At 60.2% G+C, this 136,706-nt stretch overlaps 3 protein-coding genes across 12 annotated transcripts; 1 reads left to right on the top strand and 2 right to left on the bottom strand.

The window, feature by feature from the left end:
- The first annotated feature begins 56,691 nt into the window (after positions 1-56,691).
- Positions 56,692-69,883, top strand: PICK1 (protein interacting with PRKCA 1). 5 transcript variants are annotated; one of them, XM_045587502.1, is made up of 13 exons: positions 56,692-57,138; positions 57,382-57,479; positions 58,482-58,593; positions 59,582-59,710; positions 61,379-61,445; positions 62,439-62,528; positions 64,919-64,972; positions 65,376-65,438; positions 66,252-66,385; positions 66,648-66,767; positions 67,470-67,520; positions 68,509-68,653; positions 69,090-69,292. In XM_045587502.1, the coding sequence occupies exons 2-13, from the start codon at positions 57,439-57,441 to the stop codon at positions 69,143-69,145; spliced, it is 1,062 nt and encodes a 353-aa protein (XP_045443458.1). In that variant the 5' UTR covers positions 56,692-57,138; positions 57,382-57,438; the 3' UTR covers positions 69,146-69,292. The 5 variants fall into 5 exon arrangements, with proteins under 5 accessions (XP_045443458.1, XP_036313876.1, XP_036313875.1 ...); XM_036457983.2 differs by having other exon boundaries at positions 56,819-57,086; positions 69,085-69,883; XM_036457982.2 differs by having other exon boundaries at positions 56,819-57,138; positions 69,085-69,883.
- An 8,255-nt stretch (positions 69,884-78,138) lies between these two features.
- On the bottom strand, positions 78,139-97,023 carry BAIAP2L2 (BAR/IMD domain containing adaptor protein 2 like 2). 2 transcript variants are annotated; one of them, XM_036457989.2, is made up of 14 exons: positions 96,786-97,023; positions 95,725-95,800; positions 94,820-94,906; positions 94,388-94,449; positions 85,379-85,450; positions 85,108-85,224; positions 84,201-84,347; positions 81,428-81,580; positions 80,863-80,998; positions 80,542-80,773; positions 79,501-79,743; positions 79,002-79,209; positions 78,498-78,541; positions 78,139-78,326 (listed from the first exon to the last, which is right to left on the bottom strand). In XM_036457989.2, the coding sequence occupies exons 1-14, from the start codon at positions 96,834-96,836 to the stop codon at positions 78,251-78,253; spliced, it is 1,704 nt and encodes a 567-aa protein (XP_036313882.1). In that variant the 5' UTR covers positions 96,837-97,023; the 3' UTR covers positions 78,139-78,250. The 2 variants fall into 2 exon arrangements, with proteins under 2 accessions (XP_036313882.1, XP_036313883.1); XM_036457990.2 differs by having other exon boundaries at positions 79,501-79,740; positions 96,786-97,016.
- A 705-nt stretch (positions 97,024-97,728) lies between these two features.
- On the bottom strand, positions 97,729-135,619 carry PLA2G6 (phospholipase A2 group VI). Of its 5 annotated transcripts, none has more exons than XM_036457410.2 (18): positions 135,492-135,592; positions 134,884-134,942; positions 127,173-127,425; positions 117,624-117,839; positions 116,229-116,412; positions 113,909-114,096; positions 112,478-112,574; positions 111,266-111,448; positions 107,620-107,728; positions 106,332-106,484; positions 104,746-104,824; positions 103,416-103,579; positions 102,110-102,260; positions 100,260-100,396; positions 99,707-99,861; positions 98,911-99,078; positions 98,377-98,450; positions 97,729-98,239 (listed from the first exon to the last, which is right to left on the bottom strand). In XM_036457410.2, the coding sequence occupies exons 3-18, from the start codon at positions 127,379-127,381 to the stop codon at positions 98,095-98,097; spliced, it is 2,412 nt and encodes an 803-aa protein (XP_036313303.1). In that variant the 5' UTR covers positions 127,382-127,425; positions 134,884-134,942; positions 135,492-135,592; the 3' UTR covers positions 97,729-98,094. The 5 variants fall into 5 exon arrangements, with proteins under 5 accessions (XP_036313303.1, XP_045443455.1, XP_036313302.1 ...); XM_045587499.1 differs by lacking the exon at positions 135,492-135,592 and adding an exon at positions 135,386-135,432; XM_036457409.2 differs by lacking the exon at positions 134,884-134,942 and having other exon boundaries at positions 135,492-135,619.
- Between the last annotated feature and the right edge of the window lie 1,087 nt (positions 135,620-136,706).

The raw sequence follows: 136,706 nt of genomic DNA, 5'->3' as shown, positions 1-136,706 counted from the left end.
CGCCCTGGATGGACAGAGGGCCGAGGGCCGAGCATCCAGCTGGCCGCCCGGCTGCCCCGCGGCCTCCGACGCCGCGGCTGCCCGCCCGCCGCCCGCCCGCCCGCCGCCTGGCATCTCTTGATCCTCCCGGTGGGTCCCTGTTCGCCTTTCCACCCTCGGTTCCTCCTCTTCGAGGGAAGGGCCTCCCTGCCCCCGCGGCGTCTGATCCGGTCCTGAGACCCCCCCAGGGCAGGGAGGGGTGGCGGTGGAGGGCGAAAGCTGGGTGTGGGGTCCCACAGCTCCCTCTGCGCCTCCCCCTCCCCCGCCCAGCTGTGCCAGGATGGGGGTGGGGGTGGGGGTGGCTGTGCTCGCTCTGGGGCTGCAGGGAAGCCATGGTGGACAGAAGGGGCCTCTCCTTTCCCTTCCTTGTGTCTCTCCCTCGCTGCTCCTGTGTCCTCAGTGCTGTGCTGTCTGCTGAGGGGTGCTGGTGAAGAGGGGTGTGGGGGAAGGACTGTCAGATGCCCAGGGCTGTGGGGGCGGGGACCCCCTGCTGTGAACGCTTTCCTCCATCCACCCACCATGCTGGCAACCGTGGTCCCCTCCTTCCCACCCAGCCCCAGGACCAGCTTCCTCCAGCAGGGGAGGGGGGAGAGGAAATGGGGGCAGGGTCCCAGATTAAGACCCCGGGCCTCTGCCCTCAGCAGAACCACCAGGTGGGCCAGCACCGCCTTCAGCTCCCTTCCCTGCACCGGAGGGAGGGGTCCCTTCCCCCTCATTCCTGACCCTTCCCCAAGGATGCTCGCCAGGACCCTCCCCCAGCACCCTGTCCACGGTGCCCATCCCGGGTGAGCTGTGGGGAGAGGTGCTGGCCTGCCCTCTCTCCCCAGCAGTGAGGGGGGGACTCGGGCACCCCTTCCTGGTGGAGAGGCCCTTCAGGGGTGGCAGTATGGCCGGGAGTCCAGCCCGGGTGCCACTGTCCCGGTCCCCGATCCCCGCAGTCAGCCCTGAGAGGAGGGGAGGGAATGAAGGTCTGTCAGTCAAAGGTCAACCCACTGGTGGCCCCACCTGGCAGAGCTGCTCCGGTCAGCAGTGACCCCTAACCCCTTCGCTCCCTGCGCCCTCTCCCCAGGCCCTGGCCCTGCTGGGGAAGGCTCCGCCTCCTCCTTCCCGGCTCTGGGCCTGGCCCCTCCCCTGCCACCTGGGGCAGGGCTCCCCCTCCTGCCTCCTGCCTCCCAGGACACAGAGGAAAAGGGAAATCGGTGTGCAGAGCCAGGGCTGTGCAGGGTGGGGTGCTGCTCCTGCCTGTTCCCCAGCTGGGTGCCGCTCTGCCCAGCCCCGCGGAGGGCCAGCGGGGGACGCGGGAGAGCGCCCTCCATGTCCAGGACCCTGTGGGTGAGACCTGGGCCCAGGCTGTCCTCGCCCCGGATCCCGCAGGCCGCTCTGGCCCCCGAGGGACATGCACCCCGCTGGCTGTGGAGACCGGGTGGCCTCGGCCGGGCCCCTGCCTGTAACCCTGTCGCCGGCTCCCATTCTTTGGGTCCAGGGGGGGCCTGAGGTTTCGTGTTTGTGACCAACTTCTGTGTAGCTGCCTAGGGCACTGGTTCCAAAGCTAGTCGCACTTTAGAATCAGGTGGAGTTTTAAAAAAATCCTGAAACCTGCCGAAACCGGTTTGGCTCAGTAGATAGAGCGTCAGCCTGCGGACTGAAGGGTCCTGGGTTCGATTCCGGTCAGCGGCATGTACCTTGGTTGCGGGCACATCCCCAGTGGGGGTGTGTGCAGGGGGCAGCTGATTGATGATTCTTTCTCATCAATGTTTCTAACTCTCTATCCCTCTCTCTTCCTCTCTGTATAAAATCAAAATATATTTAAATAAAATAAAATAAAATAAAAAAATCCTGAAACCTGGGTCCCATGGCAAACTGGAGAATTCTGGCGGACTGAAGATGGGGTCCAGGCCTGGTTACTTCGCGAAGCTCCCGTGGGGCCTCCTCACCCTCAATGGCTCTCTGAGCCCCGAGGACCCCAATCAGATCACCCCGGACAGGGCAGGGGCTGGGGCTCCCCGGGCAGTTACCCTGGGGTGTGGAGGGAGGCTGTGCCCTGGGGAGGGGAGGACTGAGCACCCAGGGGTCAGGGTGCCGCGTAACCAGGACAGAAACAGTCCGGTGAGTGTGGGAGCATGGGGGACTCCGGATGTTGCCTAGGCCTCCCCCACTCTGCGCAGGCCGTGTTCTCCGTGGTTGGGGTGCAGGAACGAGCTGGACCTGGAGCAGGAAACGTGGCTGTTGTATGTTATATATTGTTCGTGGGCACAGGGCCTCCGGCAGGTTATGCTTTAACCCGCAGGACTCGGCTTTGCGTGTGGGATGCTGGCAGTTTGTATGTTATATGCTATACACGTGGGAGACCTAACTAAGAACGCACACAGGTGCTCCTAGCTTAGTGCTGGGCACATTAAGTTCGCAACACGTGGTCGCAGTTTAGTCCTGAGGGGGCGGAGGCACTTCGCGTGCACACGTGTTGACGAGCAGCCACGTGGGCCTCCCTGCAGGCGTTTCTCGTCTGTCTGTGGCTCCCAACATCAGACGTTCCTCGTGGGTGGGGCCCCCAGCCTGCACACCGTCCTTCTGGGGCCTCCCCATGAGCGGCCCTACTCTGAGCACTCCTGTCACTGACTCCTTCGGTCTTCTCAACAACCCTGTGAGTAGGTTCCGCTATTAGATTCCTTCTAGGAGGGAAACTGAGGCACAGACCCAGCTCATGAGGGGCGGGTGTGGACCTGCACCCGCGTTACCTCCCAGGCTCTGACCACCGAGCTCCACAGCCACTAGACTGAGGGGCGTCCTCGCCCCCTCCCTGTCCCCAGGCCTTCCCACCTGCTCTGCTCACCACGTCCTCCCCGGTCACTGCTCACAGCCCAGCTCAGAGGCCCTGCCTTCAGGATGCTCTCTGGACACTGTGGCTGGAATTCTTTAAAAAAATATTTTATTTTTAAGCCAATCAATGAGAGAGAAACACCACATGACCTCACTCATTTGTGGATAATAAAGAACATTATAAACTGATGAACCAAAAGATAGATATAGAGACAGTAAAGCAACAAGCAGATTGTCAAATTACAGCGGGGAGGGGAGGAGGATCTGGGGGAGATAATAGATCAACCGAAGGACTTGTATACATGCATATAAGTACAACCAATGGACATAAAACTATGGGGAGGGAGGGGCTATGGGGGAGGGAGGGAGGGGGGCAAAAAAAAATAATTAAAATATGTAAAAAAAAAAAAAATAAATAAATTAAAAAAAAATATTTTATTTTTATTGATTTCAGAGAAGAAGGGAGAGAGAGAGAGAGAGAGAGAGAAAAATACCTCCTGCATACCCTGCTCTGTGCCTTAGGCCGGAATTGAAACCAGGACCCTTCAGTCCGCAGGCTGATGCTCTATCCTAGGGGTGTCGAACTCAATCAGAGAAGGGGCCAAAATCTAAAATCCAGCCTAAATCGTGGGCCGAATGGTTTACTGAACAGTCATAAACTGTCATTGTGATGGAAACGCAGCGGAGTGCAGTGATGACAGCGCGGTGCGGGCCACATTGCAAGGCCTGGCGGGACGGATTTGGCCCGCGGGCCTTGTGTTTGACACATGTGCTCTATCCATTGAGCCAAACCGGCTAGGGCTGGAATTCTTTCCCTGTATCGCCTTCCCACGGGGGTGAGGCAGGAAAAGAAGGCGTCCAGCCTGGGTCTCCACGCGCGGGGCGCCCCCTGAGGGCAGGGCCAGGCCTTCCCCTGGGTCTCGGCCTCGGCCTCTCGGCCCGGCGTGCCCGCAGGGAGACTCCCTGAGCTGAGCCATTGTGGGAGCTCCCGGGATGAAAAGGTCTGAGCAGCTGGGGCAGGCAGGCGTGGCTTCCTGGAGGCGGAGGCCCAGAGCTCAGGGAGGACAGCTCAGGGCCTGTCCCGGCAGCGGCTCTCGCCTGTCCCTGTCTCTGGTCCAAGCCGAGGGTCCTGGACCGGGGCCGCGGAGGCAGCTCCTGGGCCCGAGACTTCCTTCCCCGCCCGCCCCGCCCCGCCCTTTCCAGGAACAAGGGCGCCGGGGCTGGTGCCCAGGGCTGCCTGGGGCGGCGGCCCCTGCCCTCTTCTTAGAAGCCCTCAGAGGAGGGCACTGCGGGTTCCTGCCACCCAGCCCCGCAGCCGGAAGGTCCTTCTTGGCGGCTCCCCTGGGTCGGACCTTTGTGAAGGAACCGTCTGTGCAGAGTCCGGGCCGGGAGCCGGGTGGGGCTGCCGGAGGCCAGAGCCCAGCCTGGAGCTGAGTTCCAGGGGGGCCGCCTACGTGAGAGCGCAGAACCTGGCACCACCCAGGCCCTCACGGCTGAACGGCGCCTGGAGCCCACGGCCGGGGTCAGGCCCAGCGGCCTCCGGAGGCCTGTGCCGCCCGGGCTGCCTTCTCCCCTCTCCAGGCCTCCGTTTCCATCTGTAAATGAGGCACAGCCTAGGCCAGTGGTGGGCAAACCCATTCGTCCACGGAGCCAAATATCAGCAGGACAACGACTGGCATTTCTTTGGAGAGCCACATTTTCAAACTTAAACTTCTTCTGCCGCCACTTCTTCGAAACAGATTCTCCCAGGCCGTGGTGTTTTGTGGAAGAGCCGCACTCCAGGGGCAGCACAGGAGGCCAATGGCCGGTGTTTCCCAGGTGGTACCCCCGGCCCCAGCGCTCCCGGGCCTGGGCCGCCCTTGAGCAGACAGAGTGACGGGCAAATACACGTCAGAAGCTGCTTTCCCGTCCTCTTTGTAGAGGTGCGGGTTTTGCTACGGTGTTAGACGCTCTGGGGCTGCCGTTACAGAATGGATCTGTTTAAATCCTTATCCCCTCCCCCTCCCCCTCCTCCTTCTCTTCCTCCTCTTCCTCCTCTTCCTCCTCCTCTCCCTCTTCTTCCTCCTCCCATTGTGGTCCCTTCGTCTCCCCGTTCCTCTCTCCCTTGAGGAGCCTGGGAGCCCTTAGGACACTGTCCGCAATTCCTCATCCTCCCACAACCCCAGCACAGAGCTCCCCCCCTGCTGCCTTGACCTAAGCTGCAGCCGCCTGGCTCTCCCCATGGCTGAGGCGTGGCCAGGCCCTGCAGGCCCAGCCCTGTCTACCTTGCCTGTTGGCCAAGGCGGGGAGCCTGGCCGGCCTGGCTCCCCTTCCCAGCCGGACATCCTCCCCCGGGGTCGGTACCTGTGAGCTGGGTCTGTGCCCTCCCACAGCGACGCAGATGAAGGCCTTGAGCCCGGGCCGACGATGGTGCTCGGGGGTGAGGCAGCTGCAGGGTTGAGTCCTGGCACCCCCCTCACTAGCTGCGTGTTCCCGGCGAGTGATTCAATGTCGCTGAGTCTCCGGGTCCTCCCAGGGTGTGAGGGGAGACAGATAATGTGTGAAAACACTCAGTGCTCGCACAGATGGGGCTCCGGGCAGGACCGTTGAACTAAAGCAGAGGGGAAGGCGGACTGGGGTAGCATGATGGTTAGCCATGGACCGGGGTTCTCTGCCATGGCTGTTTGCACCCACATGTTCTGAGGACCCGCCGTAGGCAAGGCGCTGCTGTCTGAGGGTAAAGAAGAGGATAAAGACTCACGTGTCTTCAGGAAGCTTGTCTACCAGCTGGGAGCTGGTTCGTTCGTTCATTCACTCATTCATTCATTCATACGTTCCCACACATCATAGGCAACACGGTGCAGACATGTGTGGGGATGAGGAGGGGGGGCAAGGGGAGGAAGGAAGGATGGGAAGGGCTGAGGTGCCCTCTATCAGGGGACACGCATGGGCTGTCCTGTGGGCGCAGGTGGGCTGTGTGTGGCTGGTGAGAGGCCTGGGTCCTTCCGTCACGAGAAGGGAGCTGAGCGGCCTGGGGTGGGGCTGCCGAGGGCAGGGCAGGGGCCTGCTGGCTGGGCGGGGCCAGACACCCATTTGACGTTGGCGTTGGGGGGACATCCCTGCTGTCTCAGGGCTCCCTCTGCCCCCTCCGAGTGAGCATGGTGATCCTGAGGGATTTCAGGATTCTCCACGCTCGGAGGGGCCTCCCCACGGTAAGTTACCTGCCTTGTCCTCTGATGGACAACACTGTGCAATGAAAAAGGGAGAGGCACGATGACCGGCCTGGAATCTGGAGCCGGAGAGACGCGGGTTCAAACCCAGCCTCCCCCGTCACCAGGGCTGGGATTGTGCCAGCGTGTCATTCTCCTGGGCTTCAATTTTCTCGTTTTTAAAACGGGGATAACAATACTGTCTCGTAGGAATGTCACGAAGGTGGAAACCCCTCTCCTGCTCCCCCCCTCCCCCCAAACCCCAAGGAATAGTAAGTACTTAGCACAGGGCCTGGGACAAAGGCGGACGTGGTAACTGCCTCTCTCAGCCGTCCAACAGCAGGCCGATGCCCGCGTTTTCCACGCCACGGCCTCCGTGTCGGCGTAATGATGTCTGTCCCAGCACGGGGAAGCGCTTCCTCCCGGGGAAGAGGTGTCTGACTGTGACAAGAGCAGGGACTCCGCACAGGCCCGCTGTGCTCACGCGTCCAGGCGCTCGGTGCGAGCAGGACGGGCAATATACCAGCGTGCTGCCGGGCTGGGCACTGTCTGGCCGCCCGAGCAGGTGGCAGGTTGGGAAGTCAGGGTTTGAACGGCTCCTGTTTGGGGCTAGAACGTGGAGGGGAAGTCCTGGCTTTGCAGGAGCCGTGGGAAGAGCTGCTCCAGACTCTGCCCAGTTCTCGCTGTGTGACCTTGGGGAAGTCACCCACCCTCTCTGGGCTCAGTCTTTCGTCTGTGAGGGAGTTGGCCTCTGAGACCTCTAGGGGTTCTTTATTTATATTTATCATTGAAAGTATTACAGATCTCCCCCCCTCCCATTGACCTCCTCAGCCCCTCTCCTGACCTCTCCCCAGATGGGCCTCTTTGCTTTTGAATTTTACTTTTCAATTATCGTTGGCATTCAGTATGGTTTTGATTTCGTTGCAGGTGTACAGCATAGTGGTCAGACCATCATATGCTTTACAGAGTGACTGCCCTCCCTCCCTCTGTGGTTGGAGTACTGAGTACTCAGCTGGCGCCATGCACAGTCAGTACCATATCTTGGCTCTGTCCCCCAGTCTGACCTTGCCCTGTGACTGTTTTGTAACCACCGACGTGTACTTCTTAACCTGTCGCCCTTTGCCCCTGGCTCCTGCAGGGGTCTGCACCCCCGGGGCTCAGGGGGTGTCGGAAAGGCAGCTGCTCAGTGGGAGCACTCAGGGGGAGCACACAGCAGGTGCCTCGTAGGTGCTTGTTGAACCCCATTGACGAGGGAGAGAAGGCCCCGCCCACTGCCCTCCCCAGAGAGCCTGGCCCCGGCCTGGCCGGTTCGGGGGTCGGTGCCTCACGTCCGCTCCCCGTCCGCTCCCCGCAGGCGGCCCTCGCCGTTTGCTCGGGGGCTCAGAGCGCAGACAGCACGTGGGGGAGGAAACTCCCGTCACAGATGACCCAGTGCAGCTTCCTCCTGTGACTGTCCCCGCCTCCGGCCGCTCCCGGGACTACGGCCAGAGCGGCCCCTTCCGGCCTCCGGCCTCCACAACGCTGCCTCCCGCCCCCGCCCTCGCCCCACACCGGCTCCCTGGCTCCTCTTTCGGGCTCGGCCTAAAGGTCACGGCGGCAGAGACACCTCCCAGGCCTCCGGAATGAGCTCCTCTCAGAAGCACCCTGCCTGTGCTTCACTGCCAGTTAGGATTACAGATTTACCGCCAGATTATTCATTATTCCATACCGTGCTGTCTTGAACGAGAAACACACGTTATATAGTACATCGATACGTTTACATAGAGCTGTGCTATAGTATAGAATTATATACTGTGTAATACACCTCATATAACACACGTTGCGTGTTTTATGTACATGACGTGTTATGCACACAGACAGTCTGTCACTGTGAAATTCGTTGTCTTCCCACGAGGATGTCACCTCCGGGAGTCCGGTGACTGAGCGCCTGGCCGGCAGGGTGGGCGGAGGAATGGATGTGAGTGAGTAAGGCCGCAGGTGGGCGGCTGGGAGGGAGGGCGGAGGGGAGAGGGGAGGAGAGCCGGCAGGGAGGCTGCCCTGGGAGAGGGACGTGTCCGGGTCTCATGCGATGGAGGCGGCACCTTGATTCTCGTTCCCTTCCTCCCGTTGGAACTGGGGGCGCTGGGGGGACAGGCTGGGTTACAGGACACCAGGCACCTGGGGACCTGGGAGGGGAGGAGGGGTTGGGGGATCGGAGCCAGCTCCACCTCTTCCTCCGGCAGCAGGAAGGACGGCAGGTCTGTCACTTCAGATGCCACTGCACCCCTCCCCCAGGGGGGGGGGGCAGCCCTGAGCCCCAGGAGGCTGCAGGGAAAGGGCAGGGTGGGGGGGGGGTCCGGACAGGAAGCGCTGGGCCTTCCCCTCCTCCTCCGGCCCCACCCTCCACCCCCACCTCTGGCTAGAGCTTGCAGCCCCAGGCCTTGGCACTAGGGGCACGGGGGCGGGACCGTGCTGGCTCCCTGCCTTCTTCTCCCCGATTTGATCTGTTGGCCTCGGGTGGCGATGGCCTGGCAGCCCCGGAGAGCTGGCCCGAGGCTGAGGATGGAGAGAGGGAGAGGCTGCCGCCGAGGCCCTTCCTGTGTGCCTGGCGCTGGGCTGCCCTCGCTGCTGGGCTGGGCCGGGGCCTCCGGGGGAGCCAGCTCTGCAGGGATTGTGACCTGAGGTGGCCACCGGCGTCCGGTGCGGCTGCTGCTCCCTGTAAACACTGCCCCCGGTCCGTTCCCCGGCTTCCACTCAGTGGGAATCTGTTTTAAAAGCTCCGCTGGGATGATGGTGATGATGATGATGATGATGATGCAGCTGGCCCAGGGACTACTGAAATAGATAGATGGCCCCCAGGCCCTCTCCGCAAATCAACCCCCCACCTCTGGGGCGGGCATCCCTCTGTGCCCTGTGGTGCCCTCCTCACGGCTGTGTCCTGAGCAGGGAGCTGTGTGGGGAGTGGGGAGGGCTGTGGGGGAGCAGGGGGCTGTGTGGGGTGCTGTGTGGGGGGCTGTGTGGGGAGTGGGGGGTGGGAGGGGCTGTGTGGGGAGTGGGGGGTGGGAGGGGCTGTGTGGGGGGCTGTGTGGGGAGTGGGGGGTGGGAGGGGCTGTGTGGGGAGTGGGGGGTGGGAGGGGCTGTGTGGGGGGCTATGTGGGGAGTGGGGGGTGGGAGGGGCTGTGTGGGGGGCTGTGTGGGGAGTGGGGGGTGGGAGGGGCTGTGTGAGGGGCTGTGTGGGGAGTGGGGGGTGGGAGGGGCTGTGGGGGGGCTGTGTGGGGAGTGGGGGGTGGGAGGGGCTCTGTGGGGGGCTGTGTGGGGAGTGGGGGGTGGAGGGGGCTGTGTGGGGAGTGGGGGGTTGGGAGGGGCTGTGGTGGGGAGTAGGGGCTGTGTGGGGGAGTGGGGGGTGGGAGGGGCTGTGTGGGGAGTGGGGGGTGGGAGGGGCTTGTGTGGGAGTGGGGGGTGGAGGGGATGTGTGCGGGGCAGGTGGCTGTGTTGGGGATTTGGGGGGTGGAGGGGATGGTGGGGTGCTGTGTGTGGGGTGTGGGGGTGGGTGTGGGAGGGCGGTGGGTGAGCAGGAGCTGTGTGGGGGGCTGTGTGGGGAGTGGGGGTTGGGGAGGGGCTGTGTGGGGAGCTGTGTGTGGGGAGTGGGGGGGTGGGGAGGGCTGTGTGGGGGAGCAGGGGGGCTGGTGTGGGTGCTGTGTGGGATGTGGGGGGGTGGGGAGGGCTGTGTGAGGAGCAGGGGGCTGTGTGGGAGTGGGGGGTGGGAGGGCTGTGTGGGGGCTGTGTGGGGAGTGGGGGGTGGGAGGGGCTGTGTGAGGAGTAGGGGGCTGTGTGGGGAGTGGGGAGTGGGAGGGGCTGTGTGAGGAGCAGGGGGCTGTGTGGGGAGTGGGGGGTGGGAGGGCTGTGGGGGAGCAGGGGGCTGTGTAGGGGCCGCAGGAACTGCCAGCACTCAGAGTAGCTGAGCTTGGAGGGGCCCTGAGGGTGCGCCAGGGCTGCTCCTTCCTCCTTCCTCCTCCTCCTCCTTCTCCTCCTCCTTTGGCCTCTGCTTTCTCTCTTTTCCACGTCTGTCATCTGTTGATGCCTCCTGCCCTCGGCCTTGGTTCACGGCCATGGCTTCCCCTTCCTCTCCTGTCCTCAGCCCCCCTCCCCGGAGGCCTCGAGGTTTCACCCCACAGTTGGTTGTCCTTTCCTTTCTGGCCCCTCTTTCTCCTGCTCTCCCTTCTTCTGTAGCCCCTGCCCCCCACCCTGCATTTCTGTGTCTCTGTGCCCGATCCACCTGGGAAAGTGGGCGGGCTGGGGGGGGGGGCATCCTGGAACCGCGAGAGCGATGGGGAGGCGACAGTTCGGAGACACCCAGGTCTGCGCAGAGGATGGCAGGTCGGCTCTCAGGGCGGAGGGCGCTGGGCCTCCCGTCCAGACCTGCAGGGCCGCCCACTGGCTCCAGCCCAGGCTCCAGCCACCTGGTCCGGGCCGCAGCCATGCCCTGTCACTGCTGCCGTCTCGGGCCTGTGCCCTGCACCCCATCCTGTGCCCTGCACCCCATCCTGCCCCTGCTCCTCAGGCCCCTTCCCGTGCTCCCTGGCTCTGGGTTGGGCAGGGGGGACCCGGGCGAAGGAGACCGGCAGTCCAGCGCCTCCTCTGTCCTCCAGGACCAGGGAGTCACCTCCTGTCTGTCCTCGGTGACCTGCCCGACAGGCGGTGCTGGGCCTTCAGTCCTGTTAGCCCTCAGGGCCAGGGCGGGGGGGCACGGGCTCCCTTGGACAGAGCCTCCCTGGGGACAGAGGTGTCCGGCCGGCCCTGGCCTCCGCTCTCAGACGACGGCCTTCCGGCCACAGGGCCGGCCGGAGCCTCCGGGGAGGAGCCGCCCGGCTCCCCGGGGAGGGCAGGGGTCCTGCCCGCCCACCCGGGACGGTGTCCGGGAGCTCCGGGCGGGAGGAGCCTGCTTCCTCCAGGCCCTCTGCCCCCACGTGCTGCGGCCAGGCTGCGCGGGCCGAGCGGGAGCCGCCGGGAGAGGGTTAAGTCAGGAGCCCTGGGATGGCTTTGGCCACGGCTGTCCCTCCGGGAGAGAGAACAAGGGCCCCATTCTGTGTGTGGGAATTAATAGCAGGGAGTCATCTGGGGTGTCATTCAAGCCCTGATCAGCTCCCAGAGGAATGCACGAGAGAGGGAGAGCAAGGGAGAGCGAGGGAGAGCGAGGGAGCATGGGGGGGGGGGGGGCAGGGAGAGGCCTGAGGCGGAGATGTCAAAGGAAGGGCACGGGGTCCGGGGGTAACAGGAGCCGGCCCGGCGGGTGGGAGTCCTGCTTTCCGTCACTGGCGTGTCCCTGTGCCCACTGGGGACGGAGACCCCTCTCCTGCCGCTCCCTCACCCGGGCTCCTCCCTCCGCCCTCCCGCTTCCCCGGATGCCTGCCACCGCGCCCTGTGCCTGTCTCCCCGAGGCCCGGAGCCCGGCCCCAGCGGTGGGCCTGTGGGGCGGCCCCGGGCCTGCTCTCCAGGCACCCCCAGTCGCCCCGTCTTCGCCCGGGTCCTTCGTGTTCCCTGTGGGGAGGGTCCCGAGGCGGGCGGTGCCCTCTGTCCCCAGCCCGGCGGCCTGGCTCCCGGTGAGCGGGGACCTTCCTGCCGGGGACACAGGCGCTGCTGCCGCCGGCACGCCGCGGGCATGGGGCACTCGGCCGTCCGAGCTCGGCCAGGCGCGGCGTGGGCACCAGGTCCGCAGCCTCAGGACGGGCCTCCGAGACTCTCCAGGTCACGTTCCCGGTTTTTGGGATGTGCAGGAGGCCCAGAGGGACCCACCTCCCTACCAGCCATGTGCCTCTCACTCAGCCTCCCGCCAGGACTGCCCGCTGGCCTCCCAGCTCACATGGAAGGTTCTGGACCGTGCGGGGTGAGAGCCCTGGGTGCAGAGGGTGGAGGCTCCATGGCCTGAGTGTCTGGGAGCCCCTGGGGCCTGGTCTGTGAGACGGGGTCCTCCCGCAGCTGTTGTGAGGTCACCGGTGTAAGTCCCCTGTTATTTACGGTGTGATTGCGGGTGTGATTGGAGGGCTGGGCGGCTTCCAGGCCTGGGGCGGGAAGCACCGTGCGCCTTGGACTGTCGGATGGCATCCGTGCCTGCAGCTCGCCCTCCGGCCGTCGGAAGAACCGTCACTGCTCCTCTGGGCCGGCTTGGTTTCGGGGTGTGTGGGGGGTGAGTGTCCTGGCCGTAGACCTCCCTGGTGCCGGCTTCATCTCCAGGTGACTCCTCCTGCTGGCCCCGTGGGACGCGTCTCCCCTGACAGCCCAGGGCAGGCAGAGGGCGGCCGCTGGGCGCTTGGCAGAGCCCCAGCCTCAGTTTCTCCGTAGCCCAGCCCGCCCTCCTCACCGTGGCCGCCGTGGGCGTGCTGGAGCCTGACGGACCTCGTGGCCCAGGCAGGGAGCTGAGGCTTTGAAAGGGGCTCGGCTGAGGCCGGGAGAGGCGGGCCGAGCTGCAGGCCCTCTGCGTGGCCGGAGTCCAGACTCCCGGGTGCTGGCCCGGGGCCTGGCCCCAGCTGCCCCTCCAGGAGCAGAATGGACTGGAGAACTCCCTGTCCTGAGCAGGGCGGGGAGGATCCATGGAAAGAAAGGAGATGGAGCCCTTTGCAAACCATGGAGCTGCTCTACAAATACGGGGTTTGGTAGGCGTGCCACCTCGGACTGCAGCTCCCATGAGCGTGCTGACCTCTGACCTTGAGGCCCTGGGAGGAGGAGGGCGGGTGGGACAGGCCTGCCCCCTGCTCTTCTCCAAACCCCGCGAAGGGGTCTGGGTGGCCGGTGCCCCGAGCCCAGAGGGACAGGTTCACTGTGGGGAAGAGGCGAGGGTGTCCCTGCCCGGCTTGGGAGGGGCGGTGGGTGTTTGCGTGTGACGTTCTCCCATGTCTTCAAAGTGAAGGGTGCGTGGCGAGGTCTCACTGTCTCTCTGCGCTGAGCTGGGTCTCTGATCTCCAGGAGCGCACAGCCCGGTGACCGTGGCATTCATCATGTCAGCTCTGGTTCTCAGCCCAGTGCTCCGCACATAGTAGGTGCTCTGGAAACATGCCTGGGCTGAATGGGGTGATGGAGTTGGGACAGCTCCGCTGTTGGTGGGTGAGCTGCGTGGGTGGAGGTGCGGTCTGTGTCTTGCTTGGAAGCAGAGGAGTGGACAAGGGGAGGGAGCTGACTGGGGGAGCGGGGAGGGCTGCGGCGGGGGGGGATTGGGAGTCGGACAGTTCTGAGTCCAACCCTCCCTTTGCAAGCTCCTGTTTGCCAGCCAGTTCCCTGCCCTGAGCCTCAGCTGCCTTCTCTGTCCACAGGGACAGGAGGATCCATGTCATGGAGTCATCATGAGCCTCAGGACAGTAACACGTGAGCGCATAGTGGGCTTTCGATGGCACACACGCCGGCCACTCCAACAATGAGGCGTGACACAGCTCTTTGGAGAGAACAGACATAAATTACAGAAATGTTTTCTGGAGACACGGCGACACACACAGGAACAAGTACGCCTCGTGTTGCATTTGAATCATCGAGTCTAAAAATAGATTTTAGCGCAATTTATGAATGTATTCATTCCATGGTCGGTCGGTGCCCAAGTGCCTACTCCAAGCTGGCGTCTGCTGGCCACCAGAGACATAGAGGGGACCAGGCGCTTCCCTTGACCTTGAGGTCCATGGTCCTGAGGAGGAGGGTAGATGAACGCCTAGATCTCTGCGCCCAGCGTGGTCAGCGTGGGGGCAACAGCACCAGGCGGGTCTTCTTAACCTCTGGCAGGGGGGCCTCCGGGCCTGGAGGCTTTGATTAGCCACAAAGTAATTTGAGAACTAAAGACAAAAGCATGTGAAGTTTCCAAGTACGTGAAGAAAACAGCAAAGTAGAAATTAATCAAAATCTCCAAATGAAAAAAAATCACAAAAACCCTTTTAAAATTGTCTTTAGCCAAATGAGTATATTTAGTATGTGACGAGGGTGCATTTTCACATGCTCAGTATGAAGTGGGGTCTGTCTGACCTGCAGGGTCTTCGGAAATGGCTCTGAGAGCCAGTGGCTGAGGGTGCTCGGTAACCGGAGCTGTGTCTGGGGCAATCAAGGAAGGCTTCCCAGTGGAGGTGACATTTGGGCCAAACCTTAAAGAAAAGGAAGGGTTTGAACAGAGAAAAATGGTAATTAAAGTAAAAGGAGACACGTGAGCGAAAGCACAGAGAAAAGACAGCACAGGGAGGGTTTGGCAGAGTGCACAATATTTTGGACTCAGGATCCAGAGAACAGGGGAGGGGCCACAGTGACACTGGAAAGGGTATCAGGGGATTTTATCCTGAGGACAATGGGAAGCCTTGGAGACATTTTAAGAAGGAGGGGGGGTTGACATGGACAGACTTTTTTAAAATTAAAAAGTATGGGGGTGACATTGGCTAATAGGACCGTATAAATTTCAGGTGCAGATTCTGTGTTACAAGATCTGTATATCGCAGCGTGTGCTCACCACCCAGTCAAATCATCTTCTTTTTTTAACATTCACTCTCAGAGTATCCGGGAGAAGAATGCTTGGAGGGAGGGAGGGAGGCGCTGGGAGAGGCAGGCTGGGAGGTGGGTGGAGGCCGAGGTGTGAGTCCTGGGGCAGGAGGACGGGGACCTGGGCTGGGCTGGGCCAGGAGGGGAGCGAGGTGGGGAGAGATCTGGGAACTAATCCGGCGCCCGGAGCTTCTGTGATGTCTTCTCACTGTACCCTCCCAACTCCCCCCCTGGAGAGAGGCAGAGGCAGTGTCACTGCCCTCAGCTAACCGGGACCCTGCGTGCCCTGCACTTACAAAACAGTGCCAAAGAGACAAAAACATGTAGTGAGACACATTAAGTTTCGCAGACAAGTTAGAAAACACAGAGACGCCGAAGGGAGGAAGGACAGCTCCCAGCCCCAGGGTCCGGAGCGGTAACGCTCTGGTGTCGTTTTCACACTTTTACCCCTAAATGTGTGCGGCTCCTGTGCCTCTGGGCGTGTCTGTGTGCACATCTGCGTCTGTGTGTACGTCTGTGTCTATGTGCACGCCTGCGTCTGTGTGCACGTCTGCTCTGTGTGTACGTCTGCTCTGTGTGCTCGTCTGCGTCTGTGTGCACGTCTGTGTCTGTGTACATCTGTGTCCATGTGCACGTCTGCATCCGTGTGCACGTCTGCATCTGTGTGTACATCGGCAGCACGATGCTCAGCGTGGAGCTCGTCTCTGGATGGAGGGGGGCAGGTGTTTGGGGTGCATCTGAGCAGGCGCATACGTGAGTACGGGGTTTACACCCCAATCAGCAAACTTCTAGATTCTCACTGTCGCTCATTATGACAGAGAAGCAGGCCTCCGGAGTCTCCCGCGGTGTCTGCGTTCTGGGTGGGGTGCGGGTGCTGCTGTTCGGTGCACAGTAGTGACATTTTCACACGTTTGCTGTGTTTACCTTTCAGCTTTACAATCCCACGTTGTCACCACCTTTACTGCTTTTGTTAGAGACTTAACCTGGTCAGGTCATGACTGCCTGCTGGGGGGCCGTCGCCATCAGCACGCACATGACCCGCTCCAGAGGCCGGCAGACCTGGCCGGAACCCGGGGCCGACACTCGCTGGGTGTGTGACCGGGAGCCAGTCCCTCCTCATGTTAAACCTCCATGTTTGACAAATGAAGCTGAAAAATAAAAGGTCTTGCCCTAGCTCGTTTGGCTCAGTGGATAGACTGAAAGGTCCCAGGTTCGATTCCGGTCAAGGGCATGTACTTTGGTTGCAGGCACATCCCCAGTAGGGGGTGTGCAGAAGGCGGCTGATCGATGTTTCTCTCTCATCGATGTTTCTAACTCTCTCTCCCTCTCCCTTTCTCTCTGTAAAAAAAAAAAAAAATAAAAAAAATCGATAAAATATATTTAAAATAAATAAATAAAAGGTCTCTAGGGGTAAGAACTGCTGTCCACAGGTCAGAATGGAAGGGCTTCTGAGCCGCTCGCTGTGAGAGTCCGTCCATTCATACTCGGAGCTGAGGACAGGGCCGGACAGGACACCTGCTTCTGCTGGTGGCTGACAGAGGAGACACTAGGATGGAGTAGTGGCCCTTGGTCCGTGTAGGTGGCAGGTGGGGGTTGTCAGGCGAAGTGGGGATGGGCGGCGTCTGCAGGCGGGTCCCGTCCGTGGAGGAAAGCTACAGGCTGGCGTCACGTGCAGAGCTTAGAACTGGTGACCGTTCCACATGGCTGTAGTCTCTCTGAGCCCGGCCAGCTTTTAGGAATTAGTTTTTACTGCACTGTGCAAAAGCATTAGTCCCCAGTGCCTCCTGCCCTGACACCAGTGGGCTGAGAAGGGCTGGTCTAGAGTCCTGTTCGGCAAACGACAGCTCGCGAGCCACATGCGGCTCTTTGGCCCCTTGAGTGTGGCTCTTCCACAAAATACCACGGCCTGGGCGAGTCTGTGTTGAAGAAGTGGCGTTAGAAGAAGTTTAAGTTAAAAACCTTTGGCTCTCCAAAGAAATTTCAGTCGTTGTCCTGTTGGTATTTGGCTCTGTTGGCTAATGAGTTTGCCGACCACTGGTCTAGATGGACAGCAGCTGGGAGAGAAGGCGGGGTGGGGGGGGGCGCCATGCACCCACTGGGGACCTGGGGTCACAGGGTCAGAGTGACAACCGGACACTGACCACAGCCACCCACCCCCAGACTCCCGTTCTCTCACACGGAGTATGCAGCACAGGGCCGGGCCGGGCACCTAGCCTGGGTGAGACTGCAGACGACAGCGAGGCAGGCTGGCCTTGTCCCCAGAGCAGACACCCTCTCACTTCAGGACAAGTTTGGGGGGTCAACTAGGCTCTGGGGAGGGCGGGGAGGGGCGCGAGGAGCAGCTTCTTCATCCTGCGGGCCCATCGCCTGCCTCACTCAGAGCCCAGAGAGGGCCTGGCTCAGGCAGGGCTGGAGGGGGGCAGGGACGGAGCCCGGACGGTGTAGCTGTGGTCCCAGCGCTGTCACTTCCCTTCATGCCGTGGCCCCGGGGGGGTCCTCGCCTCCCTGACCTCCAGCGTGCCCTTCTGCGTGAGGGCCTCGAGGCCCCTGTCCTCCCTGCAGAACCGGAGGGGAGAGAGACACCGATTATAAAGCGTCCGGAGCGGGCAGCAGGCCCACGTGGGTCCCGGTCCCAGTGCCGAGTGGGCCCTGCTCCTTCTCCCGTTGTTCGGGAGGAGCTGGATTTTACCGGCTACAAGAGCTCCGTGTCTCCCGCGAATGGAGCCACGGGGTCCAAAGAGGGCCCGGGTGTGCCCACGGTCACGGGGATGAACCACAGAGTGAGAACGTGAGCCTGACTCCAGCCTTGAGGTCTAACGCATGGACACAGCACTGGGTACTGCCCCTTCCTCACTGGGTCCCCTGACAGCACCGCCCAGCATGCACCTGGGCACCTCCCGGAGGGCAGCAGGCAGAGGGCGATCGGGCTGGTGACAGTGCCGCCCCCAGCGGCCGGAAGGGGCAGCAATAGGGTGTCTGGTGGGCAGGGGGGCATCCAGCTGCAGGGGAGAGCCCTGATGTGTGAGGATGAGCAGAGAGGAAGGCCCTGCCGGGGGAGCCACGGCAGCAGGCAGCTCTGGAGCACAGAAGGGAGGGGGCCCCAGGGGAGCAGTCCCCATGCCACCGAGACCCCTGCCCCTTCCAGATCTGCAAGACGGGGCGGGGCAGGGGGGCAGGAAGTCCCTCCCAGTGGTCCTAATGGAGGGTGAATGGCAGAGCCTGCGCTAGCGGCATCTGGTCTCAGGAAGGCCAAGGTGCCCATTCCCTGCCAGCCTGGCATGGGGGCACATGCAGCAGGCATCCGTGAGAGCTGCTGAATAATGGACGATGAATGAACGAATGCCTGAGGGACAGAGAGGGGGTGTCTGTCCTGAGGACATTGGGGATTACAGGGGCCGCGGGCTGCCACACGGTCCCCCCTGACTCCCCACCCCTTGTTTAAGGAAGCCATTTGCATTTCACCAGCTCTTCTACTCCCCTCACATCCCTTCCAGACCAAGGCAGAGGGAGCGCTGAGGAACCCAAAGGGTCGTCATTGCTGTTGGCATAAGAAATGACTCAGTGGGCAAGTAGCTGGAAGTGGAGTATGGTGGGTGGACATGCATTTAACTTTAGAAAAAACTGTCAAACTGGTTTCCGAAGTGGTGCACCACGTCCCCCCCCCCCCCCCAGCAGTGTCTGAGAGTTCCCCCTCCCCCACACTGGGCGGCTCCGGACGCCAGTCTTGAACTTGAGCTAGGACAGCGGCCGCCAGCCTTCCAGCCTCAGGGACCAGCAGGAGGCGCATCTCCCGGAGGACAGGTCCCCGAGCATCTCTGTCTGTGCGTGTTGCCCTCTGGGTACCTTCTTTGGTGACCGGTCTCTGCCAGTCTTATGCCCATTTAGGAAATTGGTTGGTTGTTTTCTGATTGAGTCCTGAGAACTCTTCAAAGATTCTGATTACAGCCCTTTACTTAGATACGCAGTTTTTCAGTATTTTTCTCTCAGTCTTTGGCTTTTTTTTTTTTTCTTCCATTCTCTTTAATGATGTTTTCTGAAGAGCAAAATTGGAATATTTTGATGAAGTCCAATTTATCAATTTTTTATTTTATAGGTTGTGCATTTAGTGTTATAGCTAGGAAATCTTTGCCCAAGGTCCCAAAGATTTTATCCTATATTTTCTTCTAAAAGTTTTATAGTTTTATATTTTATATTTAGGCCTTTGATCTGCTTTGGAGCTTTTTTTTTTTTTTTTTTTTTTGATATATTGTGTGAGATAAGGGTCAAAGTTTTTTTTTGTTTTTTTTTGAATGCTTTCAATCAATTGTTTGAGTATCGTTTATTGAAAAGACTCTTCTTGCTGGGACCGGTTTAGCTCAATGGATAGAGCGTCGGCTTGGGGACTGAAGGGACCCGGGTTCGATTCTGGTCAAGGGCATGTACCTTGGTTGCGGGCATATCCCCAGTAAGGGGTGTGTAAGAGGCAACTGATCGATGACTCTCTCTCATCGATGTTTCTAACTCTCTATCTCTCTCCCTTCCTCTCTGTACAAAATCAATAAAATATATTAATAAATAAATAAATAAATAAATAAAAATAAAAAATACTAAAAAAAAGAAAAAAAGAAAGAAAAGACTCTTCTTTCCCTGTTGACATGTCTTTTGCACCTTTGTTGAAAATCATTTGACCATATGTGCGGGTCTATCCTTGGCCTCTCTATTTTTCCATTGATTAATATGTCTTTCTTTATACTAACAACATACTGTCTTTATTTATTTATATATATAATATATATTTATATATATATAACATATATATAATATATATATATTTATATATATACCTGAGGATATTTTTCTATTGATTTTTAGAGAGAGTGGAAGGGAGACAGGTGAGAAAGAGAGAGAGAGGGAGGGAGGGAGAGAGAGAGAGAGAGAGAGAGAGAGAGAAACATTGATGTGAGAGAAATTCATTGATTGGTTGCCTTCAAACACACCCCGACCAGGACCTGGAATTGAGCCTGCAACCAAGGTTCTTGCCTTTGACTGGAATTGAACCTGGGACTCTTCAGTCTGCAGACCAACTCTATCCACTGAGCCGAACAGACTAGGGCTGCACCATGCTCTTGGTTCTCGTATCCTGCTAACAAATCTTGAGATCAGGCAATATCACCCCTCCAGCTTTGTTCCTTTTCAAAATTGTTGTGACTGTTTGACATCCTTTGCATTCCCACATATGTTTTAGAATCAGCTTGTCAGTTTCTCTGAAAGAGCTTTCTGGGTTTTTTATTGGGATTGGATTAAATCCATAGAACAATTTGGGGAGAACTGATATCTTAACAGTATTGAGTCTTTCAATCCATGAACGTGGTATGTCTCTCCATGTATTTATATTGTTACTTTCGGTAATGTTTTATCTTTTGTCCAACTTATTCCAAAGTGTTTGCTATATTAATTGATAGGATTTCTTTTTTTACTTTTTCGTTTGAAATAACTTTGGACCTACAGAAGAGCTGTAAAGACAGTACAAAGAGTCCCTGTATATCCTTCACCGGCTTCCTCTAACGTCCTTTGCTTTTTCCAGGATCCAAGCCAGATACCACATTGCATTTGGTTGTTCCGTCTCCGTCTCCTCCCGCTGTGACAGTTCCTCAGGTAATCCTTCCTGGTGTTTCATGACCTTGACATTTTTGAAGCGTACTTGTCAGGCATTTTGTAGAATGTCCCTCAATGTGGGTTTTTCTGTGTTAGATTGGAGGTATGGGTTGTTCTTTTGTTTTTTTTTTGGGGGGGGAATGTGTGTCATACTCTTTGTGTCATGATAGGGCAGTGGTCGGCAAACTGCGGCTCGAGAGCCACATGCGGCTCTTTGGCCCCTTGAGTGTGGCTCTTCCACAAAATACCACGTGTGGGCATGCACGTACAGTGTGATTGAAACTTCGTGGCCCATGCATAGAAGTCGGTTTTCGGCTCTCAAAAGAAATTTCAGTTGTTGTACTGTTGATATTTGGCTCTGTTGACTAATGTGCTAGGGGAAACATAATAGTGATACTGGTGATGTCAATGGGCTATTGGTGATGGCAAGAGTGATCAATGGTGATGTCAACCTTGATCTCTGGGTTAAGGTGGTGTTGGTCACATCCTCCACTGTCAAGATTCTGTTTTCCTTTTTCCTTCTCTGTCAGAAGTGAGTCACTGCCGAAACGGGTTTGGCTCAGTGGATAGAGCGTCGGTCTGTGGACTGAAGGGTCCCAGGTTCGATTCCGGTCAAGGGCATGTACATTGGTTGCGGGCACATCCCCAGTAGGGGGTGTGCAGGAGGCAGCTGGTCGATCTTTCTCTCTCATTGATGTTTCTGGCTCTCTGTCCCTCTCCCTTCCTCTCTGTAGAAAATCAATAAAATATATTAATAAAAAATAAAAAGAAGAAGAAGTGAGTCACTAAGTCTAGCTCGCCGTGAGGAGAGGAAAATTAAGCTCCGCCTCCAGCACCACCAGTTTACGCTAGACGTTCCCCATTGCATGTTGGTAATTTCTCTCTCTGCCAATGAGAAGCCTGACTCTTGTTATCAATAGTCTATTTACCTATTAGTTCACACTGAGCGTGCATGTGAAATAGTCTTGGAATTGCTAAGCCATGCCTGTGAGAGACCAGCTTACCGCCAGCACACAGTGTTTGTGCGGTTATTTTTGTCTTTAGCATGATAGTATCTGGTAAAAACACCATTGCAAAGTTATTTGATTCAGGTCATTTCTTCTCCACCCATTTTAGTGTCTTTAACACTTTTTTTAAAAAACTGATTTTAGGGAGGAAAGGGAGAAAGAGAGAGAGAAAAACACAACAACACAAAAACACATCAATTGGCTGCCTCCTGCATGCATCCCAATTGGGGATCAAATCTAAAACCTGGGTATGTGCCCCACTGGGAATCGAACCCGCCACTTTTTGGTGTACGGGCCAATGCTCCAACCAGCCGAGCCACACTGGGCAGGGATTTAGTGTCTGTATGTCATACATTTGTTATTTACATTTACCCTAACTATTCTATTTTGTCTGGTTTCATTTTAAATGATATGTAAAATTTAAAAGTTTTCTGATTGTTTTTGCTAGCATATAGAAATATACTTACAACCTTCTAACCTCCCTTATTTTGTTTTAGTAGATTTCTTATAGATTATTTAGGATTTTCTATATAGATGGTTATGTTGCCTATGAATAAAGATAGTGTGTTTTTCTTCCTTTCCAATTTGTATACCTTTTATTTTCTTGCCTTATTACAATGTTGAATAGAAGTGAGACTGCACATTCTGGATGTCTTTTGAAGATAAAGCTAATAGGGTTTCCTAAAGGATTGGAGTTTGGCGATGATTATTATTTCTCTGTTGGAGAAAGAGTTGGTGCCCACAGAAGGACCTCACCCCAGTGGGGTGGGTGGGATGGTTTACAGGAATCGGGAGCGGTAGGGTGCTGTCAAGAGGTCCCTGCTCAGCAGAGGTGAGTGGAGGTGAACTGGAGACTTTCTATGCCTTTTTCTCCTCCTAGTTTGGGCTTAACTGTGAAAGGACTAAAGAGGATTCCATGTGATTGATTGATTGATGGATTTTTGGATCAGGTCATTTAGCACTCCTCTGCCCTCCATCCCAGATTGCTTAGTTTGGGTGTCCACCCCAAAGCAATTGAGGAGCAGGAAGTACTCCTGGATTTGGGGGATGGAGCCCTGGGTGGGCATTCTGCTGTGTGCCCTCTGTGGAGGCTGTGGTCTCCCCCAGAGTGGTTAGAGCTTCCACAACAACAACAATGATGGCCACACCTGTGACCCTTACCATGGGCCACGCTCTGTACTGAGCACCTTATTTGTATCATCGAATCTTCCCAAGTCCCCTGTGAGACAGGAACTTTCATTTATTTTATTACCATATTTTCCGGCGTATAAGACGACTTTTGAAACGAAAAAAGTCAACCGAAAATTGGGGGCAAAAGACCAAAATTGCACAAAAATTACTGCAGATCTTGACGGCAAAATAAGTCTTTTCTTTGAAGTGGGGGGTAGTCTTATACAGCGAATATAGGCCTAACCCTATGTTTTAACTGTAAAATTAGGGGGTCATCTTATACGCAGGAAAATACGGTACTTTAAAAAAATATTTTTATTGATTTCAGAGAGGAAGGGAAAGGGAGAGAGAGAAACATCAATGATGAGAGAGAATCATTGATGGGCTGCCTCCTGCACGCCCCCTACAGGGGGCCGAGCCCACCAGCCGGGCACGTGCCTGAGCGAGTCGAACCTGGGACCTTCAGTCCGCAGGCCGATGCTCTAGCCACTGAGCCAAATCGGCGAGGGCGAGGGGAGACAGGCACTTTATTACCTCGTTTTACTGCAGGAGAAGCTTCAGGGAAGGAGAGGCATCTGCTTTCCGACCTCTGCCAGGAACTGTCCTGCTTTTTTTTTTTTTTTTTTGGAGGGAGAGGGACTGAGAGCTAGAAACATTGACCAGCTGCCTCCCCCTCCACACTGGGGATGTGCCCGCAACCAATGTACATGCCCTTGACTGGAATCGAACCCGGGACCCCTCAGTCCGCAGACCAATGCTCTATCCACTGAGCCACACCGATTTCAGCGAACTGTCCTGCTTTTGCGGGTGCTGCTTCCTCAGCACAAGCCTCGCCCCCTCCCAGACTCTCCCCGACAGCCTCCCTCTCCCTGCCCAGCACCACAGTGTCAGGCCCACTTCCGGGGCTCCCACACACCCGTCGTCTGTGCTCCCCCAAATCCAGGACCACATCTCACTCATCCTCACACGCAGCACCCGGCCAGGGACTCAGCACCCCCGGGGCCCCAGCGCATCTCTGTGGCCGGATGCACAGCTTGGGAGCAGCCTGCGTGGGCCCAACCGCGGGCCCCGGCCACCCCTGGGCGAGTCTTTGAGGAGGTGCCACCTGCAGGGGGCCATCGATCAGGGGCAGCCCCTGGCCCGAGGCATCTGGGAGCCCCCTCCTCCCTCTGCGCCCCCATCGGCGACCCCAGGACACTCCAGGAAGTGCTGGGCAGGACACCCGCCCCCGGCAGCCAGAGAAGGGGCCATTGTGTCCGAAGGGTTCAGGAGGGACGCGAGGAAGGGGGCCCTTTAGCCATGATGCCCTCTGACCTTTCATAAATCAGAGGGGCTGGGGGCGAGGGGGCAGCTTGGCAGGCCTCGGTGGGGTGGGGGCTCAGAAGCAGCTGCGCGCGACGTTGACATTGTTCCCACCATTCTAAGAGCAACAAATCCCTGTATTGTGTCCCTGGTTTATCTGGTTCCTCTTGTTTATTAGCGCGGCTCCGCTGGCAGCGGCTGCGGCCCTGGGCGGTGGGAAGAGTGCTGGCACGCACCGCGGGGGGAGGGGCGGGAGGGGGCGCCGTCAATGCCCGCATTGTCCCCGTGCTTTTTGTTTCTACTGTAATGACATGTTGGAAGAGAGCGAGGAGGAAAAAAAAGAGAGAGAGACTCGAGCTGGGGAGGGAAGAGGAGGGCAGAAAAGAAAGAGGGAGCGAGGGCCCTGGTGCGGATTGATGTCTGGGCCTGGGCGGATGTGCCGGCAGCTGGGCAGCCGGTGGATGGAGCCAGGCTGGGGAGCCTGGGGGGGGGGGGGGCGGTGGTGCGAGGGGCCATCCAGCCTCCCACCCCGGCCCCTGCCGCCTGGCACCAGGTCCCCCCACCATCCTCCACCCTCCTGGGGCAGATGCGGGCCAGGTGCCTGGGTCCGGGGTCTGCATGCTGATGCTCCCCAGCCCGGCTGTGCCCCCCAAGGCAGGCCTCTGAGCCTCTCTGGGTCATGGGGTTCACGGTCTGAAAACAGGGGGGGCGGGGGGAGGAAGGCATCTGGGAAATGGTGGCGAGTCCTCCCCCGGGGACAGCGAGCCCAGCACCGCCCTCTCACTCAGAGACAGCCGAGTGCCAGCTGAGCAAGGCGGCTTCCTCTCCCGTCCAGGCCCGGGCCCCGCAGGGCGGCGAGGGGAGAGGAGCGGGCAGGTGGGTGGGGCTGGACACAGGGCCCTCGCGGGTCCAGCAGCTGGGCCGGGAAGAGCTCAGGGCACCTGAACGAGGCTCGAAGGCCCTGGGCATCGTGGGGCTGGCGGGCCCGTGAGGCCCGGGCCCTCCCGTCACTTCCTGTGGCCTCTCTGCAGCCTGGCCAGCGCCCGCCTCTGCCGGCTCACCTCCAGCCACCGAGCGCCTCCTCCGCACCAGCCTGGCCCGTGCTTGCCCAGCCCTGCTCCGGGGAAATTTCCCGAAAACGGTCTCCCTGTGGCTTCTGCGTTCTCGGTTCAGTTCTATTTATGGCAGCCACGGGAAAGGAGTTAAGCCTCCCTGAGATCGGGCTCCTCACCTGTGAGACAGGCACACCAGGCCCCGCCCCCCCGCCGCGGGGCAGAGGCTGGCTGTGGGCCGTGGCCTGTGGGCCGGCTCTCCCCGGCGCAGCGAGGGCCGTCCGCGGTGAGGACCGTCCTTGTGAATAAAGACACGTTTCTGAGAGGCTGGCTTCGGGTCAGGGCCCGGCGGGGGTCGAGATGAGGCCTCCAGCTTGGGCCAGGATCAGGGTTCTGTCTGGGGTCAGGGTCAAGACTGTAGGATTTGGGGTCGGGCTCAGCGTAAGGACGGCGTCAGAGATGGTTTATTCCGGAGTGAGGATGGCGGCTGAGCCTGGGGTGTGACCCGGGCGGGAAGCGTTCCTTTTTGGAGGCAGGATCAGTGTCCATTCTGTGGCGAAGATCAAGGTTTATTAGTATCCATTTGGGCTCAGGGCCAGCCCCAGGCCTTAGGGCCAGGCTGGGGTCAGGGTCAGGGCCAGGCTGGGGTCAGGGCCAGGGCCAGGCCTTAGGGCCAGGCTGGGGTCAGGGTCAGGTCCAGGCTGGGGTCAGGGTCAGGTCCAGGCTGGGATCAGGGTCAGGGCCAGGCTGGGGTCAGGGTCAGGTCCAGGCTGGGGTCAGGGCCAGGGCCAGGCCTTAGGTCCAGGCTGGGGTCAGGGTCAGGTCCAGGCTGGGGTCAGGGCCAGGGCCAGGCCTTAGGTCCAGGCTGGGGTCAGGGTCAGGGCCAGGCTGGGGTCAGGGCCAGGGCCAGGCCTTAGGGCCAGGCTGGGGTCAGGGCCAGGGCCAGGCCTTAGGGCCAGGCTGGGGTCAGGGTCAGGTCCAGGCTGGGGTCAGAGTCAGGTCCAGGCTGGGGTCAGGGTCAGGTCCAGGCTGGGGTCAGGGTCAGGTCCAGGCTGGGGTCAGGGTCAGGTCCAGGCTGGGGTCAGGGCCAGGGCCAGGCCTTAGGTCCAGGCTGGGGTCAGGGCCAGGTCCAGGCTGGGGTCAGGGTCAGGTCCAGGCTGGGGTCAGGGTCAGGTCCAGGCTGGGGTCAGGGCCAGGCCTTAGGGCCAGGCTGGGGTCAGGGTCAGGGCCAGGCCTTAGGGCCAGGCTGGGGTCAGGGTCAGGTCCAGGCTGGGGTCAGGGTCAGGTCCAGGCTGGGGTCAGGGTCAGGGCCAGGCTGGGGTCAGAGTCAGGTCCAGGCTGGGGTCAGGGTCAGGGCCAGGCTTTAGGTCCAGGCTGGGGTCAGAGTCAGGTCCAGGCTGGGGTCAGGGTTCGGGTTAGGGTCAGGGCCAGGCCTTAGGTCCAGGCTGGGGTCAGAGTCAGGTCCAGGCTGGGGTCAGGGTCAGGTCCAGGCTGGGGTCAGGCCTTAGGGCCAGGCTAGGGTCACCCAGGTGGACAGACAAGGTCTCTCTGGAGTCTGTGGCTGGGCTGCCGTGGGCAGAGTGACGTGGGCAGGGCTGGGTTTGAGGCCGTGTCTGATTATTAGGGGGCTTAGGTTGGGGCTGAACTGGATGTGTGTTTTTTTGCGTCTCGCTCCCTAATGTCCAGCTCACCAGGTTCTCCATGGCGGACCCCGGTCCCCGGAAGTGGTCCCACAGCCAGCAGCACCAGGCGTGTGGGGAGATGGAAGGAGGAGGGGAAGCAGGAGGGTGGCGGGGGGAGGGGGACCGGATGTGAGACGATGAGACGGGAGGAGGGAGTCAGACTCGGGGAGAGTCGGCACGCGGAGGGCCAGCGGGGCCTGGGCAGGGATCCTGCCTCTCTGGGGCGTGAGAACAGACTCCTGGGGTGGTTGGGGCGCAGGGGCAGGGCAGGATGAGGCTAAGAGGACACCACCCTCCCCCCTCTCCATCCTGTCATCCCCAGGCAGCTGGTGCCTCTCCTCCAGCCCCGAGGGTCCTGCCGCCCCCACATGACTGGCATCTGAGCCCTGGGCGACCCATCAGCTGAGAGCTCGTGACCCACTGCCTGGCAGAGGAGCCGCCCAGGAGCACCCTCTGGGGAGCGGCCGTGGCCTCGCCGAGGACGCCCTCAGGAGGCGGGGGGACGCCAGGCTCTCGGGTTAGGGGTCATGGTCACAGCCCCCAAGCCACAGGTTGCCCAGATCTCCGCAGTCTTTCCGCCCTGGTTGCCCAGGCGCAGCCATACGTGGCAGCTCCCACCAAATCTGCCTGCGGAGGCCGCGGGCCCAAGCCAAGACCCTGGTCCCGGGTGAAGGGCGGCGATGGAGGGTGCAGAGGGCACAGCGGAGGTCAGGCCACGGGGGTGGTGGTGATTCTTTTCAAACATGGGGCGCGGCACTGCAGCCCAGGTCTTTTGTGACCTTTAAAAATACACTTTTTTTTTTTTTTAAATTGATTTCAGGGAGGAAGGGAGAGGGAGAAAGATAGAAACTGAGAGAGAACCATTGATCGCTGCCTCCTGCACGCCCTCACCGGGGATGGAGCCCACAGCTCCAGGCATGCGCCCTGACCGGGAATCGAACCTTGACCTCCTGGTTCCTAGGCGGACACTCGACCACTGAGCCACGCCGGCCGGGCTCCTGTGGCCTTTCGGGTGGGCCGCGTGGGCTCTGCAGGCCGCCTCTCCCAGCCCCATGGCCTCTGTCTTCTCCGTCCGCCCCTGCGGTCACCATCCAGGGCTTGTCCTCTGCGTTTCCCTGGCTCCTCTCCCAGCTCTCTCCCTCCCTCCAGACCCGGGGTTTCTCTCTGGTCTGAGGGTCGGTGCGCGTTCACTTGCCTCGGGGTCAGGGTCATTGCCGGGTGTCAGCGCCACAAGGGACCCCAGTCCCACTGCTGGGCGTGAGGCTGAGGGTGAGGGTCCTCTGTGCCTGCCGCTCTGCCTCTCACGCCCAGGCACCCCCTGAGCGCGCGGCGCCAGGCCCGGCGGCACCCAGGCCCAGAGCAGGGTCCTCAGGGGCCGCGCCATGGCGGGTTAGACCCAGCAGGGCTGAGGTGGGCTCTGAGGCTGCCTAATCCCTGGGACCTTGGAGAAGCGAGTGAGCCGCTCTGAGCCTCAGCCTCATCGTCTGTAAAAGGGGGTGGATTCTGTCTCCAGGGGGAACGTGGACACGGCAGTCTCACTTCTCCGTCCCCCTCGAACGGTCTCCGCAGCCGCCCTGACTGTTTCGATGGGGCACCTTCTCAGTGAGCGGGGGCCGGGCTCAGCGTACGGACAGGGTCAGAGCTGCTGGGATGGCGGCTTAGTCTGGGTCAGGACTTAGGCTGTGACCAGGGGAAGTGCTCATTTTCAGAGTCAGGATCGGTGTCCGGTCCGCGGCCAAGGTCAAGGCCGTGTGCAGAGTCCCGGTGTGTGTACAGCTGCTCCTCACTCTCAGGATCGGTTTGGCCCTCGAGTTCGCACGGCCAGAACAGACGCCAGGGCCACTCCCCGAGGCCTTTGTTAAACCGTGTCTGTGCCTGTGCCGGGCGAAGGGAAGCGATCAAACAGAATCCCCCGGACCCCGGCTGTTCCCCAGCCAGCTCTCCAGGCACATGGCTGTTCATTGACTTACAGGCGCTGTGCATGTGCTGCTGTGTTACATACACACAACACGGACGTTTCAGAATAACGAGAGTGAACGTAAAAGTGGACAGAAAGCTAACCCTTTTTTCTGCACCCCCCTGGGCCGTTCTGTGTTTCCCTGGGGGTGCCCTGCCCCCCTCAGAAGAGTCCTGGGCTGGGGGGGGGGGGTGCTGAGGGGAAGGGCTACAGAGGGCACCCTGAGGACTGAGGGGTCCTAGTCCGGAAGCCATTGTCACCCGGGACTTCCCTGTGCATCTGTCCCCCTCCCCCCAGGTCGTGTCTGGGGGTCCCAGGAGGAGATGGTGTCGCCCGAGGGAGGGAGTCAGTGCCCTGTGCCTGCCTTTTTCATTTCCACAACAGGTTGCACAGAAAGGAAACTGTCCCTCGCCCTGGCTGGCTTGGCTCAGTGGATAGAGTGTCAGCCTGCGGACTGAAGGGTCCCAGGTTCGATTCCGGCCAGGGACACAGGCCTGGGTTGCAGGCTCAGTCCCCAGTGGGGGGTGTGCAGGAGGCAGCTGGTCAATGATTCTCTCTCATCGTTGATGTTTCTATCTCTCTCTCCTTCTCCTTTCCTCTCTGAAATCAATAAAGAAATATATATTTAAAAAAGAAAGAAAGAAAGGAAGGAAGGAAGGAAGGAAGGAAGGAAGGAAGGAAGGAAGGAAGGAAGAAAGAAAGAAAGAAAGAAAGAAAGAAAGAAAGAAAGAAAGAAAGAAAGAAAAGAAAGAAAGAAAACTGTCCCTTCCTATCTAGCAAGAACTTCCTGGGAAAACTGCGTGGTGCCCTCCCCCGCTGCCCCGCCCAGTGGTAAGCTACACATAACGTACGATGTGCCTTTCTCACCATCCTTCACGCACAGGTCAGTGCCATTCAGGCCATTCACAGTTTGCAACCATCACCACCCTCCGCTCCAGACCTTTTCCATCTTCCCAGACGGAAACTCTGCCCCATTCGCCTCTAACTCCCCAGTCTCCCCCTTTCCCTGGCCCCCACTGTCCCACTCTCTGCCTCTAGGGTCTGCCTCCTCCGGGGCCTCACGCGGGTGGAGCCAGACACCATTTTTCCTTCTGTCCTGGCTTCGTTCGCTCAGCACAGCGTCTCCGGGTCACCATGGAGCGTGTCAGGACCCCTTCCTTTTTTTTTTTTTTTTTAGTTATTTTGAGACACCACGTTCACATAACCTTTATTACAATATTGGTTACAACTGTTCTATTAAAAAAAAAAAAAATATATATATATATATATATATATATATATATATATATATATATATATATATAATTGATTTTTTTACAGAGAGGAAGAGAGAGGGATAGAGAGCTAGAAACATTGATGAGAGAGAAACATCGACCAGTTGCCTCTTGCACCGGGGTGTGCCCGCAACCAAGGTACATGCCCTTGACCGGAATCGAACCTGGGACCTTTCAGTCCGCAGACGGACGCTCTATCCACTGAGCCAAACCGGTTTCGGCGACCCCCTTCCTCTTAAGGCGGCTCCTGTTTCATTGCACGTTTGCACCCCATTTGGGTCATCTGTCGACGGACGCTGGGCTGCTCCACCTTTGGCTGCTGTGAGTCGTGCTGCTGTGAGCACTGGTGTGCCGATGCCCAAGTCCCGCTCTCCGCCCCTGGTGGCTTTTCTGGAGAGAATTCTGACAGGTTCTCCCGTAGCCTCGGGCCTAGGATCACGGTTTTGTGAGTGACAGCACCGCATACGGACTGTCATAGGTGACTGTGGGAGCACAAGCCGCTGTGGGGGTGCAGGAACGCAGGGGAAGGGACACGTGGGGGGACCAGCTCCTGTGGCCGCCCAGAATGGCCCAGGCAGACCCGTGGGGAGGCACAGCGGAGGGTGGGCGCGGTGGTGTGTCTGGGAGGGTGGCCGGAGGCGGCGGGGAGCAGGGTGCGGAGACCGGCAGGCAGAGGAGCGGGGAGGGCGGGCGGACCCAGACCAGGGAGAGCAGCAGGCCCTGCGGAGCCACTGCAGAGAGGGAGCCACGGGGGAGGGGCCACCGTCCCATGCCCCTCGCGGGTCCGGCTCAGCCGCTGGGGCCACCGTGGCCCCAAGGAGGCTGGTGAGGAGGCTTCCGGCCGAGGCAGGGCCTCCCTCTTTCTTGGCGCCTCCAGGGGCCTGGTCCCTTCCTGGTCCCTCCCGCCACCTTGAGGGACCACCCTCCCGGCCGCCTGGCCCCTTCGTACATTTGACATTTCCAGGCTCAGCTCAGTCACCTCTCCCGAGAAGCAGGCCACAGGCGACCCCGTCACCGCAGACACACGGGCACACACACACACACACACACACACACACTCATATCCACCACACAGGCGTACACACACACACACACACACACACACACTCATACTCATATCCACCACACAGGCGTACACACACACACACACACACACACACTCATATCCACCACACAGGCGTACACACACACACACACACACACACACTCATATCCACCACACAGGCGTACACACACACACACACACACACACACTCATACTCATATCCACCACACAGGTGTACACAACCACAACACTCACTCATACCACACATGCGTGCCGGCATGCATGAGTTGCACAGCTCAACCCACTGATGCATGCCTGCACACACAACACCTAGTCTGTCACATACACATGCACATGCGCACAATCACTCTCTCTCTCTCACACACAGGCTCCCCGCCCCCACCTTCTCCCACGTCTCTCATTTCCAGACCTTGCCCGGAGACCAGAACTAACATTTCCTAAGAATCTGTGCGCTGACAGCCAATGGGTTTGGCTCTTTCCATGTCGGCTCCTGACCGTCTTCCCGTAGATGTCACCAGCCCGTTGTGCGGATGCACACACTGAGGCTGGGGGCCTCACCGGAGCTGGTGGGGCCAGGGCCCCCGCTCGGCGCCGTCCTTGGGGCATAGTTTGCAGCCGGTTCACTGTTGTTTCTGTCGTAAACTCGCTTCGTCAAGCTGGCAGGACCCCCGGCCGGGACCAGGCCTGCCCCCTCTCTCCCGTTCCGGCCTGAGCCAGAGCCCCGGATGTGCTCATAGATCCTCGATGCTGAAGGGGTGGTCTCAGACGCCTCGGTTTGCCCTCTGCTGTGCCCTCTGCTGGAATGTCCCCTGTCTGCTCTGAGACCCACCCCCAGGGCCGGCCCTGGGCTGTGGTCAGGAGCCCCCGGAGGACCTGACCCCCCGTGGGAACTGCCATGGGCCCTGCTTGTTCACCCCTCTGTCCTCCTGGGACCGGGCGCTCCTCGGGGACCGGGCTGCCTCCGGTTCACCTTCGGGAGCCCAGAGGTGCCCCCGGGCCCGCATGGCAGGCCCTGGCCAGTGAGAAAGGGGGCGGCACAGGGCACCCCGACTCCCCTCCATGTGCACTTGGCTCCACTCTCAAGGAGCAAGGGAGGCCTGGGGGGTGCCCTTGTCCATCCCCCTGGGCTCAGACCCCTGAGGGGGCATGTGAGCAGAGCCACCACCGCCTCCTGTCCCCGTCACATGTAGGGCAGCTGGCTGGGCCGGCCTTGGGGACTCAGGGTCCCTCCCCGCCAGCAGGGACAAGGCAGTGGGCACAGAGGAGAGTCCCGGAGACGGGCACCAGCCGTTTCTCTGCTGCCAGCCAGCACCCATCCTGCCGTGGCCACCCCCCCTCCCGGGCCTCGGTTTCCCTCTCGGTAACACCGAGTCATGGGCGTCCCCGACCCGAGGGCCCTCCCCAGCTGTGCCCTCCTGTGACTGCGCGATGCCGAGAGAGAGGCGGGAAGGCGAGCTGGCCCCTCTCCCCGCTGCCTCCCCCTGCCCCCCAGGGTCACCCCGAAGCCGCCCCCTCCCCAGCTCCCTGGAACTTCCCTGCAGCTGCAGGCCTGGTGAGACAATTGGGTGTTTTAGAGAAATACATTTTTGGGCTAATTTGCCATGCATAAGTGTTTCTCTTACCCTTTAAAGGCGGAGAACAAAGACGCCTTTCTGCGCCCCGGCGGGCTGCTGGGGAGGGCCCGCAGCTGTACGCCGAGGACCCCCTCCGTCTCCCATCCCTGCTGTCGCCCCCGCACTCACGGCCCCCCGCCCCCCGGGAGAGCCAGCCCGGACTTTCCCAGCCTCCCCCAACCCCTGCCCCTCTGGCCCTGCCCCACCCCAGCCCCCACCTCCCACCAGCTGCCCGGGGCAGAGGGAGAGTGTGCGTGGGTGGGAGGTGGATGGGGGGGTCGGCGGGGGGGGGGGGAGGGAGAGCAGCCTTCTGTGTGGTGGTGGCCCGCGGGTGTGTGTCAGACAGTTCTGTGCGCTGCACAGTGTGGTCGCGGGCACGGATGGCGTCAGTCATCGGGTGAATCACCAGTGTCCGGGGGCCAGGGGTGGGCGATGAGGCCGTTGCTCCATCCGTTCATTCGTTCATTCATTTATTCATTCACTCACTCACTCATTCCACTGGTCTCTGCTGAGTTCCCACCATGCGCAGGTCTCAGGGCACTTATCCCGGAGAGAAGGCGGTGATCCCAGTAAAGCGGCCGAGTCCTGTGCTTGGGGTTTGTGAGCCATGGCCCCCTGCGGGCTGGCTGCAGGAGCAGAGGTGGGAGGCAGGAGCAGGGGCACAGCCCTCACCCTGCCTGCATGGTGTGTGTGGGCGGGTTGAGCATGCTGAGGGGCGGGGCTGAGAGCGGCTTCCCTCCCTGGTCGCTGGAGTGATGGTCTGGAGCAGTGGTGTCTGCAGGGGCTCCCTGGCCTCAGCTCACCACCATACCTCCCTTTTTGGGGGGCCTTTCCAAGCCCCCCATCTTCCCTCGCCCGGCTTGGTCCCTCACCTGTCTCCCCTGGCAGCCCAGAGACAGAGGCACATGGGCACACACATCACACGGAGGGCTGTGGGCTGCCAGCTTCTCGCCCCCTCGCCCCCCCTCCCCCACCTTCAGGAGGGCGTGGAGGGCAGGGACCTGGGTGTCCTTCCAGCACGGAGGATGGGTGAGTGGCAGACTCCGAGCTCAGGCGGGAGGCAGGAGGGCCGGACCCCTGCTCTGCACCCACAGCGTCACTAACAGCTGCTGAGCACGGCCCGCTGCCCAGGCACCGTGGCGACCTGGGAGCTCTCTCAGTGGGCACAGCTTGTAAGGTGGGCACAGCTTGTAAGGTGGGCACATCTTGTAAGGAGGGCACAGCTTGTAAGGAGGGCACAGCTTGTAAGATGGGCACAGCTTGTAAGGTGGGCACAGCTCTGTAAGGAGGGCACAGCTTGTAAGGAGGGCACAGCTTGTAAGGAGGGCACAGCTTGTAAGGTGGGCACAGCTCTGTAAGGTGGGCACAGCTCTGTAAGGAGGGCACAGCTTGTAAGGTGGGCACAGCTCTGTAAGGTGGGCACAGCTCTGTAAGGAGGGCACATCTTGTAAGGTGGGCACAGCTTGTAAGGTGGGCACAGCTTGTAAGGTGGGCACAGCTCTGTAAGGAGGGCACAGCTCTGTAAGGTGGGCACATCTTGTAAGGTGGGCACAGCTTGTAAGGTGGGCACAGCTCTGTAAGGAGGGCACAGCTTGTAAGGTGGGCACAGCTCTGTAAGGAGGGCACAGCTTGTAAGGTGGGCACAGCTCTGTAAGGAGGGCACATCTTGTAAGGTGGGCACAGCTCTGTAAGGAGGGCACAGCTTGTAAGGTGGGCACAGCTCTGTAAGGAGGGCACAGCTCTAAGGTGGGCACATCTTGTAAGGTGGGCACAGCTTGTAAGGTGGGCACAGCTCTGTAAGGAGGGCACAGCTTGTAAGGTGGGCACAGCTCTGTAAGGAGGGCACAGCTTGTAAGGTGGGCACAGCTCTGTAAGGAGGGCACATCTTGTAAGGTGGGCACAGCTCTGTAAGGAGGGCACATCTTGTAAGGTGGGCACAGCTTGTAAGGTGGGCACAGCTTGTAAGGTGGGCACAGCTCTGTAAGGAGGGCACAGCTTGTAAGGTGGGCACAGCTCTGTAAGGAGGGCACATCTTGTAAGGTGGGCACAGCTTGTAAGGTGGGCACAGCTTGTAAGGTGGGCACAGCTCTGTAAGGAGGGCACAGCTTGTAAGGTGGGCACAGCTCTGTAAGGAGGGCACAGCTTGTAAGGTGGGCACAGCTCTGTAAGGAGGGCACATCTTGTAAGGTGGGCACAGCTCTGTAAGGAGGGCACATCTTGTAAGGTGGGCACAGCTTGTAAGGTGGGCACAGCTCTGTAAGGAGGGCACAGCTCTGTAAGGAGGGCACAGCTTGTAAGGTGGGCACTGTTGCCTGCCCTGTCCTGCAGGGGAAGCTGAGACGAGAGAGGCTGGGTTTTGGAGGATCATCGGCTCCAGGGAAGGAGGTGCCAGCCTGGGCCTGAAGCTGCCACGTCTGCGTGGCCCAGAGCCCCCTGCGCCCGGAGCTCCCTGCCGTTCGCTCTGTGCCTCCCGCCCCGGGCCTGGTTCCGCCCGTGTGCGGGTGAGACGCGGAGGTTGAGGTGCAGGTCAGGGCCCTCTAACAACCCGCACGGTCCCCCTGCGGCCAGCGTCCCCGATGGATGACACCCCCTGGGCCCCCAATGTCAGCACCCGTGACTGGGGAGGGGTTTCAGGTCCTCCGTGCACACGCGTGTGCACACCTGCATCCGTGTGCGGTGCCGCGGTGGCGTCCTGTGCACGTGTGCTCGGGAGAAGGAAGGGGAGGCAGAGGCTGAGGGGGACGGGATGCTGTGTGATGGGAGGAAGGGCAGCACAGACGCAGCCTCTGAGGGGGACAAGCAGGCGGAGGCCTGGATGTGGCTGTTTGCCCTGGGGGCCTGCGGGGGCCGTGACGGGCGGGCAGCTCGGGCCTGTCTGAGCAGGGCGTCCCCAGGGCCCTCACAGCCCCGTGGCTCCCTCCCGGCCCCTGGATGGCATAAAGGGGGTGACTGTGCCCGGATTGCGGGCAGGGCCTCTGCCCTCTCAGAGGGACCCACAGTCTGGGAGGAACATGCACCCAGAGAAATGGAGTTTGGGGGTCGGGGCATGGCCGTGTGTGTGTGTGTGTATGTGTGTGTGTGTGTGTGTGTTGGGGGAGGTTGTCTGGTGTGTGTGTGTGTGTATGTGTTGGGGGAGGTTGTCTGGTGTGTGTGTGAGTGTGTGTGTGTGTGTGTGTGTGTGTTGGGGGAGGTTGTCTGGTGTGTGTGTGTGTGTGTGTTGGGGGAAGTTGTCTGGTGTGTGTGTGTGTGTGTGTGTGTGAGTGTGTGTGTTGGGAAGGTTGTCTGGTGTGTGTGTGTGTGTGTGTATTGGGGGAGGTTGTTGGTGTGTGTGTGTGTGTGTGTGTGTTGGGGGAGGTTGTCTGGTGTGTGTGTGTGAGTGTGTGTGTGTGTGTGGGGGGGGGAGGTTGTCTGGTGTGTGTGTGAGTGTGTGTGTGAGTGTGTGTGTTGGGGAGGTTGTCTGGTGCGTGTGTGTGTGTGTGTGTGTTGGGGGAGGTTGTCTGGTGTGTGTGTGTGTGTGTGTGTGTGTGTTGGGGGAGGTTGTCTGGTGTGTGTGTGTGTGTGTGTGTGTGTGTGTGTTGGGGGAGGTTGTCTGGTGTGTGTGTGTGTGTGTGTGTGTGTGTGTGTTGGGGGAAGTTGTCTGGTGTGTGTGTGTGTGTGTGTGTGTGTGAGTGTGTGTGTTGGGAAGGTTGTCTGGTGTGTGTGTGTGTGTGTGTGTGTTGGGGGAGGTTGGTGTGTGTGTGTGTGTGTGTGTGTGTTGGGGGAGGTTGTCTGGTGTGTGTGTGTGTGTGTGTGTGTGTGTTGGGGGAGGTTGTCTGGTGTGTGTGTGTGTGTGTGTGTGTGTGTGTGTGTTGGGGGTAAAGGCAGCTGAGGAAGGGGTGTGGGCACTGGAGGGAGATTAGGGAAGGAGGCTTGAAGGTTAGAGACTGCAGGGGGAGGGGGAGGGGGGCACATTCACAGAATCCTAGAATGTGAGAGGCAGAAGGGGAAACTGAGGCCTAGGGAGAGGGGCTGACATGCCCGCAGCCCATTCAGGTCAATCCAACCAGCAGTTCCTCAGCCTTAAATAGGCACTGCCCTGCCTCGCGGGCCGTGGTCTGTGCGGCCACGGGCACACACAGGCATGCACCACCCAGTGCCGTGGGGATGGCCACCACACATGCACCCGGCGGAGCCTGTAGTCGGGGGCGGGGGATGGTCAGGGCTGGGCTTTGAGGGATGAAGAGGAGCTCAAAGGCTGAGCAGGGGGTGCAGGGATCTGATTCCCGGGAGCTGGGTGGTTTGATTGGCTCCTGCTGTTGCCATCCCTGCGGGCAGCCACCGGCCTGTCCCCCACCGGCGCCCGTTCCCTCGGAGACGGAGGCAGGCTGGGATGGCAGGATGGTGGGTGTCTTTCTGGCCTGGGTCAGGGGGTGGATTCAGGCTTTCTCAGCCTTGACCGAGACCCCAGGTTAGTCCTGGCTGCAGGGCCTCGACTCAGCCCCCTTCCATGCAGTCAGAGAACACGTATGGGGCACGGATCATGGGTGAACCTCGCAGGTGGGAAGGGCTGCGGGACGGGGGCTGAGGAAGGGCATCGGGAGGGGAAGCAGCATGAGCGAAGGCGTGGCTGCGGACAGCAGGGCCTGCTCCACAGGCAGATCATTCTCCGGTGGCGGCGGTGGGCATGGGGGGCAGTCCACGGAGCAGCGGGGGGAGGGGGGGGGGGCTGGGGCTCAGGCTGGACCGCCCGGGGGAAGGCCTTAATGGATCTGAGCAAGAGCAACTCCCCGGGACTTGAACCCAGAGCCCCCAGGGAGCCAGGGGAGGGGCCAGAGGTGTGCTCTGTGCGGGGGGAGGGGGAGGAGGGGTTGGTAGGGGGAGGGCACAGGTGGGGGGGGGGGTTAATGTTCACAGTGTAAAAACTCCTTCCAGGGCCGGCTTCAAGCTCCCAAGGTGACATCAACAAGCCTGGAAAATTCCAGAGAATTTGACAGCGGGCTCTGGTGGGCTGGTCCGAGCTGACTCCGGACGGCGGGTGACACACGGAATGCCCTTCCCAGTGCCCACGCCTCCTTCCCTCCCGGTCCGCTCCGGGGTGACCTGAGCACGGGCCCCGCACTGGACGGCCCCCTCCGGGGTGTCCGGCTCGGCTCTGCCCCGCTGAGGCCCCGGCCTGCGGGTGTGGGCCTGGCTCAGCTGCTCGTGGGCTGGGGCAGCCGGCCAGCCCGCACCCGTCTGGGCTCCCTCGCACACAGGAGCTCTGCTGGCGAGAGAGGATGGCACCGCGGGGAGACGGGGTGGGGGTTTGCTGGGCGTGGGGGACAGACCTCACTCCGCCACCAGACCCGCTCACCCCCGTAAGGGGGGGGGTGGCGCAGGCAGGTCCTGGGAAGTAAGGGGTCTGGGGACAGGGTGGGGGCAGGGGATGCCACGTGGAGGCCGGGCAGTGATCACCCCTTCCTCGGCCCGCCCATGGTGGATGTCTGGGCCCTGACCCATGTCGGTCCCTCTGCCGGGGCCACCTCCCCAGCTCTCAGAAAACTCCGAGCCGCCTCTCCCGCGAGGCGGGGGGTGGGCGCACGAGTTTGGGCGTCCTCGGGCCTGCGAGGCCCCCACAGTCCACTCAGTCTTCCCCACCCCCATCCGTAAACCGGGGACGGTGGCGCCAGGATCCCGTGAAATGCACCGGGCGCAGAGGGCCCGCTTCGGAGAACTTGGATATCGTCATCCTCAGTCGCTCCTCCCGCCTCCCTCAGCGCGCCCACCTCCGTCAGGGTCAGTGATGGCCGATGGCCGTGAGCCCAGGCCTCCCGGGGAGCTGTAGGCACTGCCCCCGTGGCACCCGGCCACGTGGCCGCTCCTGGCGGCGCCGTTTCCTCGCGGGTGACCCAGAGGCGCTCTGGGGTCTGTGGCAGCCGAAACGCCGTGAGTCTGCGCCCCGAACCCGCGCCGCCATCCTGCCCGCCGGGCGGCCCCACCGCGTCTCCGCCCGACAATGGCTCCTCTGTTCCCCGGCCCGCGTGAGGCCTCAGTCCCTGCGAGTCACCGCCCCCTGACCCCACGGCTCATCGTCCTTGTAAGGACAAACTGTAAGACGGTGCTCACATCCGCCGGCCCCGCCCCGGGTCCCAGGCCCCTCAGCCGGCGTCTGGTGCCCCTCCACCCCCGCACCTCCCCGCAGCCGCTGGATCGCCGGCAGGCAGCCTGGAGCCCGTGAGCCCGGAGCCCGGAGCCAGGGCCGGGCCGGGCAGGCTGAGGGGCCGGAGGGGTGGGGGCCTGGGCCTGGGGAGGGAGGGACCCACAGGAGGATGGAGGCACCGCGTAGACTTGGACTGCGCCCACCCTGTGCGGGCGTCTCCTAGGCCTGCTCCTCCGGCGCTCACGCTCACGCTCACATGCTCATGTTCACGCTCATGTTCACACTCACGCTCACACTCACGCTCACACGCTCACGCTCATGCTCACACTGTACTCACATTCACGATCACACTGGCTCGCTCATACATGTTCGCGGAAGTTCCCACACTCCGCTCACGCGCACGATGGAGCTGTGCCCCTGGCCGGCAGGGCTCCGGGAGAGTCAGACAAGGCCTGTCTGCGCGGGGCTCACACACGCCCTGGGACACGGGGACACGCGCTGGGTGCTGCCCCTCCCCCAGGCGGGGCGGGCCTGGAGCTGGGCCTGGAAGGCAGGGAGTCCTGTGGGGCAGGTTCGGGCGGGGAAGCAGCCTGCGTGTGGACGTGGCCGTGGCCAAGGGGCTGGGGAGGCGGGGACGGCCCGCTGGCCAGAGTGAGCACTCTCAGGGACCCCTTACAGCCCGCAGGGGGCGGCTGGGTCCGGAGGGTCCTCTGGAGACGCAGGGACCCCTGTGGGCCAGCTCCTCCGCGGACTCTGCTGCCCGCCCGGCCTCTGCGGCCCGCCCGCCCGGCCTCTGCTGCCCGCCCGCCCGGCCTCTGCTGCCCGCCCGCCCGGCCTCTGCGGCCCGCCCGCCCGGCCTCTGCTGCCCGCCCGGCCGGTCTCTGCTGCCCGCCCTGTCTCTGCTGCCCGCCCGCCCGGTCTCTGCTGCCCGCCCGCCCGGCCTCTGCTGCCCGCCCGCCCGGCCTCTGCGGCCCGCCCGCCCGGCCTCTGCTGCCCGCCCGCCCGGTCTCTGCTGCCCGCCCGCCCGGTCTCTGCCGCCCGCGGGGGGACCAGGGTCCCGTTTCACAGGTGGAGGCTGAGCCCCGAGGGGAAAGTGGGGGGGCTGCTGGTGGGCGGAGCCTGGAGGTTCCCTGGCCTGGACCCGGAGTCCAGGGGTGGCAGGGGAGGGCAGGGGGAGGGCGGGGGAGGCAGGGGGAGGGCAGGGGAGGCAGGGGGAGGGCAGGGGAGGCAGGGGAGGCAGGGGGAGGGCAGGGGAGGCAGGGGGAGGGCAGAGGAGGCAGGGGGAGGGCGGGGGGGCAGGGGGAGGGCGGGGGAGGCGAGGGGAGGGGAGGGGGGGCAGGGGGAGGGCAGGGGAGGCAAGAGGAGGGGAGGGGGGCAGGGGGAGGGCGCGGGAGGCAGGGGGAAGGTAGGGGAGGCAAGGGGAGGGGAGGGGGGGCAGGGGGAGGGCGCGAGAGGCAGGGGGAGGGCGGGGGAGGCAGGGGGAGGGCGGGGGAGGCAGGGGGAGGGCGGGAGGGGCAGGGGGAGGGCAGGGGAGGCAGGGGGAGGGCAGGGGGAGGGGCTCGGCTCGGGCACCCTCGTCCTCTTGGGGAGGGGCTGCCTGTGGGCCGGGTGGGGTGGCTGCCCAGTTGTCGGAGCCGGGGCCTGCGATGGTGCCCATGGGCCCGGCCACGGCCCACCCTGCGGGCGGGCGCCTCTGGCTGAGCCTCTGCAGGGAGCCGGGGTGGGGGATAGGTGGGGTGGGGAGGGCTGGGTGCGGATTTGTGTTTCCACTTGATTTCCTCGGTTGTTTTCCGAGAGCAGAGCGGATCCCGCGGGCGGGCGGGCGGCTCCGGAAGGCGCTGGGCCTGGCTGCCGCCCTCATGGCCCCCCCCCCCCGCCCCCGCTGACGGGTGTCCCGTGGAAGGGCCCCGAGGCTTCCGGCCCACGTGCCCCGAGCGTGTGACGTGGGCCGGGCGCAGGGCCACGCCGGGCGGCTCCCGTGACCCGCGCTGTGCCAGGGCCCTTCCAACCCTGTGCCCGCGGCCTGACCCCCACTCTCCACACGGCCCTGGTGGCCATAACCCAGGGACCCCGGTTCTCCCAGGCCCCCGCCTGCCTCTCCAGCTATCCCCCCCCAAACCCACCCCGCCCCAGCTCCGTGGCCTGTTCCCCTCCCTCCTCCTCCTCCCGCCACCATTTTGGGTGCTGCCTCCCACCCGCAGGCCATTCACCCCTGACCTCCCAGGCGGCCACGCTGGGCCCCCGTCCCCACGGGTATGTCTCCCGCCTTCTGGGCCCCGGCCTCGGTCCGGCCTCGGTCCGGCCTCGGTCCTTTGTGCCTCACACCAGCACCAGCGCGTCGGCCACTCCCGGCTTCAGCCCTGCGGCCCCTCGGGCTGCGTGGTGGCAGGTGACCCCGCCTTCTCCGGGCCACAGCGTCCTGCCCCGTGACAGACGCGGGGGTGACAGTAACGGGACCAGCCGCTCCCGGCGCCGGTCTGAGGAGACGGAGGCGTCTGGCACAGAGTGAGGGCGGTGGGGCGGAGGAAGGAGCTCCCACCAGCCAGGCCTCTCTCCGAGCTGGAGCCTCCGCTAGGCACCAGCCGTGCAAACTGACACTTCTCAGCCTCGGTTTCTCCTCTGTAAAATGGGCACAATAACAGCCTCCTCTTGGGGCAGAACGAACTGCTCCGGGGAGCACTCCCCACCGGCCTGGGGTTCAGAGCGGGTTCCGGGAGGAGGCGGGGCCCAGCTCAGAGGGAATCAGCCAGCACAGACACGGAGGCTGCTGAGGGGTAGGAAGGGGGGGGGCAGGGCTGGCAGAGGCTGGCGGTGGGGACGAGGCATTCACGCCTGAGGCTGGACGTGGAGGGGGGACTTGGGGGCTTTCCAGGCTCCCCGCCTCCCCAGCCAGGGGCTGACGTCACCTGTCCTCCCCTCCCCCTGGTTCTCTCCGCTGTGCCATCCCGTGTGCTGGTGCACAAGCCTCCTGCCCTGTGGCCTCTGCACACCCTGCCCAGCCCCTAGAGCAGCGGTCGGCAAACTCATCAGCCCACAGAGCCACATATCAACAGCACAGCGATGGACATTTCTTTGGAGAGCCGCATTTTTTTAAACTTCTTCTAACGCCACTTCTTCAAAATAGGCTCGCCCAGGCCGTGGTATTTTGTGGAAGAGCCACACTCAAGGGGTCAAAGAGCCGCATGTGGCTCCAGAGCCGCAGTTTGCTGACCACAGTCCTGGTGCATGCACTAAAACCGCCGCCTCCAGGAAGCCCTCCTGCCCAGCATGGCCAGCTCTCCCCACTTCCCTCCTCCTCCCCCTTCCTCTGCTCTCTCATTTCCTCCTCTGCTGCCCAGCTCCGTCCGCTGGGTCACGTGGCCCAGGTCTGCGGCCAGCCAGGGGAGCGTCCTTTCTGTGTCTGACTTGCTTGTGTCCCTCTGGGCCATGCAGCCTCCCTCTCCTCCCCTCCCCTGGCCCATAGGCCGTCTGAGGCTCCCGGGGGCGTCCCTGCCTCAGGAACCTGCCTGTCCTCCGGGAGCGGCCCCGTTCTGAGCACACAGTAGGGGTGCAGTCTTAGCACACAGTAGGTGTGCAGTTGACTGTATTCGGGGAGGATTGGCTGTACGGCTAGAGGCTGGGCACCCAGTGGGCAGTGGCTACGGGGGGTGGGGCAGGCCGTGTTCAGAGGTCCTGGTAGGTCTCCAGCTTTCACCTTTGACCTCCTACCATTCATCCCCACCCCCCCACCCGCCCCAAACCAGAGGGTCCTTACTAAAATGGGCTCAGACCGCACCCTCCCCTGCCCCAAGCCCCCGCAGCCCCCACCCCGGCTCCTCCCTTTGCTCCCCTCCCTTCCCTTCCCTCCGCTCCCCTCCCCGCCCTGCTGCAGCCTCTCTGCCTCCGGCACCCCTCTCAGGGCCTGGGCCTGAGCAGCTCCCGCCTTCTGGAACATTCTTGCCCGCAGTCTTCCTCTGCATCCAGCTGTCCGTCAGATGCCGAGCGAGCCCTCCGGGCCTTCCCCGGCTGTCTCTCCTGCAGCACCCGCCCCGCACTCTCCCTGTGCCCGCCTCGCTGCCGCCTCGGAGCATGGCCGCCCGCCATTCGTTTGTATATTTATGTGTCCACGTCCCTGACAAGAACACCTGCTCCCTGAGGGCAGGAGTGGCCAGGAGTGGCCAGTGCTCAACACACGTGTGTGCAAGGAAGGAAGGAGGGAAGGAAGGAAGAAGGAAGAAAGGAAGGGAGGGAGGGGAAGGGCCTCTTAGGCTGCCAGAGCAATCTGCCGTCCATTTTCTCGCCTGCAGAGGCTCCTGTGGCCCTGGGGAGGGGGTCCTCGGACGGGCCTGCACGTGGCCGGGCCAGCGGGAGCCGGAGGGACCGCCCTCGGTCACCGGCAGGGATCACGGAGCCTCTAGGCCCGGACAGGGCTGCTGGCAGAGGCAGGGCGGGGAGAAAGCCAGGCGGGGAGGGAAGGGGTTTAGTTAAACTTCAGGAAAGGCTTTGTGACAAAGGAAACCACAGGTCGGAAGGGATTCCTCAGCAGGAAAGACGCCTCCGCAGGGGAGGCACCTGAGGGAGGCGGGGTGGCCCCCGGGATCCACTGAGGCCGGAGGCGGAGGATCGGGAGGTGCCAGGCTGTGTGCCACCGGAGCCTGGAGCCCGTGGCTCGCCCTCCGGCCAGGCCTGGGGGGGAGGCCACGCTCCATCCCGGGTCCATGGGCTGCCGGACTCGGCCACGGCCACGGCCACGGCCACGCTGGGGGCTCGTCCCACCCGTGGATCCGCCTGGGAAATGGGGAGCCATCAGCTCCCCAGCGCCCACCGTGGTGCCCGCGCCCATGGGGTTAAGTCCCCTCCGCTCTCCACGCTGTTTTCCAAGCACCAAGCGCAGAGAATGGCTCTCTTGTTACCAACATGGCTCCCGGGCATTGGGTAACGCTCCTCGGCCACAAGGGACCTTTTGTTCCCCTCCCTCCCCTCTGCCTTCCCGCCCCCCGCCCCCCACTCCGCCTCCGCCTCCGCCCGCTGCGCCCCGGGAGGCGAGGTGACCGTGGCCTGGCCGTGGCCGTGGCCGTGGCCGTGGCCGTGGCCGTGGCCGTGGCCGTGGCCGTGGCGCCCTCACCCGCAGGCCCGGGCGCGGACGGGCCTCGTGGCACAGCCATGTTGGCAGTGGCCACGCCCGGGTCCCAGCTTCTGTGGGGACACACGGGGTGGCGTCCTGTCCCCTGGGAGAGGGGCCCTCCCGCCCCCGGCCCCCACCAGGCACCTCCTACCCCGAGACCAGGCGGGCGCCTTCCCCCGCCACCTCCCTCTGTCCGCGGAGGCGGGAGGGACGCCCATTTCCCGGAGGTGGAGACTGAGGCTCAGGGGCAAGTGTCTGTCTGTCCCCGTGGCCCAGGGAGCGGGGCTGCCGCTGGGCCCAGCCCTGTGCTGCTCCCCCAAACCCCTCCCAAAAGGCGCCCTCGGCCGAAACCGGTTTGGCTCAGTGGTAGAGCGTCGGCCTGCGGACTGAAAGGTCCCGGGTTCGATTCTGGTCAAGGGCATGTACCTTGGTTGCCGCCACATCCCCAGTAGGGGTTGTACAAGAGGCAGCTGATCGATGATTCTCTCTCATCGATGTTTCTAACTATCTCCCGCTCTTTGTAAAAAATCAATAAAATATATTTAAAACAAAGACAAACAAACGAGCCTCGGACTGTGCCCAGGCCCGTGGGCAGCGCCCAAATGGGCCTGAGTCTCCAGTCAGAGCCCCAAACCCCATTTCCTGGGAGTTTGGAAAACTAACGCCTGGTCCCCAGCACAGGCTGCGTCTGAGAGGGGCCTTAGCAGGCGAGAGGTTTGGAAGGTCTGCCCCCTTCCCCCTTCCCGTCCCTCCCTACAGCCCTGCAGGGCGGGCAGGGACAGGCTGAAGAGGCCCCTTTCCAGGTCAGGACACTGAGGCACAGAGAAGAGACACCGCCAGGGCTTGGGTTCACCCAGCGGGCTCTGCCTCTGGTCTGGGCCATGCTCCCCCCTCTCCCCCCGCCCCCCCCCCCCGTGGGGCCGGCGTCCGCAGGGGCCTCCCAAGGCATCCAGTCTGTGCAGACGCCCTCCCTGCCCCGTGTCACCGCACCCAAACCCTCCCAGCAGCCCCTCGAGGCCGCGGCGTTGGCACCCCACGGGGTGGGTGAGGCGTCTCAGGCGAGGGAGGGCGAGGCTGGAGTTGAGGACAGGCCCCTCGCTGCCTAGGGGTGTGGGGTGTGGGGTTGGGGGAGAGGGGGTGGCTAGAGTGTCTGGTTTCTTTCTGGGTGATAACCATGTTCTACAATGATGGGGTGATGGTTGTACGGCTCTGTGAACACGCTACAGGGCGTTGCACTGTGGACCAGGTTTCGGGCTCGATCCCCAGTAGGGGGCGTGCAGGAGGCGGTCGATGGATGGGTCTCTCACATCATGGATGTTTCCATCTCTCTCCCTCTCCCTTCCTCTCTGAAATCAACACAAATACGATTTTTAAAAAACGTAAACATTTGTAAGAGGTCAATCTTATGGTAAGTTTTCTTGTCACAAGACAAACACACCCAGAGTGGCTGCGTGGTCTTGTGGACGATGCTGCTGGCAGCCTGCCTCAGGGGAGGACACAGCCGGCCGGTGACCACGGACGCCACGGGGCCACGGGGCTGCTGAGCAAAGGGCCCGGCGCGCTCCTGGCTCAGCCGCCGTGGCAGTGCCGTGGCACAGAGGGAGCCACACTGTCCGACACGTCACAGCACACGGTGTGCACACATGGCTGCCCGCAGACACTATCACAACATGTCCAACAGTGACCAGTGGCCGGCTTACAGGGAACTGGACAACGGATCATGGCACGTTCCTAGGGCAGAGTATGGCACGGCCCCTAACACGGTGCTCAGGAGGCTCTTCATGACATGGGAAGCGTGTTTGGTGTGTTTATGCTGAAGTAAAATCCCCGGACATCAAGTGATCTATGCATACCTGCAACTGTAATAAAAACTACACGCTGTGAGTTCCAGGTCATCTAAAAGCTATATAGGGGGTGGGGAAAACCCACAAAGGAAACACAAAAATGCCAACCTTGGTTCCATTTTGGTGGTGGGACGTTGTGATTTTAACATGTTTTTAGTGCTTTGTGTTTGATGGCATTTCCATGTTTCTACAGAGGCATGGAGGGCACCGTGTTTGAGTGTGTGTGTGTGAGTCCCATCCTCCCGAAAAGCTCAGGCAGACCTTCCCTCCCTGGCAGCCATTGTGTATGCTCAGCCCGGGGCAAGGAGCTTGAATACGGAATGCATTTGGCTGCAAATAACAGAAAATCATACCAGGGGAATGCATTTGGCTGCAAATAACAGAAAATCAAACTGGGGGAATGCATTTGGCTGCAAATAACAGAAAAATCAAATGGGGGAATGCATTTGGCTGCAAATAACAGAAAATCCAACTGGCGGGGGGGGCAACGTTGCTTTCTCCCGGCAACAGGAAGTCCTGGTCAGGCCACTCGGGGTCCCGGGCTCAGCCACACTGTTGAAGATGCTGCTGCTGCTGAAAGTGGCCTGTTATTCACCCTGGAAGCATCCCTTTTGAGCCCCCGCCTCCCATGTCAGTGTCAACGTTGTGGAGCTCCGATCAGCCTCTGCACACCCCCCGGCCGGCCAGGGGCGGGCAGCCGGCAGAGAGCCCGGTGGAGGTGTGTCTGCTCGTCCAGCCCGTCCTCCGGGTGCCATCGGGGCTGGGACCGGGCAGCCCGGCGCAGGGCCTGCTTGTGGGAGGCTGTTGGCGAGGAAGGGACCTGCCGAGGACCACGGAGGGATGAATGACTGCAGGGTGGACGGAGGCGGGATTAGAACCTGGCTCTCCGCTCTCTTCCTCCCCGAGAGATAAACTGTGGAGCGTGGTGGCACAGGAGCCGGGAAGCCTGGCCCTGCCAGCCACTGGCCTCCTTTCCGCACGGACCCGCTGTGGCTCCCACACACCCGCCGTGGCTCCCACACACCCGCCGTGGCTCCCACACACCCGCCGTGGCTCCCACACACCCGCAGCCTTTACCCTGCGCCTTTGCTGATGCTCTTCCCTCTCCCAGGACGCCTTTCCTCGCTGCCCCGCCCGCTCTGGTCTCACGTCCACTCACTGTTTGGAAGGAGCCCCGCGTCACCTCCCTCTGGAAGGCCCCGGCCTGCTGGCCGGTCTAGGGCTCCTCTCCTGACAGCTTAGCGCTCGGTGCCCGTGGCCTGCACGGCACTCGGTCAGCCTGGCCTGTCCACAGCCCGTGAGCCCCAGAGCAGTGTTCTCAGGGTATGACTTCCTAACGCCGCGACCTCTAATCCAGCTCCTCATGCTGTGGTGACGCCCCAACCATAACATTCCTTTCCTTGCTACTTCATAACGTACTTTTGCTACTGTTGTGAATTGTAATGTAAATATCTGCGTTTTCCACTGGTCTTAGGCGACCCTGCTAGCGGTTCTCAACCTGTGGGTCGTGGCCCACAGGTTGAGAGCCGCTCCTGTAGAGCCTCACAGTAGGAAAATCACAGTAGGAAAATGAAGTAGCAACGAAAATAATTGTATGGTCGGGGGTCACCCCAACATGAGGAGCTGGATTAAAGCGCCGAGGCGTCAGAGAGGCTGAGAAGCACTGCCCTCGAGGGAGGGCTGCGTCCGATTAGCTGCGTCCGATTCGCCCAGCGTGGAGCTGCCCCCTGGGGACACGTGAGCGGGAATCCCGGGACCCGGCTGGCCCTGCTCCTGAGAAGAGCCGTGGCCAAGTCATACCCTGTTTCCGGCCGCAGGGCTCCACCAGGCCCTCTCTGAGGGCGGCAGGGCTGGCATGGGGCGGCCACGCCAGCCTGAGGCCCGGAGGGAGGGAACAGGGAGGACACGGAGCAGAGGGGGTGGGGGTTGCATCTGGGCCACAGCAGACCAGACCCCACCGAAGAGGGGGGGCCCCCCCACCGCAGGGAGGGGTCCCCAGCCGGCATCAAAGGCCAGCGGGGCCCCTGCCGCAGACGGTGAGGGGGAGTCGATGTGGGGGAGACCAAGAGGGATGACTGGACGGGGAGGGGCGGGCCCCGGGGCAGCGGCGAAAGCTCTGCTGCTGCCAGACAGGCAGGCCATCCGTCAGCCCGAGCACAATGGGGTCATTAACCCCTGCCCCTGCCCCCTTCGAGCCACTTCCTTTGGAGGACTACCCCACTCCCAAGGAGAAGGGGGGAGATTTCCGTTAAGCCTCCCTCTTCAAAGAGGGGCCCAGGAGCCATGTCACAGCTCTGGGGGCCCTTCCGAAGCTCAGGTCCCTGTTACTGGGCTCCCACCCTCTGAAGCCGCCTCGGGGCCTGTGGGCTGTGGTGCCCCCCAGCCTCTGGCCCCACAGGGGCACCCCTCCAGCCAAACGGTGTGTGTGGAGGGGAGGGCCAACCCAGGAGACGGGCACTGCAGGTCAGAGCCGGCGCCCTCTCCATCCTCACGGTACATCCACTGTGACACGCCATGCAAGAACCCAAATAAAACATTAACGAAACGAGCCCAGCAACGAGGAAAACGGATATAGACATCAGGGCAGATGGGGTTTATCCCAGAAATGCATGTTTACATTTGGAAGTCCATTCTCTCTATTGATCATGTTCCCAGGTTCAAGGAGAAAAGCCATATGATCATCTTGGCACTGGCCATACATTTCAACACCTACTTTTGAAAAAAACGTCTGTCTGAGCAAACTTGGAGTGGAAGGAAACGGGTCAAGATCATCTACAAAAACCAGTACCAGCATGGTTCTTAAAGGGGCAGCGGGCACATTCCTTAAAGTCAGGGACAAGGTGAGTTTGCCCTCATCCGTGCATCTCTTTGGTATTGTCCGGGATCCCGGCTGGCTGGGGCAGGAAGATGTGAAAAACAACAGCAAAGTGTAAGGATTGGTGCCGAAACCGGTTTGGCTCAGTGGATAGAGCGTCGGCCTGCAGACTGAAAGGTCCCGGGTTCGATTCCGGTGAAGGGCATGTACGTTGGTTGCGGGCACATCCCCAGTGGAGGGTGTGCAAGAGGCAGCTGGTCGATGTTTCTCTCTCATCGGCGTTTCTAACTCTCTGTCCCTCTCAATTCCTCTCTGTGTAAAATCAATAAAATATATTAAAAAAAAAAGTGTAAGGATTGGAAAGGAAGAAGCAAAATGCTGTATTTGCAGATGATACGATTGTCTACATAGAAAACCCCAAATAACGCACAGGCCAATTATTGGGGCTGAGAAAACATGTAGCAGAGATGGAGATACAGGATGGTCCCGTATCAAATCAACATAGAAAACTAAGTGCAGCTACAACATGTGCATGAACCTCGGGAATATTATGCTAATGAAGTCAGACCCAAAAGGCCACATGTTATGTGACTCCGTTTGTAGGAAAAGCCTAGACTAGGCAAATCCCCAGAGACAGAAAGCACAGAAAGCCAGCTAACAGTGGCCAGGGGCCACGGACAGGAGAACGGGGAATGACTGCTAGTGGGGAAAGGTGGATGAGAACGTTTTGGGATTAGGTTGTGGCGATGGTTGTATGGCCTTGTCGCTGTGCTAAAACCTACTGAACTGTACTCTTAACCATGACGGATTCTATGGTGTGTAAACTATATCTCAATAAAAATTGCATCTATATGCTCTGGTCTTTGGGCTCAATTGGTTAGAGTGTCCTTCTGTACATCAAAAAGGTTGCGGGTTTGATTCCAAGTCACACACCCAGGTTTCAAGTTCTATCCCCCGTCAGCACGTGTATGGGAGGCAACCTATCCATGTTTCTCTCCAACCTCTCCTCCCCCAGCTTCTCTCTCTAAAAATCAATTTCAAAAAACCATATCTTTGGGTGAGGGTTTTAAAAAATGCATTTATAAACATCAGATCAACAAAGTATCATTTTAAAAAATCCTCCTTTACAAAAACCAAAGTTAAATCTAATTAAATAGTTACCGAGAAAGACATAAAATGTTACTGAGGTATAGCCTCTCCCGAAGATAGTTTGGCAGTTTCTTAGGAAAGGAAACATCTGCCCTGGCCGGTGTGGCTCAGTGGATAGAGCATCAGCCTGCGGACCAAAGGGTCTCGGGTTCGATTCTGGTCAAGGGCACGTACCTCGGTTGCAGGCTCCTCCCCAGCCTAGGCCTGGACCAGGGCTCATGCAGGAGGCAACCAATCAATGTGTTTCTCTCACATTGATGTTTCTTTCCATCTTTCCCTCTCTCATCCACACTCTCTAGAAAAAGCAATGGAAAATATCCTCAAAAAAATACCCTCGGGTGAGGATTTAAAAAAAAGCAAAGGAAACATCCACTTGCCGTATGACCCAGCCACACGCTTCTGGGCATTTATTACAGAGAAAAACACTTCGTGTTCACATGGAAACATGCACACGATTGTGCACAGTAGCTTTATTTGTAATAGTCAAACATTGGCAACCACAGCATGATTAGTTAAAAAACAGTTACAGCCAAAGCCGGTTTGGCTCAGTGGTAGAGCGTCGGTCTGCGGACTTGAGGGGTCCCGGGTTCGATTCCGGTCAAGGGCATGTACATTGGTTGCGGGCACATCCCCAGCAGGGGGTGTGAAAGGTGCGGCTGGTCGATGTTTCTCTCATCGACGTTTCTGGCTCTCTATCCCTCTCCCTTCCTCTCTGTGGAAAATCAATAAAAATATATTAAAAAAAAAAAAACAGTTAAAGACATGTTAAAAGATTCTGCCTGGGTACTATTAACTCACCTGCTAATTCACCAGACCTTGCTCCTTCAGATGGCCACTTGTTCTGATCGATGGCACACGCACTTTCTGCGCAGCACTTCAAAACGTAAGAAGAAGTGAAAAATGGGGTCTCTGAATGGTTTGTCTCAAAACAAGAAAAGTTCTATTGGGACAGTATCCACAAATTACCTGAAAGATGGGGAAATGTATAGCTAGCGATGGACATTACTTTAAATAAAGCACCGTTGATGTTTAAAAAATAACAGCCCACCCAGACCACCGAGCTCCCCTCGATGACAAGGAACTAAGTTGCAGGGACAGAGGGGAAGGAACCGGGTCACGTCAGTGAGTAGCTAACAGTCAGGGTCATGGTGGGGGCAGGTCTGTATCTGGATTGTGGGGAATCCACAGAAACTGCATGGAACACACACACACACACACACACACACACACACGCATGAACACTCATGCAGCCTGAACCAGCTCTGCAGAAGGTGCCAAGGCCAACTTCCTGGTTGGGGAAAGCGCAGTGGTGCTGTGAGACGTCACCAGTCGCCACGGGAGGGTCTATGGTTGCAACTTCCCGTCCGTCTATAATTGTTTGAAAACAAAAAGTAAGACAGGAAACGTGATTGGACGAAACTGAAGAAGATTCCAACGTCTTGCTTGGAAGTGATGAGGCCGGGACCGGAGGAGGGCATGCGGGGCGGGTTATGGCTGGCCGTGGGATGGCCACCGACAGCGGCGAGGCTGGGTGTTGGGTGGAAACCTCTTCTCTCTAATATCGTACATTCGAAAAGCTCCCTCACAAAGCGTAAAGCCGAAACCGGTTTGGCTCAGTGGATGGAGCGTCAGTCTGCGGACTGAAGGGTTCCAGGATCGATTCCGGTCAAGGGCATGTATCTTGGTTGCGGGCACATCCCCAGAGGCGGGTGTGTAGGAGGCAGCTGATGGATGACTCTCTCTCATCGATGTTTCTAACTCTCTATCCCTCTCTCTTCCTCTCTGTAAAAAAAAATCAATAAAATATATATTTTTTAAAACCCATAAAACATAAAAAGGCGACAATGCGGAGAGTCCGCCATCCACTCGCCTATGGAGACTCAGTATCATAAAGAACCAGGTTTGGGAATGGGGGGTGGGGGGTGGGGTTTGGTAAGGTATGTGTACATATAATATCTTAAGAAAAAAAAAAAAAAAAAGAACCCAGTTCTTCATTCTTCTCAATTAATGTCTCGATTGCATTCGGTCTTGACCCATGCCCCCCCTCCCTCTCCCCCTCACAGGCTTTTGGTGAAGTTTGTCCAGACGCTCCTAAAGCCGTGAGGAGGGCAGAGCACTGAGAGCAGGCGGAGCTCCTGGAGAAGGAGGGGCATTGCCCAACAGCAGGGCTCATCGTCACGCTCTGTGTGGTCACCGGTCCAAGGTGGACAGCCAGACGGGGGCAAAACAGAGAACCCGACACGGGTGGATGTTGAGGGCGGGGCTGGGGCAGATCGGAGGCCAGAGAGGGAGAAGGCAGTCACGTCCGCATCACGTGGCAGCTCCCGTGGGGCTGGCTGGGTTCAGCACCCCAGACCATTGCACGGCCGCGGGGAGGCTGGAGGCCGGAGAGGCCCAGGGTCTGGCTCTGGGCCTGGCTCTTCCAGCCCCAGGTCTGGTTCGCACTCTCCGGTGCCCCGGCCTCTGCACGGTCGCTGAGGTCCCACCGTGCTGGAGAACTCCGGACCAGACAGGGAAAGAGGGGGGATGACGGAGGGTGAGCATAAGAGCAGAAAAGGGAGAGAAGGGACTAGAGAGCAGAGAGCCGGTTCCTCTGCAGACAACACGCTGCTAGGACGGAACAATCGGGCCCTGTCCCTCTCCTCCACCCCAGCCCCCCCAGCCCCCCGCCCCAGGCTCCCAAGCTTTCATCACTGACCTCACCCAGCGGCAGAGGGCTAGGCCAGGGGGAGGGGAGGTCAAGGGTCAGCCCATTGCATGCCAAGCGAAGCCAGGAATAGAGCTACTGTGAGGGTGGTTGGGGGCGGGGACTCAGGGCCCCATGGAAGCCCACATCCCACCTCTGGCCAGAGGCAGCCTGGAGGCGGTTGAGAAGAGCGAGAGAGCTGCCCGATACCCAAAGGGCAACGGGTCCACGGCTCCATCAAAGCTGAGAAGGGGCTTCTGGGAGTTTGCAGATACCTCTGAGCAATGCCCTAGTCCTCCTCAGCCCAGTGAGAGGGGGAAGCGTCCCTGCCCCCAGGGACTCGGCCCCGCAGACCCATCGTCCCGGCGCTGGCCCTCCCAGCCGGGCTCCTTCCGTCTCCCAGTCCAGCTTCCCAGTCACTCAGCTCCTGTCCCTGCTCCCGACTCAGGGAGGAGGAGATGTGGCTTCAGCCAGCCCACCTGCTCCGGCCTCTGCTGGTGTCACAGCAATAGTGAGGATGCTGGGAAATAAGCAGAGAGTGCCACACTGCTACGGCAATAGAAAACAATAAAGAGCGCTCTAGGAAATGAGAACAATTGTTTTTGCGCGAAATAGTAAGGAAAGAGCACAGGGAGTGGCCGCTCCGGCCCAGCCCTGGCTGCACCGTGTAGATTAGACTGTGGCTGAGTGCTGCCCTGAGGGACGAGGTGTGAGAGCCTGATAGACCCCACACTGCGGCCGATAACCGGCCTGCACTCCGGGTAACACTTGTGTGATGACACATGTCACTGATAGCCACCTGGACGGCCGTGGGCCAGGACAGGCTTCAAACCGGTCCCCGGAGTCAGACATCCACCGTCCTCCTGGTCCACCCCCAGGCGGCCTCGCTCCAGCCGATCGTGACACTTCCGTCGCCCGCCTCCCGCTGGCTCAACACAACCAGACGGCCAGCCGCCCAAAGAGGGATCCGCTGCTGCCGCAGAGCACCCCACTCTCCCCCGGGGACCCCGTGAAGCCTGGGCCACGGCACCAGGAGCCCCGTGAGTATGAAGCGCTGTGTGATTTGCAGCTGCGTATTCGTGCACGGCGTAGCCTTCACTGTGTGAATGTGAGGTCAGGTGGTGACACCGGCCCTCGGCCCCGCTGGCTTAGAGCAGCCTCTTCTCCGGCAACCCCTTAATGTCCGGACACCTGCCCGGTTAAGCTCACCTCAAGGGACTTGGAAAATGCCCAAAAACTCTACTCGGACGAGCTCCCACGAGCCCACAATCCTGCCCCTTCCCCCGGGGCTCCCGTGAGCGTTCCCCTCCCCTGTCGCTCTGAAGTGGGATGTTGTTACCTGGGTTCCCCTGCCTCTCCCGCTTGCCCAGGGCCAGACCCCGCGTTCCTGTTCTCTGATTGACACGCCTGTGGAATGGACGCATGCAGGCAGGGCGAGCCCCACCTCTAGGGGCGCCGGTGAGCTTCCCGGGAGACAATGAATGGCAGCCTCGCTCCAGGCTCGTAGTGAAGGCCCAGGAAGTGCCGGCGGCTGGCGGTACTGTCACCATCGGTTTGACTTAAAACCCACGCCCTCGATCTCTATGCTGATGATTAATTGAGCCAAATTCCACCCGCCTACCCCCGGTTTCTTGACCTTTGAAGGGGCTGCGAAGCCAGGGTGAGTCAGGCCTGGGGCTGCAGCCGCGCTGAAGGGCAGGCGCGTCAGACACCGCACGGCACACGGACACCAGCCTCACCCATCGCCCACCGACTCCGGAGACGCGTGGTCTCCCCAGCCAGCCCGAGCTGGGCGGGTGGGGGCAATGGCAGGAGCGGGAAGGTGGGGGTGGCGAACAGCTCATGCAGCTGCAGTCCTCAGGGCTGTTTCTTGGAATGGCCGCTTGGTGGCAGCACGTCCCCAGGAATATGGGGTTGAGGGGCAATCTTTTGGCCATTGAATCTGAAGCTCAGGAACTGAGGGAGGAAGGATGGAGGAAACTCAGGCCCAGACAGAGGTTGGGACTGGCCCAGGGTCACACAGGCCCAGTGAGGGGTCACTGCCTGCCTGGAGCAGAGCCGGGGAGGAGGAGGAGGAGGAGGAGGAGGAGGAGGAGGAGGAGGAGGAGGAGGAGGAGGAGGGGAAGGAGCAAGCTTGGAGAGTGAGGGCGTCCTGGAAGTGGGTGGATGTTCTCACCCCAATTTCAACCCCTGGAATCCTGCCCATCTGGAAGAAGGTGCTCAAACCTCCCCTCCGAGACCCTTGTTGACTCCCCTCACCTGTGACTCTAACAAAGGTGGCAGTTCTCCCCGTGCTCCCACCAGCACTTGGGTGGTGACCCCATCACCCTGTCACTGTGCTCACTGTCTGTCTTCACCCCTCCCCTGCCACAGTGACTTCCTGAGAACAGGGACCATACCGTGCACCCCCTGCTGCCTGTACCACTGTGCTCTCTGCCTGCCCCTCTGCCTGTCACCCTGCCCCTCTTTGTGGCCTGGGCACCACCAGCACTTCTGTCAGGACTCAGCTGAGATGTCACTTCCTCCAGGAAGCCTTCCCAGCCTTTGGCTCCGGCCGATGGGGAGGACTCTGGGGCAGGATAGTTGGTGGACTGGAACAGGCCCCCCGAGTGTACAGACACTGTGCATCCTGAGCCGCTGACAGTGCTCCATGGAGGTGGCCCTGCAGCCGCCCTTCCCCAGAGACTCCACACACAGGACAGTGACTGAGCCCAGGACTCTGCACAGGACACACCTCCCTGCAGAGCCTGAGGCAGGGTCCGATCCTCTGGAGGCCCTTCAGCGGGCCACCGGCCCCGCCTCTGAAGCAGTCGGGGAAAATTATTATAATGAGGGGACAATGAAAACTCGACACCTGTGCCCGGTGAGTCACTAACAAAACACGCTCACACCCATGTCTCCCTTTAATCTCCATCCTCAGAGCTGCCATTCAGGAGGGAGCACCATCCCTGGTTACAGATACCCAGGGCTCAAAGGCAGTGGGTGATTGGCCCCACATCCCTCAGCTGCAAACCTGCAGGGCTGGAGTTTGGTCTGGGACGTGCTGAGGAGGCAGAGCTGCAAGCTGTGTTAAAGCTCCTGGGTCTGGAAATTGCTGTTTGCTCACGACCACAATTCCAAAACTCGGGACATATAAACTGGGTCTTATGTCCCAGGGGCCTGGCGATCCCCGTGGAGCCAGCTCAAACTACTGACTGCCACCGTCCCGGTTCAGGCCCTCGTCATCTCGCTCCCTCTCTGTCCATCCACGTCCTCTCCTCTGTCCAGAACGTCCCATTTCATATAAGGTCACTTCATCCTCAGCCAGATATTGTCCCGGGTTCTGTGGGAGATCAAAGGGCAAGACCTGCCGCAGAGGCTCCCTGTCCAGCCGGGGAGACAGATGCTTACTTTGGTGACGGGACAAGCCATCCCCTCTTTCCTCTCAAATAAATTCGTGGTCCCAACCGCATCCTTTAATTGGCTGGAGCATGTTCCAGGCTGTGTGGGCTGACCCTGGAGGCTCCTCCACTGACAACATAAAGCGGGCCAATATTTTCATTCTTTTTTTATTTTTTATTTTTATTTTTTAATATATCTTATTGATTTTATTTTTTTTTTTACAGAGAGGAAGAGAGAGGGATAGAGAGTTAGAAACATCGATGGGAGAGAATCTTCAATCAGCTGCCTCCTACACACCTCCCATTGGGGATGTGCCCACAACCAAGGTGCATGCCCTTGACCAGAATCGAACCCGGGACCTTTCAGTCCGCAGGCCGACGCTCTATCTACTGAGCCAAACCTGTTTCGGCAATATTTTCATTCTAACAGGCATTACAAAGCAACCTGGTTTTCTTTTTTTGTCACGTGACCCCTATTGATGGAGACCTAGCATCTCATGGGAGGGATTATAAAGTCGGTGCCTAAGAGGAAGAGAGACAGGGTCAGGGTGAACTTTAAAATCCTGGGAAGGTGACCTGGGCTGCAGAGCCGTGGGTCCATGGGAAAAAGTTGTTGCTATTGTGGCATCTGCACATCTGATGGGGCTCAGATTAGCTCCCTAAGGAGCGGGGCTCCCATCAGGCTTTGGGATACTAGGATAATCATCTCCCGGCACCCCTCCCTCTCCCTACACCCCTGGCAGGGAGGGAAGGAAGCTGGGCAGGCCTGGGGCCATGCTTCCTGGGTGAGGAGGATGCCAGGGCTGTGGATCTGGGAGCACCAGCCCCCTGTGGGGAACCCGCTATACACGGCAGCAGTGGCAGCACAGGCTGGCGGGGAGATGAGATTCGGTCTCCTTGGCTGGGAGGCACTGATGGCATTTCCTGGCCTCAGTGGGACCCCAGGGGGCTGCTCCTCAGGGCTAACAAAGGGGATGGGGTGTGAGGAACCTCTCACCAAATACCATAGCAAGCATCTGCCTCGGCGCTTAGCTGCACGTGGGGCACGGAGGCATATAAAGAGGAGGGAAGGTAACTTGTCCAGCCTGTCCACAGCAGACCTACGAAACACAGGTGTGCATGTGCTGAAAGGGCGCTGGAGGAGGCGGCAGTCTCAAACTCAGGATCTGAATCTTAGGTCACATCTTGGATGGGTGTTCCTGGGTAAAATTCCTTCCCCTCTTCTTGCATTTAGGCTCCTGGTTTGCAAAACTGGAGTTAGGCTGCCGTCATTGTAGTAGAGGAGTCACAGCAGATAGGACTGGGCGCTGGAAATGTGGAAGGGTTTGTAGGCCATCGGACTTCGCCAAAAGTCTCCCCAGCCAAGGATGCTCCCGTTGCCCCGGCAACCGCCCTGCCGGCGTGGTCCCCGGCGTCCCGCTGAGGATGCTGGGAAGAGCCCTTCCCTTCCCAAGATGGCGGCGGCCTCTGGGCAAGGGGCGGGGTCGGGCGCAGCCGGCGGGTCCAGACCTTCCCTCTGTTTCCGCTTTCTCCGGCTAACGGCGAGCTTCCGTTCACACCGGCTCTCTTTCCTGGTTCCGGGAGCCCCGGGAGCCAGGGAGGGGAGGACTGCCGGCGGGGATCGGGGCGAATACCCAGAGAGGGAAGCATGACTTCCGCGTCCCCCCGGAAGTGACGCGACAATCGCGGCCGCCGACAGGTGGAACGGCAGGTGGGTTCAGGTGCCAGCCTGGCCCGCACCGACTGGGGGGCAGGCGCTTCCGGTGACCACAGAGGCTGCCCCCGAGGGCCCGGACACTCGTGGGCGGGCTCTGGGACCTGCGCCCATCGCCCTGGCCTGGAGTCCCCCCGCCTCCCCGTTCTTAGTAAGAATCACTCCCCGCCCGCCGGGACTCCCCCCACCCCGCGCCGTCCCGAGGGGAGGGGGCCAGGGCTGCCCGGGCCGGGGGAGGCATCTGGGCACTTCTGCTCCCTAAGCCCTACGCCCTTTTCTCTGCGGGATCCAGTTCTCTGTGCCCCTGCCGAGCCGGGTAGTTCGCCCGCCCACCTCAGCTTTCGGAACCATGTTTACAGACTTGGATTATGAAATCGAAGAGGATAAACTGTGAGTACTTTGTTCCCCCAGGTCCCCCAGATCCCCTTCCTTCCCAGGCCCACCCACCCGTGCTTCCCAGCGGACCAGTCTTGTCCCGGAGCTGAATGGACCCTTCCCTACAGGAGCGCACCATCCCGGGGGCGTGGACTCGGTGACAGGCCATGAGGGCCCTGCCCAGAAGGGCCTGGCTGCTGGGGGACCAGAGCAGCCGGGGCAGGGGTGCAGGGAGGCTTCGAGGAGGGGAGGGCAGTTGCGCCAGGTTGGAAGGACGAGTGGGAATACCAAGCAAACTGCCTTCCCCGGTGTAGACAGTTAGTGGGACAGGTTTTCAAAAGTTCTGCTCGCCTCCTTAGGAGACAAATCCTCCCTCAGAGCAAGGACTGGGTCAGTGCCTTTTGTGTCCTCGGCACTTGGTAAGGTGCTCGGCCTCTGTAGTTGTAAGCAAATATTTGTTGGATGAATGAGTGAGTACATGAGAATGTTTACTGCAAAGCATAAGTAAGTGCTCATTACTGAGCGGTAACGAGCAGAGCAGCTGAGAGATGGGTGGTGGGTAGTTTGACAGGAGTCTCCCCAGAAGGCGAGGCCATCATGTCCCATATGTCTCCGAGGAGGGGACAGTCTGACCAAACCTCAGGGCCTGCTTTTAGGGAGGCTTGCTACGGGCAGGGTTGGTGTCAAATGTCTTCGGGGCACTTTCTTAGGAGAACTCTGCTAAAGTTGCCATTTAGTTCATGTTGTTGTACGGATGTGGAAACTGAGATGCAGAGCGGGTAGCTGACCCAGTCCCAAGCAGATCCATGGCACAGCCGGGATGTCATCCCACATCTGTGTGACTCCCAGAGCCGTGCCCGTCCTGGCCCAGTGCTGTCCCTGTGGCCGAGGGTGAGAGCAAGGCGGTGCAGCTGGTTTCTTGGGGCTTTCGGAGGCCTGTCCCGCCCTCCCCCCCCCCCCCCCCCCCCCCGTCCCCCTTCCTCCGGGAGGCTCAGCCTCGGGTGCTTGCCTTTCCAGCGGAATCCCTACGGTGCCCGGGAAGGTGACCCTGCAGAAGGATGCTCAGAACCTGATCGGGATCAGCATTGGAGGAGGGGCCCAGTACTGCCCCTGCCTCTACATCGTCCAGGTATTGGGTGCTTCGCGGGTGGGGGTGGGGGTGGGGGCGGGCCACCTCCTACTTGGGCATGACCAAGGCAGATTCCTTTCTCTACTCTGCAGAGTGGCTCCTCCTCATTCTGGAGGTCTGCCCTCCTGGCCACCCCCTCTCCACAGGTCTGCCCTTGTCTTCCTCTGTGATTTCAGTCTCTTCTTTCCCTTCTCGGCACTCACCACATCTGTAATTGGGGGTTTGCTCTTTGGTGGTTCCGTATCTGGTTGCTTTTTCAGACTCTTTGTATTGTGAGGGCAGGGCCCAGCTTGCTTTGCAAAGCAGTCAGAGAGTGGACCCTCGCCGAAACCGGTTTGGTTCAGTGGTAGAGCGTCGGTCTGCGGACTGAAAGGTCCCAGGTTCGATTCCGGTCAAGGGCATGTACAATACATTGGTTGCGGGCACATCCCCGGTAGGGGGTGTGCAAGAGGCAACTGGTCGATGTTTCTCTCTCATCGACGTTTCTGGCTCTCTATCTCTCTCCCTTCCTCTCTGTGAAAAATCAATAAAATATATTTTTAAAAAAATAAAAAAGAGAGTGGACCCTCAATGAAATGTCGTTACTGAATCAGCAAAGCTGTCAGCCTTTGGTACTCGCACAAGTGAAGTGTAGTGGAAAGATACATAACATTGTCCTGAGTTCTAGAAAGTTAATTAACCTCCCTGGGCCTCAGTTTCTTCACCTGGAAAGTGGGTATATAAAATATGTAAAGGTGAGCATCTTCAGGTTGCTGGGAAGATTAAATAAAATGACGTAATGCAACGTCTGGCACACAATAAGTAGTCATTAAATAGCTACTGCTGTTTTTACTTTTAAAAAAAACAGTAACATGTTTTGATTTTAGGAAAGGAGAGGGAGAGGAGGAGGATAGAGGCCAGGACAGAGCCAGGCACTATTGGGGTGAAGGGAAGGACTGGCTCCCGCTGGGTGTCTTCTCAGCACTCCCCTCCCCCTCTGCACCCCCAGGTATTTGACAACACGCCGGCAGCCCTGGACGGCACCGTGGCAGCTGGCGATGAGATCACCGGTGTCAACGGCAGGTCAATCAAAGGAAAAACTAAGGTGGAGGTGGCAAAGATGATCCAGGAAGTGAAGGTAAGGCCACCGGGAGCGGGCCTGAGCCAAGAAGGGCACTTCTGGGGCCCGGCAGGCTGGCAGGCTGGCACAGAGACCGGCCTACCCCTGCCCCTCCTCAGAGCATCAGGGTCCGGGTCACCCCCTCGGTTTCTCCTCGCTCGCTCAGTTGGTACTAATTGTGCTGCAGAACTTGGGCTGGGCCTTGGCATGAGAGGGGCACCAAGAACCGGAGGTTCCTGTCCGCGAGCTGCCAGTGAGCCAGCAGCCTCAGAGCCGGCTTCAGGCTCAGTGTGTCCCAGTCAGAGCCGAGGCTAGAAGTCTCCCAGGAACTCACCTGGTTCAGAAGATGCCGGCTAAGCCGTGCGGGCCTGGGAGGGAGGCAGGAGCCCCCTTTGCTTGTCCCTGATGGAATTTCATTCCAGCGGGTCCTTCTGGGCTCATAGGCTCCAGGGACCCCTCTTGGCTCCAGGGCAGCTGCTGGTCTTCTGTTCCTCGGCCACAGTCCCACGCTGCCTGCTCCCTGCTTTCCCTCAGCCCCCACCCCCACCCCTGCCTGCCGGCTGCTTTGGCCTCGGCCTCTCCGGAATGGCAGGCGGCCTTCCTCCGAAGCAGGCGTGCAGCCCTTTTGCTGCTCCCAGAGACTTGCTGCTGGTAACTCTGGGAAGCGAATGCCATGAAGGAATCGCAAAGCGGGGGATGGTTTAGAAGTCAGAGTCAAGGTTCCCGCTGTAAATGGGGCTTGGCTGAGTTCTAGCTCCCTCGGCCCCATCCAGACCTTCCTTCCCTCCTTCCGAGTCTTCAGGACCGCCCCGGCATCCCTTCCAGTCCCTTTCCCGCCTCAGCCAGTGCCTCCTCCCTTTGTCCTTTCTCCTCCCCTCACTCCTCCCACCTTGGGGTCCTCTCCTCACCCCTGCCACCGCTCCTCACCAGGACCCCTCCTCACCAGGACCCCTTGAGGCTCTGTGCCCGCCCAGGAAGAGATTTGCCTGCGCCACTGGGCTGGCCCAGCACCCGGGCTGGGTGCTCCCTCTGCAGCCCCCAGCACAGGCGCTGCACCCTGGGGGGGTCTGGCACATCCACCAGACTCTGCCCACAGCCGCTCAGTCTGGTTTCCATTCAGGACGCGGTTTGGAAGTCCCATCTTGTGTTTGAACGGGTTCAGTCCCAAGTGGCAGGGTCTTAAGATCCCAAGGACGAGGGAGATGTGGCGGCCTCAGGGGGTCAGGGCGGCTTCTTGGGAGAAGTGGCACCTCCAGTCGCTAGGACTGTAGCCCCCGTGTTTGCATCGGCCCGGGGCGGCCCCTGCGCAGCTCCTTGCCTCCAGCACCGGGCACAGAGCGAGTGCTCAGACGCGCTGGTGGAGGGTGGAGGGGCGGGAGGAGGGACGATGCGGGTGCAGGGAAGACGTGCTGTGCGGGGGCAGTTCTGCAGCAAAGGGTTGGAGGTGGGGGAGGGCAGGGCACCTGTGCGGCTGGAGCTCAGGGCGTCAGACTGCCAGGCTGTGGGCTCTGACAGCAGGGACCGTGTCTGCCCGTCCCTGCCGATGAGCCAGGGCCTGGCCCCGCCCCGGGCCTGCAGGGCTGCCCTCAGGTTCTCTCAGGACCACAGGCCCCGGGACAGGCCTCCCTGGGGACGGGGCTGGGGGCCCGGGGACTCCTCCTCACTCAGCCTGCCGTGCTTCCGCAGGGGGAGGTGACCATCCACTACAACAAGCTGCAGGCGGACCCCAAGCAGGGCATGTCCCTGGACATCGGTGAGCCCCCGCCCCGTCTCCTCCTCGGCCGTGCCTGCAGCCGCCTGGTCCGCTCGATAGCTTTCTGACCAAGCGCCCCCAGGCTGGCAGCCTCCTCCCCCGGGACTTTGTAAGCCAACCCTCAGCTTCCCGCAGCCCAGGGCTCAGTCTGCCAACAGGGAGGGCACCCGCCCTGGCCTGCATTCCCCCCTGCCCTCGGCCTCCTCTCCCACCGCTTCTCCCGGGGAGCTCCGGTCTGACCTGGGCCTCAGGCCGCCCCTCTGCCCGCGTGCCCAGGGCTTCAGGCCGCTCCTCTGCCCGCGTGCCCAGGACCAGGTGCCCTGCTGTGGGCTGGGCCTGTGGAAAAGTCAGGACTCACAGGTCCTGGCAGAGGGGAGGTGCTCTGGGCCGGCCACGTCATTGCAGACAGACCGGAGACCCCTCGAGGCTCCGAGCCCCTGGGTCGACACCCTCCCTCCCCCGATTTCCAGGCTCCAGTCCAGCACCCTCCCTGTTCCCTAGGTCCAGGGCTGCCTCCTGGGTCTGAGGAGAGAGGCCAAGGGCAGACTGAGCCTGTCCTGGGTCCTTCCTCTGAAGCCCTTTGTTCCCGCCCTGGCCGCCTTCCAGGGACAAGTGTGCACCGTGTTCCCCAGAGTCAGTGACAGCCTGGGCCTCTGCTCCCGGGACCCCAGGTCGGGTGAGGAAGAGGAGCAGAGGCTCTCAGGGTCCAGCCCGGCACCAGGGCTCTCGGTGAAGGCCAGCAGCACTCGGAGTGCCAGGCCTGGGGCTGAGCTTCACGTGGTTCCTTCCTCCAGGCGCCACGGCTCCTGAAGTGGAGAGTGACTAGGGCAGGGCCCAGTACCCCCCTGGAAGCTCCCCACTCCATAGTCACCCACCTCCCCACCCACTTCAGCCCCTCCCCCTTCTACCCCGGTGTGGTCCCCGGAGTCGTGATGAGGGGCAGGGTCCCGGGGCCAGCTGCCAAGGCCCCTCCTGAGCCCCCTCTCTGTCCAGTGCTGAAGAAGGTGAAGCACCGGCTGGTGGAGAACATGAGCTCGGGGACCGCGGACGCGCTGGGCCTGAGCCGGGCCATCCTGTGCAATGGTGAGTCCGCCTCACGCCAGCTCCCAGGGGGAGGGCATCGTGGTGCCCACCAAGCCTTGTGGGTCCCTCCGGCCCGGCCTCAGCCCCTGGGGCCGGTGGTCGCCTCTCTGTGTCCCCGGAGCCCTCCAGCTCCCCGAGTGGGACGCCGGGATTTCCCAGCTCTCGGTTGGGTGCCAGGAAGAGATTGGCCTGTGGTCACCAGGCGCTGACTTTGCTGGGGTCTGGTCTGTCTGTAAAGCGTGGGGCTGGCCTCGGGGGGCTCCAGAGCGGTGGTCAGGCGAGGAGGCGCAGGCGCAGCTCCCACCGGGAGACAGCACAGCAGGGAGGTGCCTCTTCCGGCTCCCGAGCTGGTGCCTCTGCCCCTGCCCCAGCTGCTCTCACAGAACCAGGCTCAGTGGCCCTGTGCCTCCCTCACGCCCTTCTCCAGCGCCCACTGCTCCTGCACTGCCCCTCCCCCCCACCTCCTCCAGGAGGTGGCGCTGCTGCCCTGTCTGAGCCGCCCCGCCGGCCCTGCCCGGGCGGGAGGGAGGAGGCCGTGTCCGCGCACATTCACCCCACACGCGTGTGCACACGCTCCCAGGGAGGCCAGCGAGGTGCTTGGCCCCGTTCCTCCCGTCATCGCCTGAGTATAAACAGCGGCAGCTCGGCTGGACGAGGGAGATATAAATACCGACGGGAATGGTGGGCTCAGCTGGGCACAGCGGCCTCATTGGCTGGGCGTGGGGGTGGCGGCTGAGCCGGTTCCAAACGGCTTCAGAGTGGAGGCTGCTATTTTCGGCCGCTCGGTGTCTAAAATCCCCGTTACTGTAGTTACCATGCGCCGGGATGGAATTAGAACTGATTGTTGTGTTTTTCCCTGAACCTGGCAATTTCCCGGCCTGAAATAGGGTTTCTAAAATGGAAGCTGTCATGCTGTCCCATGACCCAGCTAAAAGCAACAGCAGCCTACGTGCTCCTTTCCCGCCGCTGGCCTGGCGCCGGGCCCTGGGAGCGAAGACCTCCAGGTGCCCCCTCCGGCCCCTGAGCCGAGCCTCCTCCCCTGACAGCCCGTCCAGCCGCCTTCCCTGCCCGAGAGAGGCCGGGGGCCTCTGCTGCTGCCTCCCCGCCCTCCAGGCCACAGGGACGGGCAGAGCACACCAGTGGGGACAGCCCCGCCATGTGCCGTTGACCAGCTGGCTTCATCTCTCTGTCCCCGTGGTTTTTCCTGATAAAACCAGAGGCCCAGTGCACGAATTCCTGCAGGGGTGGGGTCTGGCCAGCCCACCCTGATCGGGCCGATTGGGCCAGGACTGCCAAGGGGAGTGGCCATGGGTGGTTGGCTGACCGGCCCTGCTCCCTGGTCCAACTCAACGTTGAACTCGCAGTTGAGGGGACAATTTGCATATTAGCCTTTTATTATATAGGACGAGGGAAGTAATCCAGACCCTGCCTGGGCGGGCGGGGGTGGGGTGGAAGGGGGGAGCAGCAAGATACCAATAGGACCCCTGGGCTGCAGTTGCTACTGGGGGGGCATGTGCAGGCCTCATCCTGTCGGAGTGGAGGGTGGCACCCACTGCTGGAGGAAGCCCCACATGGAACCTTCCTCATTGCCCTGCCCTGAGCCTGTCTGAGCCTGTCTGGAGCTCCCTGCCCCGTCCCCCTCTAATCTGAAGGCTGCCTCAGCCCTGGCCATTCATGTTCCAGTCCTGAGGTGAGGCAGCTTGCAGCCCTGTCACTGCCAGACAGCGGCTGGCGATTGTCTGGCTCCTCCTAGACTGGGAGCCTCGAGGGCAGGCACGACTCAGATCTCGTTCACCCAGGCTTCCTGGAGCCTAGCCCGGTGTCTGCACACAGTAGGTGCTCGGTAAACACAAAGGGGGTCCTCAAGGCCCCATCTAAGGCGAGCTCTCCCTCAGCCCTGGCCCTTCCGGAATTCCTCCTGCTCCCCAATCGCCCCCCTCTGAGCCCACCCTTTGCTTGGTGCTGGGAGCCACATGGAGCCTGTACACTGACCATTGGTCCACCATCTCCCACTGTCCCTGACGGCCTTCCTCCTCGGCTGTGGGCAGCGCAGCCCGTGTTAGCAGGATGGGGTCCGGGGCTGCTAGGCTGGCCTTGGGGGGCTCCGGCTGTCTTTCACACGTGCCTTTGGAAGTACCTGTCATCACCCACCTGCCCCTCCATGTGCCTGGCCTTCTGGGAGGGGCTCATCTTAGGAGTGTTGGGGGGCCAGCCCTGCCTCTCAGCCGGGTGTTCTGAGCTGTTTACAAAACACCTCTGAACCCACTGACCCTGAGTGCCCAATCCCCCCGAAGGACCCCGTTCTGTGCCGATCCTGCTTGTCCTCTGGGTTGCTTCTGCCCCTCCCCCCTCGCTCGCTGAGACCCTGACCCCCCCCCCTGACCCCACAGATGGGCTTGTGAAGAGACTGGAGGAGCTGGAGCGGACGGCTGAGCTCTACAAAGGTGGGCAGCCCTGGCCGGGCCCCGGCGCCTCCGAGGACGGGGCGGGTGGGGTGGGAATGCCGGCTGAGAAGCTCTAGGACCGTGGCTGTTAAGAATTCTTTTTTAAAAATCTTAAGACACTTCCTGGTTGTAAAAGTGACACCTACTCATAAGCGTTCAAGTGCAAGTGCGTGTAACGTAGCGAAGGCCCCGAACGGCCGCTCGCCGGAGAGAGCCTCAGGAGGCGCGTCCACCACTGCCCTGCGGAGCCCGGCTCCCGTCCCCGGGGCGCCCGTGCTGGGCCGAGGGGGGCTGTGGGAAAGCGGGTGCCCTCAGGAGCAGGGCAGGCCTTGGGGGGTGGACTGGAGGCGATGTCCTGGGCCAGGGCCGCCTCGTCACATGCCCCCTCGTGTGCCTCCCGCAGGGATGACGGAGCACACCAAGAGCCTCCTGCGGGCCTTCTACGAGCTGTCGCAGACGCACCGGGGTAAGGCGCCCCCGAACCCATGACCGCAGGCACCCCTGTCCCCTCCGAGCTCAGCGTCCCCGTGCCTGCAGGTGTGGCTGCTGTCCCTGGTCCTCATGCCGTGCTCAGTAGGCATCACAGCGCGGCCAGGGCCAGCTCCAGCTGGCACGGAGCCGGCACGCCCAGGTGCTGGAAGGTGCCAGTGCTGAGGGCACCTGGCCAGCTGCCCGAGCCCCCATCCGGCCCGTCTGTGCTGCCGCGCAGCGTACGAGGCCCTTCCTCCCGGTGGCCGCATTTGGGAAGAGGAGCCCAGGCAGAGGGAGCGGTCCCACAGCTCCCGGCGAGCCGGCCTTAGGACCCAGGAGACCAGATCCAGACGGGCCTCTGCCCTCAGACAGCACCGCCCCAAGCCCGGCCCAGCCTCTCCGTGGAGTCTGCTCCCTCGGGGTGTAGACCAGCTCCCTGGGGCGTATGCCCGGCTCCTCAGATCCCCGAGGGCAGGGTGGAGCCTTTTTCCTGCCCAGGCCTATTGGAATATGTATAACATCATTCAGGGGCCGTACAATGTCATCCCCTTAAAAGTTAGCTGCCCCGTTTGGTCAGATATGTAATTAACTCACCCTAAGGCCTCCCTCGGCAGGGCCTTACATGGCCCGCAGGCTGGACGTTCCCCATCCCTACGTGAGGGATGTACACCAGCTCCCGTGGGTGCTGACACACCTGTCTTGGGGTGTAGGCCCAGCCTCCATGCCCCCTCCTGGCCTCTCCCCACGGACCCCTGGCTTCTCCCTAAGCGCCAGCCGGGGCCGCCTTCAGGGCAGACTTGTCGCGCAGCCTTTGGGGACGTGTTCTCCGTGATCGGGGTGCGGGAGCCCCAGCCGGCGGCCAGCGAGGCTTTCGTGAAGTTCGCGGACGCCCACCGCAGCATCGAGAAGTTCGGCATCCGGCTGCTGAAAACCATCAAGCCGGTGGGTCCCGCGGCGCCTGCCCGGCCGTGCGGGAGGGCAGAGAAGGGACATGTGTCATGCAGTCGAGCACCTTGACCCCGGCCAAGGGTGACCTCCAGGTGGCTTGTGCCCCCTGCTCCCCCACGGGGTCTCAGCTTGCCCTGGCCTGTCTGCTCACTTTGAGACGGACCAGACCATCAGGCAGCGCCCGGAGGCTCTGACATTCCACGTCCGCTCTTCTCTGTCGCCCTGGCCACGCTGACCCCTGCCTGAGGGACCTGAGCATCGGCCCCCTCCCCCCTTCCCGCAGATGCTGACGGACCTGAACACGTACCTCAACAAGGCCATCCCCGACACCCGCCTCACCATCAAGAAGTACCTGGACGTGAAGTTCGAGTACCTGGTGAGCGCCTGCGGCTCCGGGGAGGGGCCGGCTCTGCCCGGTCTGGTGCAGGAGGCGGGCCAGGGCCTGGGGGGGCTGGGCATTGGTGGCCCTCCCTCTGGACCACTGGCTCCCTGTCACTGGGAGTGACCGGCTGGACTGGTCCGTGGTGATGGAGTGCGCGCCGAGGGTGTACTGAGCTTCATGTTTCACCGTAATGCTGCGGTCCGGCGGAGCCGAGGGAAAGGCTGCGTTAGGAGGCGGGGGCTCCTTGCTGCGGGAGCCTCTGGCGGGCCGGGCGAGGCAGCGAGACCTGCGGGTCCTCCCGGCTGCGCAGCCACCGAACCTTATCCTGTGGGCCTGGCGTTTGGCACATGGCGGGCTGCCCCTCAGGCCCTCCCCACCCTCCCAGATGAGTGCCCTCCCCTGTGCTGCCACCAGGGACCACCCAGCAAGCGTCAGCCCGTGTGGGCTGCATCCCTGTGCTCCGAAGCTGCCCTGGTGCCCAGCCTGTCCAGCCAGGAGCCTGCAGGCCCGGAGCCTGCACCCAGCCTGTCCAGCCAGGAGCCTGGCACCCAGCCTTTCCCAGCCAGGAGCCTGCAGGCCCGGAGCCTGGCAGGGCTGGTCCCCGGGTGGCCTGGGAGCCCTGTGGCATGTGGCATGGGGACAGGGTGGGCATCCGGGAGGTGCAGCCTTCTGACAGCTGGCTTCACTGTCCTGCAGTCGTATTGCCTGAAGGTGAAGGAGATGGACGACGAGGAATACAGCTGCATTGTGAGTGTCACGGTGGGCATGGGGGGTCACAGCCCTGGGATCAGAAAGGCAGGGGCCACAACCTTCCCTGCCCGCCTCACAGAGCCCAAGAACGTCCTGGGTCTGTCAGGACGCCAGCTGGGTCAGGCCACCTGGGAGAGGCGGGGGGCTTGGCCGGGCTCTTATTCCTGGAGATGGGGGCTGTCTCCCCACCTTGTCCCCCCGCCCCTCTGCCCCTGCTTCCTGTCCCCTCCCCCCCACCGCCCCTGCTGTGTGAGGTTCTTGTAAGGAAAAGGGGACTTTCTTCACTCCTGAGAGGCCTTTTTTATCTTTTAAATCTGAAACTTTTTAAAAAAATATATATTTTATTGATTTTTTACAGAGAGGAAGAGAGAGGGATAGAGAATTAGAAACATCGATGAGAGGGAATCATCCATCAGCTGCCTCTTACACACCTCCTACTGGGGATGTGCCCGCAATCAAGGTACATGCCCTTGACCAGAATCGAACCCAGGACCCTTCAATCCGCAGGCTGATGCTCTATCCACTGAGCCAAACCGGTTTCGGCTGTAACATATTTTTTAAATAAATTTTTATTGATTTCAGAGAGGAAGGGAGAGGGAGATAGAAACATCAATGATGGGAGAATCATTGCACACCCCCGACTGGGGACTGAGCCCACAACCTGGGCATGCGCCCTGACTGGAATTGAATCTGGGACCCTTCAGTCTTATGCTGACACTATCCACTGAGCCAAACCAGCTAGGTCTAAGTCTGTAATATTTTTGATACTGGGATCTCTCTTATGACTCAGTGTTCTTTTATTTAACGAGGCAAGGGTTTGTTTTGTTTTATTTTCTCATGAAGCTGTAACTCGGGCTTCTCAACATCCCTGGCATCTCAGAAGTGAGGGCCTGGGAGCTTGGAAAGGTGCCATGTGGTGCCCCTGCCCCGTCTGCCCCGGGGCAGATCCCGCCCCGCCAGGTCCTGATGTGCCCTCCCCACCCAGGCCCTCGGGGAGCCCCTGTACCGGGTCAGCACCGGCAACTACGAGTACCGCCTGATCCTGCGCTGCCGCCAGGAGGCCCGCGCCCGCTTCTCCCAGATGCGCAAGGACGTGCTGGAGAAGATGGAGCTGCTGGACCAGAAGCATGGTGAGGGCCCGGCGAGCATGGGGCAGGCCATGCCTCCCTCAGCCCATCCGTGCACCATCTTCTCCCCATTTCAGAGCTGGGAAAACTGAGGCCCAAAAGGGAACGTTTTAACCTGACTGATGTCCCAGAGCCAGGCCCTGTCATGCAGTGCTTTGTCAGACCCAGGATGGAGCTGGCAGGAGCAACCCCCTCCCCAGAGCCCGGACTGGGTGGGACTGGACTCCCTGGGGTGCAGTACACCCCCCACCCTGGCAGGGCTCCTCTGTCCCCAGTGGGAGCTGGAGGCCGGGGTGCTGTGCGGGAGTGGGCAGCTCGAGGGCCAGGCGGTGCACATGGGAAGCCCAGGGCAGGGAGGGCCCGGGCAGGCGGGGAGGGCCCACGCCCAGGCAGGCACCGGCCCACTGGTCCTCCCCGCCCGCTCTGCTGCCCAGTCCAGGACATCGTGTTCCAGCTGCAGCGCTTCGTGTCCACCATGTCCAAGTACTACAATGACTGCTACGCCGTGCTGCGCGACGCCGACGTCTTCCCCATCGAGGTGGACCTGGCCCACACCACGCTGGCCTACGGGCCCGGCCAGGACGAGCTCACCGACGGGGAGGACGAGGAGGAGGACGAGGACCCCGCGGCCAGGGAGCCGGCCAGGGAGGCGCGAGGGGCTGCCGGGCCCCTGGACAAGGCGGGGAGCTGGAGTGACTCCTGAGGGCGCCCGCGGCGGGTGCGGATTTGGGGGGTCGGGAGGGTGAGAGGGAGGACGAGCGCTGGGAGCGGGGGCTGGGCCGCCGCGCACCAGGGGGCGCATAAAGGCCTGCTGGCTCGGGGCCCTGCCTCCCGCTCCTCTGTCCTAGCTCAGCGAGCCCGGGCCTCCCAGGCAAGGCCACAGGCGGCGACCTGGGCCTCGGGCCTGACCCTCCACCCTCCTCCCCTGCCCCGGCCAGGAGGCCCGGTCTCTGGACCTGACCCAGGAAGGCGCGAGGGCAGAGGGCTGGCGGGGGCAGGAGGCCAGGGCCCGTTCCTGAGGGCACCTCCGTTGCAGTGGGGGCTGGGGGTGGACAGCTGAGGCTGGGCCAGTGCCTCGTGTGCACCCTCCCCCAGGCTGGCCCAGCCCATCCACACTCACACCTCCGCGGCCTTTATTTATTTTATCCCCAGCTCAGCCACTTCCGGGGGAGGGCTGGCGGGGCCTGTACTAAATAAACAAACCCAGATGGAGCCGGCTCTGCCCCGGCCTCAGACCCGCCTCTCCTTTCCGCTCCCCTCTGCTCTCCTGGCCGCCTGCGGGTGGGCAGCGAGGGTTACGGCCCTTCCCTTCCCTTCCCTTCCCGGCCGCACGGCCTCGTCCTCACAGCGGTTCTGCCGGTGGCACCGCGGCCCCTCACGGGACGCCCGCTGAGGCCACACTGGACAGACGGGGCCGAGCAGATCTGTCCAAAAGGCGACACCCCCGCCCCCCCGCTTGCTGTGTGGCGCCCCTCACACCCGCCCTCACCCTGATCCTCAGGGCTCTGGCCTTGAACTCGGCCTTTGGGGGTGGACAGGGCAGACACCAGGTCAGGAGGCCCTGAGGCCCCAAAGGAGAATGTTAAAGGTGCCCCGGTCGCTCCAGGTGCCCCTTCTGCAGGGCCTGGGAGGAGCCCGGAGGAGATGCCACAGAGGACTGTGTCTTTGGGGGGGAGCGGGTAGGAACGGGGTACCCTGTGCCCTGCCTCACCTGTACAGCCGGTGCCCCCTGCAGACCCAGTGTGGTGCTGATAGTGTCCTGTTCCCTTTCGGAGCGCCTGCAGGACAGTGCCCCACACGGGCGGAGACCCACCCACAGGGCTGTCTGCTGGGAGCAGGGGGAGGGACGGGCTGTCACCAGTCCACGTGGGTCCCTGGAGCTGCCGCACTGCACACCTTCGGAGGGACAGCCAGCGGGGGCAGCAGCGGGGCCCAGGGCAGATGAACGGCAACCTGGGGTCCAGGCGGCCCCTGTGACCCTGGATGCTCCTGACTTCTCCATGCTTCGGCTTCCCTCTGTGATTCGGCTCATGGTGCCGGCCGTGGGCTGTTCGGAGGATTAGACGATCTGCCAGTTAAGGGCCTGGGACAGTGCCTGGCCCTTAGAATGAGAGGAGCCATTGTTCCAGTGGGGGAGGGGGGGACCGCAGGTGCAGGTAAGCCAGCCAGGCACCTGCAGGGCTCCCACAGCTTCCTGGGCCCGGCTGGAAACTAGGGGCGCCCAGGGAGGGGTCCCCAGGGGGGTGAGCCCTGCTGAGGGGCATGGCTGGATGGAGGGGGTCTGGTGGAAGGCTGCTCCCTCCACCGGCCTGTTCACCACACTCAAGACTGAGGGCGGGGAGCAGAGGAAGGGGTGCCCGACCTGCGGGAAGAGAGTGAGCACAGGGACCGGGTACCTCACCCTCCCAGCAGGGAGCGCCCTGCGCTGGACCAACGTGCAGAGAGGAGCTGGCCGGACTCCCCATGCAGGAAGCAGGCACCCACAGACACAGAGTTTGCATCCTAGAGAGGTTCTCAGTTGGGGGGGAGGCTCCCAAAAGGAGGGGAGGGACACCTTGCTGAAGGCAGCAGGGTGGTGCTGGCCCCACGCCCCAGGCCACCACAGGATGGGGTCACTGCCAGCCTCAGCGCCGAGAGGAGGCTCAGGCCAGGCCCACCCGGTCCTCAGTCTGGGAACACCTTCCCGCCCTTCCCCCATCTCTGCTCCTCCCCCCCCCCCCCCCCGCACCTGCCAGCCTGGAGGGCCTGGAGCGCCTCTCAGACTCTCCCTCCCCCCTCCCAGGTGGGAGCCAGAGCCACAGCCCCAGTGCGGGTGCAGGAACAGAGCCTGGCTTTCAGCTGAGTTTTATGAACTTGGGTGTCACAGAGCTCAGACCCACTTCAGGCTCGGCAGCTTCCCTGAGCGGGGGCAGGGCCGGCAGGGGGCCGGGCACACAGGGAGGAGCTCCCGCCTGGCCACAGGGGCGAGCACCGAGTCCGGGGCTCCACCCCACACCTCTGCCACACAGACTCCGAGCTCCACCCCGCACCCCTGCCACACAGACTCCGAGCTCCACCCCGCACCCCTGCCACACAGACTCCGAGCTCCACCCCGCACCCCTGCCACACAGACTCCGAGCTCCACCCCGCACCTCTGCCACACAGACTCCGAGCTCCACCCCGCACCCCTGCCACACAGACTCCGAGCTCCACCCTGCACCCCTGCCACACAGACTCCGGGGCCAGCCCTGGCGCTGCCTCTGGCTCTGCCTCCACCTTGGGGTCTGAGGGCCCAGCCCCAGGGCTAAGCAGCTCCAGAGCCTCCAGGCCCCTGGGCTCCCGGTGAGCAGGGGCCGCTGGCCCAGCCCCGGGAGCCTGGGTGGGCGGGGCGGCCGGGAGCGCAGGCAGCAGGAGGCCACGGCCAGGCAGAGCCCGCCAGGGCCGCCTCGGAGCCCGCCCAGTAGAATATGGCCTCGTAGCTCTTCAGCACATCCACCAGGTGGCCTGGGTGGGGAAGGGGGGTTCAGGACAAGCGGGGAACCCCACCCTGAACCCTCAGATAAGGGGCGGTGCCCTCCATGTGGTGGGTGAGACACATGCCCCGGTCTTAATTCCCATTCTACAGATTCAAAACCCCACACAAGTCCTGCCATTTGAGACCTTAAAAATGCCACTTCCCTGGACCTCAGTTTCTGCAGTGACAGGGCGAGGCAGCACTTCTTAGGTTACAGGACCCTCCACCCTCAGATTCACACCCACACGTGCTGCGAGGCACGCAGCCGGGAGATTCGGGCAGGAGTGGGGAAGGAAGGGGCTCTGGGCTCAGCCCTCTCCTGGCCCCCAGCTCATGCTCTTTCAGGGCCAGTCTCAGCTCTCACACTGAGAACCGGGGGGGGGGGGGGGGGGGGCAGGTTTTGTGGCCGTTGGCAGTGAGCTGGGGCCTCCCCGCACCGTTTCACAGGCTTTGTGGTTCCCGCTGGCCAGGTGCTGGCACTCAGCCAGCCCAGCCCAGCCCTTCATGCCAGCGCCTGCAGGGACCCCCCGGCACACTGGGCTCCAGCACGGCCCTCTCCCTCCAGGGTCCCGTCCCGCAGGGGGCTCAGCTCCCTCCGCTCACAGCAGCTTCCTGCTGTTCCAGGGACCACCCCACCACTCAGGAGACAGAAGGCCCCCCAACACCTTCCCGGCCCCAGCTCCTGCCTCCTCGGTAGGAATACTGCCCGCTGCGGGTCTGCCCTGTGCCCGCTGCGGGTCTGCCCTGTGCCCGCTGCGGGTCTGCCCTGTGCCCGCTGTGCGTCTGCCCTGTGCCCACTGCGGGTCTGCCCTGTGCCCGCTGCGGGTCTGCCCTGTGCCCGCTGCGGGTCTGCCCTGTGCCCGCTGCGGGTCTGCCCTGTGCCCGCCGTGCGTCTGCCCTGTGCCCGCTGCGGGTCTGCCCTGTGCCCACTGCGGGTCTGCCCTGTGCCCGCTGTGGGTCTGCCCTGTGCCCACTGCGGGTCTGCCCTCTGCCCGCTGCGGGTCTGCCCTGTGTCCTCGGTGGGGTCTGCCCTGTGCCCGCTGTGCGTCTGCCCTGTGCCCGCTGCGGGTCTGCCCTGTGTCCTCGGTGGGGTCTGCCCTGTGCCCGCTGTGCGTCTGCCCTGTGCCCGCTGCGGGTCTGCCCTGTGCCCGCTGCGGGTCTGCCCTGTGCCCTCCGTGGGTCTGCCCTGTGCCCGCTGTGGGTCTGCCCTGTGCCCGCTGCGGGTCTGCCCTGTGCCCTCGGTGGGGTCTGCCCTGTGCCCTCGGTGGGGTCTGCCCTGTGCCCGCTGTGGGTCTGCCCTGTGCCCTCGGTGGGGTCTGCCCTGTGCCCGCTGCGGGTCTGCCCTGTGTCCGCTGCGGGTCTGCCCTGTGTCCTCGGTGGGGTCTGCCCTGTGCCCGCTGTGGGTCTGCCCTGTACCCGCTGTGGGTCTGCCCTGTGCCCTCGGTGGGGTCTGCCCTGTGCCCTCGGTGGGGTCTGCCCTGTGCCCGCTGTGGGTCTGCCCTGTGCCCGCTGTGGGTCTGCCCTGTGCCCTCAGTGGGGTCTGCCCTGTGCCCTCGGTGGGGTCTGCCCTGTGCCCGCTGCGGGTCTGCCTTGTGCCCTCGGTGGGGTCTGCCTTGTGCCCTCGGTGGGGTCTGCCTTGCGAGCCGCCTTCATGCCAGCGCCTGCAGGAAGCCCTCCAGGACCACCTCATCAGGACGATGCCCTGAGAGGTGATGAGTGTCCGGTGCCCAAGGGCAGTGTGCACAGGGAAGAACCCGGCGCCCCTCCTTCTCCACCTGAGCACCCTGAGCACCCGACTCTGCTCGTGGCCCCAGGGCTGGCTCTCCAAAGACACTCCCTGCTCCAGCCACTCGGGCTGGGCACTAAAGCGCTCCGGTGGAGTGTTCGAAAGGCGAGGCATTCAGTGCCGGGCAGGGCGCCACTCTAATCCTGGAACTGACACCTGTAGTGGGGCTCTGTGCCTCAGTTTCCCCATCTACCAAAGGAGGATGCGCATTTGTGCTCTGTGCCAGCTGTCGGAGCTGACCCGGTGGCCGGCCGCTCTCGGTGCTTCCTGGCTCTTCTGCCCCCACCCAGAGCCCGTGCCGGCCTGGAGGAGGGCGAGCCAGCCGCGGGAAGGGGAGCCCACCCTCCAGGCTGTGTCCTCTGACGGTCACCCCTGCAAGTTCCGTCTCACAGGAAGCTCAGGCCCAGGGGCACGGGGCTGCCACCCCCTCCCGATGGGCGCACCCGTGGACGGCGGTCCGGTGAGCACAGCCGCGGCCTCGCCGAGCAGCACCAGGCCCAGCGCCGGGAAGTGGGCGGCGCCCACGGCGCCATGAGCACCTCGAGCGGCAGCGCCCACCATGCGGACGAGGCCGAAGGCCATGCAGAGGCCGCGGGGCGCCGTGGGAGCGCGGGTGCTGCCCAGGCCGGGGAGCCGGTGGCGGCAGCGCCAGGCCGGGCGGGCGGCCCCCGTGCGGCCGCAGGTGCGCCAGGCCGGCCCGGGCCCCGCACGCCGGCCGCGCCGCGAGGCCCGCGACGGAGAGGAGGAAGGCGGCGGCCCACGCCCGCGTCCTGGGCGCAGATCACGGCAGGAGGGCGGGCACGGAGGGCCCAGCGCCATCAGGGCCGCGGTGACGGCGCACGCGGCGAGGGCACGGCCAGCGCAGCCGCCTCGTCCGGCGGGCGGCGGCGGGGCCCGCGCTCCGGCTCCGGCTCCGGCTCCGCCCCCGCCTCCGCCTGCGCCCCCGGGCGGCGCCCGCTCTGCCCCCGCCCCGGCCGGGCCCCGGCGTCCGCAGGAGGGCGCCGCGGCAGCAGCGCAGCGGGAGGCCGCACCAGCCGAAGCGCCCGGCAGAGCTGGCCGCCGCCGGTCCAAGTGCAGCCCCAGCGTGACCAGCGCCGGCCGGAAGCTGGGCGCCAGGCCCAGGCCTGCGGGCGGGAGGGCGACGCTGGCGGGGCTCCCCGAGCCCCCATCCTACCTCCCTCCCCTCCCCCCGGGGAGTGCGCACGGGGAAACTGAGGAAGGCGTTCCTGCAGCGAGGACTCCCCGTGCACGGGGAAACTGAGGACAGGCGTTCCTGCAGCGAGGACTCCCCGTGCCCCCCCCCCCAGGGCCTGCAGGGGAGGGGCAGCCCGCCCTCACCTGTCAGCACCCCCCACCTGTCAGCACCCCCCACCTGTCAGCACCCCCCACCTGTCAGCATCCCGCCCTCACCTGTCAGCACCCCCCCACCTGTCAGCACCCCCTCACCTGTCAGCACCCCCTCACCTGTCAGCACCCCCCTCACCTGTCAGCACCCCCTTCACCTGTCAGCACCCCCCCACCTGTCAGCACCCCCTCACCTGTCAGCACCCCCCTCACCTGTCAGCACCCCCCCACCTGTCAGCACCCCCTCACCTGTCAGCACCCCCTCACCTGTCAGCACCCCCCACCTGTCAGCACCCCCTTCACCTGTCAGCACCCCCGCCGTCAGGTGGAGCTCCAGCAGGCGCGGGCGAAGGAGCGAGGACCATGCCCGCCGAGGCCAGCAGCCCGCCCGCCGGCTCACGGGCGGCAGCCGAACCGGGCCACGAGGATGGTGGACCGGGCCGGTGGGCAGGCGGGCTCTGACCCGGCGCCTCCTCTCCGGGGCGCACTCCAGGCTCTGCACCCCTGTAGGCGCAGGGACCACCGAGGGCACCCAGCTTGGCTGGACGAGCCGGGGAGACGGCGCCCGCGGGGACTCAGGGGGGACCTGTCCTGGCCCCGAGCCCCTCGCCGCCCCCCAGAGAACACGGAGCCCAAAGCGGGAGGGAGCCCCGACGTCTTATCGGCACAGCTGGAGGCTGCGCTGCCCCCCTCTGGCCCCTGCCCCTCTCCTGTCCTCGCCTCCCCTCTCCGGGGTCCCCGTGTCCACCGAAGGAAGGGGTTCCCGAGGGCCCGGATGCCCAGGGATCAGGGATCCCCTTCCCCCGCCCCTGCCTGCACGGGAAGGAAGCCAATTCCCGCCTCCCAGGGGCACGGCCGGCATGATGGAGGACACTCAGGCCGCCCCGCTGTGACCGGCACCGAAGCCGCGGGAGAAGCCGCTCCCGACCTGGGGAGGCCGTGGGCCAAGCCGCTGGCCACGCAGCAGGCCCAGCCGCCCAGCCCCGGCCGCCGTCCGGGGGCCACTCCCCGCCGGGGGCCACCGGTGCCCATGGCCGCCACCTCCGCTGCGAGAGAGGAGAGAGAGCAGCAGGGGAGTCACCCAGACGAGGGGGATGGAGACCCAGCCCGGGGAAACTGAGGCACGGCCTCCACCGAGCCTGCGCGGGAGGGAAGCCAGAGTCCCGCCCCCCAGGGGCACGGGAGGGAGGAGGGATAACAGAGTGGCCCCACCTGAGCCCTGGCTTCCGGAAGGCTCTCTCCCGCGGGCACCCCGGCTCTCCAGCACCCGGGGCAGCAGGACAGGGGGAGCTGGTGATCGGAGCGCCCGGCGGCCAGCGGGTGACTGAAGTGTGGGTGTCCCAGCGAGCCTGTCTGATGTCGGACAGAGAACCAGCTTGGGGGTGAGGTGGGGGAGGAGGGCACCAGCAGCGAAAGGGTGGAGATTTGGCCTGTTTATGGCCTAATCCTCAGGGACCAGGAGTGACTGCTGTCATTGGGATATTTGGGGGGAGGGGACAAGGGCGTGTGTGTGACAGCATTGGCCTCTCCCAGCTCATCCAGCTGAGCCTCAGTTTCCCCCCTGCAGGCCGGCGGGGAATCTTGGCGTTGGAGCTCGGCTCTCACGGGACAGCCTCGCCAGCCCTGCTCGAGCGGAAGCGGCTCAGAAGCCTGTCACCCTGGGCTCAGCCCGGGGCTCCCGCGCAGCCGCCTGCGTCCCCGTCCCCGGGGTGGACCAGCCTCCAGCAGCCTCCCTCCCTCCGCAGCCCCTCCTCACCTGGGCCTCCCTCCTGGCACCGGGCGATGCCGGGAGCTGTGGGTGTCGGGGACCCTGCCCCTCCCCACCAGGACGCGTCTGGCCTTCCCTGCCCCCGTCCTCTCCTCAGCAGCCTCGCCCACACTCACCGGAGCCGTCCGTGGGTTTGGGCGTCGGGCTCATGTCTGAGGCCTGCCGGGAGGGGCTCCCCGTGCACCCCAGCCTGGGGGGGGGGCAGCCAGACTGCCAGGCTCACCCGCAGATCAGCCACTGGCCAGGTCCAGGCCTAGAGCACTCCCACCTCACCCCTCTAAGAGGCTTTTCCTGGGCTGGGGAAGGGGCCAGGAGGAGGGGGGGGGGGGACACCCGGGCCTGCGGGGGGTTTGGGCAGACCAGGCTCCATGTTCCGGGGCCCAGGCGGACACGGAGCCCTGCTCTGTGAGGGGTCCTGCCGGCGCTGGGGGCACAGCCTGTCCTGGAGAGACCCCCCCAGGCCCCGATCACCTCCGTGCCTCGCCCGCCCCCGCCCCTGCCACATTCCAGGAAGGGCCTCTGTGCCCCCTGGATAAGGCTGATCCGGGAGCAGCTGGGCCTGGGGCGGGAGGCGGAACAAGGTGCTGTGTCCCAGGCCACCGAGGCCCCTGGCCTCGGCCACTGCCACTGCCGCCTCTGGAGAGGCCGCTGTTTCCTGAGGCTGGAGATGGGGGAGGGGAGGGGGAGGGGGAGGGGCCGGGGGCCGGGGGGAGGGGGCACCGAAAGTTTGTGAAAATGAGGGCTGAGAGGGGACAGGAGTGGTGACCCTGTTCTCCAGTGGGAGGTCTCCAGCCCACCTGCCCAGCCCCCACACCAGAGACCACCAGTCCTGCAGCCTGTCCACTTGCTTTATTTCTCGTTTTTACAAAAGTTAAAAGGGGACAAGTGCGGGGGGGGGGGGGGGAGGGTGTGTGAGGGGCTCCTCCCCACGGGGGTGGAGGAGGGGAGGAGGATGGGGGTGAGGTAGGCCCCCAGGGAGAGTCCTGGGCCCCTGCGGGGGAGGAGTGGTTCTGAGCCCGTTCCGCCTGCTGCAGTGAAGGTCCCGGGCCGGGCCGGGCCGGCCGGGGAGCTGCTCAGGCTGGGGGCCGGGTCAGGGGAGGACCAGGCCCCGGCGTCTCGGATCCACTGCTGCTGCTGCTGCTGCCGCCGCCAGCTCTGGGCGGCTCCGGGCGGGTGCGGGTGACCTCAGGCCCCCGGAGGAGGAAGGCCTCAGCGGATGAGGGGTGCCGAGCGGTCGTTGGTGACAGTGGGACGCAGCTTCACGGTGGCGAAGGGGTTAGTGCCCCTGTGGGGGGAGGTCACAGAGAGGTCTCGGCTGGCTGTGGGTCCAGGGAAGGCAGCTGGGCACCTGAGCCAGGTGTCCACCCTGCCTCCTGCCCCATCGTCACCCGCTCTCACCCCCACTGTCTCCCTCCACCGAGCCCAGGCCCCGCCGGCCCGTCCTGCCCGGACTCACCGAGGGAAGAGCTCTGGTGGCTGCTGCTCCCAGGACATGAGTTTCTGCGGGGGCGGAGGAGGGGCGAGTGTGGAGGGGAAGGGGCAGCCAGCTCCTGCCCTCCGCGCCCCCTCCAGGAGGCAGAGGCCCAGGACTCAGACCTGAGAAGCCTCCGGGCCAGAGGACCTCCTCCAGGGCCACCATCGCCCAGATGACACTGCGGTGGCCTCATGGGGAGCCTTCCCTGTTCGCTACCGGCCGGCTCTGACCCAGGACCCCGGTTTGACCTTCCTGGGAGGCAGGGAGGACGCCTTTCCCGGTGCGGTGCTCCCAGCAGGGCACCTGGGCTCTGGTCCCTGAGCTGAATACATCCCCCACCCCCTCCCCACACCTCCCCGCACAGACGGGCGGACTGAGGCCGGGGGAGGGCCCCTGCCAGACACAGCGGCGAAGCAGAGGGGTCCCCGGCCTGCCATCGCCCGCCCACTGGGGACCCGGGTGGAGGACACTTGGGGGAGGGCTCACCTTGACATCGGGGGCCGCCCCCATGCTGCCCATGCTGCTTCGGCGGCTGCCAGGCAAGGGTGTCGGTGCGGGGCTGGGGGCGCGGCTCGGGGCCCGGCTCGGCGTTCGCGAGCGGGGCTGGCCGTCCCAGTACTCCGAGGGCGCCGTGGCGTTGCCCGGCCGGTCCAGGAGGTCATCCAGGCTGTGGCTGCCCCGGAGCGGGTAGGACCTGAGCCCAGAGAGGAGGGGAGGGAGGGGGTCAGGGGTCAGGGGTCAGGCCCCATCTGCTGGGCCCTGAGCTTCCCTCAGCCTCCTCCCCGGCGCCTGGGGAGAGGAGGCTATTGGCCGGCAGGCAGACCTGAGAGGAGGCAGAGGGATGGGCACCATGGCCTTCACGGTTAGAGAGATGGGGTGCCCCCTTCTCCAGGGGCCAAAGGGGGCTGGGCCCACTCAGGACTGCAACTCACAGATAGCCCCCTGATGGTGGGGTCACCCCCCGCTGGAGTCCCCACCCAGGTACCTGGAAGGTAGCTCATTCATAGGGCTCATGGGGTTCATGGAGGTCACTGGGTTCATGGGGTTCATGGGGTTCATGGGGTTCATGGAGGTCATGGGGTTCAAGGCGTTCATGGGGTTCATGGAGGTCACGGGGTTCAAGGCGTTCATGGGGTTCATGGAGGTCACGGGGTTCAAGGCGTTCATGGGGTTCACGGACACCTCCTCCAGTGGCTTCACATAGGCCTCGGGGAACCAGCCGCTCCTGCGGGGGAAGCAGGAGGCCCCACAAAGGTGATTCAGCCCCCCTTCGCCGGGAGCACGGAGCTGGCACTGCTGGGCGGCGTTTCACCGCTCCAAGGAGGTCTTTCTGGGCATTCAAGGCCACCAGCCCGGCCTCGTGTCCCGCCACGGGCCCGGGCTCCTGGGAGGGGGAACTGGAGGTCCTTCAATCCCTGCTCCCCGAACACCCACCCGTGAGGGCCAGAGGAGGCACCCGCCTCCCCCGGGGCTCCCTGCCCGGCTGGGGGCGGGCCACAAGCATGACCACAGGTCACAGCCAAGGGCAGGCCCACAGGCAACTGCAGGCTCCAGGGGACGGGACGCCCATGCCCAGGTGCCTGACTCCAAGCCCTGCTCTCTCCTCGGCCCAGCTCTGCCCCCTGGGCCTGGGCAGCCGGCCTCTGGAGCCTTCGCCAGGGCAGGTCCTTCAGGGATTCCCCTGCGAGTGACTGAGAGGAGGGAGCAGCCAGCCTGCAAGGTCCCAGCACTGCCTCTGCGGCTGGGCGGCCACCGCCGTCTGTCTGCCTCAGCAGAGCTGGCTCTGGCGGTCTCAGGGCGCAGAGGGCAAACTGTCCCCTCCCTCGGCGTCCTGTGCACAGTAGGTGCTCGTAATAAGGTTTCTGTCCTTCCTGTTCCGCTGGTGAGTCTCCATTCTCCCACCTCTCAAGCGCCTGCACCTGACCTTGGTGCTGATGGGAACCTCCACCGGGGGAAAGTCTCCGTCGGGGCTGGAGGCCGGGCCTCCGGGTCCCCTTCCCGCCCCCCTGGCCTCCGCCGCACTCACGTGGACGAGCCCTCCAGCTTGCCGTAGAGCCAGCCGTTCTGGGCCTCGGCCACCAGCACCTCCACGACGTCTCCGGCCGAGAAGCGCAGCAGCGTGTGGTTGGCGCCCTCCGAGTGCGAGACGAGGGCGCGGACTCTGCGGGCGCCCCCGCCGCCCCCGCCGCCCGCGCCGCCCGGCCGCTCCCCGAACGAGTTGGAGCGCGAGCGCTGGGCGCCGCCGGCGTAGAGCGAGGCTGCGGGAGGCGGCAGGTGGGTGGGGGGGTCCTCCGGGTCCGCCGGGTCCCCCCGCACCCCCTCCCCGCCCGCCCCGCCCCGCACTCACAGGCGGACGGCGTCCGGGGCAGCGGGCGGCGGTCGGGCTCCAGCTGGGACGCGGGCCTCGCCTCGCCGGGCTCGGGGCCGTAGGCGGAGCCGTGCCCGCTGCGCGGGGAGCTGAACTCTCCCAGCGGCCTGGGGGGCTGGGGGGAGAGGGAGGGCGGGTGGGGCGGGGAGGGGCGGGGCGCGCCCTAGTCCAGCCCCCACTCCCAGTCCCAGTCCCAGTAGTCGGCGTAGGGGTTCACCGGCCGGTGGCCCAGCCACCAGGGCGGCGCCGAGGCCGCGCCGGGCCGGAAAGGCCAGGCCGGGGGCGCTGCCCAGGCCGAGGGCGCCGCGTAGAGTGGGGGCGCCGCCCAGGCCGGGGGCGCCGCGTAGGGCGGGGGCGCCGCCCAGGCCGGGGGCGCCGCGTAGGGCTGGAGCCTGGGCGGGAGGAAGCCGCGCGCGGAGGGCCACAGGCCCCAGGGCCCCACGGAGGGCGCCGGGGACAGCGGCGGGGGCATCAGCGGCGGCGCGAATAGCGGCGGGGGCGCGAGCGGCGGAGGGAGGAGCGGCGGGGGCGCCCAGGGCCTCACCATGTCCAGGCGGGTGGGCGTCAGGCGGCCCGAGGGGTAGGGCGGCCCCAGCACCGGGCCCAGCAGGCCGGGGGAGTGGGCCCGCGACGGGTTGCGGCTGGCCTCCGACTGCTCCTTCCACAGCAGCACGCGGTTCTGGAGCGTCCCCCGGGCCTGGGGGGAGAGCACGGTCACCCAGGCCCGAGGCCCCCAGGATCCTGGGGACGCCGAGGGGCACCCCGAGGAAGGCAGACTCTGGAGCTGTTTGAATCCAACCAAGGCCCGCGCACGCCCACTTCTGTCAGAGGCTCTCAGGCCCTGCCCCTCTGGGTGCTCTGGGGTTGTTCTCCCACCGCCCTGCGCAGGAGGGTGGCACCGAGGCCGGCCACGCAGGCCAAGGCGACCAGACATCCCGCTTTTGGCGGGACACTCCCGATTTTTAACAATTTACCCCGCGTCCAGCAGCGTTTTTAAAAAGTCCCGATTTTTGGAAAGATTCTTTTAAATCTTTTGGACTTTTTTTTTTTAAAACGCCGCGGGACGCGGGATAAATTGTTAAAAATCGGGACTGTCCAGCCAAAAGCGGGATGTCTGGTCACCTTACACTCACCCCAAAACTGTGGCCAAAGAATTCAACCCCAGTGCTCACTCCAGAACAATCTGAAGAAATCTGTCCTCTTACCTCGTGGGGTTTGATAAATAGGCAGAGTGAAGCCAACACAGAAAGCTACAGCTAAGCAACAGACAAAGGCAAACCTCTGAAGGCATCAGCTGTGCTCCGTGCCCACCTGCACCTGAACCCTTGAACTTCCGGTTGCGCCCGTTGGCGCAGTGTTCTCAAGAGCCTTTCAAACACCGCCTTCCGGAGATTCCCTGTGGTTACAGGCTCCCCTTTTTCCGGGCCCCAGTACAAGGGCATCGAACTCTGCTTGAACACTTTCAAGGACACACACTCAGCAGCTGACCGCCACAGCTTGGGTAGGAGGGCCCTGCAGACTCCAGGGTCCCAGGTTCAATTCCAGTCAAGGACATGTACCTTGGTTGCGGGCACATCCCCAGTAGGGGGCGTGCAGGAGGCAGCTGTTGATGATTCTCTCTCATGTATGTTTCTAACTATCTCTCTCCCTTCCTCTCTGTAGAAAATAATATATATAAAATAAATGTTAGACCTGTGATGTATATTAGCCATGTTTTAAATTTTCTATACTTTATGATTCTTTTTTTAAAAATATATCTTACTGATTTTTTACAGAGAGGAAGGGAGAGGGATAGAGAGTTAGAAACATCACTGAGAGAGATACATTGATCAGCTGCCTCCTGCACACCCCCTACTGGGGATGTGCCCGCAACCAAGGTACATGCCCTTGACTGGAATCGAACCTGGGACCTTTCAGTCCTCAGGCTGACGCTCTGTCCACTGAGCCAGACCGGTCAGGGCTATTTTGTGATTCTTTGACATCCCGAGGTCTCGCTCTTCCTGGAGAGGCTGCCCCTCCAGTGGAGTAGATAATACCTAGGGATCCTGAACAACTTGCCCCTGAGCAAGCCTTTTGTATGCAAACCAGCCAATCCAAAGCGACCTGTATATCCCCAGCCACTGCCTTCACTCACCCATCAGACCAATATTTCTCTGCCCTAACTCACCCCCGAGCCAGGTCCCAGACACAGACACCTCCCCAAACCAGAGCCCACTGAAACCACTCAGTCCGACACTGCCTTCAGTCTACCGCTCCTGGTTTGCCCCTTCCTTCCATGGAAACCATAATTCATGTCTGGGCCATGTTAGACCTGCGGCTCAGCTGGAGGTTAACTGTTAGGACACAGGCAGAAAGGAGTTTCCTTCCAAAGAAGATATACGAGTGGCCAATAAACACACAATGTTCAGCATCACAGTCACCAGGGAAACGCAAATCAAAACCACAGCGCACTCACTGGGGCGCACTCACTGGGGGGACTACAAGCAGAGAGAGTGAGCCCGGCCTGTGGGCTCAGGTGCTTGAACATGGACCCATGAACCAGGAAGTCAAGGCTGAATTCCCAGTCAGGGCATAGGCGAGTACAGAGAGAGAAAGAGAGAAAGGGGAAAAGAGAGAGAGAGAGAGAGAGAGAGAGAGAGAGAGAGAGAGAGAGAGAGAGAGAGAGAGAGAGAGAGAATATGAATGAATCCTGGCTGGTGAGGCTCAGTTAGTTGGAGCATTGTCCTGTTCACTGAAGGGGGGTGGGTTCGATTCCCAGTCAGGGCACATGCCCTGGGTTGCAGGCTTGATCCCCAGGGCAGGAGGCAGCCAATCAACGATTCTCTCCCATTATTGATGTTTCTATCTCTCCCTCCCTCTCCCTTCTACTCTGAAATCAATAAAAATGTATTTTTGAAAAAGATGATAGATAAATATATGTGATTATGAGGGTCATAAAGTGAGGTCATCATGAGTAGAGATGAGAAGAGTAGAATTCCCAAATTAATAAAGGGGAAGGGAAATGTATAGTAACTCAACCAAATGACATAAACAAGAATGGAGGAAAAGAAGAAATGACAAATAAATACAGTTAAATGAACTTATCCAAAAGCAATAAGACAGGTACATCAGTTGTTAGGCGAATTCCTCTCTGAGAGACAGATGTCAGGTGGGTCAAGCATAGAAACTGAGCTACAGAAAACACACTTAAAACGAACAGATGAACCCAGCCAGCGTGGCTCAGTGGCTGAGCGCAGACCTATGAACCAGGAGGTCAGTTCAATTCCTGTCCCGGCCCAGCTCACCCCCGACCCCAGTGCCGTCCCGGCCCAGCTCACCCGACCGAAAAACTGCAGAAACGTATTGGAAAGCACCAGGTGCTTCTCGGCCAGGAACCGGTAGCGCCGCTTCTCCTCCAGCTCAGCCGCCCGCTGGCTCTCAGACACGAAGGTCTGCATCTGTGCGTGCAGCCGGTTCACACTCTCCTGGGGGAAGGGGGGTCTTGGCTGGAGCCAGGGGGTGGGTGCCTCCTCCTACCCACCTGGAGTGCCAGCCCCCTGACCCAGCCGCCTCCTCCTGGGGGCCTCCCCTGTCACCCAGCCCGTCCTAGCTCCGGGCCCACCCTGTCACAGGCAGCTTTGTCCTCCTGAGCCTGGGCTCTGTGTGTCCCCGACATCCCTGTCCCCAGCACCCAGCTCAGGACCCAGCAGAGTGGGGCCCAGGGAGGTTGGTCTAAGGAAAGTGCAGAGGAGATGACTAATAGCCCTCTACTTGGGAGGGAAGGTTCTGAAAGGATGAGTTATCAGAGGAGCCAGAAGAGGAGATGGGAGGAGAGGAAGGCCTTGGAGAAAGAGGCCAGGGCTGGGGAGGAGGGGCCCCGGGAGGCTGGCCTCAGCCTGGGCAGGCGGAGGGGAAGGAGGCTGGGTGACACTCTGGCTCCTGGGTCAGGAGAGCAGGACCAGCGGTCCCCGGTATCCGGTTCTCGGTTCGCTCAGTGAAGTGGGGGGAGCAGGGAGGCGCTAGGGTATTGGAGGGGCCTGGGCGCCCGGGGAGGGCCAGGAAGTGACGGGCTAAGAGCAGTGCTGAGGGTGTCCCTGACCAGTAATTCCCACTCCTCCGGGGGCCGGCTGACCTCACCAGGGGCTCGGGCAGGCCACACTCCTGGGCCTGGCCTGGTGCTGGCGGGGGAGCTCAGGAGGGTGTCGAAGGGCCCCCCAGAGACCAGCCCTGTCCCAGCCCTCGCACCTTCATCTCCCGCACGTTCTTGTCCCTCTTGCGCTCCATGCGCCACAGCTCGGACATGCACTTCTCCAGGTTGGCCGCTCGGTGGCGGTACTCCATCTCGTAGTGCTGGCGGCTGTCCTGGGGCGGGGCGGGGCGGGGCGGGGCGGGGGGGGGGGGAGGCCCACGTCAGAGCTCTGGACGCCTGGCCCCTGGGTCAGAGCGCTGGGCGGGCACCTCTGTGCCCTGGGGCCCGGCACTGCCCAGCTGTCAGGCGGGAGGGTGCCAGACTCACTTTGATGAACTGCATGTCCAGCTTGGTGTTCTTCTCCATGTGCTGCAGCAGGTCTCCGTGGAACGTCTGCACCTGCGCGGAGGGCGGGGTGTGTGTGTGTGTCAGGGCCCCTCCCCTCTCAGGCCCCAGCCTCCCTGGCACTGCCCACCCCGTGCTCACACACCAGGCGCCGGCCCAGTCGTTAGAGAAATGGGCAGCAGGAGCCCTGGTTGGAGGAAGGATCAGACATTAACGTGAGAGACAGCATGTGGTGCCACGTTCCTCCATGCATGTGCCCGTGGCCCCGGGTTCTGCTCCTGGGCCCCACCTGGGCTTTGGCGCCGCCATTCCCTGTGCCCGGCTTCCCCACCCGTCTTCCAACGCCGCCCTGACCTCCCGGCAGGGGGTCGCTCAATCCTTTGGTTCCTGAAAGGCATGTAATCTGTCCTGTCACCGTCCACCCCTCCAGCCTCAGGACAGGACCTCCTGCTGGGCCCGCGTCAGCCCTTGTGCATGAGCAGCGAGCACTGTGGGGAGGAGCCAAGTCTGCCGTCTCTGCATCTTGGCCCCAGGGCGGGCGGGGCGGGGCCGGCAGAAAGGTGCTCAGAGCTGTGGAGCCTTGGCCGTGGGGGCGACAGGTCCCTGTGACACGGGGGAGGAAGGCGTGAGCCTCAGGAGGGCAGGGTCCTAGTGCTGGCTGTGTCTCAGTTTGCTTTGTGATTTTGGACAAGTTGCTGCCCCTCTGGGCCTCAGTTTCCCCTCCTGTAATCGTAAAGGCGTGGCAAGGTGCTGCGAGGCCCAGCCCTCTGAGCCCGGGGGGCTTTGTTGGGGGCCGCAGCGGTCGCCTGGCACATTCTGCTTGCGTCGCCCTCGTGTTCCCTGGCCCCTCTGCATCGGGGGGCATCAGATGGTCAGTCCCCCCGCGGCCCTCTTTGCCCTGGGTTCGGGCTGCACAGGGAGCGGGAGGGGCTTCTCCCACACTGCCCCCTCCTCCTCTGGGGACCACCACCTCTGCTGGCATCCCGCCTCCTGCCACGGGGTTCTCCCTGCTGTGCTGCAGGGGTTCTGTCCCCCCACTTTCCCCCTCACCACTAGGGCATTGCCCAGGAAAGGAATGCTGGGAATTTCCTTCCCGGATGCAGGAAAACCAGTACATATAAAAGTTCTGAATTGTAATTTTTCCTCCCACAATTGTTTCTGAAACCTTGGTAATTGCTGGTCTGTAAGGGGCTGGCCACGCCCTAACCCCCTGAGCTATGGCTGTGTGTGTGTGTGTGTGTGTGTGTGTGTGTGGTGTGAGCCGTGTATGTGTGTGTGTGATGTGGGACGTGTGTGTGTGTGTGTGTATAGTGTGTGTGTGTGAGTGTGTGTGTGTGTAGTGTGTGTGTGTAGTGTGTGTGTGTGAGTGTGTGTGTGTAGTGTGTGTGTGTGTGTAGTGTGTGTGTGAGTGTGTGTGTGTGTGTGTGGTGTGTGTGTGTGTGTGTGTGTGTGTGGTGTGAGCCGTGTATGTGTGTGTGTGATGTGGGACGTGTGTGTGTGTGTGTGTATAGTGTGTGTGTGTGAGTGTGTGTGTGTGTAGTGTGTGTGTGTAGTGTGTGTGTGTGAGTGTGTGTGTGTAGTGTGTGTGTGTGTGTAGTGTGTGTGTGTGTGTGTGTGTGTGTGTGTGGTGTGTGTGTGTGTGTGTGTGTGTGTGGTGTGAGCCGTGTATGTGTGTGTGTGATGTGGGACGTGTGTGTGTGTAGCTGTGCTGAGGACACATTCTGGCCTGTGCGGGCCCTTTTCTGCTGGACCCACGGGAAGTGCGGCTTCCCAACCTGCGAGCCCTCCAGCCAGGCGGCGCCCGCCCTCCTCCTGGGCCGCCCCCACTGAAGAGACAGCTGGAATTCCTGCCTGAGCCCCCACATCCTGCTCCACTGCCCAACAGAACCACAGGCTCAGGGGAGACAGGGCTGGGCCGACCTCAAACCCAGGCAGCGTGCAGCAGCACTAGCGGAGGGGGCTGGCTCCTGGGAGACGACTGACTGCACCGGAGGCCACAGGGAATACCAGATGCACCAAACCACCAGCACGGACCTGCTGGCGCCTGAGCGCTGCAGAGCGGGCCGCTGAGGAGGCGGGGGAGGGACGGGGCTGTCGTGAGGGGGCCGGGAGGCAGGGGACACGGGGTGCGGGAGATTGTTTCAAATGTCCTGTAACACTGACAGCAGACAAGCTGGGAGCTTTGTCCCTCCTCTTAATTCTGTTTTCCTCTGCCCTCTTCTCTCGCCGGGAAACACTGCCGGTGAACAAGCCACTCCCATCATATGACATCACTCCTGATTCCAATCCCACATGGCTGAGCCCTCGCGGCCATGGGAGTGGACAGAGGGGTTGTGAAGCGTCCCATTGCCGCGGCCTGGCTGTGGTGGCAGACGGGGAGGAGGCCCAGCCGAGGCTGCCTGATCAGGGGCCAGCACAGGGCTCGGTGGGAAGGCCTGGAGCTCCCGGAGAAGCGTCTGCAGAGGACGGCACTCAGCGCGGACTTTGCGCTCGCAGTGGCGGAGCAGACGCTGTCGATGATGGGCAGGTGGCAGGAACAAGGAAGTCCCCACCCAGGGGCCGAGGAGGCTAGCAGGTCAGGCAGACTGCCCCTGCCCCCACGGTACCAGCTCGTCCTGGGAGCTCCGTGCAGCAGCGGGGGGCAGCCCGCTGCCGGGAACAGGCCCGCCAGCTCCGTGCCGCCCCGGGAACTAACTCACTGACCTCTGCCATCTCCACGGGAGACCCCCCTGGAGGAACCGCCTATGGGCCGAACCCCGTTTGTTCCTGAATCCCCCGCAGTCAGGCTAGGCCCTGCCACGCCAACAAATTGCTCTTGTCGAGGTCACGGAGACTCCATGTTGCTAAATCAGTTCTCTGCACTCACCCACCTCAGCCAATGGCAACCCCACCTGTCCAGCTGGTCAGGTTAAAACCTTGGGGTTACCTGGACTGTCTCCTTTCGTTTGTAACACACATCCGACCCAGCAGAAACCTCACTGGTTCTACTTTCAATCTGATGTCTTCTCACCACCACCACTGCTGCACCCCTTTCCCCAGCCACACCTCCCTCTTCTAGGTCAATGCAGAAGCCTCCTACCTGGTCTGCCGCTTCTGCTTGTGCCCTCTACAGCTCTTTTATTCTTAAAAAAAAATTTTAAAATTGATTTCAGAGAGAAAGGGAGAGGGAGAGAGAGACAGAAACATCAATGATGAGAGAGAATAAGTGATTGGCTGCCTCCTGCCCAGCCCCTGCTGGGGATTGAGTGCATAACCCAGCCATGTTCCCTGACCAGGAATTGAACTGTGACTTCCTGGTTCATAGGTTATACTCAACCACGGAGCCATATCAGCTGGGCACTATTTTATTTTTAGTATAGGAGCCAGAGTGATCCTACTAAACTATAAGTCAAACAATGAACAAGTGGAAAATGAAATAGTCAAATGATAAGTCAATTTACCTAGAAATAAAACTATCAAAAGATGTGCAAGACTGCCTCACTGAAAATGACAAAACATTGCTATGGGAAATAGAGAGGCATATCGTGTTCATGGATCAAAGGACTAGATATTATTAAGATGACCATTGTTTACAGATTAATGAAATCACTATCAAAATCCCAGCAGGATTTCTTAGAGAAATTGACAAGCTGATTTTCTAATTTATAGGGAAATGCAAAGGATCTTTAATGGACTAGAAAATTTTGGGGAAAAAATAAAAAAATTCTTAGACTACTTGATTATAAGACTTACTATAAAATGACAGTAATTTACACAGTGTGGTATTGGTGTGAAGATAGACAAAGATACTGATGGTCAGAGTAAAGCGGTGATTTTCAATCTTTAGCTCATGGCACACATAAATTAATTACTAAAATTCTGCAGCACATCAAAAAATATATATACAGCTGAGACCGGTTTGGCTCAATGGATAGAGCATCGGCTTGGGGACTGAAGGGTCCTGGGTTCGATTCCGGTCAAGGGCATGTACCTTGGTTGTGGGGATATCCCCAGTAGAGGGTGTGCAAGAGGCAGCTGATCGATGACTCTCTCTCATCAATGTTTCTAACTCTCTATCTCTCTCCCTTCCTCTCTGTACAAAATCAATAAAATATATATATATAAAAAATATATATATATATATATATAAAATATATATATTTTGCTGATCTAACCAAAGAAGGTATAATTTTGATTCATTCACACAGAATAGCTATTGTATTGGCTATTGTCATTTTTTATTTTTTATTTTTTGACAATCTAAGGGGTAAAAGGTCAGAGCCTTGACTAAATAGCCAGGCCCTGCACATTTTAAAAATTATTGTGGCACACCCATTGAAAATCAATGGAGAGTTCAGAAATGGACATAAACATATAGGACAAATCCATGTTTGACCAGGACACCAAGTCAATTGATAGGGAAAGGGAAGATTTTTTAAAAAATGGTCGGGAACAACCAAATATCTGTCCAGGGCAAAAGGAACCCTGACTCCCTCTCACTTCATACATAAAAATGCATTTGAGATGATCACAGACATAAATGTAAAGCCAGAACATAGAATTTCTACCAGAAAACTAGGAGACTACCTTTGCGATGGGGGTAGGCGAAGATTTCTTGGTAGGACACAAGCACAGACCATTTTTTAAAATGGCCAGATTGGGCCCTAACCAGTTTGGCTCAGTGGATAGAGCACATGTGTCAAACACAAGGCCCGCGGGCCAAATCCGTCCCGCCAGGCCTTGCAATGTGGCCCGCACCACGCTGTCATCACTGCACTCTGCTGCGTTTCCATCACAATGACAGTTTATGACTGTTCAGTAAACCATTCGGCCCGAGATTTAGGCTGGATTTTAGATTTTGGCCCCTTCTCTGATTGAGTTCGACACCCCTAGGATAGAGCATTGGCCTACAAACTGCAGGGTCCCAGGTTCGATTCTAGGCAAGGGCATGTACCTTGATTGCAGGTACATCCCCAGTATGTGGAGGAGGCAGCTTGATCGATGTTTCTCTCTGATCAATGTTTCTAACTCTCTATTCCTCTCCCTTCCTCTCTGTAAAAAATCAATAAAATATATATATTTTAAAAATAAAATCGCCTAGTTGGGCTTCATAAAAATGTTAAATTTCTGATCATCAAAGACACCATTAAGAAAATAAGTGGGCTGGGAATAAACATTCACTGTACGAACATCTGACCAAGGACCCATGTCTTGACTACACTGAAGAACATGGAAAGTCAACGATAACAGTAACCCAATAAAAAACGGTCAAAAGGCTAAACACACACCTGCAAGAAGGTAGGCAAATGTCCACAATGAAGGTATTAAAATCACCAGTCCACCAGGACATGCAAAATGTAACCACAACGAGGTACACCATTCCCTAGCCATGAGGACCTGGGCTGTGACTGGGCAGGATCAGAAAGACTGACAGCAGGGACGTGGGCAGGGACAGAGCCCTGCTGGTGGGAGAGCAGAAAGTCCAGGGAATTCCGAGAACGCACCGACAGTTTCAAGTCCAGCTGAGTATATATCAGCCCCAAGGCCCACCATCCACTCCTAGGTGTGTACTCAAGACAAAAGGAAATATATACACTCACAAAACGACATGTACAAGAATGTTCACAGCAGCCCTAATTTTTCTTTTTTTAAATCCTCACCCGAGGATTTTTTTCCATTGATTTTTAGAGACTGGAAGAGGGAGGGAAAGACAGAGAGAAACATTGATGGATCGATTGGTTGCCTCCTGCACGCGCCCCGACCAGGGCCCAGACTGGGGAGGAGCTGTAACTGAGGTGCGTGCCCTTGACCGGAATCAAATCGGGGACCCTTCCTTCAGTCCACAGGCCGACGCTCTATGCACTGAGCCACCCCAGCTAGGGCCACCGCAGCCCTATTTCTAATAGCCCCAAATGGAAAGCAACTCCAATGACTGTCAACAGAAAAAGAGGTAAACAAATCGTGGTACATGCGTACAATGGAAGACGCAGCAATGAAATAAAACAAGCGTCCATCCAGCACCAGCAGGAGTTAAACGGACAGACGCTATGCTGAGCGAGGGAAGCAGGACACAAGGAACGCCGATTGCACAGTTCCCACTGGCCCGCCCCTCCTGTCCCCGGCTGGGTCTGGCTCTGCTCTTGGGGACCCCAGAGCCTAGGACAGCGCCTGGCACAGGCGGCGAGGAGCTGTCCAATGGATGAGCCAGGAGGAAGCAGCCTCTGGGTGCTCTGCCCAGGTGGTTCTGGCCGCGGGCCCTGCCCTGTTGTCACAGCCAAGACACCGGTGCCCAGAGGTGGCAGCTCCTTTTACAGAGTGGGCCTGGGTGACACTGTCCCTGTGCGGCCCAGGGTGCCCCAGTGACCGGGGAGCCGTCAAACACCAGGACCGGTGGCCCCGAGCTGCCCGAGAGAGCCGGGCCCCACAACTCCCGCCCAAGCCCGGAGGCGGAGCAGGCTCAGGGCTGCATCCACCTCAGAGCCGGGTGGCCAGGGGGTTGTGTGGGTGGACACACAGTTTCCACTGGTAAAACTGTTCCCATTTCAACCTGGTAACCAAACTGATGAGTACTTAATGGTATCACACAAAAAGCACCCTGAGTTTTACACCCTGCCCCCCCATGTTTGAGAACCATGGACTGTCACAATCTGTTGAAATTCCTTCAGAACCTTCTAAGGCCCCTCACCACTGCCCCCACCGCCCCTGGGCCCAGCTCTGGGCTTTGGCTCACGCCTCTCATGGATGCCCCTCTCATGCCCACGCCTGGCCACTGCGCCCTTTCAGAATGCCCGCTCTCTTCCCCCCTCCGGCCACGCCCCACACCCAACGCCCCCTTCACAGCTCATTCTTCCCTCCTACTCATGAGCTCTGCTCAGTGCCAGGCCCGGGCCAGGCCCTCAGGCTGCAGAGAGAGGACCACATCCCAGCGGAGCTCGGTCTTGGCAGGGACAGAGGCAGGGAAGTGGAATCTCCTTCTAATCATCACAGCGAAGGGACTGGAAGGCCCGGGTGCCAGGCAGAGGGTGTGTACGCATCCATTCCACTGAATCCTCAAGACCCTCCAGGCAGGTGTGATTGTCTCCATTTCACAGACAGACAAACTGAGGCACAGAGAGGCTACGCCAGGACAGTTCACCCAAGGCCACAGAGCCAGTAACCGGTGAGGCTGGGCTTTGAACCAGGTGCTCTAACCGCCACGGGCTCAGAACAGAGGGAGCATCTGGTGGCATCAGAGGGAGGACGGACTGAACCTGCCCAGGAGTCAGGGGGGCTTCACGGAGGAGGGGGCCCCTGTGCTGATGGCAGGGGTGGGGGCTTCTGTCTGAAAGGGGAAGGCTAGCCTGTGACTGGGTGCAGCGCTTCGGGGTGCTGGGCTGTGCCTGGGTGCGGCACTTCGGGGTGCGGGGCTGTGTCTGGGTGCAGCACTTCGGGGTGCGGGGCTGTGACTGGGTGCAGCCCTTCGGGGTGCTGGGCTGTGTCTGGGTGAAGCACTTAGGGTGCTGGGCTGTGACTGGGTGAAGCACTTAGGGTGCTGAGCTGTGACTGGGTGCAGCACTTCGGGGTGCTGGGCTGTGACTGGGTGAAGCACTTCTGGGTGCTGGGCTGTGACTGGGTGTGGGCTGTGCCTGGGTACAGCACTTCAGGGTGCTGGGCTGTGTCTGGGTGCAGTACTTCGGGGTGCTGAGCTGTGACTGGGTGCAGCACTTCGGGGTGCTGGGCTGTGTCTGGGTGCAGTACTTCGGGGTGCTGGGCTGTGACTGGGTGAAGCACTTAGGGGTGCTGGGCTGTGACTGGGTGAAGCACTTAGGGGTGCTGGGCTGTGACTGGGTGCAGCACTTCGGGGTGCTGGGCTGTGACTGGGTGAAGCACTTAGGGTGCTGGGCTGTGTCTGGGTGAAGCACTTAGGGTGCTGGGCTGTGACTGGGTGAAGCACTTAGGGTGCTGGGCTGTGACTGGGTGAAGCACTTAGGGTGCTGAGCTGTGACTGGGTGCAGCACTTCGGGGTGCGGGGCTGTGACTGGGTGAAGCACTTAGGGTGCTGGGCTGTGACTGGGTGAAGCACTTCGGGGTGCGGGGCTGTGTCTGGGGTACAGCACTTCGGGGTGCTGGGCTGTGACTGGGGTACAGCACTTCGGGGTGCTGGGCTGTGTCTGGGGTACAGCACTTCGGGGTGCTGGGCTGTGACTGGGGTACAGCACTTCGGGGTGCTGGGCTGTGTCTGGGGTACAGCACTTCGGGGTACTGGGCTGTGTCTGGGGTGCAGTACTTCGGGGTGCTGGGCTGTGACTGGGTGCAGTACTTCGGGGTGCTGGGCTGTGACTGGGTGAAGCACTTAGGGTGCTGGGCTGTGACTGGGTGAAGCACTTCGGGTGCTGGGCTGTGTCTGGGGTGCAGCACTTCGGGGTGCTGGGCTGTGACTGGGTGAAGCACTTAGGGTGCTGGGCTGTGACGGGGTGCAGCACTTCGGGGTGCTGGGCTGTGTCTGGGTGAAGCACTTAGGGTGCTGGGCTGTGACGGGGTGCAGCACTTCGGGGTGCTGGGCTGTGACTGGGTGCAGCACTTAGGGTGCTGGGCTGTGTCTGGGTGCAGCACTTCGGGGTGCTGGGCTGTGACTGGGTGCAGCACTTCGGGGTGCTGGGCTGTGACTGGGTGCAGCACTTCGGGGTGCTGGGCTGTGTCTGGGTGCAGCAGGGCCTGCACGTCCTCCCTGAGAAGCCTGGGTCAGTCGGGGGTGGGGGATGTGGAGGGCCTTTCGGGGACAAGAGGAGGAATGGGAGGGCGGGAGGGGGTGGCATGGGGCGGCTGCCCTGGCTCCTCCTCTCACGCTGGAACCTGGGAGAGGGGCTGCGTCTCTGAGACTCGGTTTCCTGCTCTGCGGAGTGGAGAGACAGGCCCCTGCCTCCTGGTGGCTGCGGCCAGAACCAGCGCTGCAGTCCCGTGCGCCCAGCGTGCGGCATCCGGGGTCTCAGGAGCCCTCCCAGGGGGTGTGGAGGGTGACCGGCCCGCACTCACCACCACCTCCAGGTCAGAGTTCAGGTGGCGCTGGGTGTCTGCCATCTGCACCAGGATCTCACCTAGGAGCCAAGAACAGCAGCTCAGGGAGGATCCCGCCCCGCCCCCTCCCAGCAGAGGCCCGGAGGCCTCCCTGAGGCTGGGCTTGGGACCAAAGTCCTGGGTTTCTCCGCTGCTCTGGCCTCACAGGCCTGTCCCAACTCTGCCGGCCCAGCAGGGAGGGAGGAGCCGGGGCGGGACCTGTGTCTGGGGGGACTTCCTGGAAAGGCCAGTCTGGAAGAGGAATCCCTCCTGATGGAGAATGGGGGCCGGCAGGGCCCGGGGCAGTGCCTGGAGCCTGGAGAGTGGAGGAGATGCGGGGAGAAGAGGGGTTCGGGGGAGCCCGGAGGCCCCAAGACGTGTGGGGAGCTCAGTGCGAGGGGAGCCCCTTACCCAGGATCTGCGAGGTGGCGCTCTGCAGGGCCTGCTCCCCGATCTTCTGGATGGCACTGAAGTACACCTCGGCCGCCTCCGACAGGGCTGCGCGGGAGAGAGGGGTCCGGCCCTGGGCCCTCCTCCGGCCGCCCCACCCTCCGGGACCCCTGCTCCCGCCAGAGTGTGCGGGGGACACTGTGGGGCCTGGGTGGGTGCATGAGAGAGGGAGGTGGGCTAAGGCACGTGTGAGATGGCACAGGCCAGGATGAGGGGGCAGGGCCTGGCGCTGTTCGGGACTCTGGTGTGGTCTCTCTTGGGTGAGGGGCGGCATCTGTGTGTGCTCATAGGAGGGGGGGCACAGGAATGGGGGCAGGCTCAGGGTGTGGTGTGGGGGACAGACTTTGACTCTGAAGAACCGAAAGGCAGGGCGGGGCTGTGGGCTCTGGGTGTGACCCCGGCCCGTCCACCCTATAGGTGGCTCGGGACCTTCTGTCGGGAGCACTGGCGGAGAGGGTGTCGCTGAGGAACGGTGAGTGGCTGCCGGTGTGGTGCGGAGGATCTGGGCAGGGTGGGGTGTGGTGCGGAGGATCTGGGAGGGTGGGGTGTGGTGAGGAGGATCTGGGCGGGGTGGGGTGTGGTGCGGAGGATCTGGGAGGGTGGGGTGTGGTGCGGAGGATCTGGGAGGGTGGGGTGTGGTGCGGAGGATCTGGGCGGGGTGGGGTGGGGTGGGGTGTGGTGCGGAGGATCTGGGAGGGTGGGGTGTGGTGCGGAGGATCTGGGAGGGTGGGGTGTGGTGCGGAGGATCTGGGAGGGTGGGGTGTGGTGCGGAGGATCTGGGAGGGTGGGGTGGGGTGGGGTGGGGTGTGGTGCGGAGGATCTGGGAGGGTGGGGTCTGTGCGGGGAGGTGGCTGGGGGGCACTCACCGTGGAAGGCCCGCAGGTAGTTGTTCCCCAGATACACCAAGTTCTCCAGGGCGGGGTTGAACTGCTCCAGGATGCTCTGGGAGGAAGCAGGAATGATGGGCAGAGGCAACTCGGGGCCTCAGGAGCAGGGCACCCCTAGCCCATGAGAAGCCTCCAGAATCTGGGGGAGCCAGCCTAGAAACCTGGGGCCACCCAGAATCCTGCACGGGCCTCAGAGGCCATCTCTGTCCAAGACCAGGCCCCCTGGCCAGCTCCTGCTCACACACCTAGCCTGAGGAAGCCTGCCAGTCTGCCCGTCCCCAGCTGGGCCCAGTAAGCCCGGGTCTGAGGCCAGGCCTCACAGGACTGCACACATGGGCTGCCCACGGGCACCTCGGAGGCAGGGGCGGATCTTGCCCCCCTCAAAGAAGAGCCTTCTGGGAGCAAGGCCACCCGAGCACGGCCTGTGGGAGGGCGCTCTGTGGTGGACGTGATCTGGACTGGGCCTTGGGTCTTGTTTCAAATCCCTGCAGCCCCTCCCCTCCCCTGGTGACCTTGAACAAGCTCATTAACCTCTCTGGCCTCAGAGTTCTCATCTGCCAAATGGGGATCGGGTTTGACCCCTCTGGTAGGTGCTGTGAGGCCTGCCCGCACAGGGGATCCCTAACCGTTTGGAACCTGCAGCACCCCCTCTGCGGCGCAGCAGCCAGTCTGAGAGAGGAAATCAGCAGCGAGAGACACAGAGAGACCGAGAGACTCCCCACTCCCAGGGGCCCTGCTCCCAGCTGCAGCCGGGCCCTGTCCGGCCTCACCCAGCATCCGGGAGGCGGAGACTCCTGCGGAGAGCGGCTCAGCAGGCCCGGCACTCGCTGGGTGACTGTGGACAACCCCTGCCTGGGAGCCTCAGGTTGGAACTGGGGTGACTGACTGCCCCCCAAGACTCCCCCAGCCCTAGGCCCACAGCTGAGCCCAGCCCGCCCCATGCCTCCCGTTGGCAGACGCAGCGGCCACACTGAGCCTGTCCTCCAGAGCGGGCCGGCTTTGCGCCCTGGGCCGGTGCGGGCCGGGGCGCGGAGGCTCACCTTGTAGATGGCCATGGTGGACCTGTAGAACTGGTCCATCTCGGGGGCCATGGGGCAGCCGCACCCGGGAGGAGCAGCAGGCTGGAGCGTGCAGGGCGGGGAGCACCGGATCGGGACCGTCTGTCCGTCTGTCCGGGGCCCGCTGCTCAGCGGCAGTGGAGGAGGCTACAGAGTGGGACTGGAGATGGAGGGCCGGCCAGGAGGAGGCGGCAGCTTAATTATTCACCAGCCGGGATGTCAGCATGCGATCTGGGGCGTAACCAGACCCGGGAGAGGCATCCTGTGACGCGGGCGGGCTCGTGTGACCTGCCCTTCAATTATTTACCCCCGAGCGGCGGCCGGGGGCGTGTGTGATGAGCCTCTCTGAGGTCACCTCCAGGACCAGGCCGGCCGGGCCAGCCGGGACCCCTGGCTCTGGGAGGAACCTGCCCACCGAGGGGCCAGGACCCTTGCCCTCCCCCAGGACCCTCCCCGACAGCCCCCTGGAGGCTGAACAGCCAGTGGGGGTCACTGTTGTCAGCCTCCTGCTCTCCCCCGAGCCCCTCAGACCTGCACCTCGAGCACCCGCCCTCGCCCGCTGCTGCCGTCCAGCCTGTGTGCTGGGGAGGGTCAGCTCTGCTCCATGTCCACAGGCGGGGCAGACCGGGGCCCTCTGGCCCGCTCACTGCGTGACCCGGAGCCCCGCCCCCTCTGGACCTCATCTGCTCCCGGAAAGTGGGTCTCTCTCTGGCCTGCCTCCACTGGGGCAGGTGGGCCTGGGGGCACCTCAGAACCCCCCCCACACACACACTGGGGGAGGCCTGGAGGAAAGGCCCCCCCTCAGGGAGCCGGGAAACAGCAGCCATGAGAGTGGGCACAGGAAGCCGAGGGTCCTGCAGAAGGGCACGGCTGCGGGGAGCTGTGGGTGGGGGGCCTCACATCACAGTGCACGCAACACAGGGCGACCGGAATCAAACCGTTTATTTCACAGTTTGGGGCGCCCCGCCCCCTCGTAAATCACTGTCTGCCGGAAGAATCACAAGTCCGGGAGCGACCGTTGGGAGCCGAGGCAGTCACAGGTGGGGCACTGAGGCGCAGGTGGCTGGGAGGGTACGAGGTGCAAAGTTGAATGGGGCGCCCCTCTCCTGAGCGTGGGCTCCCCCTGCTGACGGGGTGGGGGGTGGTCAGTGTCAGTAGCTTTTCGAGCCCCACCCCCAGGGGAGAGGGCAGAAGGCAGACGGGCGGCTGCGCCGGAGGACGGGAGGGCCCGGGGCTGGCAAACGAGGGCGCCCTTAGTGTCTGAGGGGAGGCGGAAGCGGTGGCTGGCGGGCTAGGAGGACAGCAGCAGCTGGATGAGCTTCTGGAACTGCTCCTGGTGCTCGTGAATGTACACCTCGGTCTCCCAGAGGGCGTTGACCAGCACCGTGTCGCTCACCTCATCCAGCATGATGTCTGTCCCCAACTGGGGGTTCAATCTGCCAAGACAAGGAGGAGGAGTCACCCCAGGACTCGGCCTGGGTGGGGGGAAATGTCCCTGCCGAGGGCAGGAGTGCGGAGGGCTGCCACGTCTGGCCAGGCCAGGGAGCGGGCTGGGGCTGAGGGCCGCCCTCACCTGAAGTACTGGATGCCGACCATCTCGCACCAGGCCCGGGCCCGGTCCACGGCCCGCCCGTCCGGATCCGTGCACTGGGGAGAAGGAGCCCCATGAGCACCCAGCCCCCCCACAGCCCCTGGTCGGACCCCTTGTCTGGCTCAGCCACCCATCCGCAGCGGGACCTGGGCAAGGCCCTCCCCTGGGCAGCAGTGACTGCCCAGCTGGGCGATCGAAGGGGCAGGTCTGGGGCTTTCATGGTGGCTCAGCAGCACCACTGAGGTCAGCCAGTGTGACGGGTGGGCGGGCTGAGTGGACAGTCTCCACGCCCCACCCCTGCAGCCTTTGCCATCAGACACCCTGCGGGCTGCGAAGGGAGGCACTGCGGCTAACAGATGCTGAAGCCCTGGCACTGAGACGGAACTGGGACCCCCCCCCTGAGCTGGCTAACGAGGGTCCGCAGAGCCCCTGGCACGCGGGTACCACAGGAGCGGGGAGGGCACCGTCCTGGGGCTGAGACCTGGAAGGGGGGCCTGGGGAGGGGCCCATACTCACACAGTCCACCACCATTTTGCCGAGTTCCTTGGCCCCAAACACAGTTTTCGCCAGTTCCCAGGGGTTGCTGGGACGGAAGACGTCCACACAGGTCACGGGCACCTGCGGGGCCTTCCCTGTCCCCAGGGAGACGACGATGGAGAGCTTCTTCACCTTGTTGCCCTGGCCCTGGAGGGACAGGAGGGGTCGGCAGAGACCTTCCCCCGGCGGACCTTTCGGGGGAGTGAGGCCCGGAGGGGGCTCTGGGGGGCAGAGGAGGCGCGGTGCCTGGGGAGGGGCACAGCCTGGGCTGCCTCCTTTACTCAGCAGCAGTCGCTCCACAAGGAGCAGCTTAGAGGGAGGATGTCACAGGACCAGGACCTTCCTCACCCACAGCCTCCTCCCTCCAGGAAGCCTGCCCTGCCAGGCCTGGCCCCTAGAGGGCGCTCCCCCTCTGAGGCAGAGCCCTGGCTCGCCACCCAGGAAGCATGAGAGCTTAGCGATGACCGCATGCTGACCGCAGCCAGCAGGCCATGCGCACGCGGGTCAGGGGCTGTCCTGAATGCCTCACAGGGCGGAGCACAGGGAGTGGCTGAAGGGGAGGGCAGAGGCAGGACCCAAGCCCAGAGGCCGCTGCCCCACTGGTCTGGACTGAGCTCGGAACCACTCTGGGCACAGAGCTTCGGGCAGACACACCGGCCACGCAGGTGCATGAGACAAAGCTGCCGCTGAGAGCGCAGGCAGTGACCGCACGGGTGACCCCGGGTCTGCTGAGCGGGGCGGGGGGGGCGGCTTGCTGACCTGAGGTGGCTCTCACCTTGCGGATCATGTCCTGGTTGTACTCATGGATCTCGGTCATGGCGTCCAGCGTGGGGTTGTTGGCCAGCAGCCCGCCATCCAGGTAGCGCCCGCTCGGCCGGAAGTAGGTGGGGGCTGCCCCGCTGCTCCGGGCTGCCCGCCACACCAGCTGCTCTGAGGTGGGAAGGAGGGCGGCCCAGCTCTTCAGATCTCAGGATGTGTGTGTGTGCGCACATGTGTGCGTGTACATGTATGTGCGTACATGTGTCTGTGTATATGTGTGTCTGTGTGTGTGTGCATACCTGTGTATACGTGTGCATGTGTGCATGTGTGTGGCATGCTGTCTGCCCCTCCTCCCTGTGGAAGGTGGGGTGCAGCTGAGGGCCTCCGGGGCCCCCACTAGCTGCCCGAGGCCTGGCAGCTCCCCACTCGGTCTGTCCTCAGCACTAAAGCCTCAGAGCAGCGATGGGAGCGGGTGGGCGACGGGTGCCCAGTGACAAGCCCACGACTCCCACCCGCACCCCACGCCTCGCAGGTCAGTGGCTCCCACAGATCGGTCAGGTGGCTCTCACCTGAGGGCTGAGTCGGAGGCTTGAGGTTGACGTTCTGGCCGCAGCGAGGCTCCCGCACGCACTCCGGGGCCTCGTAGTTGCGGAAGAGGTGGAGCTCGGCCGGCTGCCGGTCCGACAGCGTCCCCGTCAGCATCACCCTGGAGAAGCAGGGCCGGGAACAGGAACGGGATGGCTAAGTCACTGACTGCCCCCCGTCCCCCGCCCTCCCCCAACCCGCGTCAGCCCACTCCTGGGAGCGCGCCATGTCTCTCGCAGGCGTGGAGGTGGGCCCGTGCCGCTGCAGAGGGACCGGGCGGCTCCCGGAGCTGATGGGCCCTGAGCACCGAGGGCTGTGTCCCAGGGTAAGAACCAGGCTCGGGACAGCGGGTCTTACGCCACCATTTACCTAATGAGAAATCCCCCCAAAAACCCATGTACCTATTTGCTTGGTGGGAGGGTAACTGAAGGGCCGTGAGCGGCACTGGGAACAGGGGCCGCAGCTCAGGAGACTGTGGTCCCCTCCCCGTGTCCCCTGAGGCCCCCGTCAGTGTCCAGCTGCTATGCGAGTCTGCTAAAGAAGATTCCTACTCGTCCGAGAGACCAGGCACCCTTACATACGGGGGGTGCAGACCGGCACAGCCCCTGGGAGACTCTCTCAGTGCCCTGGCTCTGGCCTGGACGCCACGCTAGGAAATCCGCCTAAAGGAACCCTCCGGCCCCAGCTTCCCTGAACAGCTGTGGTCTCAGGGCAACGCACATGGTGAAACGTGGGCCCCTCGAAACAGCAGCAGCGCAAGAGAGCACAGTGCTGTTTTGGACACTCAGAGTTACACTTGGAGGGGGTCAGAGTCACACAGGAACGCATCTGCCATATTGTAAAGCCAGATGTAAAGGGAGGGAGCAAACACTGCCCAGGAAGAAATGCTAGTCTTCCATTTCTGGGAATACTGCGGAAGGTAATTTGGACATCTTTCCACTGGAAAAGAAATTAAAAGCTGGGAAAGATTTCTTTTTAAAAAATCTACTTAAAAGCACAGACCCAACAAGACAGAAAGGGAATGCCAGGGTATGTCCCAGGGAAGAGCAAGACCCCCCCCCAGAGAGGTAAGTGAGCGGCAGGCCCAACGTCGACCTGGCAGCAGGTACCAAGCTCCGTCCACTTACACTGCAGGGCTGAGGGCCTCCGGGGGCCGGAGGGACAGGGCCCACCAAAGGTGAGGGTCTAAGGAGAGACCCTCCCTGTATTAGTCTGGGACCCCAAAGGTAAACAGAAATGAACTGCCCCTCCCCCATGCCTGCAGACGAAGGAGGGAGGGAGAGATCCCGGAAAGGGGTGAGCAGAAGTGAGGCCTCCAGTCTGTGAGCGCGCCTCGCCCGGGGGAGGCCTCAAGTCCTCACGTCCAGAGTTCTGTCAGAGTGGCCTAGATCAGGGGTGGGGAGCCTTTTCCTGCCACGGACCATTTGGACACCTTATAACATCAGGCACAGCAGCAGTTTTTAAGCTGCTCTGGGGCGGGGAGAATAGGAAGCAGTGGTGTTGCAGGCTCTTCTGGAATCCCCTGCACATGGCTGCTGTTTTCTCAGCTCACCTGTCTCCCACCAGGGGTGAGCCTTCCCACCTGCAGCTGCATCCATTACCTCTCTGCCCCCGCCCCTCCCCCCCCTCCAGCCTGGGGCAGAGCCGTCCGTGCTCAGCAAAGAAGTCCTGGCTGGGTGCTGAGGGGCATCGAGCCCTCTGAGCCTAGGACACGCAGAGCCCCTCATTTCCATGGGATGAAGCTGCCCCCGCCCCCCCCCCCAATCAGACCAGGGCCGGAGCCTCTGCCCAGACCAGCTCAGCTGCCACAGCCCAGGCCGCTGTGCGAGCTCACTTGGGCTTCCTGATGTCCGTCATCTTGGTGTGCTCGCCGAACTCCCGCTTCAGGAACTCCTCCAGGGGCCCCGACTCGTAGGGCCGGGAGCCCCGGAACACCTCGTCCTTCATGCGCAAGTACACGCCACGCATGTAGACCATGGACTTGCCTGGAGGAAGCAGCGGTGCGGCAGCCGCGGGTGAGGGCAGCTCCGCCCGGGCCCGACCACGCTGGGCTCCGGCCCCTCTGCCCCCCCCCCCCCCCCCCCCAGGCAGAGGTCCCCTTCAGCACTACAAGGCCCTGGACTTGACTTCCTATTCACAATTGCACATTATTTCCCCTGAAAATGAGCTTTTAAATCTGATCTATTCTGTGTGTCGTGGGAAATAAGAACCAGCCCTGTCCTCAGAGCCTCCAACGACAGGTCAAGGGCAGGCTGCAGCTCACAGGAGGTGAGGTGAGGTGCCCACGTGCCTCACCGGCCGGGTGGGCAAGCGGGGGCTGTGGAGGGGGTTCTGCCGGTGACAGGTCTAACTGGGGCGCTCCCAGACCCCTTCCGCAGCCCCCAGGAGTCTGAAGACCCTGGACGGGGCCCGGGTCCTCTGAAGGGGGAAGGGACTCTGCCTGGGGGAGCGGCTGGGCTTTCTCCCCCCACTGATGTCCCCGGTGGAGGCGGGCCCTGAGAGGCTCCTCTGGGGGAGAGGCAGGGACTGAAGAGCAGAGAGGGACGTGGGACCTGGAGCCAGGAGCCAACGGGCGGGGCGCACAGATGGAGACCCGGCCTGGCCCTCAGTTTCCCCCGTTGTAACCTCAGGAGGCTACGGTGACCATCATAAACACGATGTGAAGTACCAGGCAGTAAACTGCTGGGATGCCAAAACCTGGCAACGCACCAGCTGAGGACCCTCCTCCCAGAGCCCAGGTCGCTGCTCCCGGCCCCTCCTGGCCCAGGTCCCTCACACGGTGGCTGCTGGGCCGTGGCCTCCTCCCTCGGCGAACACCCCTCAGACTGGGGCTCCCCGGTGTGTCTGACTCGGGCCTGGGTCCCTAGCACCTCGCACAGGCCTGGCCCTGATGCCCGGGTGCAGAAGGGTCCTCCCCTGGTGCCCTCAGATCAGGAGAGTACGGGCTCCGACTGGACCAGGCAGGGGTCACAGTCAGGGAGGCCGAGGCCGAGGGCACTGCCTGCCTGGAGGGGGGTGCTGCTCTGAGAGGCTCCCCACAGCCTGGAGAGCCCCCCAAAGGAGATACCAGTCAAGACGAGGCCGGCCAGCGTGTGCAGGCCCGGAGCCCAGCCCGCCCGGCCGCCCTGCGGGCGTCTCACTGTGCAGAATGGCCAGGGCCAGGATGCCTCCGGTGCTGGTCCCGGCCACCCAGTCAAAGAGGTCCTTGGTGGCGACGCCCGAGGCCTTCTCGATGGCGATGAGGAGCTGGATGATGACCAGGCCTTTCACGCCCCCTCCGTCCAGGCACAGCAGGTTGTCGTGGCTGCGGGGGGACAGCACGGGGGAGAAGAGGCTCGTCACCGCCAGCACGTTACCTCCCGCACTCAAGCCGTGAGCCGGGCGCCCATGACCGCAGGATGGGCACGTGAGATAAGCAGCCCTGTGCGGGACTGAAGGAACGCAGGAATGGAGGAATGAAGGAATGGAGCTCAGGCACACGAGTGGTCAAGGGATGCTGCTGGTCCCTAGGAGGCTGCTGGAACAGGCACATGGACAGTCATCTGTAATAATAAAAGTGTAATGTGCAAACTGACCAAACAGCGGAACGACCGTCTGGACTACCACGCTATGACACCCACTGGCAGCGGGCCAGCAAGGCGGGTGCGAGGTGATTGGTCAGGGGCCCAGCCTTCCCCCGTGATCGCCCTGCAGAGGGAGACCAGGGCACTGTTAGCGGGCTGCAGCAGGGAGCCGGGCCGCCCTCTGCGGGGCGATCCATCACAGCCCTGGCTGGGTGGGCCGGGCTCTCTCTGGGGTGACCCATTGGAGAGCCCCGAGATGATCGCCCCGCAGAGGGCAGCCCCGCATCCTGGCAGGCAGTGCTGCGGTGGGGGATGGGGCTCCCTCGGCGGGGGGCTCCCAGACTGTGAGAGGGCACAGGCCGGCTGAGGGACCCCCACCCCCAGGGCACGAACTTCCTGCACTGGGCCTCTTGTAGAGAACAAGCCTCTCTGTTACTGAGGGAGGGAGAGAGCAGCCGCTGGGAACCATGTCATCCCGCTGGCCTGATGTGCTGCTGGGCACCGATTCTGGGCTCTAGGCACTGTCATCCAGGGCAGGGCAGGGCTTCCGCTCTTGGTGCCCATCACCCAGGCCCGCCTTGTGCAGTGGGTCTGGGTGCAGAGCGGGTGCTCGGGAGGCAGGTAAGGAGCGAGCGGAATCTGGGGGAAGCAGGCCCTGGGCTGCACAGAGGACCTGCACCGGCCCCACATCGGAGACAGGTCTCGAGGAAGGGACAGGGCTGCAGCCACTGCATCAGGTGACCCAGAGCCTGCGCGGCCACTGGCGAAGGAGCCGCCCCAGGCTCTCTAAACACTCAGCCTCCTCGCTGTGCTAGAGGACCGAGCTGCCTCAGGACCGCGGGCAGGCTGGACACAAGCCCCAAGTGCACACGTTCCCCCCCCAGCCCCCCGTTCCCTCCTCACTCACGTCCGCTTCTCGTCCCGCATGGAGTTCAGGATGAAGGTGGGCTTCCGGGCCCGGGAGATGTGCACCAGGTCCTGCAGCTCTGCAGGGCAGAGGGCTGGTGGGCAGAAGCCGGGCAGGTGCCAGCCCCCCCCCCCAAAAAAAAGGTCCAGGAGCACTGGTGCCAGCCCTCACCCCACCATCCCTAGCAGGAGCATCTGCCTGCTGCCCTGGGAAGAGCTCTTTGTCACAGGAAGCAGCTCAGCCAAAGCCCGCAGGCCCCACCTGCTGGGCCAGCTGCTGCTCGGTGTCTCCCCTCAGGGCTGCGAGGCACAGGCACCCGATGTGTCCTGTGCTTCCAGTCCGCTTCCTCACACACCTGGCTGTGCTGCTGACACCCACCATCCCCAGAGCTGTCATCCCAACTCGCAGACAGGACCCGTCCACGGTCACTGAGCCAAAAGGGCCAAGTCAGGATGTTCCCTGGGATTTAACTCCATGCATGGCGGGAGACCCGAACCCCTCTTCACGCTGATCCCTCTGAAAACTTCCTCAGTGGCCTCTCCACTTGGATGCGCCCGTCCACTCAGTCCTTGCGTCCCCTGTGCCCACCCCGTGCCTGAGCTGCCCTCCTGACCAGCAGCTGGGCCCCAGGAGCCTGGCCCAGCAGTGTCAGGTCATCCGGGCTCTCTATGCTGCTGAGCATGGAGTCTAGAAGCAGCAAAGCAGGAAGCAGCCAGCAGGCGGCCAGAGTGGGCAAGATGAGCGAGCGGGAGGCTGTCCAGGAGAGCGGTGGACAGAGGGCCAGGCAGGGAGGGCAGCAGGTGCACGTGTCGGCATGCAAATGAGAAGAAGAGGGAACTCGGCTACAGCTAACTCGGGGCAAGGCGCGCTTGGCCCCTCTAGGCCAGGGCATTTCCCATCTGCCGCCGCGCCCAGGCCCACCATCCGGCCTGGCGTGGGTGACTGCCTGCCTGTGAATTGAGAGATGGAGGTGGAGGGCAGGTTCTGGAGGGGGGTGGCCAGGGGGAGGGGAGAGTAGACCAGAGGACTGACTGGGCTCCAGGCTTGGCTGGGCTCTCCTGGCTGGAGTTGCTTCCCCAACAGGAAAAAAGAAAAAAAAAAAAAAAAAAAAGAGTCAGGCTCACCAAGGCTGGGTTTCTGACGGCCCTGTTCAGGGGACCCCTTCCCAGACCATCTAGGGCCCTGGGGCTATCTCAGAGGCCCCTGGGGGCAGCTCCACAGGCACCAGGGAGGCCCAGGGCGGAAGCTGACTGGGTCACGAAAGGGCCAGGGGAGGCACCCAGGCCTCAGGCAGAAACATTCCTCATTGAAGCCCAAGGGCAGGGCTCCGACACCAAACAGAACTCCTCACTCCACCCTGCACTCCCGGGGGACAGAGGCCACGAAAGCACCCACCTCATGGGCGCCCGGCAAGCCCAGACCGAGACCCGTGTCCAGGGCATCCCTGCAGGAGGAACGGGCCGTGGCATGTTAGCCAGGGGCCCGTGGCCTCGGCTCTGTGAGCGGCCGGCTTCTATGCGGGGGCCCTTCTGATCTGAGAGCCTGGGAACCAGCCGAGAGGAGGGAGCATGGTGGGGGGGGCCTACCTAGGTTGTTTAAGCTGATCGGTGGGGGCTGAGATCTTTCCCCGCAGAAGGAATGCTGTGCTGCTGAGGAGCCCAGCTCCGAGGGGGCCCCTGGGAAGCGGTGGCCGGCCCCTATGATTCTCAGCAGAGTTAAGACTGTCTTCCTGGTGCCAGCTGGGGACAGTGTGGGGAGGGGGAATCGCACTGGATCAGAAATGATGTCATCATGCAAGTGAGAGCCCTCCCTTCCACGCACGGCCCCTCCCGCTCCCGCCTACCAGGCCTGGGTACGTGGGAGCCGACCCCACCCCGGCAGGGATGCGGACTCTAGTCCGTTTCATCCCAAGCAGCTTCCGGAGGCCGGGAAGGTGCAGGGTGGACTGTGGAAAATGGCAGGAGCAGGCCAGTCCCTTCGACTCCAGCCAAGACAGCAGAACTCCCACCTCCATATCCAGCAATTCTCAAAGCTGCTGAGTGCAGGGTCCTTCGGAGCTCGAAGGGACTGGCCAGCCAGCCAGCGGGCATCTTCGCCCATCTGACGCATGGGGTGACTGGAAAGGATGCCACAAGAGGCAGCGCGCGCACATGTGTACACACATGCATACACACTGGTGGGTACACACCCACGGCAACCTCCGCAGCCCCCGGACACCTCCAGAGGGGGCTCCAGGCTGCTGGTGAGGTGCACCTGCTTTTTCCAGCCCTGAAGCCAAGGCTCACCAAGCGAGCATGCAGTGCGTGCAGGGTGCCTGAGCATGGGACATGCACACACTTGTGTAGTGTAATGCGTGCAGGGTGCCTGAGCACAGGACACACATGCACACACTTGTGTAGTGTAATGCGTGCAGGGTGCCTGAGCATGGGACATGCACACACTTGTGTAGTGTAATGCATGCAGGGTGCCTGAGCACGGGACATGCACACACTTGTGTAGTGTAATGCGTGCAGGGTGCCTGAGCACAGGACACACATGCACATGTGTAGTGGTTCCATCAGGGAATTCTCAAAGACTGAGGAAAAGGACTGCCACTGCCTGCCCCACCCCCTGAGCCCTGGCACCCTGACGTGGGATGGGGCTGCACGAGGGGGGCGGGGACTGGCTTGGCCCCTGTGGGCTCCATCTACTGGTCGGGGCCCCAGTTCTTGGGAAACAGAAGCTTCCCGTCTCAGCCTCCCAGGTCCTCCTAGAAACCCTGCGCAGGAGCAATGGGGTGGGGACAAGCAGGACGCTGGGCCCCAGCTGGGCCTCCCTCCTCCCCACCCCGCACCCCACGCCTGCCCAAAGCTGGACCGGGTGATGAGCACGCACCTTTGCCGATCTTGGAGGCTATGTTGGTAGGGGTCTCCCCACAGTCGTTTGGGGTGTCCACCTCTGCCCCAAACACAATGAGGGCCTTGATCATCTCCACGTTGCCTCTCTGTTGGGGATGGAGCGGGGGTTGGAGGAAAGAGCCAACAGCTCAAGGAAACAAAAGGAACAGGAGCCCAGCCTCTCGCACGCTTCCCAATTCAGAGCCTCTCCTCAGCACGGCAGGGACCCTGGACCCTTTTTCTTTAAATCCTCGCCCAGTGGTATTTTTCCATTGACTTTTAGAGAGAGGGGGGGGAAAATCGATTGGAGAGAGACACATGGATAGGTTGCTCCCACACATGCCCTGACTTGGGCTGGGAATCAAGCCTGCAACCGAGGTATATACCCTTGACCAGGAATCAAACCCGTGTCCCTCTCTCTGGGTTGATGCTCTAACCACTGAGGAAACTGGCCAGGGCAACACTGGGACCTTTGATCTCCTGCCCCATTGACCTGGAATTCCAGTCTACAATCTGGAGGCTGGTGCCCTGCCAGCAGGCTTAGCACCCCCAGGTGAGGCTTCAAAACCCAGGCAGAATCTGCAAGTGCCTCACTGGCCCCCAGCCGCACCGCTCCTTCTCTCAGGAAGCAATGCATCGGTGACGCCCAACCCAGGAGGTATGGGGACACTGAAGGGTTGGCTACTGAGTGCTTTCAGGAGGAGGAGAGGGTGAGCAAGGAATGGGAAGGCTGTCTTGCTGGTCTGGGCCAGTATGCTAGTCCCAAGGGGCATCCATGCACTTGTCCTCCCTGATGGCAGCCTTCAGTGCCGCCTGCTGCACATGGCGCTGTGCAGTGACCATCTGGAGACTGGGCGGTGGGGCATGGCTTGGTTTCCCAGGGCCAGGCCAAAGCTCTGGTCTCATTACCTCCCTCGTCTTGGAGCCTGATTTCCTGGTCTAGAGAGTGAAGAGGTAGGTGTGTCTAGAATGCAGTTGTCCCCACAGCTGTTCACGTCCATTAGAGCTCGGGGGCACAGACATGCGTGCTCTAGACATGAGTGACGGAGCTCTCTTCTGGTTACCTTTAGCTGTGGCTCTGGCTTAACCACTGATGGCAGTGATACATCACTTCCTCCCAAATAGCTTTCCGGGACTGGAAAACCAACTCGAAGAAATAATCAAGCCCATCACTGTAAAGAGGTCCACGAACGGGCCCCAAACGTGAAGATGGTGCTGCCGGGACTGCAGCCCGGGAAGCCATGAAGCCGCGCTGAGGAAGGTCTGTGGGCCCGGCATGCGGAGGCCCTTCGGGAGGTTTGGGAGGTGGAGGTTAAGGCTGTTCTCGTAAAAATACCAAGATGTCTGCCTTTGCACCGATGGCGTAAAGCAATGGCGGGTGAAGTGCTGGTGCTGGGCACTAAGCCAGGCAGCGGCATCAAACCCAGAGTCATCGAGGCTCTCTTTCCTGCCGCACGCGCGCTCCCCCCATAGAAATAAGCTGGGCAGCAGGCCTGGTGTGTGAAGTGCGGAGGGCCCACCGCAGCCAGCCTATCAGAAGCTGCCACCCTGTCGGAAGCATCCACAGTTCTCTGTCCTTCCCAGCCACAGGCCTCTGCAAGGCCAGGCTCTCCTCATGTTCTTCAACGTGTCCCAGCACACGTCACAGGTGAGCATCGCAGAGGCGAGAACCATGTCTGCCCTGAGGCCAGGCAGTAAAACGATTCAAAAAATGTAAAACAGCCGAAACCGGTTTGGCTCAGTGGATAGAGCGTCAGTCTGCCCACTGAAAATTCCCAGGTTCGATTCCGGTCAGGGGCACATCCCCAGTAGGGGGTGCACAGGAGGCAGCTGGTCAATGTTTTTCTCTCATCGATGTTTCTAGGTCTCTATCCCTCTCTCTTCCTCTCTGTAAAAAATCAATAAAATATATATTTTTTTAAAATGTAAAGCAACGCCATCTCCTCTCAGTCAATTATATTTTGTGGGTCCCCTCCCCATAAAAATATCATTTATGTTAGTATGAGATGGTAAATTATAGTTGAATGAATTAATGAGTATTTTGAAATTTTCTCACTTTTAACTTCTAAGATGGTAATCATACACAGGTAAAATTCATATAAAAAATCTTTGGGCCCTGGCTGGTTTGGCTCAGTGAAGGGAGCATTGGCCTGCAGCCTGAAGGGTCCCGGGTTCGATTCCCATCAAGGGTAGGTATCTCAACTGCAAGCTCCCAGCTCTGGTCAGGAGCATGCGGGAGGCAACCAATCAATGTGTCTCTCTCACATCAGTGTTTCTCTCTGTCTCTCACTCTCCCTTCCACTCTCTCTAAAAATCAATGGAAAAAAATATCCTCGGGCGAGGATTAAAAATAGACCCTCATCTTTGGGATCCTCAATTATTCTTTTTTATATATATATATATTTTATTGATTTTTTATAGCGAGGAAGGTAAAGAGAGATAGAGAGTTAGAAACAGATGAGACAGAAACATCGACCAGCTGCCTCTTGCACATCCCCTACCGGGAATGTGCCCACAACCAGCGTACATGCCCTTGACCAGAATCGAACCTGGAACCTTTTAGTCTGCAGACCGACGCTCTACCGCTGAGCCAAACCGGCTTCAGCCCTCAATTATTCTTAAGAGCACAAAGGGACCAAAGAGACCAACGTGTTCAAGAACTGCTGAACGGGATCATCCTAAGGGCCCATTCGGGATAAAAATGCCCAGGGTTTTATTTATAACCTCAGCCTCTTGAGCAACGCTGCTCTATAATCATGACCTTTGGTATAAAACAGGATGTCTTTGAATTTTTCCTAAATCGACTTCTTTTACAGCCTCCCACTCTCTCACTCCGAGACTTAGAAACAGACTTCTGTGCATGTGGTATTGCTACAGTTACACACACACACCACACACACAGATGTGTTTATAACACAGTAACATGCCCTCCCCTCGCGCAATATGCTCATCCTGTAGCCGCCTAACCAGACTGCGCGGCCTGCGGAGCAGGAACTATGCTCTGTAAGACACCAACAAGCGTGACCAACACCAACCGCCTGCCGCCCAGATGTGGCAGCAGGCCCTGCCTCCCAGGAACTTAGAGTCCACCCGGGATATAAGAACAACACACACACACACACACAAAAAAAAAAAAAACACACACACAAAAAAACACAACAACAAACAAACAAAACACAACACAATACACAGCTGGCCAGCGGGCTCAGCGCGTCAACCTATGAACCAGGAAGTCAGGTTCGATTCCCAGCCAGAGCATGGGCTGGAGCTGCAGGCTCAATCCCAGTGTGAGGCGTGCAGGAGGCAGCTGGTCAGGGGTTCTCTCATCACTGATACTTCTCTCTCTCTCCCCTCCGCTCTGAAATCAATACGAATTTTAAAAGGAGAACCAGGCACAGACAGATAGGGTTCCCTAGTAACGAAGGAGGACTGGCGCCTGAGGACTCACTTCGCGCCAGGTCCCGTGTGTCATTCAGACAGTCCTCAGAGCCACCAAGTGCTCCCATTCACTCCTCTCGGCAGCTCTGCAGGGGGGGCCGACAGCGGGCTGACAGAGGCCACAGTCAGCAGCCAGAGCTGCGCCCGCCGCAGAGCCAGGCGGGGGGGTGGCGGGCGCGGGCGCGAGGGTGCGGGCGCGGGCTCACCGACATGGCCAGGTGCAGCGGCGTGTTGCCGTGCTCCCCGCGGGCGTTGGCGTCGGCCCCGTAGGTCAGCAGCACCATGGCGCAGTCGAAGCGGTTGCGCGTCACTGCCACGTGCAGAGGCGTGTTGCCCACGGAGCTGGTGTTGTTCACGTCGGAGCCTCGTGTCAGCAGCATGCGGGCCATCTGCGGGAGACGGATCCGCCCGTGTCAGCCGCTGTAGCCGGCGGCGCCTGGGCACTGCCGCTCCCGCCCTCAGAGGCCTGCGGTGCGGGGCCTCCGGAGAGCTGCAGCCACAGACGGGCCCGGCTGGCAGGCCTCGGTTCTGGGGCTGGCTCCAGACCGGGGCTCCATCAGCACCCCAAGAACTAGGGGCCAAAAAGCTGAAGATGTGCCCACTGTTTTACGAGGCATCCACGTCCTTCCCAGGAGCTCACAGGGCCTGTGCCTGGGAACAGCCCCACTCGGTCACCCTCCCTGGGACCCTGCAAGTGGGCTCCCTCCTCGGGACGTGGCCACACGCACCACTGCTCGTCCTGCACCCCAAGGAGCCTGGACTTCGAAGCCCAATAGGCTTGAGCAGCCCCGCTCACCCCAGTTATCTGAGCTTGGGCGGGTCACTGCGCCCCTCTGCACCTCAGCTTTCTCTTCTTGTAAGACGCAAGGCCCTACCTCACTGAGTGTGGTAACGACGAATGACAAACACACACGGGAGCCCCTGGCTTGCTGGCCAGCTCCTGGCATGAAGACAGGACCTGGAAGTGGGGGCCTTCTCCCTCCTGGCCCGTCGCAGCCAGGGGCGGCCCTGGCCTCCGGGCCACCCAGCGCCTGCCAAGCGGTGCTCCCCAGAAAGGAGAGACCAGAGAGCCCTCCTCCCAGGGAGACGGAGTGTGGCGAGGGGAGAGGCCTCAGAGAGAGGCCGCTGGAGCCAGCGGCAGCCATGCCACCAACCTCAACCTTCTGTTTATGAGGCACTTGACAATTTATAAGGATTTTTCTCCCACGATACCCTGCTGAGGTCACACCTCCAGAGGCAGGAGATGGGACCTCCAGTGCCGACAGGAGAAAGCCGCAGAGGGGACAGGCACCGTGCCAGTGAGCACTCACCTGTCCTTGGTCCTCTCTGCCTGGGCGCCCACCGCGAGATCAAACTCCCAAGCGCCATCCTCAGGGTCCCCGCAGGAACCAGGCCCCCTCTCCCCCAGAGCCACCTACCTCTGCTTTCTTGGCCCAGTGGAGGGGGCTGGCTCCATAGCGGGGGTCTTTGCTGTGGACCTGGCTGCTGTCCATGCTGATGATCATCTCGGCACACCTGGAGAGAGAGGAGCCTGGCACAGTGAGGAAGGCCGGGGAAGCCTGGTGCCAGAAGAGGTCATGGGGGCATCACCTACTACCGATTAGGGAGAAATTCTGCAAGTAAAGTTGCAATAAAACCCAACCAGCGTGAGTAGCATGGAGTATCTAGGGTATCATGAGCCCTTCCAGGCCCAGCTTAAGCCCCTTCCTCCAGGAAGCCTTCCCTGATAACTCCAATCAGCCATGATCACTCTCCCTGGTGTTGGCATTAGGACAAGCCCCAGCTTCCTCACTGGTGACCCCTGGAAGGAGACCACACAGAAACCGTGCTTACAGGACTGGGCAGGAGTGAGAGGAGACAGGATATCCCAGCACCTGGCTCTGTGCCTGGCACACAGCCCCCTCCCCGCCCCACCTCTAACACCCGCTGTAGTCTCCTGCACTGACTGCCCCCCCAGCCTGAGCGTGGCCTGCCATGCGCCCTTTTCCCGCTGCCTGCCTGGCACTCAGCACTGGGAGGTCTTGGTGACTTCTGTCTCCTGTCCTCGGGCTGTTCTCTTACCCACCTTTGTAGGGCACAGTCCTGCTTGGCGCCTGGGTCTGAGGGACTGACCGACTCATTCATTCATTCATTCATTCATTCATTCTAGGTACTGTACATGCTAGGGAATACTTTGAGATAGTCATCTCTTTTATCCATGCCCCGCCTCACCCCCTCCACACACACTCACACCCCCACACACACAACCCCCACATGAGAAGAATTTCCTGAGCCCAGGGTTCCCAGGTCGGGAGGAGGGAAGAAATGAGAATGTTCTAGAGCTCCCGGAGACACGGGCTGGACCTGTGACGCCACTGTGCCACCCACCAGAGGGACGACTGCTTCTAGGCAGAGGGGCCCTGGGCCGCCCTGACCGCCATGCCTGGGCCTTGAGTCGGCCCCAGAAGCCATGAGCACCGCAGCATGATGGGTTCAGGTCAGGCCGGTCAGCTTGGGGGGATGAGGACCCAGGCCGGGGGCCCCTCCGAGCCTTGGGGCCGCATGAGATTCTAGCACTGGACCACCCCTGGGGAAGCTGGAAAGGGGACCCCCAGAAAAGATCTCTAGTTTGGCAAAGGGAGGGTCACGGTCAGACATTAGAGTACACTACAGGGCAGACTGACGTTATATTCTTTGCACAGTGAGCTGAGATTCACAGCCTACACATTGTGAGCTGAGATTCACAGCCTACACATTGGCTTGTGCCAGGCCAGCCCTGGGGGCCAGAGTCTCAGGAGGGAGGTGAGGCCCAGCCCCGTGAGGCGGGGGTGGGATTGGGCGGGATGGGGGAGGGGGGAGGGAGAACCTACCCCTTCTGGGAGAACTTCATGGCCGTGTGGATGGGGTAGCCGCGGGGCCCCATGACGTTGCAGCGCGCGTTGCACAGCAGCAGCACGTGGACCATCTCCGGCTTGCCCATCTGGCAGGCCAGGTGCAGCGGGGTGAGCCCCTGTTTGTTCACCTGGTTCAGGCCGGCCGACGCACTCTTCCCCAGGAGCTGCGGGCAGAGCGGCGTGGGCTGCAGCCTGGTGCGGAGGAGCCCCTGCGGTCCTTCCCCGGCCCCGCCGCTCCCCGGGGACGAGGGCGAGGGAGGCTGGACTTCGGAGCACACGCCGAAGGACGCAGAGAAGCAGCAGAGAGGGAGGCCTCGGAGGGGAACGGGAGCTGACTGAACCTGGGGTGCGGGCCTGGCATGCCTGTGGCATGGATGCCAACTTCCGAATAAAGACGCTGAAAACGTGGTCACACCGAGGGAGGGGCACTGGGGTCTGGGAGGGGCAGCGTCTCTAGCTTTTCTGTCCTGTTTGAATTTTTTTTTTTTTTTTTTGCTGTGTGCGGATATTTTTCAATTTAAAAAAAAAAGTGTTGTCCGGCTTGTGTGGCTCAGTGGTTGAGTGTCAACCTATGAACCAGGAGGTCACAGTTCCATTCCTGGCTGAGGCACAGGCCAGAGAGATCGGTGTGAGGAAGCAGCCCATCAATGTTTCTCTTTCATCAATGATGTTTTTCTCTCTCTGCCCCTCTCCCTTTTCTCTGAAATCAATAAAAAAATATTCTAAAAAATATCAGGCCCAAGCCAGTTTGGCTCAGTGGATATAGCGTCAGCCTGCAGACTGAAAGATCCTAAGTTTGATTCCGGTCAGGGGCACACGCCCGGGTTGTGGGCTCGATCCCCAGTGGAGGGCCTGCAGGAGGCAGCCGATCCATGATTCTCTCTCATCATGGATGTTTCTCTCCCTCCCCCTTCCTCTCTGATACCAATAAAAATATATTTAAACAAATATCAGTATTAAAAGGCACACGGGGAGGCTTTTACTTCCTCCTGGGGCTGAATGCTGTCCCCTGAGGATAATTACGATCCTGGGTGCCCGGATGACCAGCCGGGCACACCAGCAGCCTGGGGACGTGGCAGGGTGGCCCGACTAGAGGGCCAGCCCCGCCACTCACAGCCCAGGGGCCCTCCCTGGGCAAACATGAAAGTCACTGAGTCTGTTTCTTTAGCAGGGAGAGGAGGGCATGACCCTCCCGCACAGAGGGTGTTCTGAGAATTCGCCAGAACACACACAACACCCAGCACAGGGCAGGCGGCAGACTAGCACACCTAAAGGACAGGTGCAGCTGCGCGTGACAGTTGGTCAGAGTGCCCTGCCCTGCCCCGAGGCAGGACAGGTGAGGCCCGAGCTGGGCACACAGCGGTTCTGGTCAGGGTGGATGTCACAGGTGTGCGATCCCCTCCCCCGAGAGCACCAGTCATCAGGGATGGATCCGCATGTTCTGGACTCTGGAGTAATGTAGTTCCATTCTGATGCCAAGGCAGAGACAAGGATATCACCTTCAGAAGAATCTCCCAATCCTAGGCAATAAAGAAGTGCCCAGGAGTCTGTCTTTTCTGCCTTAGAGTTGAAGTAGCCTCCTAATTACGTCACTGGATCTACTCGCGCAGAATTTTTATTTTTATCTCTCTGCCCAGCTCATGGAAAATTCAACGGGAACGTCTCTGGCGCAACTGCCTGGCGGAGCCCGATGGAATTTCGTTGTGTGTGTTTTGAATTCCTGTAAAAAGTTAAGCTCGGGCCTTAGTGGGCATGCCCAGTGGTCAGAGAGGCAGCCTAAACAGGGCAGGGTCTTGGGTTCAGTTCCGGGCAAGGGCACGTACCTGCGTTGCTGGCTCAATCCCCAGCCCCGGTAAGGGCACACGCAGAAGGCAACCAATTAATGTTTCTCTCTCACACGATATTTCTTTCTCTCCCCATCCCTCCCTTCCACTCTCTTTAAAAATCAATGGAAAATATATCCTCGGGTGTTAACGAAAGTTAACTTAACAATGAAAGTTAACAACGAAAGTTACGTTCAGGTCCCCCGGGACCTCGGGTGCCTCCCTCCCGTAGGGGTCCGGCTCTCCGGGGGTGCTGAACTAAACCCCGGGCTGGACTGCGAGCGGAGTCTGCTTGCTGGGTTGGAGGACTTCCCCAGACTGTCAGAGCAAGGAGGCGAAAGCGAAGGAGGGAAGAGTGGATGGAGCTCGGGCCTTCAGGACCACAGAGGGCCCGGGAGAGGCCCAGAGTGACATCTGCGTGCAAGGACGCAGAGACAGCCGAGGGCACGGCGCGGTGTCGCCCCTCTGCGCACCTGCAGCACCTGGGAGCTGTTGCCCTGCACGGCGTAGTGGAAGGCGGTCTCCCCGTTGTGGTCAGTGACGTCCACCTGGGCGTGGCAGTACTGCACCAGCTCCTGCAGGATCTCCGCATTGCCCTTACGGCAGGCCAGGTGCAGCGGCGTGCAGCCCTCCTTGCTCTCCGTGCTGTTGGCGCAGCTGTGGGGGTGGGCAGGCAGGTGAGTGGGCATGGCACGGGATGGGCAGGGCATGAGAAACCGAAGGGCAGAAGAGGGAAGCGGGTTAGGCGCTCAGGAGCACTCATGCCATGTTCAGCCTAAGTCACGACTTATTTGTATCTCATGGGACTTGTACCCTTTTTCAGTGCCAGTGGCACACCTGTATAGATGTGCCCAGCCCACACCAGCCTGAAGAGGGCAGTGGGGTGGCACAGAAAGGGCTGCAGGCCTAGGCCAGGTGGCTGGTCGGTTGCAGAGTCCTCCTGTACATAAAATGCCCCAGTCGGGGTGGGTATAGGAGACAACAGATAGATGCCCCCCATCCCCCTCCTGTCTCTCTCTCTAATAAACATATCCTCCGGTGAAGATTTTTTTAAAAAGGGTCGCTTACCTGGGGCACTAATATGCATATATGGACACAGACAATAGAGCGATGAAGGGAGGGGTGGGTGCGGGGTAGAGGGGGGGGGGGTGTTAATGGGAAAAAAAGCCAAACAAACAAATGGGACATCTGTAATATTTGCAACAATAAATAAAGAAAACATTTTAAAAAATTTAATTGCATAAATGAAAAGGGCCACAGAAGACAGAACTCTCACTAACAATGGGCAATTCCCTTAACCTCCTGGGCTTCAATGTCTTTATTTACAAAAAGTAACAATAATCCCTGAGGAGCCTGCCCTAGGAAATGGCCCAGCTTTCGAGATTAAATACCATGATGGTCTAGGACAGGCCTGCCCCCTGAGCCAAGGAGGTGTGCCACCTCAGGACAGGACTGTGCCCAGGACACACATCTGGCTGAGCGGGTGAGTCAGGGGCCCTTGGAAGAAGCCACCCAGGACCTGTAGCCCCCGCAGCACCCTCCGGCGGGGCGACCTGCACAGGCCACACAGCCTCCCCCTGGGTGACAGCGCCTCGGGGGGTGTTGGGGAAAGTCTAGTTCACGGCGGGTATAAAGCAGCCTCATGGGCCTGCATCCGGTAGATGCTCCAGAAATGTCACGTTTTCCCTCTGACCGCAGCCAGCACCTCTAGGCTCTAACCCAGAGGCAACGCTGCCCCTTTAAGTCTAAGGTTCTGGGCAACCTTTGAGCTTACGGAGAACTGAGGCAGGATGGAGATTCCAAGGCCCCATCCTGCCACACATCCCAAGGGTCCAGCCCTGCGGCCCCGCCCGGCCAGGCCCGCCCACCTGATGATGCGGCTGTGATGGAAGCACTCTCGGATGCCCAGCTCCACCGCCAGGTGGGCCACGGACCAGCTGGGGTGGCTGCGGATGAGGTCGCTCAGCTGCTGCAGCACGTCCACCTGCAGGATGTGGGCCGAGCTCTCGTAGAAGGGCGGCAGCAGGGAGGAATACTGCTGGAAGGTCACCAGGGCCTCGGCCTCCGTCTCCAGCTGGAAGAGTCTGCGGAGCCAGGACCCAGGAGGGAGACAGAATGAGCCGGAGGACCCCCGCCCACCCCCCTTGGCATCAGGAGCGGAGGGTCCTCACCCTCAGGATGCTGCCTGCCTCCCGGTGCACCCTGACCCGCGGCAGCCGGACTCCCCGCCCCACCCCACACCCCTAACTGGAGTTGGGGCTTCATTTTTATTTGAAAGTATTTCCTTCTCTCTCTTTTTTTAAGTACCATCATGTGGTGCTTTTAGATTTGGTTTTACCCGCTTTCTCATTTGACTGTCACGTCTGGCAGCCCCAGCCTCCATGCCAGCTCCTCCCACACAGCGGGAAGTCAACATGTTTAACCCAAATGTCCAGCAGTACAATGTTGTATAAACTGTGTACATCTGTGTGGTGGAACGTTACGCAGCCGTGAAAGTCAGATATTTAAAGAACAGGGAAAAGTCGCTTTACAATGTTAAATTTAAAAGCAGAATACAAATCTTGTATGATACGTGACAGAAACTGTACTTAGAAGACTGAAAGGAAATGTCAGAATGTGTGTGACAGCGTAACAACTTACATGTTCTTTACCCATTTCTGTACAATGAGTTGAAATTATTTTTACAGTCAGGAAACATGTTTTGTTCATTAAAAAGAATATATGTAAATATGTCACCTGAGGACATGTTTAGAGAGAGGAAGGTGGGCGGGGGGTGGGGGAGGGTGGTGCGGAGAGAAACATGGATCGGTTCTTTTCCATAGGCTCCTGGCTGGGGATCAAACCCACAGCCCAGGCATGTGCCCTGACCTGGAACTGAACCAGTGACCTTTTGGAACACAGGGTGACCGAGGCTAAAGCAACTGAGCCACTGCAGCTGGGGAACGTTTTGCTCATTTTTCAAGAGTAGAGTTTGAGTCCCAGGTCTGCTGTCATCCTAAAACAAGTCCGCTTCTCTCTGAGCCCTCTGAAACGAGACTAACTGCACCGCCCCACCTACCTCACGAGGCGCTGTGAGGATCAGCCGGGACGGTAACGTAAAAACACTTTAAAAGCTGAAGTCATGACCGTCCGTGGGGGCGGCTTGGAGGCCTGGCCAGAGCTGTGAGCACACCGGTGCTTCCCACCCGCACAAGCGCAGCCAGCGGCCCAGCGGGTGGAGCCGGAGGGGGGCTCGGCAGCGCCAGCTCCTTTCCCAGGGAGCGCGGTCCTTAGCAAAAACCTACTGACAGCTGACCTGCTCCACACTGTCCCAAATGGAGGGCAAATGGAGGAGCAAAACAGACCACAGCCCCCCCGCCGGAGCCCCCATTCTCCTGGGGGAGATCAACAGAACGAGCAAGATGAAGTCAAAATAAGGAAGAAGGAGAAACAGACTGTCTGGTAAAAAGTGCCATAAAAGCTGGCCGGTGTGGGTCAGTGGTTGAGTGTTGACCTATGAACCAAGAGGTCACTGGTTCTATTCCCAGTCAGGGCACACACCTGGGTTGCAGGCTTGATCCCCAGTGTGGGGTGTGCAGGAGGCAGCCAATCAATGATTCTCTCATCATTGATGTTTCTATCCCTCTCTCCCCCTCCCTTCCTCTCTGAAAGCACTGTGTGTGTGTGTGTGTGTTAAGTGTTATAGAAAAACAAAGTAGGAAAGGGGGATGTGGAAAGGCCACTCCTCATTCTGCGTGGCTGGTTTTCGCTGCATCTCACCAACCTCTCACTGTTGGAGTGCCCCGGGTCAAATCCTGCCGTGGAGTCAGGTAAAATGACAACTGGAATTGGTCACTGGGTTTGGCATTGCTGAGGCACGGGTGACCTTGACAAGAGTGTGGGAATCAAAGCCTCATTAGCGTGGGTTTAGGAACGAATGGGATGTGAGGAGCCGGAGACAGCAAATACGGACAATGTGGTTTTCCGCAGAGGGTGCAACTAATGTAAGGTGACCAGTCGTCCCACTTTTGGCGGGACGGTCCCGATTTTTAACAATTTGTTCCGAGGCGTTTTTAAAAAGTCCCGATTTTTCAAAAAATCGGGATGTTTTTAAAATGCAGCGGGATGTGGGACAAATTGTTAAAAAATTGGGACCGTCCTGTCTGGTCACCTTAAACTAAAGGCTCCTAACGGGCAAGTGTAATCTGGCTTTTCAATGCTGGCAGAGATGACCCAAAAAAACACGGGGTCCCTCTGAGGAGTCCACTTCCGTTAACAGCAGAGGTAATGTGAGCCAGGTCACCGGCTGGGGACCACCAGAAACGCCAGACAAAACATAGAAAGCACCTGCGTGAGGCGCCGGAGACCGAGTCAGACAGTGAGGAACTGCGGGGCGGGCAGGGATCATGGAAACCAGGATGTGAGCCTGCTGTCTAGGCTGCTGTCACTCGAGAGGCTGGAGGGACAGGCGGCAGCATCAACAGTCTCACAGGCTCCGGGGACAGGGTCTGCAGGCAGAGCCCTGGTCACCACCTCTTGCTGTGGGGTGGGGTCCTAAAAGCCTTCACCCTAGGAAAGCCTTCCCAAGGGCTCCGCCTCAAATAACTTGTTCCAGAAACTGGCCTGAGGCGGTCCCCTGTGAGCGTGCTCCCGGGTACCTGGGAGATACATACCCTGTTTCCCCAAAAATAAGACAGTGCCTTATATTAATTTTTTCTCCCAAAGTTGTGCTAGGTCTTATTTTCAGGGGATATCTTATCTTTCCATGCGCTAGGTCTTATTTTCGGAGGATGTCTTATTTTCGGGGAAACACGGTACATAAAGGAAAATCACACTAGGCTTCAGTTCACTCCTACAAGCATGGTTGCACATCCAAAGTCTGGCCCGATCAGAACACGCCAGGCCTCCGAGGAGATACGACAACAGAAAAGAAAACCAACAGAAACAGATCTATACGCGAAAGGCTGCAGATATTAAAGTTATCTGATACAGACTTTAAAACAACTGGGACAATATTCAAGAGGATAAAATAGAAGACTTATAATTTTGGCCAGGAACTTTAAACTATTAAAAAAAAAAAAAAAACAGTGGAAATTACAAAATTTTTAAAATACAATTGTCAAAATGAAGAAAATGGCTAGGTATAATAGCATTAGACAATGCTGACATAAAATTAGTGGATAGGAAATTGGTCAGAAAGACTGAACAGAATAAAGCATGGGGAGACAAAAGATGGGAAAATACAGGAAAGTAGATAAAAGCTATAGAATATATATAGTGAGCATATCTAACATACATTATAAGTAGAGCCACAAAAACAGAAGAGAGAGAGAACTGGACAGAAGCCATATATGAAGAGTTAACAACTGTGAACTTTCCAACATTGATGAAAAACACTGTTTTAAAATACTTTCTGCGGAAAGGAGCTATGGGGGGGGGGGGGGAGGAGAAACAATTGTAATAATCTGAGCAATAAAGATTTATTAAATTAAAAACCAAACAAATAAAATACCTTCTGCGCCCCCCTCCACCAAAAAGAAAAGCAGAAGAGGGGGAAGAAGGAGAAAGAGAAGTCTACACTTAAGGACTTTGTAGAGGTTTAGAACCTTTAAAATTCTTCAACACTCGTCCCACTGAGAGGGAATCTGTCTCTTTACTCTTTAATCTAGCTCTGTAATTCTTTACTACTAGAATTTGGCGGAAGTGGTACTGTCCTCATTCTAGACCAAGGCCTTAAGGGACTGGATGCTTCCACCTCTTTTCTCTTGGGATCCAGCCATCATGCCCTAGGGAAGCTGAGCACCCAGGGAGGTGATTGTAGGTCCTGGACCCTCGGCCAGGATGAGCGCCCAGCCAACAGCCGGCACCAGCTTGGCCAACTGTGAGTGAGTCATTTTACAGTGGGTCTCGCAGTCAAGCCACCCCAGCTGGTGCTGTGTAGACTAGAACTGAGCCTTTCCCACTGAGCGCCACTCAAATGACAGATTTGTGAGCTAAATAACTGAGACTGTTCTCAACCACTACATTTTGGAGTCGTTTGTTACACAGCAATACCGGAGAATGACATACATTGGCGAACATACTATAACATAGCAATAACTGACACATGTACCACACTACAACTGCTGAAAACAAAATGCAAAGAGGAAATATTAAAAATAGCAGAGGAGAAGATCACCTTCAAAGGACAACCAGTACACTGAGCGCTGGCTTCTCAACAATGGAAGCCGGAGACAATGGAACGACATCCTGAGAGAGCTGTAGGAAAATAAACACCAAAGAGAATTCTATGGCCAGAAAGCAGACAAACACAGAACCTACAAGTATGAAGTTGAAATTAAAACATTTCACTAGTCAGCCTGGCTTGCTTGGCTCAGGGTTTGAGCTTTGACCTATGAACCAGGAGGTCACAGTTCAATTCCCTGTCATGGCACAGGCCCAGGTAGTGGGCTCAATCCCCAGTGTGAGGTGTGCAGGAGGCAGCCAATCAGTGATTCTCATCATTGTTTCTATCTCTTTCCCATTCTCCCTTCCTCTCTGAAATAAAAAAAAATATTTTTAAAAACACCAAAAAAACAAAAACATTTCACTAGTCAGAGAGAAGTGTCATTAGCAGACCTACACAAAAGAAAATATAAAATTATTTTCATGAAGTAGAAGGAACCTTATCCCAGGTGAATGATCAACAATAAAGATGCTGCCGAAACCAGTTTGGATCAGTGGATAGAGCGTCAGCCTGCAGACTAAAAGGTCCCGGGTTTGATTCCAGTCAAGGGCATGTACTTTGGTTGCGGGCACATCCCCAATAGGGGGTGTGCAAGAGGCAGCTGATTGATGTTTCTCTCTCATTGATGTTTCTGACTATCTTTCTCTCTGTAAAAAATCAATAAAATATATATATATATTTAAAAAACAATAAAGATGCTGAAAAAACTGAAAATGGTATATTTATAGGCAAATTTAAATGAATATTGACAATATAATGTCTTATTGTACTTAAAATAAAAATATTAATAAAAATTTTTTTAAAAGTACATGGCATAAAAGCCTGGAGGGGGATAAATGCAGTTAAAGGGTTCCCAGGCCCGTTTATTGTTCTGGAAGATTCTATAATAGAGTACCAATTATACTTCAGTAAGCCCAAGGATGTGTGTTACAATCTCTAGGGCTCTCTCTATCAAGAACTGTGGAAGGTTTCAGATTTTGCCCTAGTTGCAAACTAACAAGTTAGCCTGACACAGTTTCATGGATGCTGGCAGGAGACACAAGATTCCTGGATCAAAGACAAAGGGCAGTTTATTACTCACAGCAACAGCAGCAGCCAGAGTATCGGCATTTGTGCCAATTCCCTGGGATCCAGTTCCCACAAGGTGACATGAAGAGGGTCAGGTGACATCTGCTCATGTTGCATCAGAGGAGAGAAACCCTGAGTGCAGGGAACTTGAATCTTCTGTCATTGTCAATAAGCAAATCTGTTTAAGCTTTGCCCTGGAGGAAGATACTGTCTTTATAGCACAGGAGAGCAGGCAAGCGGCCCCCTGCTCTGGAGAGAGACTCTCTCTCTGCCTTCCAGGCTGTTCCCTGCAGACATCCCTGTACAGACAGCCCGAGCAGAGGTAGCCAGCGTCTCTGTTCACAAGGTGTGCAGAAACACAAGACACCCACAGAGAACTGTCTCTTAACAGTTATCACAAAGAGATAACAGAGTGTATAACTCCCAAGCTAACAGAGAGGGGAAATGGAATAGTTAGAAAACAAGCATGAATTGCAAAAGCATTTTGGTGAGTGGGGGAAAAAGTCAGACTCAAGCGCTGCATGATTAAAAGATAAAACTAGCCCAGCCAGTGTGGCTCAGTGGTTGGGCATCGGCCTTAAACCAGGAGGTCACGGTTCGATTCCTGGTCAGAGCACACGCCCAGGTTGCAGCCTCAATCCCCAGTGTGGCACGTGCAGGAGGCGGCCAACCAGTGGTTCTCTCATCGTTGATATTCCTGTTTCTCTTTCCCTCTCCCTTCCTCTCTGAAATCAATTAAAAAATATTTTTTAAAAAGCAACATATCCCTAACAAATCTGATCAAGAAATAGAGAAAATACAAAATACCATCTCTTCAGAGCCTTCAGATATTAAAAAGAAAACAGGATATTATGAACGACTTTATGCCAATGAATTTGATTACTTAAAGTGGGCAAATTTCTTGAAAACACAGCATAGCAAAACTGACACTAGAAGAAAGAGAAAATCTGGTAGTCCTATATCTGCTAAAGAAATCGATCCAATCCTAGCCATTTTGGCTTAAGTGGATAGAGTGTCAGCCTGAGGAGCCTGAGGACAGGAGGGTCCCAGGTTCGATTCTGGTGAAGGGCACAGACTGTGGGCTCACTCCCAGCAGGGGGTATGCAAGAGGCAGCTAATGGATGATTCTCTCTCATCACTGATGTTTCAATCTCTCTCTCCCTCTCCCTTCCTCTCTGAAATCAATAAAAATATACAAAAAAAACAAAACAAAAACTGAATACATACTGTATTTTAAAAACTTCCCACAAAAACTCCAAGCTCATATGGCTTCACTCATGAATTCTTCCAGACATTAAAAAAAAGAAATATCAGTCTTAAACAATTTTCAGAAAATGGAAGGATTACTTATCAATTTTAATATATATATATATATTATTGATTTTTTTACAGAGAGGAAGAGAGAGGGATAGAGAGTTAGAAACATCAATGAGAGAGAATCATCTATCAGCTGCCTCCTGCATACGCCCCACCGGGGATGTGCCTGCAACCAAGGTACATTCCCCTGACCGGAATCGAACCCGGGACCTTTCAGTCCTCAGGCTGACGCTCTATCCACTGAGCCAAACCGGTTTCGGCATATCAACTCTTTTTATAAGTCTAGCATAAAGCTGACACCAAAAACTGATTAGAATATTTCTTAAAAGGAAAATTATGGGACAGTACGTCTCATAAGTATGTACAGGAAGTGGCTGTGCGGAGAGCAGAGTCGAGAAAGAGGTTCTTTAAAGCACATTTGTATGGCAATGTATCTGTCTCCCTTTCCCTTCCTCTCTGAAACCAATAAATATATATATAACATCCCAGGAGGCAGGGAGCAGGGAGTCCAGGTACACAACCACCATGGCCTGCAAAGAGACCAGCAGCAAAATGGAGAGTAACAGGACCCTGATTCTGGATCAGAATGGGACTGGAATGCAGCCTCCTCGGGACTAATTCCTGGCCAAAGGCATTTAGGTGGAAGGCATGTGTGCAACTTTCCAAGAAGCGTTCCTAAACAGAGGGCCCTTCCGCCTTCCTGCTGGCTGGAAGGGCGGCTGTGACAGCTGACCTAACGTGGCCATCTGATCTAGAGAATAGAAGCACACGTGGTGGAGCAACAAGACGGAAGGAGCCTGGGCTGCTGAGGGCTTTGAGGAGCAGCCTTTTCTGCCATGGCTGTCACTTAGGAGAAAACGGAAATTCTGTCCTGTTTCCCCACTCCCACGTTGGGTGTGGTACCTGTCACTCACGGCCGACCTGAGTGTAACTGACAGAGAAGCAGATTCAGGGTAAACATGGGAGGAAATCCAACAGAATTTGTTAAGGACCCAGATCTGAGGCTGGGGGGAGGGGAGGGAGAAATCGGGATCACGCCTGGGTGTCTGGATTGCACAACCATGTCGATGATGGTGGTGCCCTTTGCTGACACGGAAATGCTTGGATGGGAGCAGGTTAGAGAGGAGAACAAAAACAGACGCCAGAGCCAAGTGAGGAATGTCAGGAATTCCAAGAGGAGCTATGAACTTAGCTTGAAACCCCACCCACCACTGCTCTCTGTGCAGCCTGAACACGTGGAAACACCGCACACAAAGAGAAACGGATTCGGAACCGGATGATGCAAAGATTCGGCTTCTTCGCTGCTTCCTGCACAACCGGGAGCATCCCTGCTCCTTCCCGCACCTCGGTTTTCTCACCCACACAGGAGCCGCTGCCTCCTCGCTGCCTCCCCGGGTCGCTGGAGGATGTGCTAATGCCCCGGACGGGGCTCAAGCTTCCCAAGGCAAAGCTGGGATCCGGCCAATGGATACTTACAACTCACAGGACTCGGTGATGATTTGCGCGTGGAGGGTGTGGGCCCCCGGGGCAGGGCACCCCGAAAGCAAGGATGGCCCTGGCCCGGTGGCTCAGTTGGTTGGGAGTGTCATCCCATCACCAAAAGGTTGCGAGTTCGACTCCTGATCAGGGCGCGTATGGGAGGCAACAGATCAGTGTTTCTCTCACATTGTCGTCTCTCTCTGACTAAAATCAATAGCAACATATCCTCGGGTGAGGATAAAAAAATAAAATATGGATGAGTGGCCCTCCAAAGAGTGGACCCACTGCCCTGGTCAGCTGCAGGCCTGGGGGAGGGCAGCCAGAGCTCCGACTAGTGCTGCTTTGTTTAAACTATGTCTGGACTGGCCACTGAGCTGTATTCTTGCCCACCCGCCCACTAGGGTGCCTCTGCCTCTGTTTCCCCGTGGGAGCCAGGCCCTGAATTCTCACCTGATTGGCTGGGGCCGATATCTTATTTTGCTCTTCTGGTGGCTGGACCTTGACACACACACAGACACACACACCCCCCCCAGCTGCCACTTCCTGAGCCTCTTGCTGCCACGCCTGCTTACTGAGAATGACCCGCGGTTCCCTTCTCACCAAGGCCCTGGGTCCGGCAGGTCCCCCCTCTGTGCCTCCATCTGGAACAACCTATCATCTGCTCTCCCACTCAGAGGAGCCACCAGGAAGTGGCGCCTCTTGTGTCCCCGTTCCCTGGCCCCTCACGTAGCATTGCCTGGTCTGCAGGTGGCCTCCCCCAAGGACGGCGCGCTCCTTGAAAGCCCAGAGCGCGTTTTGTCATCTCCAGAGACACGAGGTGCTCGGAGCATGGTGGCTGGATGGACGGAGGACGGGGTGGCGAGAGGAATAAACAAACAGAAAGGGGGCTGTTGGTATGAGCCAACTCAGTGCCAGCCTGCAGGATCCCACGCTCCATTTTAGGCCCTTGGCCACTCCTCTCGCTGGCTCTGACCCCTCCCTTCCAGCCCATGGCCGACCCAGTGTGCCCTGAGGAGTGACAGCTATCTGCCTCTTACAGGCTCCCTGAACAGGACGAGGCCAGCCCCTGAGACTGTCATGCCCTTAAAGACCAGGGCTGCGGGTGCCCCCTGGGCCTTAGCCTCTCTGTCTGCATGGGTCAGCCCCCCGGCAGGAATCAGCCGAGTCTCCGCCCCCATGCCCCTGCTCCAGGGACCCTGGTGGGCCAAAGGGGGGAGTGTAGGAAGCCCCTCCGTCCTCGGAAGAGGGGTTCCCTCTCCGGCCCTCTCCGGACCCCTCAGATGTAGACCGAAGCCAGGGACTGGGGAGCCAAAGGAAAGACGTGCGTGTCAAGCGGAGCGGCACCCACCGGAAGGCGCTCTGCAAGTGCCTGGGGTTGACCAGGACGCAGTCCCAGGTGCGGCCGGGAACGCTGTGGAACAGAATCAGCTGCCCTTCCTCCCGGATCCGGCCGCTCGAGGCGTAGTCAGCCAGAGACACCTCCTTCACCCGGAACGGGTTAGAGAACAAGCTGGTGACGCTGCTGAGGGTGTTGACCAGGCGGCCAAAGAACTGCATCTTCTGCGGGGCCGGTGGGGGGGCCCTGCTGCCTTCCCCTCCGTCTGGAAGAAAACGGGGTCTCTGGTTAGCGGGGCGCGGGGCTCAGGCCCCCAGGCCCCCAGGCCCGCCGCACCAAGGACAGCAGTTTCCTGCCCAGGGGCCCAGGCGGCTCCCCACCAGCGTGGCCCCCTGATTCTGGGCCCAGAGGGAGCTGACGAGGAAGGGAGAGAGAATGGCACTGGGTGGGAGGGAAGAGGCCTGTGGGAGTGACAGAGCTGCCCCCGGCACAGGCGACGGACCCAGGGTCCCAGCAGAGACTCAGTTTGCTCATCTGTGGCATGGAGCCGTGCTGAGCAAAGGAATGCACACGTGGCGGCCCTGCCCTGGGCCAATGGGGCGGCTCTCCTTACGTGGGGGAGGGGGAGAGTCAACTTTTTGGTATCAAAGAGCGTGGCAGGGTCCTCCCAATTCCACAAACCCCTCTCTACCAGAACCACAGGGACGGGGACTCACACTCTCGGGGGAGGGATCGGTAAGTCCTTGTCTGACACCGTGAACACCTGCCACCCTGCTTCCCAAGGCGCTCGGAGGATACACAAAACCACGTTCCCGGAAATGAAGAGGAATGAACCGGCTCAGAAAAAGTGACCACCGATTTGGGTGGACGTTTTACGTTTCATGTTCATGGGGTCACAGTTTCTGCTATTAGATTTCCTGTTTGGATGATAGAATGATTATATTTTTTATTTTATGTATTTATCTTTTTAAAATATGTTTTATTGATTTTTCACAGAGAGGAAGAGAGGGAGAGAGAGTCAGAAACATCGATGAGAGAGAAACATAGATCAGCTGCCTCTTGCACACCCCCTACTGGGGACCTGCCCGCAACCAAGGTACATGCCCTTGACCAGAATCGAACCCGGGACCTTTCAGTCTGCAGGACAACACTCTATCCACTGAGCCAAACCAGTTTTGGCCAAAATGATTGTATTTTTTTAAAAAAATATTTGTATTATTGATAATTTCAGAGAAGAAGGGAAAGAGGGAGAGAGATGGAGACATCAATGATGAGAGAATCATTGATCGGCTGCCTCCTGCATGCCCCCCACAGGGGATCGAGCCCATAACCCAGGCATGTGCCCTGACCGGGGTTTGAACCCTGACCTCCTGGTTCATAGACTGACGCTCAACCACTGAGCCACACCAGCCGGGCATGGATGACAGACTCAGATGTCTTGTCATTTCCTGGGTTCCAGAAAGCACACTGCCTTCCTGAGTGAGTGTCACCAAAGCTAGATGACCGTCAGCCAGAGGCCGCCCTGTCCCATAAGGGTGTGTCAGACCCAAGGACAGAGGGTGGAGCGTGGGCAGGCGAGTGGACACTTCAGTGGACACCAGTCACACGCTGGCTGTGTGTTGAGGAGAAAATCAACTGTAGGGACAACAGGAACAACAAAAGGCCCGTTTAATTAAACAGAGAATACGTGCCAATAAAAATTATATCAGAGGCGTTTATTGAGCACTTACTAGGTAGCAGGCCCGGAGCTAAACACGTCACGTCCCTGTCTCGTGTCATTCTCACAAAACCATAGGAGGCAGGTGCCCTGAGCACACAGCTCAGCTCTGGAGCAAAAGTGCCTTCAAATCCCAGCCTCGCCGACAGCGGGACAAGCACGTGGCCTTCTGTGGCCGGCTCAGCGGCTTCGAGTCCACTGCGCGCCGTGCTGTTCACCGGCCACAAGCACGGCCTGCAGAACCCCTGCACCTCCCCCGCCCCTCCGCCCCCACCCCTGCAGCCTCTCCCCTGCAGCACCACCCTGTCAGCTCCGCACCACGCAGGATTCCAGCAGGCAATGCTGTTTCACACCTCCTTGCCTGTCTGCGTTGACCTGCCTATCTGAAATGTCCTCCCTCGCCTTTGATCCTCCTGCACAATTCCTACGACTACTCACACCGGGCACTCCGGGCCTTGCCGAGGGCCAGTGCCAAGAGCTTACACCTATTAGCCATCCTGTCCGCACCCCCACTACACAGTTGTTACCACTGTAGTCCTCATTCCACACCTGAGGAAATGACAGAACAGAGAGGTAAAGTGACACACCCAAGGTCACACAGCTAGATGGGCGGGCTCTGGAGTCTGGGCTCCCAAAGGCAGGCGCTACCCCTCTGTACACTCACCCCGGGCGCTGAGCTTGGCTCACAGGACGTCTGTTATAACATAATTTACATAATTTAATGGAGCAAAAATTATGCACAGCAGAAAGAGAGAAATAGACTGACAGAAAACATACCAAAATACTAGGTAGATAAGAGTATAGGTTTTATGGGCAATTTTTTTCTTTTCCCTATGTTCCAAATGGAATGGAAAATTACTCTGTTTTTTGAAGGAAAGCAGGTGTGGCGGTAGCCGGAGGGAAAGGGGTGGGAGGAGGTAGAGGCTGCAAAGGGGGGACAGAGGCGGTTGGAAGAGCTTTGCTTTGGGCGATGGGGCACAGCGCAGTGTGCTTTGTCGAGCTGTACAATAGACACCTGTGTGGTTTTGTGAGCCAATGTCACCCCAATAAATTCCATTTTAAAAAAGAGAGTGGGAGCCGAAACCGGTTTGGCTCAGTGGATAGAGCGTCAGCCTGCGGACTGAAAGGTCCCGGGTTCGATTCTGGTCAAGGGCATGTACCTGGGTTGTGGGCACATCCCCAGTAGGGGGTGTGAAAGAGGCAGCTAATCGATGATTCTCTCTCATCGATGTTTCTAACTCTCTATACTTCTCCTTTCCTCTCTGTAAAAAATTAATAAAATATATATATATATAAAAAATATATATAAAGGAGGAGATGGGCCTGGCTTAGAGAGGCAGCAGGAGGCTTTGGGGGGCTGGCTGCCCTGGGAATGGTGCCCTGGGAATGGGGGAGCCAGGCATCAGCAGGGAGCCCACTCAGGGTAAGGGGTCCGGCTGGTGAAGGAAGGCACCTGCCCGGCGGAGACACGCCCTCCGGTCCGCCGTGAGGGCGCCTCCCACAGACAGCAGCCGGAGCTGAAAGGACACACCTGCTCCGCCGCCTCCGGAGGACGGGGTGACACAACGCGGGGACAGCGGCCAGGACACCCGGGCACACAAACAGGGGCCGTTGTTATCACGAGGTGGGAGAGAGGAAATGAAAACCACGCGCCACATCCTGGAACAATCATGACAGGCCAACAGGGAAAGTGGCAAGTGTGGCATGGACAGCGCATGGCTGTCCCGGCTCAGCGCGTCCCTGTCACCCCCCCCCGCCCCCTCCGCCCCCAGCGCCTCTGACCTCAGATCAGGGGATTTTCCAGCGCAGCTGCGGGAGGAGGACGCTGGGCCGGGGAGCCGGCTGCCGGTCCCGACCTGTTAGGTCCCTCCCTCCCAGCCACCGCTCCCCTGCACCCTGATCACCCCTCTCTTCCCCTCGCCCTCACAGCTGCTTGCCCTTTGACCTCCCCATGGTGTCACCGTTTGCTTTCACTTGCTGACAACTGTTCTCATCCTCACGTGGGCTTGCTCTCTGCACCTGGGTGGGGCCAGGTCACCTGGCAGGGCCGTACCCTGCGGGGCACCTGAAGCTGCTGTAAGCAGCCCCCACACGCCACGAGGGTATGGCACAAACAAGAGCTACGTACGTACGTACGTGGTGACAGTGATGGCAACAGTTCTGACTCTGCTCCAGGCAGCCGCCAGGTGGGGGTTTTGTGTCCCCGGAGTGTGGCTGGCTGCTTGGTCTGTTCTTGGTGTTGCCTCCCAGCCCCCGGCAACAGGCCCAGCCTGCCTGCTCAGGTCCTTCCGGAAGAATCACAGTGGCTGCTGGGGCGTGGCAGGAAGGCAGGAAGGACAAGCAATATTATCCCCATTTCTGGGATAAGAAACTGAGGCCCCGAGAGGCCTTACACTGGGTGTTCAAAGAGCAATTGAAGAAGCACATGTTGATGTCCACCAGAAAAACAATCAAAAAGCCCTCCCTGGGATCGGAGCGACTGGAACCAACAGGTAGAACCTGGGGTGAACTTCCTGGAAGGGGCTCAGAAAGGGGGGAACCCATGCCCAGTCCCTGTCTAAACAAGTACACAGTCCCTCGCGGGGACAGTGTCGGGAAGGATGGCTAGAGGAGGTGACTGCTGAGCTGCACCTTGAAGGTGGGGACGGGGTAGAGGTCCTCCCAGCAGACGGAGCCCAGAGAGGGTGGGGAAAGCCTGGGGACTGGAGCCACTGGAAGACCATCGACACTAGTCCAGGTGGCACAGAGGAGGGGCTACGACTCGGCTGCTGTCAGCATGGGTACTGGTCACCATGGCGCCATTTGTCCGGCACCGGCCATGCCACCTGCGAAGGGGGCTCCATCGGTGTGGCAGAGGGTGGGGAGCTGGCGGTGGAATAGCTCTCCCAGAGTGAAGGGACACCTCCTGGCCGTCCCTCCTGGAATGCCCCCAATTTCCGCCAGTGGATGAGCCAGCTGAAGTCCACAGGCCGCACCTCTGAGGCGGTAACAGAACACACACCCTGGTCCCCACTCGCTCAGGGCTGCAGCACCGCCAAGAAAAGCTCAGGGGCGCTCGACCCTGCCCTGCGCCAGGGAAACCTTGACGGGCTCCTGCTGGGCCCCAGGAGTGACACTGCCCTTGGGTCTGGAAAGCTCAGCTCTATGGACACCAGCTGAGCTCACATTCGAGGGGGAAACTCTCCCAGCCTCTGCCTCCTCCTTGAAGAAGCTGGCCAGAGGGCAGGCCGGCCGCTGGGAGGTGCGTAACAGGATCCTCAGGCAGCCAGGCCAGGAAGCTGCCCTCACGGGACTGGCCACGTGGGGACCCTGGGACACACGCAGAACTGCTCCAGCTGGAAACCAGGCCTCCGGAGCCACCGCTTACGACAGGATGTCCCATGATCGGAGCGAGGCCACGGGACAGCGACACCCTCCTGTGCAGCCGATGGCTCCCCCCGCCCACTGCCTGGCAGGACGGGCTGAGAACACGGGGTCTGGTCCGAGCACCGGCCCCAGGCCGCTGCGGCCTCCCTGCGCCTCGGCACGCGAGCGCATCCCCCACAGCACATGCTTCGGCAGGAAGGGGATTCTTTCTGCTGGCTGCCTGAGGCTCACGATGCCGTTCAAGAGGGAAGTGCAATTGGGGGAATACGGGAGCCGTTGTCCAGGGAGAGGAGAGGGGGGGTGCTGCCTGCAGACTCGTGCCTTCTTCCTTAGACTCCTGAACAGCTCTAGGCGGAGGGCCTGCGCATAGTAGGCACTCAACTGGTGCGTGAGGAAAGACTAGATGAAAGTGGGGGTCAAGCCAAATGCCATCTCCACCTCCCATCTGAGCCTCTGGGCCTCCGAGGCTGCCTCCAAGACAGAATGTCCCTCCTAACGCTCACCCTGACCCCAGCTCGTCCCTCTTGCCTAAGCCAGTGACGAATGGGGGAGAGCTCGCTCCCATCACGTACACCCCAACACCGCTGCTACGCTCACCCAGCACCCTGAATACCAGGGGGCTCCCCACATATTTTATTTTTTATTTATTTTTAAATGTATATCTTTATTGATTTCAGAGAGGAAGGGAGAAGGAGAGATAGAAACATCAATGATGAGAAAGAATCATTGATCGGCTGCCCCTTGCCCCCCCCCCCCAAACTGGGGATCAAGCCCACAACCCAGGCCTGTGCCCTTGGCAGGAATTAGTGACCCCTTAGTCTGCAGGCTGATGCTCTATCCACTGAGCCAAGCCGGCTAGGTCCTCACCACATCTTTTAGGTAATTATCATATTTCATCCTCAAGACACTCATAAAAGAAAGCACACTCTGTCATATTACACCCAGGACACTGCGGCACAGGAGGGTATGTAAGTTGCCAGATCTTAACCGAAATTGTTGGAACCCCGAGGCCCGGCTCCTAAGCCTCAGACTGGGACTCGGGAGCAGGCCTCAATGGGCGGTGGCTGTCAGGCCTGCCTTTCAGACTCTTGTACCCAAAAGCTGAGGCCCCGTCTTACAAACACACTGCCATTCATGTGAGTCAGAGCAAAAGGCTCTTTCAGAAAAGGAAAAGGTCTCTCCCACTCACTCGGCTCAGCTGGACCATGCCTGCGAGCGAGCTGCCCGGGAGTGCTGCTGGAGCCGCCGGAGACACCAGTCCCTCAGAGATCCTGGGCTGATGGCCTGGCCCACTGATGACTCACTCTACAGGGATTTATTGAAGACCTATTACAGGCAGGCATAGTTCTAACTGCTGAGAATACATGAATGAACAAAACAAAATCCCTGCCCTCCTAGAACTTACATGTTAGAGGGCTATAAACCGGAAAGAAGATAAATAGGCAAAACACAATCAAAGGTTTAAATGCTGACTAGGTGCTCCTTCACTAGAGCAATGTGTGAGCACACGCGTACATACACACACACACACACACACACACACAATTTCAACTCCTTCCTCTTGCTCATGTCATTCTGCTGAGTGAGCAGGAAATCCCCTTTTGAGGATGCTGTCATCTAAGGAGGAGGAGGAACAGTGCCCTGGGCACCCGGACAGCAGCAAGGACCGTACCCAGCGGGGCACTCACACGGGCTCTGGTCCTGTATTCAGATTCCAGTCCCAATTGAATGTGTGTGCTCTCTGGCAACTTACCTGCCCGCTTTCCTTATGTTAAAGGGGAATAGCACGGGCTACATCAAGGGTAGCCTAGGACTCAGTAAACAGTCCATTAATATCTGTTAAAGGAGGAATGAGCCCTGACTGGTTTGGCTCAGTGGAGAGAGCGTTGGCCTCTGAAGGGTCCCAGGTTTGATTCCCATCAGGCGCATGTACCTTGGTTGTGGCCCCATCCCCAGTGGGGGGTGTGCAGGAGGCAGCTGATCAATGTTTATTTCTCATCAAGTTTCTAACTCTCTATCCCTCCCTCTTCCTCCCTGTAAAAAAATCAACAGAATATATATATTTTAAATGAGGAATGAATGAATGGTAAGGTTAACATAGAAGTGAGCCTAACTCATAGAGCATGATCAATAAATACTGCCAAATACTCTATAAAAGACAATGTTACCTTTTACTTGTGTTTCCTTCCTCGTCTATGACAAAAGAGCAAAAGCATGCATTTGTACAGGATTCATATGATCTCAGAGCTTTGCTTTTCTACATTATCTCACAGTGTGAACCTCACAGAAGCCTTCTGAGGGCAGGAAACACAAACACACACACACACACACACACACACACACACACACACACACACGCCACAGATGAGGAAACTGAGACTCGGGTGAAAAACAGCCTCCAAACTCCAGTAACATTCCGAGGCCAAGACAGTAACAAAAACACTGCCTTCAGCCCAAGGGTGGGGCATATGTGTTGCCAAACCAAACCTGCCTCACATCCTGTTGGGCGGGTAAGAGGCAGGTGAGGGAAAGATCCAGAAGCGCAGGGGGAAGGGAAGGTATTTGTTTGATAGTCTATTAAAAAAAAAAAAAAATCCCTGAGCCCCATGCCCTCCTCCCTCTCCCACGCCCACGGCTTGCCTGTCCCAGTCACACGGTCACATGGGCCACATGCGCCCTGTCACCAGCTTCCAGGTCATCTGTGGGAGCAGGAGGTGGACAGAAGCTTAGGGGGCTGGGAGACTCTGGGGTGAGGAGGCAGGCTGTAGGGAAGGAGGGAGCATGGGTAGGGGAGCAGGCAGGGACACAAATGGGGGTGAAGCAGGGAGGAAATGGGAATACACAGAGGCAGAAAACTCTGGGAGCGCTTAGGAAAAAGCGGGGGTTAATCAGTGAGGCCAGAGTGAAAGCGGGGGGGCCCTGAGAGATGGGGAAGGGAGGAGGGGTTGACTCAGGAAGTTAGGGACAGAGGGAAGAAGACACACGGGCAGGCTGAGGTCCCGATGGGGACCCAGGGTCAGAGCTGGAGGGTTCCTGGGAGACAAGAGAGGTCACGGGATGGGAGTTGAGGAGGCTGAGGTCAAAGAGAGGAATCTGGGGGGGGGGGTACTCGGGTGTCACACAGGGTTAATGGAGAACATGCCTCAGGGAATACAGGGAAGGTGCGAGGGAAGGACCACGAAGTCTGGGGCGCTGACGAGGTTTGGGGGGGCACCCCCAGGCCCCGCCTCTCCTGACCCGTCACTCACCTCGGCTTACTCAGCACTTCCACTTCCTTTACTTCCGCAAACAACGCCCCCTCTCTCCGGCCACAGCCACCGCTCTCCGCCAATCAGCGAAGGCCTGGCCGCCCCGGTCGCGCTGTGGCCCCGCCCCCGCGCCGGGAGCGCGGCGCGAGCGGGAGGCGGGGCGGCGCCGCCATCTTTTATAACCGCCCAATGGACGAGGCCCCCGGCGCCGGGGAGGCGGGGCTGTGGGCTGCAGCCAATCCGCACCGGCGGAGCGCGGCCATGTCTGTTCGGGGCGGAAGGTCCTGGTGACGCGCGTTGGCAGACAAGTTGGTAAAGGGCAGAGCCTCACCCTCCTCCACCCTCCGCTTCCTGAATAGGTCGCAGGGAGGCCTGAAGGCTGAGCCTCCTGGCTCCTAGAGAGAAAACTAAACCCGATAAAGACACAGGGCAGGACAGGGAGGAAACCGGTTTTTATTTTGCCGGGTACTTCCACGCTATGGTTGCCAGATTTAGCAAATAACAACACGGGATGCCCAGTTAAATTCTGTCTGGTTAAACTTAAATTTCAGCTAAACAACTAATAATGTTAACTATAGTTGTGCAAAAGAAAAAAAAAATCTGGTAATCGGGCAGCCCTACCCTAAGCCAATCTCAGGAATTAGCACCTTTAATACAAACTTGAGCAAATTACTTGATTGCTGTGAGCTCACCTTATAGAATTGTGAGGACTAGGGATACGTTAGTCCCTGGGCCTGCAGCTGGTGGGATTTCAATAAATGGGGGCTGTTATGATCAATAATGTTGAGAATAGGGTATGCTGGGAGGAAATAAGAAGACTGGCTTTTAGCTACAGCTCTGCTTCTGACTGAGCAGCTCATGTGGCCTCTCCCACCCACAAGGTTCCAATGAACAACTTCTACTCCCCTAATGAGCCCCCAGCCCTAGGTCACATGAATTCTCCAAACTGCCCACTACCCCCTGCCCCCGTGGGAAATGGAGTTACTGTTGTCATTCCTGGGAAAAGAAGGGAGTTTGGTCCTCAGCCTGTCCAGAGATATTAATGCCCAGACTGAGGGCGGCTAATGCAGCTAACAGTTTGGTTAAGGATCTGGACAGTTACAAACTAATCATAGTGACTACTACTGAGCTTTACCAGTCACAAAGTAACCAGACTTCACACCCACCATTACTAGGGTGAGTTACTTTTGTTGGCCCTTTTACAGATGTCAATGT

The sequence above is a fragment of the Pipistrellus kuhlii genome, unplaced genomic scaffold (assembly GCF_014108245.1).
Source record: "Pipistrellus kuhlii isolate mPipKuh1 unplaced genomic scaffold, mPipKuh1.p scaffold_m20_p_3, whole genome shotgun sequence".
NCBI lineage: Eukaryota > Metazoa > Chordata > Mammalia > Chiroptera > Vespertilionidae > Pipistrellus > Pipistrellus kuhlii.
The sequence above is the reverse complement of the archived record's forward strand: the minus strand, read 5'-3'. Positions and strand labels throughout refer to the sequence as shown.

What these genes read in the sequence shown, in the direction of transcription:
- PICK1 (XM_036457983.2), top strand. Translation starts at nt 57,439, where the DNA reads ATGTTTACAGACTTGGATTATGAAATCGAAGAGGATAAACT. An exon ending in CCTGCCTCTACATCGTCCAG is followed by an intron (nt 58,594 to 59,581) that starts GTATTGGGTGCT and finishes CTGCACCCCCAG; the next exon opens with GTATTTGACAACACGCCGGC. An exon ending in TGCTGAAAACCATCAAGCCG is followed by an intron (nt 66,386 to 66,647) that starts GTGGGTCCCGCG and finishes GAGGGACCTGAG; the next exon opens with CATCGGCCCCCTCCCCCCTT.
- BAIAP2L2 (XM_036457989.2), bottom strand. Translation starts at nt 96,836, where the DNA reads ATGGCCCCCGAGATGGACCAGTTCTACAGGTCCACCATGGCCATCTAC. An exon ending in CTACCTGCGGGCCTTCCACG is followed by an intron (nt 94,907 to 95,724) that starts GTGAGTGCCCCC and finishes TCTCCCGCGCAG; the next exon opens with CCCTGTCGGAGGCGGCCGAG. An exon ending in TTCTGCAGTTTTTCGGTCGG is followed by an intron (nt 81,581 to 84,200) that starts GTGAGCTGGGCC and finishes CTCTCCCCCCAG; the next exon opens with GCCCGGGGGACGCTCCAGAA.
- PLA2G6 (XM_036457409.2), bottom strand. Translation starts at nt 127,381, where the DNA reads ATGCAGTTCTTTGGCCGCCTGGTCAACACCCTCAGCAGCGTCACCAGC. An exon ending in ACGGACATCAGGAAGCCCAA is followed by an intron (nt 100,397 to 102,109) that starts GTGAGCTCGCAC and finishes CTGCTTCTCCAG; the next exon opens with GGTGATGCTGACGGGGACGC. An exon ending in GCAAAATGGTGGTGGACTGT is followed by an intron (nt 98,451 to 98,910) that starts GTGAGTATGGGC and finishes CCTTCTCCCCAG; the next exon opens with TGCACGGATCCGGACGGGCG.